Source organism: Salmo salar, chromosome 12, assembly GCF_965601325.2.
Source record: "Salmo salar chromosome 12, fSalSal1, whole genome shotgun sequence".
NCBI classification, from domain to species: Eukaryota; Metazoa; Chordata; class Actinopteri; order Salmoniformes; family Salmonidae; genus Salmo; species Salmo salar.
In genome coordinates, this window is record NC_138302.1 from 51399416 (window position 1) to 51543594 (window position 144179).

A 144179-nucleotide genomic window follows, 5' to 3' on the forward strand; every position below is an offset into this window, starting at 1 on the left:
ATTGTCCCCAGCACAAGGTGCACCTGTGTAATGATCACACTGTTTATTCAGCTTCTTGATATGCCACATCTGTCAAGTGAATGGATTATCTTGGCAAAGGAAAAATGCTCACTAACAGGGATGCAAACATATTTGTGCACAACATTTGAGAGAAATAACTTTTGTGCCAGGAACATTTCTAGGATCTTTTATTTCAGCTCATGAAACCAACACTTTACATTTGTGAGAATGTTTTATGCCTATTTGAATAGGAAGTGTACACGTTTGCTTTTGGATTATGTGCTCACCAGGTTTAAATGAGGTTGTAATCAGAGTACATGTTAGAGAGTCTTGGTTGCGTGTGGATTGTGATGTCATTCATGTCTGTCCCAAAAACCAGATGGAATTCAGGTAATTCTAACAATATGCTGTTCAGAGAATCAAAAAACAGTGTGCTTATATGAATTTGGAGCAGTGGCTTACACATTAATAAAGGACATTTTCTTTCCATTATGGATACATTTAAGATAGTGATTCTGCCTTCTTGGTCTTTGCCTTTATCCAAGATGGTGATTTTGTGTTTCTTATGTATTATTATGATTACCCCTTTAGTTTTGTTTGGGGCTGATGGGAAAAAAAGCAGCCAGTTTGTACAAATGGTTCTGCATTCTATGTGCATCCTTGTGGAGCAGGTGTGTTTATTGGAGCAATATAGTTTCTTGCTAGGATATCGAGACAGCTGGAACGTTTGATAGGACAATTTAGGCCTTTCCAATTCCAAGAGAGAATACCTAGCATTGACATTTTTTTTTCCAGAAAGGAATGTTATATTAATGATATAATTATTCTCTTTAGTGGTGATAAGCCCATTGATGTGTAACAAAAAGCAGGACCCACAGGGAAACTCACCCATGGGTCATTCCCCACCCAGAAAACCCTTCCTGTACACCCCCCTCCCCCTCCCCCTTCCTAGCCCCCTCTTCACAATCATTCATCATGGCCTGTAGGCCAAGTCCTCCCTGGGAGATAAATTCAATAGCCTGCCTTAAAAGAAGTGGGACAGCAATCAAAAAGAAGAAGAAAAAAACTAGTGTAGAAGCCCATATGAGACTGGCCATCTCTCCTTAGCAGTAGTAAAAAAAGTTGTAGGGGAATAGCGTCAAATTTATATTGCCATATTTTGCCCATGTAGGGATTCAATGTGCTGTAGCCCCACAAGGAAGCAGCCCCAGCCTGTGTGACATCTCACTATACTGTATTGTCCATTGTTCATTCATTGGAGAATTAAAAAAAAAAAAAAAATTATGTGGCCTTGACAGAATGATAAAATTAGTGTGTGTGTGTATGTGTATATATATATATATATATATATATACCAAAAATGTACTATTCATGGAACGACCCAGTTGCATTTCACCCATGGTGATGGAGCTCTATATTTAGCCTACTTAGTATTAGAGAATATGACTGTTCTCTATTTTATGACTAAATGTGAACGCCCAGGTAACGTCCAACATATCAGGAAGTAGGCAAATATTTCTTATCGTCATGGACAGGCTGGCACTTGGTGGAAGTAGGCTACGGCTAATTTAAGACGACTATGATTTTATACAGTTTGCGTTTGACTATTTAACCTTCAGGCCTAACTATCTACATGGGATTTTTGCGCTGTCATTCAAAATATGTGCTCTGAACATGACAGACCTGCCAATACAAACATTCCTACGTTTTGCGTGTGAGAACAAATATTGCATTATAAATTCAGTCATCACTACCAAACAACAGGATTGTAGGTAAGTAAAACTGTTTTATGGTTAATTGATGCTGCATTGGCTGGGTTTAGACAGGCAGCCCAATTCTGATCTTTTTTCCACTAATTAGTCTTTTGACCAATCACATCAGATCTTTTTCAGAGCTGATCTAATTGGTAAAAAGACCAATTACTGAAAAAAATATCAGAATTGGGCTGCCTGTCTAAACGCCAGAATTAGGTTACCTCTGTTGGTCATTCCTCTTTGGTCCTCTTTGGTCATTCCTAAAGGGTAAATTAATGGGGTTTCTGGAGGGTTTTTGGATAAGTAACGAGTACGAAGATCTGATACATTTTGTTCTATGAGATAATATCAATCAGTTAACCTTTATGAATTATGAAGCGTTTATGTGCTTATGAGCATTCAGATGTCAAGACAGCAGGAGAGCAAGAGAGAGAGCGAGCGAGATCACAGGGAGTTTAAACTTAGCTTGGGTGCCAGGCTGTTTCTGCTCTCTTGCCAACTCCTGGTGGAATTGTCACTCTAAGCATGACAAGGAGTGGAATGATAGCTAAACAGTCTGGTACCCAGGCTAATCGTGTTATCCTATTGCAACGCCCCACATATGCAAAACTCATATTGGACCTTGAGCCTGATAAGGGACAATACATTTTGTGGCGAGATCATCTGACATGTTGCCAAAGTTTAGCTTAGTCACTCAATCAACAATTGGAATATTGTTTTTAGATTTCCAAAGCAAAAACATTTCTGACTTTCTTTAGCAATTATGAACAAATATAGACTATACCTCACTCTCAGAAGACCTAGAGGACATGCTTAGGGTAAGATTTGTTGCATTTCTAGACTAACCTGAAAGGCCGCTCAGCAAGGAAGAAGCCACGGCTCCAAAACCGCCATAAAAACTGCACATAGGGACAAAGATCGTACTTTTTGGAGAAATTTCCTCTGGTCTGATTAAACAAAAATAGAACTGTTTGGCCATAATGACCATCGTTATGTTTGGAGGAAAAAGAGGGAGGCTTGCAAGCCGAAGAACACCATCCCAACCGTGAAGCACGGGGGTGGCAGCATCGTGTTGTGGGGGTGCTTTGCTGCAGGAGGGACTGGTGCACTTCACAAATTAGATGGCATCATGAAGAAGGAAAATTATGTGGATATATTGAAGCAATATCTCAAGACATCAGTCAGGAAGTTAAAGCTTGGTCGCAAATGGGTCTTCCAAGTGGACAATGACCCAAAGCATACTTCCAAAGTTGTGTCAAAATGGCTCAAGGACAACAAAGTCAAGGTATTGGAGTGGCCATCACAAAGCCCTGACCTTAAATCCTATAGAAAATTTGTGGGCAGAACTGAAAAAGCATGTGCGAGCAAGGAGGCCTACAAACCTGACTCAGTTACACCAGCTCTGTCAGGAGGAATAGGCCAAAATTCACCCAACTTATTGTGGGAAGCTTGTGGAAGGCTACGTGAAATGTTTGACCCAAGTTAAACAATTTAAAGGCAATGTTACCAAATACTAATTGAGTGTAAGTAAACTTCTGACCCACTGGGAATGTGACGAAAGAAATAAAAGCTTAAATAAATAATTCTCTCTACTATTATTATTCTGACATTTCACATTCTTAAAATAAAGTGGTGATCCTAACTGACCTAAGACAGGGACTTTTTACTAGGATTAAATGTCAGGAATTGTGAAAATCTGAGTTTAAATGTATTTGGCTAAGGTGAATGTAAACTTCCGACTTCAACTGTATACACTACTAATTGCTTGCAAAGTTACTTGAATTTCTTTTGAGGTTACTCACCTTCCATGAGGTTACTCTCCTTCCATGTTTTGTTGTAGTCTTTTCTGTTGTTGTTACAACTCTTTTTTTGTTGCTTTTTTATTGTGCATTCTAGAGCCTGCCAACATGTCACTGTGTGAGACTGAAGGACCCTTGCTGCCGGACCTGAGCTGCCCTATCTGCCTGCAACTCTTCTCTGACCCCATGACCCTGCCCTGCGGCCACGTCTACTGCTTGGCCTGCCTTGGGAAGTACATGGACACTGACACGGCCAGCCACTTCTGCCCTGAGTGCCAGGTCGAGTTCCAGGTCACCCAGCCCCTTGGGAATAACTTCAAGATGTGCAGCAGCATCGAGAGCTACGAAGCCACCACTGCAGGGAAGGTCAGCTCCGTCACAGATGAAGATGGTGGTGATTGCCACCAAGGGGTAGTGTCACCTGACCAGAGCAACGATGAGACGTCTGAGTGTCTATTAGACATAGAGCAACAGGAGCCACATCATACAGGAAAGGAGGCCTCAGAGACAGGCTTGGGAGATGCGTCTGCAGTGTCCCCTACTTCTCAGAAGGAAAAACTGCTGGTGGATGTAAGGACCGAGACGGAGACGGCGATGATGGACAAGTCTAAACTACTATTAGCATCTCAGGTAACGGAGCTGACGCTGAGGCTTCAGTTGGCTGAGGACCGACTGAGGGAGGAGGAGGCGAGGGAGGCCGAGGTCAGGACCACCAATGCCCTGTTGAGAAGAAGGGCTGCCAAGCTGCTGGAGCAGATGACGGAGCTGACTCTCAACTATGTTAGTGGGATGACGGAGTTGATCGAGACGGAACTGCGTCCCAGTGAGGAGAGCATGGGCGGACGTGTGCGCCAAGCCTCTGAGCTCAGGGAGAAGTTGAGGGAGGCCCAACTCCGAGCCAAATCGCTCCTGACCGAGCAAGACAGTGGGGTGTTCAGTGACGGGGTTGAGGCGGAACAACCGCACATCATGGAGCTGATGGTCCAGAAACCTCTAGAGGAGTTGGACAACAAGTCAAAAGTGAACCCGGACCGAGCTTGCGCTGAGCTGGAACGAAGGAGTGCGGAGTTAAGGGCGGGAGTCGGGGCGGCCCAGCGCTCTCTGCGCTGCGTCCTCAACCCCTCAGAGGTGACCTTTGACATAGACACGGCCCACCCCAGCCTGGTCCTGTCGGAGGACCTGAAGACGGTGACCTTCAGCACCAAAAAGCAGCCCTACCCGGCCCTGCCAACGAGGTTCAGTAGCTTCCTCCAGGTTCTGAGCACCCAGAGCTTTTGGGGAGGCGAGCATCGCTGGGAGGTGGAGCTGGACGGATCTTCTCCGTGGATAATTGGGGTGTGCTACAACGAGGCGGTAGCACGCAGCGGGCTAACAAGCGCCCTGGAGAGCAGCCAGGGCTCCTGGTGCCTGATGTGGTTCAACAACCTGCTGAGGGCCTTCGAGCAGAGCCATGACATCCCCCTGAAGAGAACCCTGGCAGTACACAGACTGGAGATCACAGTGAGCTTTAAGACTCAGAGGCTGAGCTTCTATAACATCAGCCAATGCAGTGGGAAGACTCACGTGTATACCTTCAAGGCGAAACTCACGGAGCCGGTGCATCTGGCCTATAGGATGATGTCAGGCCAACCGAAGGCACACATAACAGTATGCTCTTGAACTGTCACTGGAACAAAAGAGAACCACATACAATATTACATTGACTCTTGTTTTTATTCATCCTGTATTCATATCAAACTTTTAGTTTTTTTTACACGTAATTGTGTTTCAAGTGTTTGTGGAGACAGAGGTGTTTTGGTCTGTGAATGACAGTAAAGAGAAAGAGTTCTGGTTTACATCGAATGACACATGACCCTTTGGTAGCGTAGGCCTTATTGAAATGACAAAACTAATTGATTTCCCTACATGATTTGCAAATCTCCAACAACTATGCCCTTGTTCTTCAATGAATGTATGTTTTTGTCAATAAAGAAACAGTTTGGGACAATAAATTGATGATATGTCAAACCAATGACTGTATACAGTTGCTAGTGAAAGTCTACACAGTCTTCACATTTTGCTGCCTTAAAATTAAATCTCCAAAGAGAATACATTTGACACTTTTCCCACCGATCTACACAACCAACTCCACATTTCCAAAGTTAAATAAAAATTATAGAATATTTTCCAAATTAATATGAAAAAAAAGATGTCTTGATTGGGTTTGGACAGATTTTGGGGGGAATAAACCCTCTCACATGGTCCTCTCGCATTGCCTCTTTCTCTCTGATAACGTGCAGTTTGAGCAACTCCAGGAAGTGACTTTGCAGGCTAGATCAAGTGTTGCCCCTTCTCATTGAGTAACTCAAGTTGAAGGCTGGGGGTACCGCAGGCTGCCGTTAGCAACTAAAGTAACCTTATAACTTCTTCTGTGTGCGATTTTAAAATAATCGGTTCAAGGACATACATCTGGTGTATTAGAAGCAATTATTGGTATCATGATTGTCTTCTAAACATTTTTCCATTCACTTTAATGGGGAATCCTGTTTTCACCAAACGCCGGTCAAGTTCCCCTGCTCCCTGCTCAGATGTCGCATGCATCAACCAATGTTTGGGTGCTACATCATCTACTCAAGAACTGACAGATTGCTATAACATATGATGTGGTTATTGAAGCTGATACTTCAAATAACTATCATTGCATACCTTTCCAGGCATTGTACAATCTGGCATGCGGCAGCAACGTCTGGGCAGAGGAAAGCGTCCAATGCCTGCTGTATGTGGTCGGCCGTGAACATTCATGGCTTCAATAAGAGGGGGCAGTCATTCTCCCGTGTCAAACAGATACCGATGGGACCCCTGGCATGGAGTGCTACAATGTATTGAATGCAGTAATACTTAGGGGTTGTCTTCATATATACAAGATACATTACTGCCAACCTAAATTGTTTATCAGCATTTAGCTGTAATAAAAATGGTAAAGTATTACATATTACTGGTTACATCGATGGGACCGCAGTGGAGAAGGTGGAAAGCTTCAAGTTCCTCGGCGTACACATCACTGACAATCTGAAATGGTCCACCCACACAGACAGTGTGGTGAAGAAGGCGCAACAGCAACAGCGCCTCTTCAACCTCAGAAGGCTAAATAAATTTGTCTTAACACCTAAAACCCTCACTTTTACAGGTGCACAATTGAGAGCATCTTGTCGGGCTGTATCACCGCCTGGTAAGGCAACTACACCGCCCACAAACGCAAAGCTCTCCCGAGGGTGGTGCGGTCTGCCTACAGCATTACCGGGGGCAAACTTCCTGCCCTACTGGACACCTACAGTACCCGATGCCATAGGAAGCCTAAAAAGATCATCAAGGACATCTACCTCTCGAGCCACTGCCTGTCATCCAGAAGGCGAGGTCAGTACAGGTGCATCAAACCTGGGACAGAGAGACTGAAAAACAGCTTCTATCTCAAGGCCATCAGACTGCTAAACAGCCATCACTAGCACATCAGAGGCGGCTGCCAATAGACATAGATTATGAATCACTGGCCACTTTTAGAAATGGATCACGAGCCACTTTAATAATGTCTCTGTATCTTGCATTACTCATCTCACATGTATTAACTGTACTTTATACTATTCTACGGTATGTTAGTCACTTTAATTGTGTGTAAATATTGCATCACCCATCTCATGTATATACTGTATTCTATGCTATGCCCCTGTATTTTAGTCCAATGCCGCTCTGACATATATGTATATATTCTTAATCCATTCCTTACTTAGATTTACGTGTTTTTGTGGTATATGTTGTGGAACTGTTAGATATTGTTAGATATTACTGCACTGTCGGAGATAGAAACACAAGCATTTCGCTACGCCCGCAATAACATCTGCTACACTCGTGTATGTGACCAATACATTTGATTTGATTTTGAACATTAGTGATAACTACTATTAATTGCTATATTTATTTGCAGAGGTATTTTTTTGTAATACTAAAGCCATTTGATTTTCACGTTTCTATACCACCATCCCTAACAGGACACACTTTTTTTTAAGGCACTTCGATATAACGTATTTTTCGTAGCAGGTCAGAAGCATTTTCCTAACCTTAATCTCAGTCTCCTAACCTGCTTGGAAAAACTCACATCAGTATCTAAATGCAGTGAAATGAGTGGCCGTGTTCGAGATCATCAAAACCGTGATGTATCATGACTGACTGACCTATAAGTCATTTATGTCGTTATTTATAATGCAAGGTGATTTGTAGATCAGTCAGTCGGCAGTCTCTTTCACTGTCGGCTGCAGTGTCGAATGAGCCCAGTGTTTACCCCCATCCCAAAACTCTTGCAGACGGATGTCGTCATACCTCCCTCAGATGCGCCTGCGCAAAGATTGATATCGAAATTAAAATCCGGTTTGTCAGGTGACTAGCTAGCTTGGATAAATTATTAATTAAAACAGTAGACAACAGTATGATAGGTTAGCTAGTTATGTTGCTTGCACCAAAAGTATTGTCCGTGAAAAGTGCTGCAGAATATACAACTTGCCCTTGAATTCGAGACGACTGAAACGGTAACGTTAAGATCATTGTTAGCTAGAGCTAGCTAGCGAACCCGTAGCTATCTAACGTTAGTTGTTTGTTGTCAAACTGTCGAATCGTTGCAATGCTTGGCTTGTTAACTACATCTCCCTGCCAGCCTTGCCGTGACACGGCGATGTTTGTTTTAATATTCAACATGTGAGCCACTCAGCCATGGCACTTACATAGCATCGACTATCTATATATTCTAGAACGTTATTGCAGCTAGCTGGAAGCTAACGTTAGCTAGTTGGCCTGATTTTGTTGTACACAAGCTACGTGACACTGTCACGGTTACGTAACGTTAAACTTACCGGACGTGGAAAATGTTTGAACAGACAGATGCCGCGTTTAAAAACAACTCGAGAAAATAAAACATCACAAAAAAACAAACACATTGAAATGTCAACCATCTCGGAATTGCAAGTCGGAAACTCGGTATCTTCTAGAGTTCAAACTTTCCGACCTGAATATCACCGATGTCATCATGGTTTGATCTCGTTTGTCTTGAAAATATCAAGTGCACAGACTAGAGCTAGTACCCCTGTATTTTCTCATATGTAGCTAACGGTAGCTCATAGTTACCAATGTTAGGAAATAAGCAAACCGCTGTGTATTTGAGCTGGAATTACTATTATGTATTGTTTACTTGGTAACACCACATTACTGAAGTTATAACGTTTTCCCCTAGGCCTTGAGTGCATTATGCTTGACACCGTGACTGCAGTGGTGAGGTTTGCACAATACAATGGCAGCATATTGCCAATTTATGTGGAGAATACATCAGCAATTCCTACCTGGCAACCAGAGTTTGAGGCCAACATCACCAAGCCTCACAGATGTCTCCAGGTCCTATTCGAGGACATTGGCGAGTCAAGGTAAGCCAGATAAGACTGCGTTTGCTGTGCATCTTTTGAACGTATTGCATTATTTCAATTCTACATTTTGAAACACTTTGTCATTCACATTGCTGGTACTATTCAGTTCTGTGTTTAATGTTGTTATGAAGACTGGTGTAGTCTAAGAAGAATAACACTTACTCTTTGGAACTAATGGCCATATAGGCTATACAGCAGGTAACAGGGCTTTGGATTGGTCTAAAACGAGGGTTGAGTTTCACGTCTTCATGATCTTTTGTCAATGTCTCTCGCATACAACCGTGCAGGCCAGCAGCATACCACCCTGCATCCCACTGCTAGTGTACCTCTGATGCTAAGCAGGGATAATCCTGGTCAGTCCCAGGATGGGAGACCAGATGCTGCTGGACTTGGTGTTGGAGGGCCAGTAGGAGGCACTCTTTCCTTTGGTCTAAAACAAATATCCCAATGCCCCAGGGCAGTGATTGGGGACATTGCCCTGTGTAGGGTGCTGTCTTTCTGATGGGATGTTAAGTGGGTGTCCTGACTCTGTGGCCATTAAAGATCCCGTGGCACTTATTGTAAGAGTAGGGGTGTTAACCCCAGTGTCCTGGCTGAATTACCACTGTGGCCGTCATACCATCATCCCCAGCTTCCAATTGGCTCTTTCATCCCCCTCATTTCCCCTGTAACTATTCCCCAGGTCATTGCTGTAAATGAGAATGTGTTCTGAGTCAACTTACCTGGTAAAATAACATATTTTTTTAACTCTCCCTCCTTAGAGTTCGGTTTTGGGACCTCCTGCTCCTCATTCCCAATGTGGCTTTCTTCATGTTCCTGATGTGGAAACTTCCCTCAGCCAGGGCCAAGATCCGGCTCACCTCCAGCCCCATCTTCATCACCTTCTACATACTGGTAGGCAACCTCTTATATTCAAGCTCTGGAAATAGGACAGCGAGATGTACACGTAAAAAGTTGGCTTGTTAGAAATTGAATGCATACATTTCCATAATAACAATCCAGTGAGATCCTGCTTGGCGGCTCTTTTAATGGATGTCTGACCTATGTCCTTCCAGGTGTTTGTGGTGGCAGCGGTGGGAATCACCCGTGCCATAGTGTCCATGACCGTCAGTGCATCCAGTGCTGCCACCATCATTGACAAGGTAAGGCTACTATGGCAGGGTGAAATTGGTGACACTCTGAACCACCTATACTTGTAGCATGTTAGAGACTTGCTGTAATAATTCATAACTCAAGGCTTCTTGCCACAGCCCTTGTAGATGCATAAAGGCTTTGGTTTTGTCATGCCATACACAGATGGAAGTTAGCGTCTGTAAAAAGGGAAAATGTGTGCTCTGAGCGACTTGGGAATCCAGAAAAACATATAAACCCAGGAGACTTCACAAGTTTATTATCTCAAAAAAGAAAGCGGAGCAGTCTGATTTCTGCAGTTATCAGGACAAACATCTGAGTGCTTCTTTCTTTTCTAAGAGAGTCATCTTGTAAAACTATTTTTTTCCCTTTTGTGGTACATCATAAGACTCGTTTTTAGCATTCGTAAGAGCTCAAGACTCCTTATGGAAGCATGTAAATAAAGTAATTCATTTACATACAGGTGGTTCTCAGAAAGTGTTACCCTCAAAATGGCTGTAGTGGTGAGATGGTGTCAGTCATTGAGCTGTGCTGTATCGATTGAATTTTGAGCCACACACTGCTATAAATCACTTCTTAATACACCCTGGAAACCATCGAGATTCACTCTGGCTGCGTCCTAAACGGCACCCTATTCTCTATATGGTGCACTATTTTTGGATCCATATGGCTCTGGTCAAAAGGAGAAAACATTAACAAGACCTGCTCTTTCCATGACATATACTGACCAGGTGAAAGCTACGATCCCTTATTGATGTCACTTGTTAAAACCCGCTTCAATCAATGTAGATTAAGGGAAGGAGACAGGTTAGATAAGGATTTTTAAGACAATTGAGACATGGCTTGTGTATGTGTACCATTCAGAGGGTGAATGGGCAAGACAAAAAAATTGTAAGTACCGTTGAATGGGCTATGGTAGTAGGTGCCAGGCTCACTGGTTTGTGTCAAGAACTGTAATGCTGCTGGGTTTTTCACGCTCAGTCACAACGTGTGTCAAGAATGGTCTACCACCCAAAGGACAGACATCCAGCCGACTTGACACAACTGTGGGAAGCATTGGTGTCAACATGGGCCAGCATCCTTGTGGAATGCTTTTGACAACTTGTAGAGTCCATACCCTAATGAATTGACGCTCTTCTGAAGGCAAAAGGCGGGGGGGTGCAACTCAATATTAGGAAGGTGTTCTTAATATTTTGTACACTGTGTATAGGGCAGTGGTATTGAACGTTTTCATTGGGGACCCCATTCACCCCCCCCCCCCCCACCAGAATTTATGGGAACTCTATTTTTCACCTAAGATTTCTTATGACTCATCGCCAAATCTAATGACACAACCTTAAAATTGGTACATTTTAGATTTTTACATCCACAAATAACCTTCAATTTATTGCATTTTTATCTCTTATCAAAATTAAAAGTAACCAATGAATACATTTTACATTAAAACATTTGACATATTTGGCCACCCCACTGCCGTTCCCGTCGCGACCTCGGCGTTGAATACCATAGGTAATGGGGTGACGTTTGGGGCGATTCCGATGACTTTCCATAGGGTGATGAAATTTCACTTATGTTATAAAATACATTTGACCGAGTCAAATGTGATTTATTCATGATCTGAATTGTTCAATGGGGTATTTTTCTAACATTGAATTAATACTATGTCGGATTTCTTAACCTAATACCGAGCTCTGACAGAGCGGTGCAGCTTACTTGAAGATTTGACATGTGGTGGTCGTCTTCAAAGTAGTTTTTGCTGGTAGGGTTGCAAAAATCGAAATCAGCTTGACGATCTGAGGTAAGACTAAAAATAAATTTAAAAAGCGTATTAGTTTTGCATTAATATGAAGAAGTATACTAAGATATGAAAGTACTACATTGTCTCAATCTGTCTTATCTCTATTGTTCTATGTCTTGCGGATTCGAGGAAAGAGGACTAGTTCAACGGGAAAGTAATCCTCGGGTAGCGTTCATTCTCGCTGACACAATGCTTTGCAATTTTCCTTATTTTTGACCACTTCTTTTCTCTGGCGAAAACTCCAATAACTTTTGAACGGCTTCCGATAGGGCCGTGAGTTTTGGACCATTGGTTTTCTTAGTGGATTATCTACACAAAACAAATATTTGACCTATTGGTCATTAGCAGTAGGGAGCATGAAGTATTAAGAAATGCTGTGACTTGATTAGTGATAACATGAAGATATTTCAAGAGTGTGTCTCAACCCTCTAAATGGCCTAGTCTGTCTCTCTTCCCCTTCGTGTGCACTGATTTCAACAGACAGGATGTGATCCTCAGAATTTCTGAATTTGGCTAGAGAAAGCTGATCTGAAAGCAGTGCTCCCAGCCTATTAATTAGTTAATTTTTGTCTTTCATGTAAGTTGATTAGTTAATTGTGTATGAGATTGTTTCTGCTACAACAGACCCACAGATAAATGCAGAGATGAAGGAAAGGTGATTAGGAGAGGGAGGCTTCTTGAGACTATATTGAGGTTGACTCCTTTTTTTTTTAATGTCTCTCTCTTTAGGTGCTGTGGGAGATCACCCGCTTCTTTCTGCTGGCCATTGAGCTCAGTGTGATTATCCTGGGACTGGCTTTTGGTATGTCTTCTAATGACCGCAATACGTTTAATTCATAAAACTCTCTCTTTCAACGTTTCCTTTTTCTGTGTTATTATACTACTAATAATAAAATGTTTTTTTTACTGCTCTAGGTTTATTGTTATTTTTGCTTGGATAATCTTATCTGCGATTGTGCATTGATTTAGTTTTGAATTCTTTATGCGTTGCACAGAACATCGGAATAATTATTACTGTGAATTATCCCTGTGAATCATTGGAATGTTTGTTTGTGTCAATTAATCCAGTAAGGGATGGGTTGCCGACTGGCGATTTTAACATGAAAATAAAATGTCATACATTTCAACTCCAAGTTCTTTACACTAGCCTGGTTCCAGATCTGTGGGTACTATCATTGTTAACTCCTTGTTTGGAATCACAATGAATGACAAGGAGTTGACATGATAGCCTGGATGCCAGTATGTTTTTGCTAACTAGACACATGAAATTAAAACAAAAGCTAGAAAGTACACGCTGAATACAAAGTATAGTATGTTTATTAGGACAATATGCAGAAGTACATGACTAATGTGTGTAAGGGCAATATACTAAAAACAGAATATTAGCTAAACAAATGTGCAGCGCAATGAAAATGTAAACGATGTGTAACACTGCAAACTTAAAACTACGACATCTCCCTCTGGGCTCGTCTCACTTCTGTTGTAAGACTAACAATTGGAATGACTTGGTCACCAATGATATGACTACAGTTGCGCACACAGTCATATATAGTCATGCACTGTCTGTATACGCGGTAGTGCATATACAAGTTGTTTATAGTTATGGTATTCTTAGAGGGGGAGGAATTAGGCTAAGCTTGCTGTAGACTCAAACCGTATAAAGCTGACAGAGAGCGTCATTATTACTGTACTGCATATTCAAATGTTTTCTTCAGTTTATGGTAGTATCGTAGTCGACCTAACCTCTTGCTTACGTTTTAGAAGTTTTGGGCCACTTTTGCCCTGGGGTATTGAAGAATTCCCACTGATGTGTTTCTTCTGTTGACAGGCCACCTGGAGAGCAAGTCCAGTATAAAGCGTGTGCTGGCGATCACTGCTGTACTGGCACTGGGTTACTCCATCACGCAGGTAAGACCGGAGACAACTCGCATGGCAGCCCCACAACTCTCAAACTTACACGAGATCATAACAACTCAAAACCTCCATAATAAGAAGTGTTTACAAATGACAAATAAAAATGAATGACTGGTTAATGGAACCCCTGTGTTGACCATTTTGATGGTTCTTCCTCAGGGCACCCTGGAGATCCTGTACCCTGACAAGCACCTTTCCGCCGAGGACTTCAACATCTACGGCCACGGGGGGCGCCACTTCTGGTTGGCCAGCTCCTGTTTCTTCTTCCTGGTGAGCTGCCAATGGTTACAGAGCAAATGCAGAGCTGTCAAAGTTATTTGTAGAATAATGTAGTTGTGTATATAGTTCTACTGTCTGGAATTGTACTTATAACATGAATAGAGGGGTTTTTGATCACTTCTGTTTTGAGAATTGTTAGAATTGGATGTCTTTGCCACACCTTTGGTCCTCTAATTTTGCTGTTTTGTTATTTTGTAATGCAAGAAGGCACTAATTTCACCAATGGGTTTCTGCATGCTAGCACATACCCACAGACTTCCGGTCATTGTGCTTATGCTAGTTAGCATTGACTTGCAACCCTACCTCTAACTTCCTTCATACTGGACACAGAGACATTAAAATGGTGTCCACCAGTTCATCTGACTCTGGGGAAGTAGATGAAGGGCCTCCCGAAGTACCCCTTTTAACACTGGTCCTTGCACTTTCAGGTGTACTCTCTGATTGTCATCCTTCCCAAAACCCCGGTGAGGGAGAGGATATCCCTGCCATGTGAGTTATTGGGACATTTGTTCACCCAGAAAACTATCAACAGATGGCAGAGGGCTTTTTTTTCAGGGTCATTTACTAATATACCAAACGTTGAGTTCCACAGTGCTGTTTTTTATTTTTATTCTCCCTGATGTTTTATGATTAGCTGGAGAGTGGCCTTGTGTTAGCAGCAAAGTTGACTCACACCCCTTCTTGGGCCTCCTACCTCCACAGCTAAGAAGAGTTTCTATGTGTACGCTGCTGTCCTGTCCCTGCTCAACCTGGTCCAGGGCCTGGGCAGCGCCCTGCTGTGTGCCGGCATCATAGAGGGGCTCTGGTGAGTGTCTGTACTGTGAAAAACAAGTGATGGACATTCAAGTAACTGTTCAGAGATTCAAGTAAATCATCACACTCTGATCTATGATTTATCCTAATGAAGAAAAAGGGTCAAAAAAATATTGTCTTTTCAATCACACTTGCGCATTGATGGCAGCGCGTACTTTTCATTTGACATCTGTTTAATTGATCAACTGTGGCCTAACTGCAAAGCAATGGATTTATCTAGGTTTTATATGTATTTTCAAGGCTGACTTTTTTTTTTTATTATGACAGTGTTACATAGACCTTATAGCTGAGGGTCCAAGTCCATTTCCTAGCTGAGGGTCCAAGTAATTCCCCCCCCCCCCCCAATCTAATATATGTATTTTTTTTATTCCTTCTGACATACTGTATCTTAAACACCCAGTGCAGTCAAATGTGATTTCCTGTGTTGTGTGTGTATATATTTCCACACTGAGGTTGGAATAATACTGTAGAAATTATGATAATTCCCTTTTAGTGTAAGAGCTGTTTGAAAAACACCGCCTGACATCACCAGGCGGTAAATTGGTTAATAGACAATAAGAGTTCTAAACCTTTCTGCCAATAACAGTTTGCTTTCAGTTTCCCACACCCAGACAGTCCTAGCAAAATTCTTGCTTGAGAAATTGGTCTTTGCTAAGAAGCTATTTTTGTGTTTTCAATTAAAATGGTCAAAAAGACAATCACAGTAAGGTTTTATTTATTTATCCAGGTAAGTTGACTGAGAACACATTCTCATTTACATCAACGACATGGGAAATAGTTACAGGGGAGAGGAAGAGGGATGAATGAGCTATTGTTATGCAGAATTGATTTGATATTCAGATAAGAATGGCTGCATTGCACCATTTTAAAAATGTACTTTTCCCTCAAAGTAGAGCAGCTTGTGTTTTAGTGTCCATGTTCTGGTGTTTTCTGTGTAGCCTAATTGAAGCCTAGTGTCATTCTGTTGCTAGGCTATAGAGCTCTTTCAGTCACTGCTGATGCCTGATGATGTTTATCTGAGTCAGTAAGCTCCCTGTTAGTCTGTGGTTTATGTGTATCTGTGTGATTTGTAACAGCTGCGTGGACGTCACCACCTTCCTCTACTTCTCCGTGTTCGCCCCGCTCATCTACGTCACCTTCCTCAAAGGCTTCTTTGGGTACGTAGGTCAAAGGCTGAAAACTATGGCTGTCTGAAAATATTACTAAATGTCAAATCCTTGCTTCCTGTCCTTTTTTTCTCTCCCTTAATTCCTCTCAAGGCTCATTGGAGGAAGAGGTCCAAGAGGGACCTTGGATTCTGTCCTCCAATGCTCTTTGAGGTTAATTGAGGAAACGAGGACAGAAGACACAGGCAAGGTTCCCCAATGCATGATTCATGTTTGGGTATCATCAGGCAGAAGTAAAATGCAACATGTCTTTTCGTCCTCCTTTTCTTCCTGTCCCTCCTTTTTCTCTCCTTGTCCCTCTTTTTCCCAACTCTCTTCCTCCTCCCTCCCTCTAGCTCAGAGCCCAAGATCCTCTTCTCCTACAAGTGCCAGGTGGACGAGCCGGACGACCAGGCAGACGTCCACCTGCCCCCCACCTCGACCTCTGGTCTGGGCCGCAAGGAGCAGCTGGAGCAAGGCTCCTTCTACTCCAGCACTCAGATAGACGGCCTGACTGCCACCGGCATGGCTGCCTACCTGGACGACGTGGCCTCTGGTCCTTTCGGGGCGGGCAGCATCAACAGCATCGACAGCGACCGCTGGAGGGCCATCAACGCCTGAGGAACAGGGAGGTTAGGGGATGTATGCTAAGCTAGTAGGAGAGTGCTAGTAGGACTGGTTAAGTGGAGAGTAGTGAGGTTGGAGTTTGCTATGGCTCTCTCTCCCTCTGGAGAAACTGTGAGGAGGGCCCTCATTGAGGAAAATGCTCCCCCCATTTCAGCTCCTGTTTGTCCTCCATATCCTTCATTTTGGCTCTTGCTGCCTGCTTCATTCTGGCTCAAACATTACATTCTTCCCAATACCTGCCTGGGATTATCCCCCCCAGTAATTGAGTGCGTGGACAACAAAGCTAAGAAGCAAATGTTCTTTGTTAAGTGTAAAGGTAATGTCCGTTACATTCCCATCGAAGGGTTACAGCTCAGTGAGGTAAAGTCCACTAACTGTGGCTTTGTGTTTAGATTTGTGACTACTTGGTAACCAGGTCGTATTGAATCACCAATTCACAGTGCCTTGCTCCCTATAGACCAGACCTGTCTTTATCACGCTAGGACCCTTCTCTAAATTGCATCATTCGTAATGTTTTGTTTGAAATCAGTGCTTTTTTTTCCCCGTCTTTGATGTTTGACGTGTAATGTCATGTACCCTCATTGTATTAATTGAGGAACTCGGGCTTGAGTCTGCAGGAGCTTGGTATGCCGTGTCAAAGACCATTAGTAGTGCATCTGGTATCCATGTGATTTGCTGCTGGGGCACAAGGAGAATCAAAATGGAGGCTGTTGCACCCGTCATCTCTACCTATTTTATGTTATTATTTACTGTCTGTTTTATTTATTTTAGTGACGCTCGGTTTTATGTCGATAGGTAGTTCCATCAACGGATCAATCTTGGTATAAGAAATGTTTCTAATGACTAAAGCAACATTTACAAACCAACCGTCAAATGAGGGAGAGGGAAGGCAGGAATAGCACTTGTGGTTAGGCTATGTATTTTGCGGACCTTTTGTTTTTTTTTTATTTCAAGAAATATTCATCCCTAGATGCATTGGATTCAACTGAAAAGAAACGGAGAAAAACAAAGGTAATTTATTTTTATGACTCAAATAACTAATATTGAAATGTCATTTTCAAGATATGAAATTATTGAATTTGGCCACCTTGCGTTGCTCGTGTGCTCTTTATAATCAAGCCCTGATTTTCATCACAAAGAAAGAGCAACTTTAAACACAGTACATCTGTTTTCTCATAATGCTCAATGTGAACTGGACCAATTTGCATGAAACACTACTCCCTTGCTGTAATCCTACTTTGTCTGCTGTGAATTTAGTAGCCCACAACACATGGTTTGCTGTGAAACCAATTCCATTGTTTATGCTTCCTTTTGATTCTGTCACTTTTATTCATTCTCTCACCCTGAACCAGAATTGCCCCTTGGAATGGTGTACATTTGGCGTGGTAAGACATTGTCTTGTGAGTGGAGTTCGTCGTGTGACATATAGCATCAGTATGTCATATAAGGACACGTTTATTTTTTTCATAAATGTAACCCACCACAAAGCAAGTGTTTTATATTGCCATAGTAGTATTTTATCAGTCTTCTGCCTTGCGTGTCCCAACACTTGACCTGAATCAACAAAGGAAACCCTGTAACTTGCTCTCACACAGGCATATATTTCTAGAGAAATGTTGTAAGGTTGCATTTGAGGGTCAGCATAATTGATGAAAAATGGAGTATAATATTTATAAGGTGTTAGTGGGGTGTGGGTTTCAAATGCAAGTGTTGGCAGGCTACGTGAGATTGAATACAATATTTAATTGAAAGGACTTTGAAAAAGAGTAAGGATACTCAGTGCCAGCAAGCTGTGAATAACTTGTAATTGTATTTAATAATGTATCATTGTAGAATATTCAACCCATATGTTGTGTTGAGGATTACATGAGACGATTAAACCTGCTTCCTTTTCATTCCTATACATGCATGTCTCCTCTTGGTGGTTTCTTGTGGTACTGCAAATTGAAACGTTTCGTCTAGTCCCAATTTTCGGGGGATGCATGGCACGCAGTCCTTCATGTGATTTGTATTGACCAAGACGTGGAATGTATTGCATTACATGTTTTGCCTAACCATAATATTTATTGTACAAACATAGTCCTACACGACGTTTGGATAACTTGATTTTTGGGTTGACAGGGGATGACTACAGAACTACAGTTCCCAGCTCCCTTATGGTCGCCTATGATACAAGATAAAATGTAATTGGAGTCCGATTATGTTCTCAACCTATACGCGTTGAGATTACTGGCCATCCTGGAAAGTGACCTTTTCTTGGGAGTATTTTGACCGCGACGCGCTGTGGCGGCTACTGTTGCTTTCACATTGTCGTAGACTTGTAAAATATCCTAGTGTAGGGCAGCGTTTTTTTTTAAATACAGGTTAGTTAATACAAGCCGACCATTGACCATGGGAGGCAGTGAAAGTACGAGGAGAAAAGTGTCATTCGGCCTGGATGAAGAAGAGAAGGTCACAGTAATTCATGGAGTTAAGGTAAGTAACGTTAAGCGACTGATTAGAAAACGGCGACTGTCATTGCCAAGTTCAAATAATTTGACATGGCGACAGAGAAATGAAATGCAACATAGATCTAATAGGCTATATTTAGTGGATCCGTGACTTTTGGTTGCATTACCGTAGCTCTAGTAAATATAGCAGGCAGTATAGAACGGAAATGGTTGTGTATTTTGAAGCAAATGCAAGTAACAGACCAGCATTCTAATGTAATGTATTCCGGTGTCCTCAAATGAATTCGGTCACGGTTCCCCCCCCAGACCGCTATGCGTCGTTGTCTGAACTTGGAAGGTACACTGTAGCGGCTATATGTAGGCTACAGATAATATTTAACCGTAATGGACTCGTTCTAGGCTGCTACAATAACAATGGACCACATATTTTTGACAAACACAATTTATATTGCAAATATTTTAGGCTATGGCTTATAATAATGCAGGTGTAGCTTTGCGCAAATAGATTGTGCAGCTGGACAGTCAATGTAGGCCGATACGTTTGGATGCATTGTAACGAGAGACTGTCGCGATATGATGATGTTACAACTGTAATTTATAATTATATATTGGCAATTTTTTGGGAAGTTGCCCTACATAAAGTTATGAAAAACAAATTTGATTTGGTCTAGGGCAGCAAGTTATTGTCAACCCCACTTTGACTCTATCTTCTTACATTCTATAATACGTGTGCCCAAATCAACCTGTTTCAATGAATTGGGTCACACTTATGGTGCTCTTATTACTGAGTAATTATCTCTAATACAGTCGTATTACATAAGGTTTTGTCTACTCATTGCTATACATTAGTTAGGGTAAGGGTTAGTCGACGTGCGTGCAGTCTAACAATAGTACTGTTACAATAGTTAGTGGCCTATATACTGTTCAGGAGTATTTACAATCCAATACATACACTGGAAAGTGTAAAACTTTGAAACAATAATTTGGCTAGTAGTGTATATTATTTGACACTAAGGTCTTTCTGTAAGCACCCATTGCTTTGAATGTCCGTCTGACCGGTTTTGCACAATGTAACCTATTATTACGCAATTCACAGCTCTCAGGGGAGCTTCTCCAGCGGATGCGAGATTCGCAGGGGACAGACGGCGTCAATCCACCGCCACCCCAGCCTGGCAGCCACAAACCTGCACCAGGTATGGAAGAGCGCAACAACCTAAATGCTCAACTCAACTGGAGACTTTGGAGTTAACGTAGGCCATTTGGTCCCAGGGAAATAAATGCTTGTAACAGTTTTGGAGATTTTATCATGGACGACAGTAATAGTTAGATTGTGATGTTAGCTGACTGTCTTACGAAAGTGATTATCATGGATATGATGGACCGTTTTATAAAGACAATTATTAAATGTATTGCAGGTCCAAGACCTGGCCCCACTGCTGCTGAGGCACAGGAGGAGCTGCGGAGAAAGTGAGTTCAACTGCCACTAGTATACACTTTACACCTGAGAACCAACTCCATTCCTTGGGTGTGGAGGATTTTCTTCCAGTCTAGTAACACACCTGATTACAACAATGTATGTTACTCAAACCTTTGCATAAATCAATACGACTGTTGCATGTGTAGTCTTATCTAAAGTTAGGATTTGACACCTTAGTGCAGTGTCACTCAATCGATTCCTGGAGGACCATTCCTGTGGCACCCCGGGGGATGACTAATCGAATTTACTCTGTGATATCCTTAGGTTGATCGTACGACCTTTCAAGCGATATCGTGTATGGGACTAGACACTAGCCAGACATGTAATTCGTAGACTAAGGGAGCTATCGACACCGCATGTTGATCTTATTTACCGCCAGCAGGGGGGCAGTAGGCCATGTCAACAGCATGGCTCACTATGTGGTTGGAATGCTAACGGCTCATGTCTGTGTCATGCTATATGCTAGGCTAACTAGCGTCTCAGTATAGTTCGACTTCTCATGAGGCACCTTTGTGACGCCATGGGCCTGTTGCCAAGGCCTAGATGAAACTGCAGTCCATGTGTTTTCCTATAGCAAGGGTGGCCAACCAGGGGTGGCTGATTTAGGTATGCAGGTTTTTGCTCCAGCCATACACTATCCTGCCTGATTCAGCTAATCAAGATCCCGATGAGCCGCCGATTAGTTGCCAGGTGTATTAGAGCTGGGCTGGAGCGAAAGCCTGCATACACAGTATCTCCCCACGCAGAGGGTTGGCCACCCCTACATTACAGGTTGAGTGTGTGTCTCATGTTCATCGTATGTCCCGTGTGTAGGTTTGAGAGGGAGCAGGCCCAAGTGCAGGAGCAACTGTTTCGACTGGCCCAGAGGGAAAGAGAAGCAGCAGCAGCCACAGCAGGGAGGAAAGGAGAGGCCCACGACGGCCTGAACCCTGCCGTGCTCCGAGAGAAGGGCAAGACCCACGAGGAGCTGATGAAGGCCAAACAACTGGTGAGTCAGTGGGCTCCTCTCTGCTGCCCTCTAGGGCCCAATCCCAAATGGAAGTCAATGCACTTGTCGAGGTCTAAGAGGATTTGATTGGTATAAGCAAAATGGTAATAGCTCCACCTTGCCCTTTGATAGGCTAGGTGGACATTTCATAATATTATACAAATCCATTTCTCTTAGATCTCCACAAGTGCGTATAGTGTATGGTAGAGGTCTTCACGGATCCACCTGTACCCGAATACCCGAGACTCGATCCGGGACCCGAGCGAGTCCGGATACACAATTCCAAATAATGTCACGGGTCTCGTGTATGTGTAATTTTAACTGATTTGTCCGGAAGGGCCTGTATGCGACTGCTGAGCGAGAGATAGAAAGTTTATAATTTATGCTGCTGCTCTTGCTTTTTACAAGAGTGACGCGTGTATCTTGTTGTTGGCCAATCATGACTCATCAAAGCGGCAAGTTGAGAACAAGTTCTCATTTACAATTGCGACCTGGCCAAGATAAAGCAAAGCAGTTCGACAACATACAAAAACACAGAGTTACACATGGAGTAAAACAACATACAATCAATGATGCAGTAGGAAAAAAAAGACTATATACAATGTGAGCAAATGATGTGAGATAAGGGAGGTAAAGGCAAAAAAATGCCATGGTGGCAAAGTAAATAAAGTATAGCAAGAAAAACACTGGAATGGTAGATTTGTAGTTTGAAGAAAGTTCAAAGATAAAATATAAATAATATGGTGCAAAGGAGCAAAATAAATAAATACAGTAGGGGAAGAGGTAGTAGTTTGGGCTAAATTATAGATGGGCTATGTACAGGTGCAGTGATCTGGGAGCTGCTCTGATAGCTGGTGCTTAAAGCTAGTGAGGGAGATAAGTGTTTCCAGTTTCAGAGATTTTTGTAGTTCGTTCCAGTCATTGGCAGCAGAGAACTGGAAGGAGAGACGACTATCTGATCAATGGATGATGGAATTAAAATGACGGAATTAAAAGTTAAAGGAGAGGGATAGGCTACAACGACCAAGAGCCAACAAGTAGCCAGGCTGCTACTTAATATTCTGAGTGGAGTTGTTATTTGTAACTAGCTTAAGAAAGCACTGCAGCCTCAGTTAGCTTAGCTAGCTAATGTTAGCTAACTTATCTAGCTTCTCCTGGTTTGATGCATTCAAGACAGGTCATACGTAATCATATTTGATGATAAATAGCCTAGCTATGGCAGCTATTAGTCTACGGGAGCGGGCGCTCGGTTGGTTGCTGTCTCTCGTTCCCTCCAGCCCGCTAGAGCGGCATCTCTCTCCCTCTTGTGCTTTATCAGCTCCTGTTAATAAAGTAGCTTATAAAATGACTTTTCTGCTGCTTCCCTCAATCGTATCGAATCAGACCGGGTCTATATGGAACGGGTCTAGTTGTCCTCGGGTCCGTTGAGAATGGGTCTCTATATTTAGAAAAAGTATTTATGTATATCGGGTCTGGGTGGGAAAGCCCCAGGTCCATTTCGGAACAGGTCCAACTTTTTGAACCCGTGAAGACCTCTACAGTAGAGCACGTGTCAAACACATTCCATGGAGTGCCGAGTTTCTGCGGGTTTTCGCTCCTCCCTTGTACTTGATTGATGAAGTAAGTTCACAAATTAGTCAGGAACTCCCCTCACCTGGTTGTCTAGGTCTTAATTGAAAGAAAATGAAAAAAAAAACCTGCTGTCACTTGGCCCTCCATGAAATGAGTTTGACACCCCTGGTGTAGGACTTCGGGGTCTATTTGGTATTGAACTAAAGCTCTTCCCTAACTCAGTTCCACATAGTTAGCACTCAGTTATCATAGAAATGTCATCAGTATGTCCTAATAATAATAATAATATGTGTGAGGACCATAGTAATATCGGAGTTATTGCCCTTTGCTGTACTAGAAATGCTATAATGGTGTCTAATACCTGAGTATGTCACCTTTCATATCAAGGGAAATGGCACAAATACATCATGAGTATTGAGTATTAGCAAAGCGAGGTCAAAAAGAGCCAGTTTTAGGCTGGTATTTGATGAGCAATAGCCCTCTTTGAGATAAACATTTTCTGTTAGTGTACAGTGCCCTCTGCTGGTTAGAAAATGAAACGGCGTGGCCTTTGTGAGCTACTGTACCTTGACCACAATAGACTCCAATTAAATGTTATTCTTCAAATGCTTTGTAAACAACAGGTCTAGACTTACAGTGAAGTGCTTACTTACGGCCCTTCCAAACAATGTAGAGAGAAAGAAAATTGAGAAATAATAAAATTAATTACATGTAATAATAAATACACAAGGAGTAACGATAACTTTGCTATATACACAGAGTTCCAGTACCGAGTCGATGTGCCGGGGGTACGAGGTAATTGAGGTAGATGGGTACATATCACTAGGAATAAAGTGACTAGGCAACAGGATAGATAATAAACAGTAGCAAAAAAGTTTGAACAAAATAGCTACCCATACTTTTTGCAAACTAACTATTTAGAAGTCTTATGGGTTGGGGGTAGAAGCTGTCCTGTTGGTTCCAGACTTCGTTACCATTTTCTGGTGGTAGCAGAAAGAACAGTCTATGGGCGGGTGGCTGGAGTCTTTTGACAATTTTTAGGACCTTCCTCTGGTCTTCTATAGCAGGGAGCTCAGCCCTAGTGATGTACTGGGCCATACGCACTAACCTCTGTAGCGCCTTGTGGTCGGATGCCAAGCAGTTGCCATACCAAGCGGTGATGCAGCCAGTCAAGATGCTGTCAGTGGTGCAACTGTAACTTTTTGAGTATCTGATGGCCCGTGCCAAATCCTTTCAGCCTCCTGAGGGAAAAGGGGCATTGTCGTGCACTCTTCACGTTGGTGTGTGTGGACAATGATAGATCGTTAGTGATGTGGAAACCGAGGAACTTGAACATAGTAGGTTTTACAGACTGGTTCAGGGAGAGGTTGAAAAGACACTGCCAGCTGGTCCGTCTGGCCCTGCGGCCTTGTGAATGTTAACCTGTTTAAAGGTCTTACTCACATCGGCTATGGAGAGCATGATCCTACAGTTGTCTGGAACAGCTGGTGCTCTCATGCATGGTTCAGTGTTGCTTGTCTCAAAGTGAGCGTTGAAGGCATTTAGCTCATCTGGTAGGCTCGCATTTAGCTCATCTGGTAAACTAGTCCTACTTAGTTGACATTCATTTTCCACCCCAACTAAGCACATTACTGATAAAACACTATTGTATGAAGGTGAAGGAAATTGATATTTGTGCGTGCCTTCATGCAAGCACGTGCACAAACGCACGCGGGTTTGATTGCTCAGTGAAGTCTTAAGAAGCAGCTAATTGCAGCGTACACTACAGTTCGAGTGCACTGACTCACTCTGGTCGTCTGTTTTACTCCCCACTCTCCCAGTTGCTTTTTTTTTAAACAGAGTTGGCTTTAATGAATATTGAAATGCATTTATCTGGTTGGGTTTTCATTGCTTTGGCCACCAAGCTTAATGATGTTCTATTATAATGAGTCACCTGAGTCTCCGTGATTGCCTTGTTTTTGAAATGTTGTTGTTTTAATGACAAATTGGTACCGTTTGTCCATGTGCGTTTGGAGAGGATAAACACCAACCATTGCATTGTTTTCAACCACTGACGTGATAGAATAGAAAATCACTTTTAGCAAGTTTCTTTTGACCATTGGGCTCTTTTGACAGGTGTGAACCCACTGTCAGACAGATCACAACTGCGGTATTTCGGTGTGTGTGTGTGTGTGTGTGAGTCTGTATGTGCATGCTTAGTTTGACACGCCAGGTGTTGTTTTAGCCACTGCTGTGTTCAGAGTTTGATCAGTGGTGAGAGAGATCATGCCCTGGAGATAGTAGTGTTGACATAACTGCTGTTCCTCCTCCTGTTTTGCTGTCCCTCTCTCCTCTCTCGTTGTCTCTCTGTATTCTCACATGCCTGCTTCCTCTCACACACACACACACACACACACACACACACACACACACCACACACACACACACACACACACAGGACTAAATTGGGAGTGATTTTGACAGTGTGCCTCTTGCTCCGTGGAGTATTTCGGAACAGTGTTACATCCGATCCTTCTCTGACCTTTACCTCACCTATCGCAACTGCGCTGTGTTTACAAGTTGTTGGTTTGGATTGTGTGTGGAGTGTGTGTGTGTGTGTGTGTGAGGTTGAGAGAGCGAGAGAGAGGGTGGGTGAGAGGGAGTGTGTTTGTGTGTGTGAGGGCGAGAGTGTGTGAGAAAGAGAGGGAGAGATCTATATTCCATATCCGTTTTTACTGTATGCCTCTGCTCATTGCTCTCTTGCCACAAGTTGCTCTCCATCCAGGGGCACAGTTTGACCCTGTGCCCACCTCCAACTGTATGTTGGATTTGATCTTTCTGGGGAGGTTGAGAACCGAGCAGAGGACATATTTCCATTGTCCGTTCGAACATATGGACAATAAAGTTGTATTCCGTGTTTTGTATCTCAAAGTTTCAGTCTCATCTGATCGCCTTAGTGTATGATTCTACACTAGCAACATCCTCCTATATTCGAATGCAGGTCTCCTTTCGTTGTAACTAGACTAACTTCTGGAGTGCACTTCTGAGAGGGAGAGAAAGGAAGAGACTGAGGGGAAGAGGAGGCATAGCAGGTCTCCCGTCATTTTAACTATACTAACCTCAGGAGTGCACTTTTAGAATAGACGACAAAGCACATTAGCATAAAACTTTGTTTCCTCCACCGCTCTTTTCTTTCATTAGCACCTGCTTTCATTCCCATCACCCCTCTCTGCAAATATACTCTTCTTCTTTAGCAGGCACTACACACACACCCCCAGAATGGGGGAATACATTCCGAGCTCACACATACAGGAATAACCATCTGCTTCAAAGACATGTTGATTGAGTTTGGAGTCATGAAGTGTTTGAAAAGCTAGTTGGTGCTGACAGGTTTTCTATAACTGTGTTATAGGTGTCTGTATGTTTGTCTCTGTCTGTTTATCTCTCTCTCTCTCTCTCTCTCTCTCTCTCTCTCTGTGTGTGTGTGTGTTTGGAGGTGCAAGTCACATCATTCCTGTACACAACCATCCAGAATCCATATGAAAGTATTCACTACCGTTCAAAGGTTTTGGGTCACTTAGAAATGTCCTTGTTTTTGAAAGAAAAGCAACTTTTTTGCCCATTAAAATAACATAAAATGTATCAGAAATACAGTGTAGACTTTGTTAATGTTGTAAATGATTATTGTAGCTTGAAACGGCAGATTTAAATAAAAAAAAAATATATATATATATATCTACATAGGCGAACAGAGACCCATTATCAGCAACTGTCACTCCTGTGTTCCAATGGCATGTTGTGTTAGCTAATCCAAGTTAATAATTTTAAAAGGCTAATTGATCATTAGAAAACCCTTTTGCAATTATGTTAGCACAGCTGAAAACTGTTGTTCTGATTAAAGAAGCAATAAAACTGGCCTTTAGACTAGTTAAGTATCTGGAGCATCAGCATTTGTGGGTTCGATTACAGGCTCAAAATGACTAGAAGCAAATAACTTTCTTCTGAAACTCGTCAGTCTATTCTTGTTCTGAGAAACGAAGGCTATTCCATGGGAGAAATTGCCAAGAAACTGAAGATCTCGTGCAACGCTGTGTACTACTCCCTTCACAGAACAGCGCAAACTGGCTCTAACCAGAAGAGAAAGAGGAGTCGGAGGCCCCGGTGCACAACTGAGCAAGAGGACAAGTACGATTGAGTGTCTAGTTTGAGAAACAGACGCCTCACAAGTCCTTAATTGGCAGCTTCATTAAATAGTACCCGCAAAACTCCAGTCTCAACGTCAACAGTGAAGAGGCGACTCCGGGATGCTGGCCTTCTAGGCAGAGTTGCAATGACAAAGCCATATCTCAGACTGGCCAATAAAAAATAAAATATTAAAATGGTCAAAAGAACACAGACACTGGACAGAGATATGGCTTTTTCTTTGCAACTCTGCCTAGAAGGCCAGCATCTGTGTGAGAGCGAAGTCTTGCATCTCGCTAATCTCAATATCTGCGGTGCTGCTCGTGGCAACGTCTACCTTTTTTAAGCAAGTCTTCCGATGTTCAGACTCATAAAAAGCAGAAACGTTCCTATCTTCACCACTAGATGGCAGTAGTAGAGCTTATTTCCCATATCTAGGATATGAACCAGAATTGATCCGTGCCCAGCACAGCAACATGTGCTGTACTCTAACCAGACTTAATTTTTTATTCCCCCCACCTCTCTCCTGTGTGTGTGTGTGTGTGTGTGTGTGTGTGTGTGTGTGTGTGTGTGTGTGTGTGTGTGTGTGTGTGTGTGTGTGTGTGTGTGTGTGTGTGTGTGTGTGTGTGTGTGTGTGTGTGTGTGTGTGTGTGTGCGCGCGCGCGCGAAAAGGACTGGGAAAGATGAGCCACTGCAGTGCTTCTGACACTGTCCAAAAGAACGATGATGAAAGGCCCAACATTCATTAAAGTCAAGGCTGGGAAAAACACACACGGACACACATCCTAGCTGGCATCTATCAGCAGCTCACGCTCTGCATGTTAACACAGACACCCTGCTGCTGCAGGCTGGGGAACGGACCGGTTATGACTACGTCCTCACTCCAGTCTACATCTTTCCATCCCCATTACAGCCACTATTTTCTACATTGTACAATAATAGTGAAACATAAAAACTATGAAATAACACATATGGAATCATGTAGTAACCAAAAAAGTGTTAAACAAATCAAAATGTATTTTATATTTGAGATTCTTCAAAGTAGCCACCCTTTGCCTTGATGACAGCTTTGCAAACTCGTGGCATTCTCTCAACCAGCTTCACCTGGAATGCTTTTCCAACAGTCTTGAAGGAGTTCCCACACGGTGGTTGAAACCAAAAATCTCAAATTTGGCCTCATCAGACCAGATTTCCACCGGTCTAATGTCCATTCCTTGTGTTTCTTGGCCCAAGCAAATCTCTTATTATTATTATTATTATTGTTATTATTATTATTAGTGTCCTTTAGTAGTAGTAGTGCAGCAATTCGACCATGAAAGCCTGATTCACGCAGTCTCCTCTGAACAGTTGATGTAGAGATGTGTCTGTTATATGAACTCTGAGGCATTTATTTGGGCAGCAATTTCTGAGGCTGTTAACTCTAATGAACTTATCCCAGTAATTCTGGGTCTTCCTTTCCTGTGGAGGTCCTCATGAGAGCCAGTTTCATCATAGCGCTTGATGGTTTTTGCAACTGCACTTGAAGAAACTTTCAAAGTTCTTGACATTTTCTGGATTGACTGACCTTGTCGTTTCTTGTCACAACACAACTGATTGGCTCACACGCATTAAGAAGGAAAGAAATTCCACAAATTAACTTTTAACAAGGCACACCTGTTAATTGAAATGCATTCCAGGTGATTCCCTCATGAAGCTGGTTGAGAGAATGCCAAGAGTGCAAAGCTGTCATCAAGGCATAGGGTGGCTACTTTGAAGAATTTTAAATAAAAATATATTTTCATTTGTTAAACTTTTTTTTAACTACATGATTCCATACGTGTTATTTCATAGTTTTGATGTCTTCACTATTATTCTACAATGTAGAAAATAAACTCAGCAAAAAAAGAAACGTCCCTTTTTCAGGACCCTCTTTCAGAAATAATTCATAAAAATCCAAATTTCACAGATCTTCCTTGTAAAGGGTTTAAACACCGTTTCCCATGCTTGTTCAATGAACCATAAACAATTAATGAACATGCACCTGTGGAACGGTCGTTAAGACACTAACAGCTTACAGACAGTAGGCAATTAAGGTCACAGTTATGAAAACTTAGGACACTAAAGAGGCCTTTCTACTGACTCTGAAAAACACCAAAGGAAAGATGCCCAGGGTCCCTGCTCATCTGCGTGAACGTGCCTTAGGCATGCTGCAAGGAGGCATGAGGACTGCAGATGTGGTCAGAGCAATAAATTGCAATGTCCATACTATGAGACGCCTAAGACGGCGAGACAGGACGGCCAGCGGATTGACCTCGCAGTAGCAGACCACGTGTAACAACACCTGCACAAGATCGGTACATCCGAACATCACACCTGTGAGACAGGTACAGGATGGCAACAACAACTGCCCGAGTTACACCAGGAACGCACTATCCCTCCATCGGTGCTCAGACTGTCCGCAATAGGCTGAGAGAGGTTGGACTGAGGGCTTGTAGGCCTGTTGTAAGGCAGGTCCTCACCAGACATCACCGGCAACAACGTCACCTATGAGCACAAACCCACCGTCGCTGGACCAGACGGGAATGACAAAAAGTGCTCTTCACTGACAAGTCGCGGATTTGTCTCACCAGGGGTGATAGTCGGATTTGTGTTTATTGTCAAACGAATGAGCGTTACACCGAGGCCTGTACTCTGGAGCGGGATCGATTTGGAGGGGGAGGGTCCGTCATGGTCTGGGGCGGTGTGTCACAGCATCATCGGACTGAGCTTGTTGTCATTGCAGGCAATCTCAACGCTGTGCGTTACAGGGAAGACATCCTCCTCCCTCATGTGGTACCCTTCCTGCAGGCTCATCCTGACATGACCCTCCAGCATGACAATGCCACCAGCCATACTGCTCGTTCTGTGCGTGATTTCCTGCAAGACAAAAATGTCAGTGTTCTGCGACGGGCCCAGATCTCAATCCCATTGAGCACATATGGGACCTGTTGGATCGGAGGGGGAGGGCTAGGGCCATTCCCCCCAGAAATATCCGGGAACTTGCAGGTGCCTTGGTGGATGACTGGGGTGACATCTCACAGCAAGAACCGGCAAATCTGGTGCAGTCCATGAGGAGGAGATGCACCACAGTACTTAATGCAGCTGATGGCCACACCAGATATTGACTGTTACTTTTGATTTTGACGTCCACCCCCCCTTTGTTCAGGGACACATTATTCAATTTCTGTTAGTCACATGTCTGTGGAACTTGTTCAGTTTATGTCTCAGTTGTTGAATCTTATGTTCATACAAATATTTACACAGGTTAAGTTTGCTGAAAATAAATGCAGTTGACAGTGAGGACGTTTCTTTTTATTGCTGAGTTTAGTAAAAAAAAAAAAAATATTTTTTTTTTAATTCAGGGGGTGCTGCAGCACCCTCAGCAGCCCTACTTCCCGCGGCCATGGTCGTCGGCCGTTAGCTGCGTCTTTGGAATACCGCTAGCAAGCAACGGCTCGTGCTTGAGCGGAATAGAAAAGCAGCTCGTCAGTGGGAATGGGAGAGACTGAAAGAGAGAGAGAGATGTTGTAAAAAAAAAGGAGAGTGGAGGAGAGAGAGCTCGGTGTGTTGACCTATTACCTGTGAAATCCTTTACAGGTCTGGGGCTAGGGTTTGATTTGGAATTGGGTGATTAACCTATTGGGTGCAGTCCCATGATTTGAGTTCCTGACCCACACACTCACACACACATACACACCGTCAAACCCCCCCCTGTAAGCTCTCCTCTCCAAGGGGAACCTACACTGCGAGGAGAAGAGAAGAGAAAAGCAACGTTAGGCTCCAGATCCACCCGGCCCTTATCAGTCTATGTAATCACCAGACTTGACATCTTTTGTGCATGTTAAAGCCGTTAAGCGCCATTCTCTCAGCTCTCCCCCCCCCCCCCCCCCCCACCTTCCCTACCGATGCCAGCCTCAGGCAATTGCTGACGAGTCGACCGCACGGGCTGAGGAGATTTTTATCCCCGCCGTGGCTCGCAAGCGGGACGTCTGGCTGTAATCCTGGCGGCGCAAAGGGCAAGTGAGTAGGTGTGGATCGGAATAATGTGAGCTCAGATCAAAATGATTGCCAGATGTAATGAGGCAGTGGGAAGAGGAGCGTTTTGAATGGTCTCGTTTGATTGTCAACCCCTGTGTGTTCCAGTGGATTTAGGTTCTGAGATAATGGTTATAGTGTTCATGGGGACAGAGTGTGTGATGACGACAAGGTTTTTGAATTGTCCAAATCAAAATGGGGTTCAGTGTATTTGCTCCTGTTCATGACAGTGCCTGCTTTTGTTCCAGCCCTGTTGTAAATGCACTTGATTCTACTCATCAGGAACTTGATTGCTGATTCAGAGCAGGGATGGAACAAAATCCTGCACACCAGGAGAAGGGTTGGCCAACTCTTAATACAGCAGTATTAGGTCCCAATTGGGTCAAAACTGGATTCTGATATACACAACGTAACCAAAAGTATGTGGACACCTGCTCGTCTCATTCCAAAATCATGGGTATTAATATGGAGTTGGTCCCCCCCTTTGCTGCTATAACAGCCTCCACTCTTCTGGGAAGGCTTTCCACTAGATGTTGCAACATTGCTGCGGGGATTTGCTTCCATTCAGTCATGAGCATTAGTGAGGTCGGGCACTGATGTTGGGCGATTATGTCTGGCTTGCAGTCTGTGTTCCAATCCCAAAGGTGTTTGATGAGGTTGAGGTCAGGGCTCTGTGCAGGCCAGTCAAGTTCTTCCACACCGATATCGACAAACCATTTCTGTATGGATCTCGCTTTGTGCACGGGGGCATTGTCATGTTGAAACAGGAAAGGGCCTTTCCCAAACCTTTGCCACAAAGTTGGAAGCACAGAATTGTCTAGAATGTCATTGTATGCTGTAGTGTTAAGATCTCTCTTCACTGGAACTAAGGGGCCTAGCCCAAACCAATGAAAACAGCCCCAGATCATTATTCCTTCTCCATCAAACTTTACAGTTGGCAATATGCATACGGGCAGGTAGCGTTCTCCTGGCATCAGCCAAACCCCGATTTGTGCCAGATGGTGAAGCGTGATTCATCACTCGAGAGAAAGCATTTCCACTGCTCCAGAGTCCAATGGCGGCAAGCTTTACATCACTCCAGCCGATGATTGGCACTGCACATGGTGATCTTAGGCTTGTGTGCGGCTGCTCAGCCACGGAAACCCATTTCATGAAGCTCCCGACGAACAGTTATTGTGCTGATGTTGCTTCCAGGGGCAGTTTGGAACTCTGTAGTGAGGTTGCCACCGAGGACAGTAGATTTTTACATGCCACGGGCTTCAGCACTCGGCAGTCCCGTTCTGAGCTTGTGTGGGCTACCACTTCGCGGCTGAGCCGTTGTTGCTCCTAGACATTTCCACTTCACAATAACAGCACTTAGTTGACCGGGGCAACTCTAGCAGGGCAGACATTTGATGAACTGACTTGTTGGAAAGGTGGCATCCTATGACGGTGCGACGTTGAAAGTCACTGAGCTCTTCAGTAAGATCATTCTACTGCCAATGTTTGTCTATGGAGATTGCATGGCTGTGTGCTGGAGTTTATACACCTCTCTCCCTCTCTCGCTCTCCATATTATTCCACCAGTCTGTACTTAGAATAAGCAGGCTGATAAAGTGCTAATTCATTTAGCATCCCTGAGCTATGTGAGGAGTACACACATTTAATGAGCATACAGATAGACTAACTAATTTACGCCTGTAATTCCACTCTGTGCGCGTGCGTGCGTGCGTGCGTGCGTGCGTGCGTGCGTGGGAGCACAGATCAGGACAGTGCCTGGTCCATTTAGAGAAGGTGTATGAGTGTGTTTGAGGCTGAAAAGGAGAAGACTGAGAAAAGGGTTTACTGCAGATGTTTGTGTAAGTAAGATTTATTTTTGGCTTACTGTATCTGTGTGTACCTGGAGCTCGCACCTGTTACTTTCAGATGGGGGTAACCACTCAAACAATTTAAACCCAGAAACCTCTTTTATACACATTTTACTTTCAGCCCTTAGACATTCCCATAACCTGAATTTGACCTATTCTTCAACATTTACATTTGATTAACTTCTGAAAATAACAGGGCAAAACATGCACACAAACTGGCACAACCAGTTTACCCGGTATTACTGGGATTGTATTGTATCTCTTTCCTTCCCCTTGCTCTCTTTTCTCCTTTTATCTCTACCGCTGTCACTTTCTCTGTTCATCTCTTCCCCTCTCTCTCTCTTTCTCTCTGTATCTGTATATATCTCATCTCTCTCTCTTTCTCTCTCTTTCTCTCTCTGTATATATCTCCTCTCTCTCACTTTCTCTCTGTATAGATCTCCTCTCTCTGTATCTGTATATCTCTCCTATCTCTCCAGTTTGGACACCAACACAGACTACCAAACGACGCCAAAACCCTCCTCCCCAAACACACAGATTTTATTCAAATGTTCTATTTGCATAATTCCTCATTTGCATAATTGATTTCCTAGGAAGCGCTTTTCTCCATGCGAGTCGGTGTGTGTTTGTGAGACCCAAAGGTCTCGTCCGCTCAGTGTCTCACACACACACACACACACACACACACACACACACACACACACACACACACACACACACACACACACACACACACACACACACACCAACACACTCCCATTCTCTCAGTTCCCATTAGATTTGGGATATTGAATTCGAGCTAACTAGCATATCTGTTTGCTATGGTACTGCCTCTTAGGTCACCAGATGCACCAGGTTGGCAACGGTTTGTGCCACGCTTAGATTACGGTTGAAACTCCCTCGGTTTGGCAGGGGGTGGGGTTGTGTTATCTACCAGGGGTGGCAGCAGGCTGTGAACAGCCACTCTAGCCCAATGGAAAAACACCACATCTAGCCTATCTGATGGACACGGGTGTGGCTGTGTTGTGCCCAGACGGTTAGCCTGAGTTGAACTATAATGAGGTCTGTGTGTGTTTGGTCAAAATGATTTTAGGAAACAATGCACCCGCCACACACACACACACACACACACACACACACACACACACACACACACACACTCATTTGTGTATGTAACTCAACAATGATTATGCTTGGGAGCATTTGTCTTTGAGCATATGTTGAGAAGAAGTGGTAGAACTTGCACGGTAAGATGTAAGGTTTGAGTTGACTTCTTGTCCCTAGGGGAACCCTGGGCTCGGGTAACCAAGGGACAAAATAATTGATTTGCTGAATGGCCATCAGACAATTTACAGACCATTTGTGGAGCTTGATGGAGTGTAAATTCAAACCCTTAAGTTGGTCTATGTGCGTGTCTCAGCTAACCCCTTAACCCACTAACACTCTGGCCGCATCCCAAATGGCACACTATTCCCCATATAATGCACTACTTTTGACCAGAGCTCTGTGCACTATATAGGGAATATGGTGCCAGTTGGGACCAAGACTCTGAGTGTTCTAAAGAGAGGGGAGGTTCAAATAGTAACAGATGGTATGGGCTGTAACCGCTTCACACCGCACGCCTCTGTGAGCTCACCTCATTTAGCTCAATGGGACTTTTTATGGGCCGTGGCCATATTATATTAGCCTACTCTGCCATTCTACTTCATTTACTTCTATGACCCTGGGTCCAGTATAAGTCCATCCTGCTATTCTACTTCATTTACTTCTATGACCCTGGGTCCAGTATAAGTCCATCCTGCTATTCTACTTCATTTACTTCTATGATCCTGGGTCCAGTGGTGGAGTGCTATTCAGTGTTTTCCAATTGCTTCTTCTATAGGACTCCCAGGACGGTGCTTTTTATTGTTCCAGTCGGGGACTGGTCTGACCTGACCCAACGAATGAAGAGCCCGGACATTAGTTGACAAGTTGGACCGGCTTTGTCAGCGCTGGTCCGAGAGAGAAATGTTCTGCTTCACTATCGGGTGCGGTGACGGCGCAGGAGCAGTCGGTCGTATTAAACGTGGATGACAATGTTCGACTTGTATTTAAAGTGGTCAAAAAGGCCGTAGAAGTATGTATATGGTGTAACCAGCATGTTACATTTTAGAGCAAGGGTCTCCATGCCAATAATGTTTCCGGAGAGCTACTAGAAGTGAAGGCGTTTTGTTCCAGCCCAGCCGCAAAACACCTGATACAACTCGCCAAGGTACAGACTGAAGGTCAGATACAAAATAGCCCTAGCTAGATGTTTCCGATGCATGTTCTTAAAGAGCTGGTGGGGAGTGGTGTGGTTGTTGTACCCCAACAGATGTTGTAACAAAGCCAGACTACTGTATCTCCTAACCTTACAACCCCTTCCTCTACTACATCACGAATGTAAACACTTTCACTTCCTCCCCTCCCCTGACCTTTCCAGTTCCTCTTCTGTGCGAACCTCACCTCTTTAATCTCAGTTCATCATCCGTGTGTCTCGCTCGGCGCTCATTCTGTACATCGAGACTTAATAATTAGCCTCACGTGGGCTCTGTCCGGTGAAGAATGGTCTTTGTGAGATTACACAATGTTCTTTCTATTTTTTAACCCCCCCCCCTTCTTATCCCTCTGTCCTCCTCTCATCTCTGTACTGTCTCCTTAATCATGAGCTATGGCACGGCGCTCGTGTTTTAACCCTGTTTGGTTTCATGGCAGGCGAACGCCAGCTAGCCGAGTGCAGCTCCCAGCGTTGTCTGCTATAGCAGCCTGACTCGATTAATCACTGCACTAACCTTGTGTGTTCTGCTTTTCTCCCCCCTTTCTTTCCGTTTCTCTTTCTCTCTCCGATCTCGCTACCTGCTCTCTTTCACTGTATCCGCCGTCTCACCCTACTCCTCTCTTCCTGCTTTCTCTCTCTCTCTCTCTCTCTCCCTCTCTCTCTCTCAACTCCCCTTCGCTCACCCCCCCCCCCCCACCCCCCCTCGCTCTCTTTCTCTCATCCCCCTGCCCTCCCTCTCTCTTCCGCGCTCTCTCTCTCTCCCAGACAGCAGAAGTGGATGCTTGGGTAAGCAGGAGCGGCTGCTCGCTGTTAATCTTACTTTCCTCTTTCCCTCCATTCAAATGTCATGTTTTCATTGTGCATTAAAGCAAGGCTCTGAGCATGCCTCCTCCCTCGCCCCGTCCCACCCGCCGCCGCCTCGTCACCAACAACACTTTGGGAGGTATTCAGCTAGAAAATTGCACATCATCTGCTGCTGCTGGGCTGAGGTGATTCTCTCCCCCCCCCCCCCCCCTCCACCACCGCCAGCCTCACTCACAACAGACAGCAGCTGGAGTAGAAGAGAGAGAAAGAGAGGGGGGCGGAGGTTGTGTGTTGGTGGGGGGGTGATTACATTGGATGTAATGTAGGTGTGTATGTAGGGGGTGGGACGTGTGCGTGCGTGTTTGTGCGCGGCTGTTCTGCACTTGTAAAGATAAGACGCCATAAAACAAGAGTACTTCATCGATCTCCGAAAGGTAAATGTCATCGCACCATATTGCACATACAGCAACCGACATCAGTCAACATTTTATGTCATTACATGAAAATGTGCAGACTGCACACGCACAACCTGTATCCCCTTGGACAGTTGAATGAGCATCTTCCTCTTGTGTTTCTTGCCCACCACCGGGAGTGCCTCAATCTGAACTCTATGGTCTTGTGTCCACTCTGGAAATCCAGCCCAGTCCAATCCGCCCTCCACTTCTATTGTCATTTTGAATGAGAATAATTCCCTTCTTCTCAGCATGATTTGGCAGAAGAAGGGCATGCCGTGCTATGTTGTTTTGTCTTCTTACTCCTAGTCTGGAATATGGATCCTGGACTAAGTCCTGTTCGTATTGTATGTATGCCCAGCCTTTGTGTACTTAGGCAAGCCATGATTTAGAGACTGACGCCTTGTAAAGGACACTTTCTATGTTCGTAATGGGATACTCAATGAGTGTATACTGCCTTTCATCACCTTATAAGGCTATATAAGACTTTCTATAAGGATTCATAACACTCATGGCTACTTATAAGAGACAAGGCAGATGCATTAAACAAATGGCTCGTAGAAAGTTAAAATGACGTCTTCATATAGCCGCCATTCTGCCTATGCTGTGCTTATAAAGCCTTATAATGCTTCGTAAAGGCCTTTGACTCATGTTCATTGACCATTTCTTCTCTCTCTCCGCAGCTCTGCTCCGTCTTTCCATCGCCTCGTGGGCTTGCCTGTTTGTCTTGACTAAACGGTATCACTTCACTTAAAGCTCCCTTGACGTCAAGTCGAGTTCAGCAATGAAATTCAACAGCTGAACTCGCCAAACGGCAATTGATAGCAGTGTCAACTGATGTAGCTACTATTTGGAATAACAATTTTTTTAAAAGGCACGCAGTTGGATAGTGGACTGCTTATTAGCCTATGTCCGACACTGTGCATCAGGAAAGGATATTGTGTAAATGTAACGCTGGTAGCTATGACTTCCTGGGACTGACCTTACGTCAGTCTTTAGAACATGTTATGCCAGCTGTAGAGTGTATGCCGGGGGGGGGGGGGGGGCTGGTGGTGGTGGTGTATGTTTAAGTGAAGTGCTACGAGCTTTGACATTTCTTCTTGTTATTTTGCATGCCGCCAAGCCATTGCCAGGCTGTGGTCTCCGCCTCAGTTTCAGCTACAGCTTTGCCACAATGGGCTCTAAAGCTTGAGGGCCCACACCTCATAACCCGCTGCCTGCTTTCCGCCGCCGCTGCTGCCGCTGCCTTGATGTCGCGATGTATCAGGAAGCAGGGTCAACGCAGACAGGCAGTCACACACACACACAGCCACTCCAGTGTGGTCTCGTAAGTGCAGAGGAGATCAGACCTACTCTCAAAAGTAGTAGTAGTATAGGCTAACACTTTATTTGGATAGTTCCCCATAGATGGTTTATATTGTGTTCAACAAACTATTAGACTAACTATTCACTAACCTTATCCTAGACCTAAACCCATTCCTAGCCCTACCCCCCCAACCACCTGTAGAATAATAACACAACCTCATACGTCTTCCCGTTGCGATACATTCAATTAGTGCCATTGATAACAGTGACGCTTGAGATGTCTTAAGAACTTTTCAGTGACCGCTTCAAGTTCTGTTTGAAATAAAACCAAGGTCTTTGCAAATTCTGTTGAATCTGCCAGAAACTCCTCAGCTGTTTTAGAGGAGCCACTTTCTACTGAAGTCCGTCCACTGTGTTTAACCCTCCCGTCTCTCTGTCCTTTTCAGGCCAAGCAGCTGGAAAAGAAAGAGGCTGAACTGCAACACCTGGCGGCCTTCTACAAGGAACAGCTACATATCTTAGAGAAGAAGGTAAGGACGACACTACCAAGTATATAGGAGTGGAGGGAAGTTTTACAAATGTGTGCTAATGAAAACAAATACAATCAAACTCTCTTTAAAATCGCAACACATTTACAGTAGAAACAACACAAGAAAAGAGAACAATACATTTTTTTTTTTTTTTTTAAAGCACAAAGGATGTCTAACATGACAAAATTGTGGATTTTTATAGGTCCATCTAACATATTGCAAACATATTGATTTTGGCACTTAATGAACCAGGTTAGTCGTATAGGACAGGGATGAGCATCTCCTGTCCTTTGGGGCCTGAGAACCTGTTGGTTTTATTTCATGCCTGGCATTTCTTTGGCACACTGATGTCCAATAATTGCTCACGGAGTGCACAGAAGTCAGTTGTAAATGAACTGAATGTTTTTCTACGTTGTTCAGAAATACGGCTTGTATTGGTAGAGTAGCACTTGGAAACGTTCTCAACAAGCGTGGTCTCTGAAAGAGGACTTAGCGGCTAATCAAATTGACCTGACTTTGGTTTCTCTGCAGCCCTTATAAAACGGGTGTCACAAAACGCAACATAAAAGTGTTTTTGTGCTTTTAAGAAATAAGGACCTCTGTTCCTGCTCCCGTTTTTTTTCTCCCCACGGCGCTAATGTACCCGTAACGTAAAAGCTACTTTTGAAGTGTCTTGTTAAACGTTGCCGGCTCTTACATGGCTTAGAGTGAAACGAGGTGGTAGTTTAGTATCAAAACGGCACTGGTGAAACTAGAAAATCCCTGAACAAAACATACACGCACTATGTTAATATTGAATAGCCCTTCACTCTTCAGCACCAATAACTGACCTGACCTGATAAAACATTTGCCCAAGGCTGAACTACTTGCTAAACAAACACACGCACCCTAAAAATAAAAATACATGGTTTTTGAACACCGCTATGGTTTATGTATTGCTTTCAATATCATTGTTCTCGACTTCAGAAGTTTTGCTTGATATTAATGACACAAAAGTAACTCACTAACTAGAGGATTACACCATATAATAACAATATTACTCGGTTAAAAGTGTTTAAAGCAGCAATCCTTAATAGAAACATTGGCAAAGTGACTCCCTGCCATGGTTTCAGTAAAAAGCTGAGGGATGGGGCTGACCATCCATGATATCACAATGATAGTTTTAACCATGTTTTTAGGCTATACAGTGTTTGTTTACAAACATTGGAGTAAATGTTTAATTCAAACTTTTTTTTGTGGAATTGCAAGTTCACGTGTCAAAAACAATCATGTAAAAATCAAATTTGCAGTTTTATTTGTGAAACATTTTCATCTGAAAACATCACTTTCACATGGAATATTTAATGTTTATCTTTTTATAATTTTGTGTATATATATATATATCAGTCAAAAGTTTAGACACACCTACTCATTCAAGGGTTTTTCTTTATTTTTACTGTTTCCTACATTGTAGAATAATAGTGAAGACATCAAAACTATGAAATGACACATATGGAATCATGTAGTAACCAAAAAAGTATTAAACAAATCAAAAATATATTTTAGATTTGAGATTCTTCAAAGTAGCCACCCTTTGCCTTGATGACAGCTTTGCTCAGTCTTGGCACTGTAGAAAATAGTAAAAATAAAGAAAAACCTTCGAATGAGTAGGTGGGTCCAAAGTTTTGACTGGTACTGTACTTTTGTTCTGTAAAATAACAACAATGCAAATGGCCGCTCCCATCTGGAATTGCATGTGAGTTTTCACATAGGAAACTGCAAATTAAGAGTTTTACATGTAGAGCTGTTGTACAACAGATTTTTAGGACGCACACGCTTGTGTATATCATGTGCTTTTACCTGTACTGTTTTGTTGTATGAATTTGAAGTTGTTTGGATCTCCATCTTTCCTTGGTCTCACGAACACCATCTCCCTGGTCTCAAGAACACCATCTCCCTGGTCTCACGAACACCATCTCCCTGGTCTCACGAACACCATCTCCCTGGTCTCACGAACACCATCTCCCTGGTCTCACGAACACCATCTCCCTGGTCTCACGAACACCATCTCCCTGGTCTCACGAACACCATCTCCCTGGTCTCACGAACACCATCTCCCTGGTCTCACGAACACCATCTCCCTGGTCTCACGAACACCATCTCCCTGGTCTCACGAACACCATCTCCCTGGTCTCACGAACACCATCTCCCTGGTCTCACGAACACCATCTCCCTGGTCTCACGAACACCATCTCCCTGGTCTCACGAACACCATCTCCCTGGTCTCACGAACACCATCTCCCTGGTCTCACGAACACCATTATGACGTCACCTGCATGGATGTAGTTAATAACAAGGAAATCAGCATGGTTGTCTACGTAAACCATCAATCGCATTCTAGAGACCGAGCCAAGATTCGCCTCATGAACAATCCCACCTGCTGTGAAGATGCATTGTTTTGAGACACCTTGGATATCTTTCGATTGCCAAAATGTCACGTCACTATGACTTTGGCTACTCCGACTCCGACTGTCTGATGAGGAAAGTCCGACTCGGCTGGCTACGGCTATGTGTCTGACTTTGACTGAGGTCAGATGACCAGTCACAAGAGTCCAGAGAGGTGTGCCAATGTGACTTTGAAAAGGAGTCAAATTCGACTACTATCAGTCTGACTACGAGTCTGACTACGAGTCTGACTACGAGTCTGACTACGAGTCTGACTACGAGTGTGACTATGTGTGACTGTCACTTTGAGCCCAAAGACCAGTCCGAATTGTCCAGAGAGGTGAGCCTCAACATAGAACCCACACCCTCCCAGCCACCCTCTGCGAATCCCTCTGGCCAAGAGGCCATCTCTTTATTATCCCTGACAACACTTGGATTAAGATGGAAGATGAAATGCATGTCGAAGGGCACATATACATGCAGTATATTCACGGTACAAACACTCGCATGCACACACACACACACACCTTCATATCCTTGTAACCGCTTGAGGTACAAACACCCTGCAATATTTACCATCTTCCTAGCCGTTGTCATTCCGCCACCACCCCCCAGCCGTCTTCTTTGCCTTGGCTGAAGGACCATAAGCTGCAGGTCTTATCGTGGCCATCACTCGCCTCCTTTAGCGTCTGAGTAGAATGTAAATGACCTGCGCACCACACTGCACGAGCTGCCATGCTTTTATTTATTGTTGTTGTAATTTTACCCCATTGTTCTCCCCAATTGCTAGTTACGATCTCGTCTCATCGCTGCAACTCCCCAACGGGCTCGGGAGAGGCGAAAGTCGAGACATGAGTCCTTCCGAAACGCGACCCGCCGAGCCGCGAGGTTCTCAACACACTGTTCACCAGAAGCCAGCTGCACCAATGTGTCTGAGGAAACGCCGTTCGACTGACGACCGGAAGTCAGCTTGCTGGCGCCTGGCCGCCACATGGAGTTGCTGTAATGAGACCAAGGAAAGCCCCCGGGCCTTCCCTAACCCGGACGGAGCTGGGTCAGTTGTGCGCCGCCCTACGGGGCTCCCGGTCACGGACGGCTGTGACACAGCTTGGGATTGAACCCCAGGCTGTAGTGGTGCCTCAGCACTGTGACGCAGTGCCTTCGACCGCTGCGCCACTCGGGAGGCTCATGACGCCATGCACTGACATGCCTGTGGATGAGGAGGAGAAAGGGAGAGAATACTGTTCATTATTTTGCGCCAGTGTTCACACGTCTTTCCCCAGCAACTCCCGCTGCTTCCTTTTCTCCTCCTCTTTTATTTATTTCCATTGTTTTCATTCTTTCTTTCCTCCCTCCGTCATATGCCCCTCTTTCTTTATCTCCCTACTTGCATTCTATTATATTGTACCTGCCTGGTGGAAATTGCTTACCAGTAAGATGAGAAGAATATAGTTCCTGGTTCTGAACGCTTGCTGCTTTCATAAGCGAATCACTTGACTCAGAAACAAGGCACCGTTTTCACAGTCAGTAGCATTTCCAACGCGAGTCTCTCAATCAGCTCAGTCAAAGACACTGCATAGCGTATAGCTTGTTCCAGCAAGGCTTCTAGCACATCTCAAAGAGCTGTAGCTAACCAAACCTTTTGTCCACGTGGGAATGACAGGCAATGCGTTAAACTTAGAGGAACCCAACAGCCATTCTCTCCCTCATAGCTTTCCATTGATTTCCACATGCATTCAAACAACAACAATCAGACAGCACTTGCCACAGACACACACTCACGCATACACTTGCACAGGCTTGATGTCTTGATCAAGTCAGTCTCTCTCCAGTGACAAGGCCGAGCCACACACACAGATTAGTGGAGAAATCCTACAGCTAATTGCTGTCTGATCTTCCTGAATCAATATTTGACTCTGGCTTAACTCGGGGCCTTCTGATCGTTTGATAAGAGGTGTGTGTGTGTGTGTGTTGAATCCCCGTTAGAGGGGGACACTCACTCTCTCTCTGTCTCTCTCTGCACCTATGCTTACTAATCGGTCCTCAGTTTCCATGTATCTTTGAGAGTTGTCGCTGTGTGAAAATATATCTGTAAACAAGTAATCTTTTAAAATGCAACTTTTTTTAATCCCCCTTCCTTTCCATTTGTCGAATTCTGAAAATAATCCCTCCGCCGTTCAAACTTAAAGCGTGAAAACCCCCCCAATCCTGACATCAGCTCATCGCCATGCACATGCGTGTGCACGCATGCGCCAACACACACACACGAACGCATACAAACATGCACATAAACATGCTTACAGTCACACAGGTATACACAGTACACATACTGTGCGATAATCCCTAAACGAGGCCCCCTGCTTTTTCTCCATCCCTCGCTTTCTCCGTTGCTCATTCCCACCATTAAGAGTAATCTTTCTCCTCTCCTTCCTTCCTTTTGTTGAAAATGGCTGCCAAGAGCTTGGATCGTGCTTTAGACAGTGTAGTATCTTCGCCATCATCCATATTCTACCAACTGAGCCACATTTCTGTTGTGTATAACCCCCCCCCCCACCACACACACACACTCACACACACACTCCCATTCTCTCAGTTCCCATTACACCTCTCCTCGCCTCTCCTTCCTCCATCTCTTTTTCCTCCGTCAGTAGGGACTGTGGTGTGAACATCATCTGACCAGAGAGAGGTGTCGGTTTCTGGAACACCTCATCATACTTTCCTCCAATGTCTCCATCACTTTATCCTTGAACTCTCCATTCATCCAGCCCTGTGGATCGAAGCTGGTGGAGTTCTGTGTGTGTGTGTGTGGTGTGTACGTGTGTGGAGGCTGGTCTATGAGCCAGATGTGGGATTAGAAGTTGGCAGTCTGTAAACCCTTTCACCTTCCCATCAATGCCAACACACATACACACACTGGTCGCCCTTCTCTCTCCACCTCATATAGCCTCTGTCTTCTGCACCTCTTGGGACAAAGCACCAGCCCCAGTGGGTCTCCTTTCATGTCGTTAAGTTCACAAGCCTGGCTACTTTTCCTTTAATGTCATCCACCGAGCATTCCCGTTGAGCTCTTGGCACTAACTAGCTCTAAGTCGCTAGTGTCTGTATTGAGGCTAACGCTCCCTCGTTCATGCCCGTTGAATCTGAGTGTTAGCACGTCGCTAACTCTCCCCTCGTCTTAGTTTCTGGAGCTCCCGGAGGCCCCCCCTGGAGAAGTGACATTTCAGCCCAGTCCAGATGCACCGTCAATGGGGAGATTTAGAGACGACAGTGGCCAAATCCTCCATGGTTAATCCTATACAGTGCAGCTCCTCAACCTGATCGCTGGCAGTAATACTTGGGTTGCTACCGAACTGGAACCCTCTTCCATAGTACACTACGGACAAACCCAATGTGCCCTGGTCAAAAGTAGCGCACTACGTAGGGGATAGGGTGCCATTTGGGACAGTACCATTGCGTCATTCATCCACCCTGGGAGTCGTGATATTCTTCACACTTAACCAAGGTAGCAAAGCAGGAGGACACTGGTGTGAAGTCAAATGGATTATAGACTGCGGATTTAGGGATGAACTCCTGCTGGACAGATGACGGTGTGCTCTATTTCAGTTGACAAGCACCTACCATTGTCTTTGTCTCTACAACGGTATAGAAGGACTTTGTTAACTTGTGCAAATGTGTTTAGAGAGAATCTCATCTTGGAGATCTTGAGGTTCAACTCTGTCAAATGGGAAGGAGAGTGAGATGGAGGGGGGAGAGAGAGAGAGAGAGAGAGACATTTTTTAGATCTTAGCGACTGGTATTAGGAGGGATTACTTTCTAGACGACACGTTATCCTGACTATAAGGAATAGGGATCAGAGTAACCCATCCATTGGTAGTGGATAAGAAGAGGATAAGATGAGTTCCCCGCCCCCCCCCCCATAAAAGCTCCATATAAATCCAATCCATTATTAGAGTGTGTGGAATAATGTGGAAATGACTGTGGGAATAGGTGGGTGGGATTGTAGAGGAGGTTCACGTTTGATCCCATCTCTTTTCCTGCTTACTGACTTCAATTATCCTCTTCCCTATCTCTCTACCCATTGGGAATATCGGGGATAATTAAGGGAAATGACTAGGGAGTCGGGACCATGGTTATTGGGTTTAAATAGTGATTACTGCATGGAACAATGAAGTGGAAGTCTATGGGGTACGTGTGGTGAGCGTGTGTCTTGTGTGAGGGGGGGAAAAAAAGAATGGATGAGGTTTGAGTGGTGCACTTATTTTATTGTACCGTCACTGGCGTACGCAGTACGTTAAACAACTACACTGAACGTTCACCTTCGATGGTGAAAGGGTTTGGACTCGAAGAGTTATGACAAAGCCCAGTTCGACTGTCAATCGAAGCAAGTTCTTCACGTCACGCCGCGTTTTTACAGGACTGCAGTAAACCTGACATTGCGGTCACTGATTAGAGCAGAATAGAGTAGATAGCCTAGCACATGCCCTCTAAGTACAAGTCTCTCTTTATGATGTAATTGCTGTTTAAATGCCACCTCTGCACACATTAATTCAAACTTTACGGAGATCCACCAGAACATCAATGATCAGATTTGTTAGTGACACTGTTCGGTCGAAAGTTCCCCCATTTTAATGAGTTTGACATTTAAGATGTGTTTAGCTTAGCGGGCTTATCAGAGCTCGCAAATCAATAGAGCAGTCGTAACCCAAGAAAGGTACTTGTACAGATGTTACCGGATAATTGGTGTAACTCAACTACTCTGTCATCTCTATTTTTTGTGTTTTGTCCCAGAATCTCGACTACTACCAGCAGACGTCTGAGCAGTACAACGAGGCAGCCGACAAGGCCGAGGCCCATATCAAGTAAGTAGCTTATTTTGAGAACTGACTGAATGGGTGTCAGCAAAACCATCCATTAGCTAACCATCCGATACTTTCACTGTGTAGTCGGTTTGTTTATTACTGTTAATCAGTCACACCGCAAGGAGAATGGGCTCAACAAATGAATATGCCATGCTATTGCAGCCATGGAGCGATACTAGCGACGTTTAGAGAATGCTAAGTGGGCTAATTCCTGCTGTTCATAATGTATTAACATAGCAACATATACGCATGTCATTCTTATTTCACCTCAGGTATGTGAAATTTTGCCACCCATTTTTTCTTTTTTTTAAAGGCTACTAATGATCTTTGTTCAAGACCATTGGTGGACAATTTATTGGTAGACGGTCACTATATTTTATTTCCCAATGTAAAGTGAAGAATGGCTGAAATATTTTCTTAGAAAAGGGAGAGTGATGGGGATTTGAAGGAACAGTTGTGCTTTGGACAGTGCTTTTCAGAAACCGCCACCTGTTAAAAAAACAGGACATTTTTATTCTGCCAGTGATTGCCACCACGCTGGCACTGTCAGTATGTAGATACTACCAGTCTATGCAGCACCAGTCATTATTTTCCTTGAAAAGAGAGAGGGAATCGGAATACCAGAATGCTTTTCTTTTCGTTTCTGGCTAGGAGTGCTGATTCTCGCAAATCTGCCGAAAGCTGCATAATTCCTTCGGCTTGCTTCTCTCCTCTGTGATTTCTTCAGGCTTTTTTAAGTCTTAATCTTTCCTTTTATAAGTTCAATTTCCAAAACCTATGTCTCAGCCCCTCACCCATCTTGCCACCCACATTCACCTACTCCTCCCAAACTTAGTCTTCCCGCAAAATGACATCTCTCCTCAGCGACACATTTCTATGTGAGGTAATAGCCTAGGAGGATGGTCATCTTTTTCTTCATTTATATTTTCCTGCTGTGTTAAATATACAATTTTTGTAAATATATTTATTTCCAATATATTTATCTCCGATGAACCATTTCAGTTCCTGGAATAGAATCCTCTCTATTGGATTGGCCTGTAATTTCATGTGTGTGCAATTAGTAAGTGTTGAATTAGTTGCCATTCCAAAATGGAGCCTCGTTTTGAGCCGACTCATTTCACTTGGCATGTCCCTGCCGTGGTTTGTCAAATTGCTCGTATTTGATTTAGTCTATTTTTTTTTTTATTTTTTTTTTGCTGTTTGTATTTCAAACGACATGTCACTACATTTGAGTTTTCAAACATTTCTTTGGTTGATTAAGTTAAAGTAAAATTGCGGTCATAAGTCATTTGATAGTGTGCTGGTGTGTGATCCCAATACCAGCTTGTGATATGGTTTTCAAAATGGCACACTGTGTGATAGAAACTAAGACTGTGGGAACGTGGTTTAACATCAGCCATAGTTGACAGCATAGAGCAGGAGCTTCACCAGAGCCACATTGTTCAGCAACAACTCAACAATCAGCTGTTTGATACTTGACGTGCGGGCTGCCCGGCTGTGGGCCTATATGCGCTTGTGATGTGCTAAAACACAATCCACCGCAATTTATTAAAAGAAGCTATTGATCCTCTGTGGGGCTCAATAATGCTCTCTGATGTAGTAGTTTTAAATTATTTCATGTATTTCTGTACAGACAGGAGTATTTATTTCATTTTGCAAATGTATTTCACTTTATCTACATCACTTCCAGTTCCCGAGACTATTTTCTTCCATGCACTGTGCTCTCCCCAAGGCCAAATAATCAACACTACTTATTATTAATTCAGTGGGTTGTGGTCAGTAACCCCATATGAGGTTAGATAATCTATCAGCAAGTAGCCTACAATTACAAGAGAATAATGTAGATATATTGTTGTAGAAACTATGTAGGCTTTATGACCTTTTTAACCATTGTAGCACAGTTTCTATATTCTGTTAAGAAAAGATGTCAAATTACTTGAATAGCCTATGGGAGAGGGGTAAACCGTGTGTATTGGCATCAGTAGGCTAAGTGACTGAAATGCATCAGAGAAGTTTTGGAAAGTTCAAGAAAACATCAGGTATGGCTATATAGGCATAATTGTTTGTGTAGATAAGATTTGCATTGCTTTAAATTGCTAAACTGATGATCGTGAGCACTCACCTCGACTTCGCTAACATTTCCCAGCCTAATTGTAACCAAATGTCCGAACGGAGTTCAGTGAAAACTAAAAGACCAGAAAAGAAAAAGGAAGAGCAATTCAAACAAAGAGAGACACGGCAAGAGAGTGCGTCGGAGAGATCTAGAAAGCAATGTGCTCACGCACAGCTGTGTAGATCTCAACTTAGCCACAAGCCCTCGGCTCCAAGCTGTAGTCTAGGCCACTGCGAATTCGGCTCTACTTTCACTCTTCAGAAAATTCACTGTGCTGTTTTTGAAGACCTTAAATCCATGACAGCACACATTAATAACTTTGCTCTCTCCTCTCATGCGCAGAGAATAACAAATGCTACACCATTATCATCCCCTCCCTTCTTATTACTTTCTTCTCTTTCTTTATATTACTTTGTTCCCCACATAGTCTCGGCAACGGCTCGCAAGTCATGCTTTCTTCATAAACCCCCGATTCGGAGAAAAAGAGGCTGAAAATAATGGGAAGCTTTAATGATTAGAGCGTAATTCTCTCTCCGCGATATGCTTACAGATGCAAACCATGACGGGCAAGAGCAATTGGAATGTGTTTTTCCCTCAAAAACCTGGCTAACAAAGTAGCACGGCTAATGTTTTTCTAATAAGACCTCACCTTTAATTTCACTCAAACAAGGCAGTTGCAGCAGATTAGAAAAGGCAATTTTCTGCTTCAGATTCCTTTATTAACACGACCGTCCTGTTATTAAGCTGTCCTTTGCAGCCAATGCAGTGAATTCCTAAAGAAAAACCAAGAGTTTCTTATCTCTGTGGTGCTAGCCTGTGGCTACATTTTGACCTTATCCTGAGGGGTGACTGGAACAAATGGCCGCCACCTGTAGCTGTGCAAAACCGGAGATATAGAGTGATCGGTTTGATTTGGGTCTGTGTAGGCAACATGTTTCTACAACTTGATTGGAGTTCACCTGTGGTAAATTAAATTGATTGGACATGATTTGGAAAGGCTCACACTTGTCTATATAAGGTTCCACAGTGCCATGAGGTCGAAGGAATTGTCCGTAGAGCTCCGAGAAAGGATTGTGTCGAGGCACAGATCTGGAGAAGGGTACTAAAACATTCTCCAGCATTGAAGGTCCCTAAGACCACTGTGGCCTCCATCATTCTTAAATTGAAGTTTGGAACCACGAAGACCCTTCCTAGAGCTGGCTGGCAAAACTGAGCAATCGGGGGAGAAGAACCCGATGGTCAGTTTGACAGAGCTCTGGAGTTCCTCTGTGGAGATGGGAGAACCTTCCAGAAGGACAACCATCTCTGCAGCACTCCACCAATCAGGCCTTTATGGTAGAATGGCCAGACGGAAACCGCTCTTCAGTAAAGGACACATACATGACAGCCCTCTTTGAGTTTGCCAAAAGGCACCTAAAGACTCTCAGACCATGAGGAACAAGATGTTTTGGTCTGATGAAACCAAGATTGAACTCTTTGGCATGAATACCAAGCGTCAGGTCTGGAGGAAACCTGGCAGCATCCCTACAGTGAAGCTTGGTGGTGGCAGCATCCTCCTGTGGGGATGTTTTTCAGCGGCAGGGACTGGGAGATTAGTCAGGATTGAGGCAAAGATGAATGGAGCAAAGTACAGAGAGATCTTTGATGAAAACCTGCTCCAGAGTGCTCAGGACCACAGACTGGGACAAAGGTTTACCTTCCAACAGGACAACGACCCTAATCACACAGCCAAGACAATGCAGGAGTGGCTTCGGGACAAGTCTTTGAATGTCCTTGAGTGGTCCAGTCAGAGCGCGGGCTTGAACCCGATCGAACATCAATGGAGAGACCTCAAAATAGCTGCGCAGCAACGCTCCTCATCCAACCTGACAGAGCTTGAGAGGATCTGAAGAGAGGAATGGGAGAAACTCCCCAAATACAGGTGTGGCAAGCTTGTAGCGTCATACCCAAGAAAAGACAAGGCTGTAATTGCTGCCAAAGGTGCTTCAACAAAGTACTGAGTAAAGGGTCTGAATTGTTATGTAAATGTCATATTTCAGTGTTTTGCAAAAATGTCAAAATGTAATGAAACAAAATGTTGAAAAAGTCCAGGTGTCTGAATACTTTTCCGAATGTAATGTGACTATATACTTTTTTTTATAGATGGCCAAATACAATCAAATAGCACTTTCAATGTTGCCATAAACAGTAATATATTGCCTGTTTGCACTGAGTGAAAGCAATTCAGCCCTGCACAAATCCAACACATTGCTTGTGCCCCAGTTGAAGCTGCTAGCCATAAACTACTCAAGTGATATATGAGCATTATATGAGCATATACTGTATGATTCATATGGTCATGAATCAACATGTGTGTAGCCAGCAATAATGCCAGGGGCTATTTCAGAGGAGACAAACCAGCTCTCTAATCTAAACTCCATTAGCTGGTGCAGTCTATCAATAATGATGTCTGAATCATGACCTCGATAACACCTTGTCATGGGACTACTCCCAGCTCGTTACACCGAATGACTGTTGGTGCATGTCAAAAGGCATCATGGCTAATATTCACACCAGGTGTCTTCGCTATGGACGTGTGTCACATGTGTGTCCTGGGGTGCGGAGAGTATTAAAAAAAAAAAAGAGTCCGCTGAATGGTTGCCAGGGTTACCATTTGTTCGTGTGGGCTTTGAGGGTTATTTGTCATCGTTCCATACATCATCACGGTCTCTCTTTGTCTCTTTTTTTCCCCACTCCCTTTCTCGCCTTTCTGGATGTTTTCACTTCTCTGTTCAAGAATATTCTCAGTGATTTTATTCAAACCTGTTTTGCTATCCTCCACCACACACACACACACACACACCGTCTATCTGTCAGTGTGGTCAGGGACTTCCAAGCTCATTCATATGTGGAATATGCATAGTTCTGTAATTGCAATGTTAGGGTGGCGGGAGGGCAGCGTTCGTGGGGAATGTGTGTGAGTGTGTGCATGTCAACCGGTCAGAGTTCCCCAGAATGTGCAGTCATGTCAAATGAAGTCATGCGTCTCCTCGTCAAATAGAACACCGGTTGGTTGGCTCACTCATTAAATTAGACACGCTATGAACAAGCCTGCAGCACATATGGAATAATGAAAATGTTCATATAGATCTGTTTCGGGTGGCATTCGCCTGGTATTTACCAAGATACTGACGGTTACTTTCTGATATTAAATTATTTTACCTCAATTATGTCATTTTTAAGTCAACACCAGGTAAATATGACTGTGAAATACAGCCAAACGTGTGCTATCTTAATTTGATGACTGTTGTCAAAGAGAATTGTCCTGCACAACAGGAAATTACCATTTTTGTGTGTTCAAGATTTAAAAAGGCTTCGAAAGTGTGAAAACGTCCACTTTCAAATGTAGAGCGAGAGAGTGGGAGAGAGACACTTTCCCAAACACAAAGTGGCTAAGCTCTGGTGCCCAAACAATAGACATGCCCTGGAGCTGTTGTCAGAGGACAGACTAGGGTCCCCCAGCCACATCATAATTCACACAGGCACAAATGACCTGAGGGCCCAGCAGGAAAAGGTGGCCACAGCACTCAAGGGAGTGATTTGAAAAAGCTTCTCCCACTTTCCCCAACGCACAAGAGGTTATCTCCAGCCTGCGACCACAAAAAGACTTCCACCCTGCCACCATACAGCGGGTGAATGCAAGCATTTCGCGAGACTGTGCCTCAAAACCTAATGTCTACCTGGCCCACCACTCCACCCTGGACTTGAACAGCCTTTACGACCAGGTCCACCTCTACAAGGCAGCAATCCCAACTTTTGCCAGGACCCTGAAGGACGTCACCCTCAACCGTAGCCCCAGCACCTCAGGCGGGAGCAACGGACGCCCCGCCCAGACCAGTGAGACACCCTCTCAGACCTGATGGACCTGCACCGAGAGAACCAATGCCAGGAGGACCTACACCCAGACCACAGCATCACCAGCCACACTCCAACCAGCTAAGACCACCCTAAGCAAACCCTGGCCACACCCCCACATCAGACCTATGCCCCTTCTGCCCACCTTAACATGACAGCAGGACATATGCCTAGGCCGTGAGCAGAACAAACAGGCCCAACCCCCACTATTACCCCCAGCCCAAGCCGCATCCTGTGACCTCAGAGGTATGTGTATCAGATGCTCAACATGCTCTGCTTACACCTAGTGTGATGGTCCGGGCCTTTAACCACAGAAAAACAACACTAGACACGATGGAACACAAGGCTTTTACTATCTCTCCGGATCGGCCGCCTTTGCCCTAAAGAGCAGGAACCCAGACTTCATCAAAGAAATTAGAAGTACAGACATTGTCATCCTTCAAGAAACATGGTATAAAGGAGATGGACCCATTGGTTGACGTCTTGGTTACAGAGAGCTGTTAGTCCCATCCATCGAACTACCAGGTGTGAAACAGGGAAGAGACTCAGGGGGTATGCTAATTTGGTATAGAGCAGACCTAACCCACTCTATTAAATTAGTCAAAACAGTAACATTTTACACCTAGCTAGAAATTAATAAGCAAATGATCTCAACAGAGAGAAATATCCTCACGTGTGCTACCTATATCCCCCCACTAGAATCCCCATACTTTAACGATGACAGCTTCTCCATCCTAGAGGGGGAGATCAGCCACTTCCAGGCTCAGGGACATGTACTAGTCTGTGGCGACCTAAATGCCAGAACTGGACAAGAACCTGACACCCTCAGCACACAGGGGGACAAACACCTACCTGGAGGTGACAGCATTCCATCCCCCATATTCCCCCCTAGACACAACTACGACAACATAACCAACAAAAAACGGGTCACAACTCCTGCAGCTCTGTCGGACGCTGGGTATGTACATAGTCAATGGTAGGCTTTGAGGGGACTCCTATGGTAGGTACACATATAGCTCATCTCTTGGCAGTAGTACTGTAGACTACTTTATCACTGACCTCAACCCAGAGTCTTAGTGTTCAGTCAGTCCACTGACACCCTGACATCAGACAGCAGAATCACACTCTACTTGAACAGAGCTTTGCTCTGTCATAAGGCATCAAAGCCAAAGGAGTGGAATAATATTAAGACATGTTATAGATGGAAGGAAAGTAGTGTGGAACTCTACCAAAAAAACAATTAGGCAACAACAAATTCAATCCATTCTAGACAATTTCCTGGACAAAATGTTTCACTGTAATAGTGAAGGTGTAAACTCGCCAGTAGAAAACCTAAACAGTATATTTGACCTCTCAGCTTCCCTATCAAATCCAAAAATTTCAAGCAGACAACCTAAGAAAATTAACAACAATGACAAATGGTTTGATGAAGAATGCAAAAACCTAAGAAAGAAATTGAGAACTATCCAACCAAAAACATAGAGACCCAGAAAACCTGAGCCTACACCTTTACTATGGTGAATCACTAAAACAATACAGAAATACACTACGGAAAAAGAAGGAACAGCACGTCAGAAATCAGCTCAATGTAATTGAAGAATCCATAGAATTTAACCACTTCTGGGAAAATTGTGAAAACTCTAAACAAACAACAACACGAAGAGTTATCTTTCCAAAACGGAGACGTATGTATGAACCACTTCTCTATTCTTTTTGGCTCTATAACAAAGAACAAACAGCAAAAATATACATGATCAAATACAAATCTTAGAATCAACTATTAAAGACTACCAGAACCCACTGGATTCTCCAATTACATTGAATGAACTACAGGACAAAATACCAACCCTCCAACCCAAAAAGGCCTGTGGGGTTGATGGTATCCTAAATGAAATTATAAAATATACAGACCACAAATTCCAATTGGCTATACTTAAACTCTTTAACATCATCCTCAGCTCGTGCATATTCCCCAATATTTGGAACCAAGGACTGATCACCCCAATCCACAAAAGTGGAGACAAATTTGACCCCAAAAACTACAGTGGAAAATGCGTCAACAGCAACCTTTGGAAAATCCTCTGCCTTATCATTAAGAGCAGACTGCTACATTTCCTCAGTGAAAACAATATACTGAGGCTCTGTTCACAAACAGAGCCCCAGGACAGCAACACAATTAGACCCAACCAAATCATGAGAAAACAAAAAGATAATTTCTTGACACATTGGAAAGAATTTACAAAAAAAGAGCGAACTAGAATGCTATTTGGACCTAAACATAGAGTACACACTGGTAGAATATCTGACCACTGTGACTGACCCAAAATGAAGGAAATCTTTGACTGTGTATAGACTTGCTATAGAGAAAGGCCGCCGAAGGCAGACCTGTCTCTCAAGAGAAGACAAGCGATGCGCACACTGCCCACAAAATGAGGTGGAAACTGAGCTGCACTTCCTAAACTCCTGCCAAATGTATGACCATATTAGAGACACATATTTCCCTTTCGATTACAACACACCCGCAAAGAAACTCCCGTATCGATTGGATGAAATACCACAGTGTGCCATCACAGCAGCCAGTGAAGAACAAACACCATTGTAAATGCAACCTATATTTATTTTCCCTTTTTGTACTTTACTCTATTTGCACGTCATTACAACACTGCATATATACGTAATATGACATTTGAAATGTCTTTTATTCTTTTGTAAGTGTAATGTTTACTGTACATTGTTGATTATATATTCCACGTGAGTGAGTGAGCCCGTGTGTATCTCTGTCCTCACCTTGGTGTACTACTAGTGCGGGCTCTGTCACAACAGCGGGTGAACCACCATGAGCAACAGAGCACTCAAGGATTACCCTCATGTAGGATTACCACACCTGTGTGTGTGTAATTGTGTGTTTAAGCGTGGGTAAGTGTGTGTGTGTGTGTGGAGAGAGTGAGCGAGAGGCTGGCGTTCAGCTATAAGCGGCTTTCCCCTGTTTTAGCATTTTCTTCAGTTTGTACTCATTGTGCCTCGAAAGCCTTGCAAAATGTCATGTAGAGTTCCACATGCGGCAACTGCCCTCTAAAACACATCCCCCACCGTAGTTGTGCTGCTTTGCCTTTGGCACCGCCGTATTCTGTGTGTCAGGACAATGCAGATCGTTTGAATGTCAATGTCGTTTGATGAAGGCTACGGTACACACTGAAACGCATCGGATTGAATCATGATGTAGCTAGAACTCTTTTTCTTTCTTCTTCTCGTCTTCCATTGTCCTCCAAGAGTTGCTAAGGACGGTATCTGTCACAAGTTCAGTTTGCTTTATTCGTGCATCTTGGTTGGAAAACGAGGTAGCGACAGTATACCTTTTCCCCCTGTGTGTGTGTGTGTGTGTGTGTGTGTGGTCATCATGATAATACCACTCGGACGCTTTTATCCAAAGCATCCAAAGCCTGCATTTTAGTATACACTGAGTGTACAAAACATTAGGAACACCTGCTCTTTTCATGACATCGACCGACCAGGTGAATCCAGGTGAAAGCTACGATCCCTTATTGATGTCACTTGTTAAATCCATTTCAATCAGTGTAGATGAAGGCGAGGAGACAGGTTAAAGAAGGATTTTTAAGCCTTGAGACAATTGAAGAATTAACTGTGTATGTGTGCCATTCAGAGGGTGAATGGGCGAGACAAAAGATTCAAGTGCCTTTGAACGGGGTATGATAGTAGGTGCCAGGCGCACCGGTTTGAATGTGTCAAGAACTGCAGCGCTGCTGGGTTTTTCACACGCAACAGTTTCCCATGTGTATCAAGAATGGTCCACCACCCAAAGGACATCCATCCAACTTGACACAACTGTGGGAAGCATTGGCGTCAACTTGTAGAGTCCATGCCCCGACGAATTGAGGCTGTTTCTGAGGGCAGCAGGGGGTGCAACTCAATATTAAGAAGATGTTCCAAATGGTTTGTAGACTCGGTGTATGTGACCGCAGCAGGAATCGAACCCGAAACCCTGCCATTGCTAGTGCCACACTCTTACCAACTGAGCCACACAGGGCACTTACACTCCCTCCCTGTTCCTGTGTCTTCCCATGCAGGCCCAGACCTGCGGTGTCTATCTGTCCTGAGCTGCAGGCCCAGGTGTTACACTGCTACAGAGAGAACCAGCAGCAGACTCTCCACTGCTCCACCGTGGCCAAGGAGTACATGGACTGCATCCAAGCCGCCAAGAAGGTACGCAACAGTGTGTGGGTCGGGGAAGTGGGAGGTGTTTCTGTGTGTGTGTGTGTGTGTGTGTGGCGGGGTGTGCTCTTCAGCTGTGCGTATGCATGCACTGGAGGGGTGTGTGTGTGTGTGTGTGTGTGTGTTAACTAGTTTCTATCCATGTATGTTTCCCTCAAACAATTATAGAATCATGCATTCATAGTGTGTGCCTTTTCCTAAAAATCCAAGAAGTGTTTCTTTAGTTGCGTTTTCGAATGTTGTGTTATACCTTATGAATACTGGAGTGTTGTTAAAGCTTAGGAGATGCATCGTCAATACAGAGCATGTCAGGACAATGAACTATGTGGTACAGGCATTATCAAAACAACATTTTACCAAATCGATTAACTTCACAGACGAATAAGCCGCTTTATCGTTTACTGTAAATACATTTGCATCATTTGAGCAATTTTTTTATGTGCTGCTTCGAAGTCTCCAACTGTGCGCTGTGTTTTGGAACAATTTGATAGTGAAATGACACTTTATTAGCATGGTAAAATCCATTTTGGCACTCTGTGCTTTTGAAATGCATTCTTTTTGCAGCCAATTCTATTCAGAAAGCATTTCAACAACATCGCGTTCCTCCTCAAAGTGCTCATATCTCCACTTCTTTCCATCAAAACCAAATAATGAATCAACCAATTTGCACATTGTTATTGGGACTGAAAAACACTGATTTACTTCCAGGAAAAGATAAAAGAAACCAAACAACAATGACTGCATTTGACGGTTTAAACTGACAATAAAGCAAAGGAAAGCACACAAAAAAAGGCAATCAGTCATTTTTAGCTTCTATCAAAAGACCCGTTCTGGATATTGAGATGAGAGTAGTTGTATTTTTGAAAAGGCTGTGTGTGTGGCTGTGTATGTTTTGTGTTATTGAGTGTTTTGAAGGAGTAGAAGCATGTTTAACACAAGCTGCTAGTTTAATTCCGATTCAGTATGGCATAACATTGAACCAGAGAGGAAAGAAAGTGAAAGAGAGAGAGTGAGGGAAATTAAGACCGGGAGAGAGGCCTCAACCCTAATCAAAGATGAAATCTCTGTCTCTGACTCTGTCTCACCTCATGGAATGAGGGAATGAGGGAGCGGAGGAGTATTGGCACTGAAAGCTTGGCTGCTGCAGTCCTATCTGGCTGTTAGCCAATAGGAATTGGCTTGGCGCCCACACGACCCTTGCGGGAGGAAAAAGTAGCGATTCTCATCCCGACCACTCACTCACTGACTCACCATATCGTAATGGGAGACGGATGCGGTTGTCACCATGGACAGTGGAGTAAGCCCAGATGTTATGTTATGGGGATGTATGCCTTGGTTAGGGAGAAGATAGAAATCACTATTATCTTCTATGTTGATATTCTCAACTGAACTGCACAGCAGAATGCTGCTACTGTAGTGACCTGTTGAAGGACAAGGCAAGTTGGAAGCCAGATTACGTGTTGTCAAAGTGTGTGGCTTTATACAAAGTTTGAATAGTTCAGAGCAATGTACTGTAGCATTGCATATCATCTCTCTCTCGCTCTCCCTCCTCTTTCTCCATTTCCTCGCTTTCTCACCTTCCCAATTTGTCCTCCAGCTCTGAGCCACCATTTCTTGGACCTCCTTGCCTCTGTCACTTTTCATCAATCTCTTCTCCTCCACTTCCCTCCCTCTATCCCTCCCTCCTGATAAAAAAAAAAACCTTTTCCGCTGTCCATCCCGCCACACTTTGTCACATTAGTGAGTGCCATTAGCTTCGCCTTGGCTAGGCTAGGTTCGCAAGTCTGTCTCCTGTTCTCAGTCATTTGAATGGTTCAGCAGCGTATGTTAGCTAAAGCTAACGTGTTAGCTGAGCTAAGGTGCTGGCTCTCAGGCCCCTGGGGTAACCAAGCTGCCATTCAGCTTTCGACCCAGTTGTCCCCATTTTCAACATGGCGTCATGCTTGAGTTGGGCCATCTTCATTGCCGGTGGTACAGTAGCTCCCTTGTGTTCTCATCCATTTTTGGGAGAGGATAGTAATTGATTGAGTGGAGGAAATAATGATTATTGGGGGCAGTTGAAAGGCCCCCCTGACACACAGTATTCATTTTGGAACTCTTTTTCTGTCTAGTCTTAGTCATTTTGACTAAAATATCATTTTTTGTCATTTGAATTATGATTTAGTCTAGTTATTGTCAAACAGTGGGCCATTTTAGTCAAATAAATGCCTGTTCATTTTAGTCACATTTTAGTCAAATCACATTTGTATTGCCTCATTATACAACAGGTTGGTCTAATCTTGAATGCTGATTGGTTAAAACCACATTCCAGCCGGTGTCTATTTCACAAGTTACCACCGGCTAAATCTATGATGTTAAAATGCCTATTTACTCTGTTTCATCCGACTGCACAATCCACTGTCTCATCAGCTCAGCCAGGCAATTTATACACTTGATCTCCACTATAAAAAGCATCTAGACATTCTCACATTTCTTTTAGACTAACATTTAGTTTTCAACAGCGGAGATTTGTATAAACCTTGCTGTCTGTCTCTGACATTTGCAACATTGTTTCAATATTTAAATTCAGTCTCCAGCTGTCCCATGGTAATGAACGTGTCGGGACAAGACAGACAGGCAGTGTTGAATCAGCTGGCATCATTTTATGGATATATACAAAGAAATGTCAATTGAAAAATGTAAAACAAAACGAAGTGCAGCTAGTTAGCGGTCTTTCCAGGCTTCAGTTTGAAGTGATTGTGTTACTGTGTTATTGGCTAGATCCTCTGAACAACAGTGTCCTGACGAAGGAGCCCCTTTTCTATGCCAGGCAAAATCGCGCCTCATTAGCTCATTGTTATCCAAATAAATGTCTCTAGAAAACAGCTTAAACAAATGCAAATGCTGCTACTTTGCTGTTATTCTGTCTGACGCGACGGTTGGCTGTAGTTGGCTAGCTAGCAAGCGAGGGATAAGAACGTTGCCAGCCAGTATATTAATGGAACATTTAGAATGAACGACTGGGTCGTGTCCATAGATACAGAACAAAAAGACTGAATGATTGGGTCGCGTCTCTAGCACCCGAACCGATAGAACGAACGACCTGCCGGCTTGGGTAGCAACCCTAGATTTGTTGGGACTATATCTTGTGTCAGGATGAAATAGTATGAATAAATTAATCAAAATAATGTTTTTAATAAAAAAAAATATTTAATATGAATTTAATATGTTGGTAATGCCCTCAAAGCCGGTGTTTGGAGGATATATTAGACTTTGTCTCGGGCCGAACAACACCCGTGCCAATATATCCTCCAAACACTGGCTTCTCGGGCATTATCACTTAATTAACCTATAGCAGACACAATCATTGACTTCCATGTCCACAACATACATAGCCTTGTCCGACCAACACATTTTTCTGCATAAATTCCTAATTCAGCCTACATAGATATATTGCACAGAGATAATTTTGTCTCATTTCGTTTTAGTCCAACTGAAATTAAAAATATGTTTTGTTTAGTTGTAGTTTTTTTCTGGGTCTATTAAGTCAGTTAGTCTTGTCAATTGCGACTGAAAAATAGGTGTAATATTTATAATAGGTAAAATTTTTGTCACTATTTTTGTTGACGAAATAAACACTGCTGGCACATTCTGGGCTGCCTGGCATGGTTAGTGCTTGGATGGGGGTTCAAGTGGAGAACTGCTGTAGTTATGGTTACAGCAGTCAAAGGCACTGCATCTCAGTGCAAGAGGTGTCACTATAGTACCTGGTTCGAATCCAGGCTGTATCACACCAGGCCGTGATTGGGAGTCCCATATGGTGGCACACAATTGGCCCAGCGTCGTCCGGGTTTGGCCAGAGTAGGCCGTCATTGTAAATACGAATTTGTTCTTAACTGACTTGCCTAGTTAATTTTCATGTATTTGCAGTCCTCTACAGAAGATATATATGCTGAACTGACTATGCACAGACTGTCTATCAAATGATGACAGCACATGCAACAAAGTGTCACTATCTTAGCTGACAAATCTTCCACTCTACCTTTCTTCGGCAGTTACCAGGCCAACAAGTGCACAATTACCTCAAACAAGTTGGACAATGTTTCTCAGGGTTCAGTCCGCTGGCATTATTTGCAATGACGCTCATATTTTTTTGTCAACGGTATTCCACCTCCAGGTGGATGGTGATAAGCTAAATACTCAGCAAAGCCACTGGTCTGTTGATAGTTTAAGCATACAAACCCCTCCTAGAAGGCTATCCAAATGAACACTGAGGCTTAATAGTTTGCTGGTGTAGGTGGGTAAGGGTCAGTGTTCTCTCCCAAATACATTTTCCATTCATCAGTTTTTGTGATGGGGACACTGTGGTGCAAATGGTGCTCTGTTACCGAACAGAACTTGTATTGATGTCCTAGCTCTCTTCAGCCACTTAATGTACCTGCAGCAATTATTATGTTGGAAAGACTTGGGATGTTAAATGAATTGTCCCAGCCAAATATTTAATCTGAGCCCTCTCATTTAAACCATGCCATCTAACCATCCCATAACTGGAAATGGGTTCCAAAAACTTCTCACCTGTCCAACTCAATATGCGGTGAGCATTCTCTCACAAAATGGCTGCCAAGCTGCGTCACCCAGTTGGTGTCTACAAAGCGCGGCAGCCATTTTGGTGGTGACTCATCCCCACAGAGTGATGCAGATCGTGAGCTACAAAACCATTGCCTTCGGTCCAATTTCATAATATAACATTAGTTGTAGACAAAACAGTAGACGTATAATTTTTTTATATATATTTTTTTGCTGAAGTGTTAGAAAAAGTAAAAATATCGCACTCTTTTCAGCTATATGGATCCAACTAAAGAGAAACAGCAACGTTGGACACAGCAATCTTCTGCTTTTGTGGTGGGCAACAATGTGTTGCTCGACACCCAAGCTCTCTCAGCATTGAAAACTTTGCCATATAACTTTGGAGCTCTTTTGATAATTTTTCTTTGGAGTGTTTGTGAGGATATTTTAAAGTGGCCTCTTTCTTCACTACTCAGGCATGTTGAAAGGAGGCTTACTACAAAATAAACGCTTCTTTTTCATCTCTTTGTCTGATTGATGTTTCCTCCGTTCTGTGGACCTTTTTGAGTTCATTCTGAAGGTCTGGACTATCTGTCTGCTTCTGCTTGCCTGTCCGATGTCTAACTATCTCAAATTGTGTATTTATGCCTTTCTCTTTGCTTATCATTATCTCCATCTCTCTGTTCATCCCATTTCCTGTCACTGTGCTCTTTTATGTCATTGACAGACCTGTGATGATGAGGGCCTTGTCCCCCTTTCCTCCTCCGTCCCCTCCTCTCTCTGTTCCATCCACAAAAGATAGAGAGGGCAATCCCGTGACAACCCTTCATGTGCCCACCATTTCAAGTGTTTCCCGTCTTACCTCCTGTCACCTTCCCATCGGTCGGTTATTGTCATGCATATGAGACCTTCTCATGGTGTGGGTCACAGGGAAATGTCAGTGGACCAAGGCGGTGGCTTATCGTTTCTTCCTCACATGAACCCTAGTGCGGCCATGTTTTTTTTGTCTCCTCGTCGCTTTTCTGAAAGCTGGGGAGACGGCGTCTTTTATGTTGTTCTTATTTCATCTGTCAGTGGGAGAGGTGCAGTTTTTCTTCTCTGTATTGGTTTTTACCTTCCCCAAGGATGGGTGTGGCAGGTGTGTGTTCATGTGCGTGCGTTTGTGTATACTTGTGCGCGTGCCTCAACCTCAGCAAAGTAAAACTCATATTCAAGAATGTCCTTTTTAAAATCGTCACTTTAGCAAGAGGCGTGTGGAACTCCTCCATAGTCAAAGGCTAGCATAAACAACACTTATGAAGCATGCTAATGCTAACGGCGAGGCCTTTGAAACCCCATCAGCTGCAGGTGGCACCGTCTCAGTCTATTTCACACACTTAACCCTTCACCTCTCTCCTGAATACAGCGTTTCAACACCGTTTACCGAATGTGAGTGTCTCTGTAGTATGGAGCTGGGTAAGTGGGTTTCCCAGTGCCACTCAGTATCTACTGTCATTAAGTGGGTTTCCCAGTGCCACTCAGTATCTACTGTCATTAGGTGGGTAAGTGGGTTTCCCAGTGCCACTCAGTATCTACTGTCATTAGGTGGGTAAGTGGGTTTCCCAGTGCCACTCAGTATCTACTGTCATTAGGTGGGTAAGTGGGTTTCCCAGTGCCACTCAGTATCTACTGTCATTAGGTGGGTAAGTGGGTTTCCCAGTGCCACTCAGTATCTACTGTCATTAGGTGGGTAAGTGGGTTTCCCAGTGCCACTCAGTATCTACTGTCATTAGGGGTGGGTAAGTGGGTTTCCCAGTGCCACTCAGTATCTACTGTCATTAGGGGTGGGTAAGTGGGTTTCCCAGTGCCACTCAGTATCTACTGTCATTAGGGGTGGGTAAGTGGGTTTCCCAGTGCCACTCAGTATCTACTGTCATTAGGGGTGGGTAAGTGGGTTTCCCAGTGCCACTCAGTATCTACTGTCATTAGGTGGGTAAGTGGGTTTCCCAGTGCCACTCAGTATCTACTGACATTAGGTGGGTAAATGGGTTTCCCAGTGCCACTCAGTATCTACTGTCATTAGGGGTGGGTAAGTGGGTTTCCCAGGGCCACCCAGTATCTACTGTCATTAGGTGGGTAAGTGGGTTTCCCAGGGCCACTCGTTATATACTGTCATTAGGGGTGGGTAAGTGGGTTTCCCAGTGCCACTCAGTGTATATACTGTCATTAGGTGGATAAGTGGGTTTCCCAGTGCCACTCAGTGTATATACTGTCATTAGGTGGATAAGTGGGTTTCCCAGTTCCACTCAGTATCTACTGTCATTAGGTGGGTAAGTGGGTTTCCCAGTGCCACTCAGTATCTACTGTCATTAGGGGTGGGTAAGTGGGTTTCCCAGTGCCACTCAGTATCTACTGTCATTAGGGGTGGGTAAGTGGGTTTCCCAGTTCCACTCAGTATCTACTGTCATTAGGGGTGGGTAAGTGGCTTTCCCAGTGCCACTCAGTGTCTACTGTCATTAGGGGTGGGTAAGTGGGTTTCCCAGTGCCACTCAGTATCTACTGTCATTAGGGGTGGGTAAGTGGGTTTCCCAGTGCCCCTCAGTATCTATTGTGACTAGATGGGTAAGTGGGACGTTGGAACTAGCATGTAGAATAATTGGCACTATTCAGGGGTGGGGATGGTGTAGACGTCACAGTTATGGGGATATGAACACTTGCAGGTGTGCACACACGCGTCTCATCCAGGTAACCTGAATAGCCGGTCTGATTGAATAGGGCCAGACTTTAGCCGTGACCCAATAATATTTGTACACAACTCACCAGTGGCTCCCAACTCACCCATTTAGAAAGCTCTGCCCTCGGCTGATAAAATAAATGGAAAGATTAAAGTAAGTGACGGGGGGAGGAGAGAGCTGGATTTCTTAATAGATGTTAAATAAAAAGACAGTGGCGAGAAGAGACCTTAAGATTCTGTGGATTTCCGAAATAGCTTTATGGTGGTGTTCACTTTGAGGTTATTCAAGGTTGAGTGTACAGTACCAGTCAAAGGTTTGGACACACCTACTAATTTATTTATTTTTTACTATTTTCTACATTGTAGAATAACAGTGAAGGCATCAAACCTATGAAATAACACATATGGAATCATGTAGTCGACAAGAAAGTGTTAAACAAATCAAAATATATTTTAGATTTTAGATTCTTCGAAGTTGCCACCCTTTGCCTTGATGACAGCTTTGCACACTCTGGGCATGAGTGCATCCATGCATGTGCATGTGTGAATGAACACTACAGGATTCAAATGGCCAACAGATTGCAGACAGTGCCCCCTTTCATCAATCCCCTTTATATGTAAGTGGACTAGGTTTGCTGTTACTGTTTGTCTCTCATGGGTTTCAGATGGTATTTATACAGCACAATGACAGAGGAAAAAGACAGAGAATAGGAAAAAGAGAGAGAGGAGGGGAAAGAGAGAAAGGAGGGGAAAGAGGATGGGAAAAGACGGAGAGGAGGGGAAAAGAGAGCCTGTCTGTCTGCCGCCACTCATATGATAAATTCTTCCCCGTTCAGGACAAGGAGCACAGTAGAACACTCAAGCCAATACACACACGCACTCTATCAGTCACACCACGACAGTATGCAATCCATACTGAAACCTATGAACAGCCATCTCCTTAATGTATGATTCTCAGTCAGGTAATTGCATGTCATGTGATCAGGTCCATTCATTTAGATGGGTGGTGATGATCTGTGTGACTGTAGGATGGTGATGAAGCGCATGCATGCACACACACACACACAGACACACAGACGCTAAAAGGCTCTGCATGGTTAGGCCTGTGGTGGTCACGAAATTTCGTCAGTTGGTTATTGTCAAGCAAATAACTTTCGGTCTCACGGTAATTGACCGTAAATGAACATAAACACATTTAGCATCTTCTGGATTCTACACACAGCCTACAAGCCACCGATGCAGACCTTTGGAACATCTACATTTTAAAAAGTCTAATAAATCCATATAATATAGCCTACACCATCACAATAAATCCATTATTTATTTGAGACAAGTCTAAAGAAACATGATATGAAGAAAATGTAGTATATTTCAGAAGAACAGAATAGCATACTCTGAGTTGTCCTGATCTGGCTATGCCGTATGGGTGTAGGCTACACTAGCTCATTTAGCAGACAAGATTTGCTTAGAATTCCGTGGTAATATTTTATATTAAGAATACAATTGAACAAAGCTGAATAAAATAGAAAGGATATTTGCTTCAAACGATTTGAGGGAGTGCCCACATGCGGCTATTCTGTGTGGAGCGGTTAACAAAGAAATAGGTACTCCTACAGTGAGGGGAAAAAAGTATTTGATCCCCTGCTGATTTTGTACGTTTGCCCACTGACAAAGAAATGATCAGTCTATAATTTTAATGGTAGGTTTATTTGAACAGCGAGAGACAGAATAACAACAAACAAATCCAGAAAAACACATGTCAAAAATGTTATAAATTGATTTGCATTTTAATGAGGGAAATAAGTATTTGACCCCTCTGCAAAACATGACTTAGTACTTAGTGGCAAAACCCTTGTTGGCAATCACAGAGGTCTGACGTTTCTTGTAGTTGGCCACCAGGTTTGCACACATCTCAGGAGGAATTTTGTCCCACTCCTCTTTGCAGATCTTCTCCAAGTCATTAAGGTTTCGAGGCTGACGTTTGGCAACTCGAACCTTCAGCTCCCTCCACAGATTTTCTATGGGATTAAGGTCTGGAGACTGGCTAGGCCACTCCAGGACCTTAATGTGCTTCTTCTTGAGCCACTCCTTTGTTGCCTTGGCAGTGTGTTTTGGGTCATTGTCATGCTGGAATACCCATCCAAGACTCATTTTCAATGCCCTGGCTGAGGGAAGGTGGTTCTCACCCAAGATTTGATGGTACATGGCCCCGTCCATCGTCCCTTTGATGCGGTAAAGTTGTCCTGTCCCCTTAGCAGAAAAACACCCCCAAAGCATGTTTCCACCTCCATGTTTGACGGTGGGGATGGTGTTCTTGGGGTCATAGGCAGCATTCCTCCTCCTCCAAACACGTTTAGTTGATGCCAAAGAGCTCCATTTTGGTCTCATCTGACCACAACACTTTCACCCAGTTGTCCTCTGAATCATTCAGATTTTCATTGGCAAACTTCAGACGGGCATGTATATGTGCTTTCTTGAGCAGGGGGACCTTGCGGGCGCTGCAGGATTTCAGTACTTCACGGCGTAGTGTGTTACCAATTGTTTTCTTAGTCACTATGGTCCCAGCTGCCTTGAGATCATTGACAAGATCCTCCCGTGTAGTTCTGGGCTGATTCCTCACCGTTCTCATGATCATTGCAACTCCACGAGGTGAGATCTTGCATGGAGCCCCAGGCCGAGGGAGATTGACAGTTCTTTTGTGTTTCTTCCATTTGCGAATAATCACACCAACTGTTGTCACCTTCTCACCAAGCTGCTTGGCGATGGTCTTGTAGCCCATTCCAGCCTTGTGTAGGTCTACAATCTTGTCCCTGACATCCTTGGAGAGCTCTTTGGTCTTGGCCATGGTGGAGAGTTTGGAATCTGATTGATTGAGTTGCTTCTGTGGACAGGTGTCTTACTTTTTCAAATCATAATTAGTCGCATCATGCAGCCTTACAATGTATTGAAAATCAAAACATACAGCCCAACGTTTGTAGAACAACTAAAGTTATATTAATAACTCTAAATTAAGCATATACAGTGGGGGGAAAAAAATATTTGATCCCCTGCTGATTTTGTACGTTTGCCCACTGACAAAGAAATGATCAGTCTATAATTTTAATGGTAGGTTTATTTGAACAGTGAGAGAATAACAACAAAAATCCAGAAAAACGCATGTCAAAAATGTTATAAATTGATTTGCATTTTAATGAGGGAAATAAGTATTTGACCCCCTCTCAATCAGAAAGATTTCTGGCTCCCAGGTGTCTTTTATACAGGTAACGAGCTGAGATTAGGAGCACACTCTTAAAGGGAGTGCACCTCATCTCACTCACACAGCTCTCCATCACGTGATCGGGTCTTTCTCACAGGCTACATCGGGGATGCAACTGCGCTCATCCTTATTCAATTTCGAGGTGCATATTGAAGATTTTGGAAGAACTGTCCACATTTACATTTCGTCAGCCAAGATGAGTAGGCCTTACGAACAGCAAAAGCACTAGCCTATGTCAATCTACTATCCCCATAGTACAAATGTTGACCTATTCTGTGCGAGAAATAAATATTCCAAACATAGTTGTGGGATGCGATAGATCACAAATGAATACAACCACTAGCATCAACAACAAAAACATGTTTACACAATGAGGCTGATGCAACAGAACGTTTAGCTTAAAATGTTTAAAAACTGTTAGACTATTTATTAACATTATAAGCGCAGTATAATTATGGACCATTCTCATGCACCTGTCTCAAAACGGGCTTGGGAAAAAATACATGTCATCTCTGCACTTAAACATCAAAGGGAGGATGCTTTTCCTGTGGTTCATTTTCATGCCAACCAGGTAGGCTATACTCCTGTTGTAAAGATAAGCAACATCACATCACTGGGGCCAAGCTTCCTGCCATCCAGGACCTATATAATAGGCGGTGTCAGAGGAAAGCCCATAAAATTGTCAGAGACTCCAGTCACCCAAGTCATAGACTGTTTTCTCTGCTACCGCACGGCAAGCAGTACCGCAGGGCCAAGTCTAGGTCCAATTGGCTCCTCAACAGCTTCTACCCCCAAGGCATAAGACTGCTGAACAATTAATCAAATGGCCACCGAACTATTACATTGACCCCTAGCTACTCGCTGTTTATTATCTATGCATAGTCACTTTACCCCTACCTACATGTACAAATTACCTCGACTAACCTGTACCCACGCACATTGACTCGGTACCAGTACCCCCTGTATATAGCCTTGTTATTGTAATGTGTTACTTTTTAATAATTTTTTACATTAGTTTATTTGGTAAATATTTTCTTAACTCTTTCTTGAACTGCACTGTTGGTTAAGGGCTTGTAATTAAGCATTTCACGGTAAGGTCTACACATGTTGTATTCGGCGCAGGTGACAAATAAAGTTGGATTTTATTTGAATATTTTGCTTTAAATATTACTAGTATGTTCATTACGTATAGTCTGAGATTCCTAAAGATGGAAAGCGGCCGCGGTCATCACCCTCTTCAAAGGGGGAGACACTAGACCCAAACTGTTACAGTCCTATATCCATCCTGCCTTTCTAAAGTCTTGGAAAGCCAAGTGAACAAACAGATCACCGACCATCTCGAATCCCACCGTACCTTCTCCACTATGCAATCTGGTTTCTGAGCTGGTCACGGGCACACCTCAGCCACGCTCAAGGTCCTAAACGATATCATAACCACCATCGATAAAAGACAGTACTGTGCAGCCATCTTCATTGACCTGGCCAAGGCTTTTGACTCTGTCAATCACTGTATTCTTATCGGCAGACTCAACAGCCTTGGTTTCTCTAATGACTGCTTCGCCTGGTTCACCAACTACTTCTCAGATAGAGTTCAGTGTGTCAAATCGGAGGGCCTGTTGTCCGGACCTCTGGCAGTCTCTATGGGGGTGCCACAGGGTTCAATTCTCGGGCTGACTCTTTTCTCTGTATATATCAATGATGACGCTCTTGCTGCGGGTGATTCTCTGATCCACCTCTACGCAGACGATACCATTCTGTATACATCTGGCCCTTCTTTGGACACTGTGTTACAAACCTACAAACAAGCTTCAATGCCATACAACACTCCTTCTGTGGCCTCCAACTGCTCTTAAACGCTAGTAAAACTAAATGCATGCTCTTCAACCGATCGCTACCCGCCCGCCCGCCTAGCTTCACTACTCTGGACGGTTATGTGGACAACTACAAATACCTAGGTGTCTGCTTAGACTGTAAACTCTCCTGACTCACATTAAGCATCTCCAATCCAAAATGAATTCTAGAATTGGCTTCCTATTTCACAACATAGCCTACTTCACTCATGCTGCCAAACATACCCTCGTAAAACTGACTATCCTGCCAATCCTTGACTTCGGCGATGTCATTACTTCGCCACTATGGCCTATTTATTGCATTACCTCCTTACTTCATTTGCACACATTGTATACAGATGTTCTATTGTGTTATTGACTGTACGTTTGTTTATTCCCATGTGTAACTGTGATGTTGTTTTTGTTGCACTGCTGTGCTTTATGTTGGCCAGGTCACAGTTGTAAATGAGAACTTGTTCTCAACTGGCCTACCTGGTTAAATAAAGGTGAAATAAAAAAAATAGTAAAGTTTACAAATATAGTAGGCCTGGCGTATAGAAAGTGATGGGATCCTCCTTTTTTAATAGAGGCCATCACTCTGTTTTCTCGCGCAATTGCACAGCCTATAGAAATGTTGCTCAACTTGAGCTCATGGGCTCTCATGGAGTGTTTGATTTAGATGTTCGATTACATTTGCATTGATGTCAGAGTGATTAGAGGGACAATAGAGTGCTGAGTACCAGGCAGTTAGCAAGTTTGGTAGGCTACTAATGACCATCAGCAGCATCAGAGTTTGGAGAAGCCTAATTACCGTGACTAAATGGTCACATGGAATTTGACTGCCTTCTTGACTCGTGACCACCGGTGTGGCGGTAATACAGTCACCACAACAACCCTATGCATGGTTAATCCTACGTCTGCAGTGGCTGTAGAGCATTTACTGCGATACGGCCACTGCAGAAGTCAGGGCATTTATACTTCTTGCGCTTCACTGAGCAGAGCTGTTGTCAAGGAAGTGAATCTGTATTTATACTGGACCTCGCACCCCCACCTACCGTCAACCAATCATGTCAATGCGGAGCTATGCGGAGCCCTCCGCATTGTTACCAAATTTGGGAGGCACACGGCGATGCGGTAAGGAGCTCTATTTGGCCCCTCATGCCTCTAGAGGCTCCGCAATTGCGTCACACCCTCCATACGGTGCCTCCGACCACGTTTTCAGATCAAGAGTAAATTGTCTTTTACACACACATGCTTCAGCCATTGGCATGTGTGGTGTCTCCTTTTCATCTGTCATCATCATCACTGTCTCCAGTCATTTTGACTGCAGCCAAGGTCACCTTTACTTGTGTGAATGGCCTGATCGTCTCTCTCTCTTCCCACAGTACTGTAACCAACTGTTGTGGTTCAAAGCACTGCAAATGTTTTTATCTTAACATGTTATTCAGGACTGGTAACTTCTACCATTTGGATTTAATTGATGACTTACTACACAAGTTACATATTCAGTCAGTATCTGATTCACTAACTGAATACAAGTGTATAATGGACTTGCTATATGTTTAACTAACTGATTACAAGTGTATAATGGACTTACTATCTGATTCACTAAATTACTATTTCCTGAATGAGTATGTGACTGACTGACTATCTGGCAGATTGGCTAATTGACTGACTGAATCAATACAGTGGGCTCAAATTACTGGCACCTCTGACTGGCAATGCACAAACAATACTTAAAAAAAATATAAACAATATAATTATAAAGAGAAACTCGAAATACTGTACTTTGTTAATGTTTCAATGGACCCACCAAAATAATTTATTGATTTAATTCCAAATCAATGTCCTCCAAATCAAGGTATCACAATGAATGGCACCCTTAAATATTAGATGACACCCTTAAATGCAGATAACATCTACCAAAATTAAACCAGGAATTAAATTCCAGTTATTTAAGGAACTATATTGAGCCATTACATCACTTCCTGTTTCACTAGGGTATAAAAATGAGGTAACACGCATGCAATATCCCTTTGTCATCCAACACCATGAAGAAAAGAAAAGAACTGGCAGTTCAAAAAGGACAGATGGTCGTAGACCGCCATAAATCTGGTGATGGGTACAAGAAGATCCACAAACGATTGAATATACCACTGAGCACTGTCAGGGCAATTATACACAAATTAAAAGATATGGAACCGTTGAAAACCTCATGGGTAGAGGACGCAAATGCATTTTGCCCCCCAGGATTGGGAGGAGGATGGTGAGAGAAGCAACAAAATCCCCAAGAATCACTGTGAAAGAATTGCAGGCCTTGGGGTCACCAGGTTTAAAAAAGCACCATCAGACGCCACTGCTACAACCACAGGTTCTTTGGAAGGGTTGCCAGAAGAAAGCCCTTAATGACCCCAAGACACAGACGCAAACGCTTGGAGTTTGCCAAACGTCATTTAAAATATGACTGGAAGAAGGTGCTCTGGTCAGATTAGACCAAAATGGAACGTTTTGGTTAGATACAGCATCGGCATGTTTGGCGTCAAAACAGAGATGCATACAAGGAGAGGCACCTCATACCCACAGTGAAATATGGTGGTGGGTCAAATATGTTTTGGGGCTGTTTTAATTCCAGAGGTTCAGAGGCACTGGTTAAGATTGATGGCATAATGAATTCCACCAAGTATCAGGCAATTTTGGCTGACAGTCTGGTTGCCTCTGCCAGAAAGAAGGCTGGGACTTAGCCGTACTTTCCAACAAGACAATGACCCAAAACATACCTCAAGATCCACACAGAAATGGTTCTGTGACATCAAAATCAATGTTCTGCCATGGCCATCTCAGTCGCCGGACCTCAATCCAATCGAAAACCTGTGGGCTGAGTTGAAGAGGGCAGTTGATAAGCGCAAACCCAAGAATGTGAAGGATCTTGAAAGGATCTGCATAGACGAATGGTCCAAAATCCCTCCAAATGTGTTCCTTAACCTCGTCAAACATTACAGGAAAAGACTCCATGCTGTTATCCTTGCAAGAGGCGGTTGCACAAATAATTATGAAACCTTGATTTTGGTGAAATTTATTTGGTATTAAATAATTGTATGATTTTGGTTGGTTCCATTGAAACAATAAAGTACAGTATTTCTCACATGTTGGTATTTTGAGTTTATCTTTACAATTATATTGTTTATATTTTTTTAAGTATTGTATGTGCATTGCCAGTCAGGGGTGCAGATATTTTGGAGCCCACTGTAGATGACTGGCTGGATGGTTTGCTGGTGACTGACTGATTCTGAGAGAATCTGTTGTTAGTGCAGACGAGAGAAGACAGATATTGATTTTCCTTTCTATTATTTTAGTTTTTCCGAGAGAAAAGCCAGTGAGTCAGTGAAGAGTGTGTGTGTGACTGCGTGCGCTATTGCCTATCAGCCTGTGACTGTACCCATTATCAGATAAGTCTAAAAAAGAATTGGATAGGTACTAGCAATAAGGCTATAACTCCCACCTTTGATGGGCAAGGTGGAATCGTCATTTTCACCATATTGCTTACAATATTTCTTTCAGAAGTACATGGGGGTAGGGTCTTAGGGGTTTATTGTGGATAGGGTGAGTATACAGCAGCTCATATGCAATGGTGTAGTGGAGGGTAAATGCCGTTTTTATTATTTTGCGCAAACGTTTACCTACCTTTCGCATAAAAATGTTCAAAGTATAGGGAGTTACTTTACTCACCGTGAACGGCGATCAGCATTTATCCACCTGTATTTTATGGCTATGGGTTGTAGTGTGTGTGTGTGTGTGTGGACGTAGTCATTACTCAGTCTGTGTGGTGAGCTAGAGAGCTTTTGTTTTCTTTTGGAGTCTTGGCGGAACACCAATGTAGAATCCTCCTGTTTTGAGGGAGTGTGTAAGGGAGGAGGGGAGGACTACAATTTCTTACAGTTTGAATGAGCGTGTAAGTACATTGTGAGATTGTGAGTATGATAACGTCTTTGTGATTTTTGCATTTGTGTCTTTGCCCATGTCTATAGACTGAATGACTGACGGTCACTTGCTGTGCCTTGTCCACAGACCCTGCTCATAAACCACGGTTGAGAAAGAACAAGAAACCAAAGAAGAGAAGGAAGACGCAGGGGAGGAGAAGGAGAGCAGCACATCCATCTTCCCCCATCACTTTAAATCACCCTCCATTTTCTGTCTAAACTAATCCAACTGGGCCCAACTCCACTCGGACTCAATCCAGCACTACCTACCGCATGCCTTCTCTCCCTTTTTCCATGTCCTTGTTTTGGAGTGTATTATCTTGATTTGTCATCTGTAGTGCATTGTCTTGATTTATTTTGAAATTGCACTGGCACATCCTTCGGGGCTCAAATAAATCCTTCCAATCCTGACAAAATGAGATTGAAGATGGCTCTTTGTCGCGCTGCACCTCCTGACGTTAATGCCCCACACTCGGGGTGCCTCCTACCCACAATGCGTGGCTTGATTGCACGGTGCTCATGGTTTCATTAAACAGCTGGCGTCCTTAAGCCGACTCCATGGAGATACCAAGGGAGACTGTGTGTGTGTGTGTGCGTGGGGGGCAGGGATTAGTTTAAGATTTATGGAAGATTAGTTAGTAGCTAAGAAAAAGTCATATATTTTCTAATGCAGATGTAGGACGGTGATTATTCTGGAGCACCAGTTTTCATTTCAAGCCTTGCATAGTTATGTTCAACTGGTAAGGTAAATGACCTAATGATATTGGTATCAGATAAAGAATGCCGGTCCGTTGCGGAGTACAGTCAGAAAGAAATAGTGGAGGTACTCCGGTAGAACATGAGCATATCATAATAATTAAAACAAAGATGGCAAAGATTTAGGCTATTACACCATCATTTATCATTACTGCCTGTCAGCAGCATGAAAACATTTGCAAATGGACTTGAAAACCGATGGTATAGGCTACGTTCCAAACTGCGGTGTGGATCGATGTACAACATTTTTGCCAAAGCAGAGATGATTGGCTGGGGCCAAGACAGACAGCAGTGTACCCGTCAATCAAGTGAGGCTACAAATGTGCCTAATGACAATCACCGTATGACATAATACTTGTTGGTGTTTTAATAGACGTCTCTTTCCATTCATCAAATGGCAGGTGCACAGTGCACTGTTTCAGATGCTGGAATTACTTTAGAGTGGATGAACGGGTGCAGGTAGCCTACTTTTTGAAGTGATTTGTTTGAAAACATCAGGACTGGTTGTGTTCATGCCACACTAAAAGGTCATAAATTTTTACAGTTAAATGTCATGTCTTTACAATTAGGCCCATTTAAAAAAAAAAAAGGTACCATAACGGGATTTTTTTTAAAACGACTTTCACCCCTGGATAACCTGACACCATTGTGTGAGTGTTGGAATGACACCTCTAGGATCGATTGTGAGAACTACTTGCTTTCTCTCCTTTTCATCTGTTTTCTACCACTTATTATTCCTTTAACATATCCTATTTTTTTCCCTCACTCAATCAATCTCAGGTCCCCAACCCTCTCAATCCCTATGGCTTTATCCCCAAGAGGATACTAGTGCCACTACCTACAATACCTGTGTGTGTGTGTGTGTGTGTGTGTTTGTGTGTGTCTCTGCGTGTGTGTCTTGCAGCCTCATATTGTCCCTTTTCCACCGTTACCATGGTTACAGGCAGTGCGCTAGCGGCAAAGCAAGGTGTGGTGGAACCTTGAAGATAACCCTTAGGGTCACCCCGCAGAGAGGCTCAACTAGGTACAGCTGACAGCCCTATACAATACTGCAACATCCAACACACACTCCCACACCACAGACCATTGCTGAAATCTCACTCCACATACCCATTGTCTGGAGGAATTATGTGTGTATGTGTCTGCGTTTCCACTCAAATACACAACTACACACACACACCAGGGTTTCCGGTAGGAAAATGTGGGCCGGACATTTCACTGGAAGCATTTTAATTTACTAGACATTTAAATTTACCGGATCCATATGCATTGGTTGCACAACCTGATTAGGGCGTCCAACCACGGTGCTCAGAATGCCAGAAATCACATTTTGTTTATGGTAATTCATCTTAACAGGACATGCAGGTACGTGCAATGGCGTGTGTCATTCTTACTGAATTCCGATGAGCAATTTGAAGATGTGAGGACACAGGCTGCACGTCCATAAGGCTATGGGAAGCTTTCCCTGAAGTAAATTTAATTAAATTGTCACAATTGTATAGCCTAAATAGCTTACTCCTGTCTATACATAAATACAATTATTCAAAAATAAGCTACTACACCAGAAAGCATGATTTGACCAGAGGATCATTAGCTAAATTAGTTTTTTTCCCTCTAGGTTAGATGTAGGTCATATTGTATTTGTCTCCCCTTTTTGTAGGCCCAAAGTAGGTTACCCTGTATTTTTTTATTCTGGTAATGCCTCCAGTCATATAAAATATATTATTAGCCTAAATTATGACTATTCAATCTAATCATCACATTAGGAATAGTTGGGTATTTTACATAAATATGCGAATGGGATAATGGAATGTTTTATTATGAAGGTGCATTTTTATGGTGTAAATAGCTTCCACAAACTTGAAACCCACACGCACCTATGTTAGAATAACTGTCCACATTTACTTTTCCACAGCCAACAAGACGAGTAACGAACAACAAAATCATTAGAGCGTTGGACTAGTAACCGAAAGATTGCAAGATCGAATCCCCCGAGCTGACAACGTAAACATCTGTCGTTCTTCCCCTGAACAAGGCAGTTAACCCACTGTTCCTAGGCCGTCATTGAAAATAAGAATTTGTTCTTAATGTTCTTAACTGACTTGCCTAGTTAAATAAATCTAAATAAATCTAAATATGCAACATGTGTGAAGAAAGTTGATTTGAAAACCAATAGAACATGAGAGAAAAATTGTACTTTTTTCAATGGCATTTATAAAATAATTGCCTGCAGGTTTGATTTTGGCTAGGCTAGTTTGAAACAAGGTAAGACATTCCTCATAATATGTAGCAAAACGTTTCAAGCTCATGTCTCCAGCTCATTGTAAAGTGTCGTGTGCCAAGTTGCCTGTGCACTTGATTGGCGAATGGGAAGTGCGCTTCAATTTACCAGTTGAGAAGAAACGCAATTAGTTATGTTTAATTGCAATTGCCATTAGAACTGTTGCGCAATGAATGGGCTTATTAAAGCGCATGTTTCACTCCAGTAGCAACAAACCGTTTGGTGAGCTGTAGCAGCATCTCTGGCGCTAGCGACATCGACTGGTATTTCAATCAATGAATAGGCTAAAATGCATTATTTCGCAATGGGATTTTTTTCCCCCTCCAGGACAATTGACCTGCTACAATTTTATCGGATTTTCTTTTTACAAAAGTCGGTTATTACCGGCTAATGGAAACACTGACACACATTTCACCTCTAGCATGCGTTTGAGTTCAACCCATATAGATGTTTGTTGCTGGAATCAGACTTGTTCTCTCTGCTACTATGTGTGATAAATTCCAGAGCACCAGAACAACAGTACTGCAGACTGGGAGTCAAACGGTAGATCAATAAATCACTCATCACAGCTCCTGGTACCAACTAGCACTGTGATGGACTGTCAATCTCATCTGTGTGTGTGTTGGGTTGTGTGTGTGCATGCAAGCAATTTTCCTCATACACCAGAGACTAGCCTTTTGTACATCACGTGTCATCTGTATATTACATACATGTATATTAAATAGGTTACTGGGTTTCCCCCATCTCCTTCTCACTGGCATTTCTCCACAAATACCAGCCTCTCTATAAAATGTCTGAAATTCTCTGTCCTACCCCATTATTCACAACGACCATGATTAAACAGCCCTTTGAATGTTATCTGCCTTATTACTTTTATTGCTACCCTTCAGTTTTAATTAAGACGGTGGAATTAAGGAAATATCTTGGGTGATTTGACAAGATATTGGATCTGGCATTGCCTACAGTATGGGGAGGATCATGGGTGTGTGCTAGGGAGAGCATGGTACATAATTTTTTGCAATTGGACTAACTAACATAGCAACACTTGAACGTAAACGGACATAGCAACACTTTAACCTTTTAAGTCGTTTTGGGGATAGCGACAACATTGTCAGACAAAGAACCCCCCCCCAAAATGTTTTTTACACTTCTCATAGAACATCACCATAAAGGTCTTTTCAATGACTTTCCTCCTCTGCTCCCTCCAGTCCAATGATCTTCCCTCCTTCCTTCTCTCCCCCATACCGCTGCCTCGCTTACTTTTCCACATTATTCCTGTCAAAGACTTTGGAAGAACAGGAAGTGTGTTTCCGTGGAAACCATGCAGCTTGCTTTTGATTCGGCGAGACCCCTGGAAGGTGCGAAGTCTGAAAATGACATGGCACGTTTTGAATTCTATTACACTATTGATTTCCATTCATGCAATTAACTGAGCCGGGTGAGTGAATGCAGAGCAGGGATGTAAACAGAGTAATGCCCATCGGAATACGTTTGGTTTCGCAGTATGCTTTCCATGACCATTCCCAATGATGGTCTCATAGTGATGGCTAAAGATTTCTGAATGTTTTTCTTAGCAGAAAGTTAGCCCCCATTGTTTCCTGTTTTTTAGAGTACAGATAACCTGAAAATTAAGCTATATCACAATGGTCTGTGAACATGCATGAAATTATCCTGAAGTTGCACTGTCTGTCTGTGTTTCTCTCTCTCTCTCTGAAAGACTGCCCACTTGTCACAGATGTCAATTCAGCGTCTATTCCACGTTGGATCAACGTAATTTCATTGAAATGACATGGAAACAACATTCATTCAACCAGTGTGCGCCCAGTGGTTTGGCACCACAGGCCTAGTCCAGCCTAGCTGACAATGAGTCGAATTGTGGTGTGTGGCTTTGCAATCGGCGCAGCTTGCTGACATCACTGTGGCTGGGCTAATAGAATAGGCTTTGATTCAATTGTCTTAATGAACAACTGGAACTGGCTACTGGGTAATTGAATTAGAACCCAGCTCATCCTCCAATGGGACGACAGGAGCCACAGCTCCTGGAGGATGGGAGGGAGAGAGAGAGAAGATGGAGAGAGAACCACAACTGGAGAACTCACTAAGCAAAGGTATGTTGAATCAACATTTTATCAACAGCATCTTTCATAGTTTTTCAGCATGCTGACATTTCTGGGTTGAATTTGCAAAACGTTTGTCAAGCTCGGTCCACTTTTTCCAGTGTGTAGTTTACTGGGCACTCTTGACCCTCGGCCATTAATTATCTCACTCCCATCCTCACGCACACAGACACACACACACAGATAAAGGTCTTATCCCAGAGGGGCCATGCAGCGTATCTGAAGTGGACCGCCTTATCACTCCCCTCCATCAGCTAGCCTGGGAGAGGGAACAAGAGGACGACTGGGAGTAGAGGGAGAGGAAGACTGAGGAAGAATGCTGTATACATAGGGACTAGGGGGGGAAAGAAAAAGAGGAGAGAGAAGGGACTATAGAAGGAGGAGAGGAAGGAGAAGGGAGGGTTGAGGGAGGAGGGGAAGGACAAGGGAGCGTTGAAGGAGGAGGGAAAGGATAAGGAATGGTAGGAGGAGGAGGGGAAGGAGAAGGGAGAGTTGAAGGAGAAGAGAGGGTTGAAGGAGGGGGGAAGCAGAAGGGACTGTTGGAGGATAGAAGTAGGAGGGGAAGGAGAACGGAGGGTTTGAAGTTTGAACAAAACAAAAATAGCGTGGAGAGTGGTAAAGTACAGGCAGAAGAGGGGGAAGAAAAGGGAGTGTGAAGTAGCTATCGAGGACAGGTGCTGTACACGGAGTGTGAGGGAGGGGTCTGGGGAAAAGAGAGGCGGTCCAGGAGAAACAACTTGAAGACCGGGCTGGGCTTTATTCTTTATCACATGACATCCTCTAAAGTCATTACACCCCAATAACAGAGACTCGGGCCAACTGAGCTCCTTAACCCCACTGGTGTGTGTGTCTGCATGTGCACCAATGAAAGTGGCACATCACGTAATCCCACCAGTAACTGGGATAAACCCACAGTCTAATCTCCCTTTGTTTTTCTCTTTCTTTTCTCCCTTGTTCTTTTCCACGGGAAGCATTGTCCTTTACCTTATCCTCACCGCTTTACTTGCTGCGGCCCTCCCTGGGCGCGGCTTATTGCGGCCCTCCCTAGCCCCGGGAATCTTCTCTGCGTCTGCAGAAGGGGCTTGTGGATTCTGTGTAACTTTGACTGATATTATGAGCTCCTGGCTGGATTTGAGGGAGACTTTCTGGGGAAGGAGCTAGGTTTTGTCGTCTTTACCACTTGTGTTAAAGTGTGATATTGAGAAGTTACGGGAGTGAAAGACACTGTACGGCTACACTAATTAAAACTTGATCCACAGGTTTAACATTTGTCACAGCTAAATCTCTAGGGTTTTAGAAATAGTTAGGAAGAGGTAGGGAAGTGTTGTTGGCCATAGCTAGACAGTACACTTCAACGATACACATCACATCCCTCCAGGGCAGCAGCAACAGGCCCAGGTGCTTGAAGTACCAGCAAGGCCTGACAAGCAGCTAACTGCTCACAGGTGTGGGTGATTGCAGAGTGATAGGTGGACTGAGTAGCGTCTAGGCTCGGCTGGGCTTTCCCACGTTTGTTTGCTACCGGGTCTCGAATGTTATCGTATGACTTTTTGCATAGTTTTGTATATCTTACTTTTTTGCCGTCACTAACTGACAGGGTAAGGACAGAGATCGCCCTGGACCCTCTTAAGTGCATTGTCTCCTTAGCACATGCATCCAACACCCCATTCTCTTATACTTACTTTCACGTTAACTGCACACATTGACAGATTATGGAATAGCTAGGCAGGCCTAAAACCTCTAGACATAGCGAGAGTAGACTTATTCGTAAACTGGCTAGTTGGTTTTGTAACGATGCTTTGTCTGGAGTGTGGAATACACATACCCATCTAACACAGACTCTGGCCTTTGTGGCCTTCTCCTTCAAGGCTGGAACAATAATGACAGCTTCTTGTTTGTGTAATGATCGTATCGGCTCCTGTGGAGAGAGAGGGGGCGGTGTTATCGGCTTTGTCTGAGAGTATACAGAGGATCAGGCACACACACACACACACACCTTCATCGTGTCTTCTTCCGATGGACATCCAGTGTAAACGGAGAACAGCTTTGATTGACTGTGGGGGCATTGTCTTTCTCTAGGATTGCATAGGATTTTTTCAATGGTGAAGTGAACCTCCATGGTCACAAAATGTTGTTATGTAGCTTATGAAAGTTCAGTCGGTAAGGCTGGCGTGAACGGCTCGTCACTTTTCAAATGTATCTAGTAAGCGCCATATAATTCACATCGCTTCCTATCTCACAGGCAATAGCGGGCATTCATAATGTAGCGTTTATAATGCTACCTCGTCAGCTTAGCAGGCATTTACATGGTAGCGTTATTAATGTGACCTCGTCAGCATAGCATCACGTCTCTCCTCCTCCTTCACTATTAAGCGAGAGCGCTGAAGGTCAATCACCTATTAACTTCAGCCAATGAGCATGGCACACTAAGGCATTTCCACTACGCTTCCTGAATAACCTTTGGGCTGAGTCGTGCAATAATCACTTTCCGTTCTTTCAACCAATGGGCATAAATCTAGGGGGGTATTTTATACGTCAACTCACCCTTTGTGTGTCTCACTTGCTGTTTTGAAACAACGGTCTTCCCGACGACCTTCCACCTCCCCACTACCACCAGCCAGCCAGCTGCCCAGCATAGAGCAACCTGTCATCAGCAGACGAGGCCTAGCCCCAAACGATTTAATAACATTCCATGTTGCATTCTGTCTCTGTTGTCGTTCAGTTAAGCCTGTACTTGATTGAACTATACTGCACCATAACTTTGATCATCTTTAAATGACACTAATAACCTCTTTCGTTATCCATATCTTTTTCTCTTTTTTTACCTTTATTTAACCAGGTAGGCCAGTTGAGAACAAGTTCTCATTTACAACTGCGACCTGGGCAAGATAAAGCAAAGCAGTGCGACAAAAACAACAACACAGAGTTACACATATGATAAACAAACGTACAGTCAATAACACAATAGAAAAATATACAGTGTGTGCAAATGTAGTCAGATTAGGGAGGTAAGGCAATAAATAGGCCATGGAGGTGAAATAATTACAATTTAGCATTAACACTGGAGTGATAGATGTGCAGATGATGATGTGCAAGTAGAGATACTGGGGTGCAAAAGAGCAAAAAGAAATACTGTATAATTATAGATACATTGGGAGAAATACTCTTGGCCTTGTAGTGCTTGTTCTGTAATTGGGGGTATTTACATTATGTTTATTTCGGGTGTATTTACACATTTAGTCATGAAAAGAAAATGTCCTCAATCTGTCTAACTGGTTAGGTGATTCTGACTTAATTTCTATTTAGCAGCCATCAGTTCAGCCTAATCATTCTCGCTCTCCCTTCCCCTTTCTCCTAATCCATCTCTCCTCCTCTCGCTCGCGCTCTCTGTCCAGCGCTTAACCAGAAATTCCATTTTTTTTTTAGGCAATGAACAGTTTAAGTGAATCTGTCACTCCATCGAACCTAAAGAACCATATGACAGGTATGGGAAAACTACTAATTGCCATCTTTCTGATTTTGCAGAGATTTTGCCATGTACTTTAACGGAGCTACCTGTAACATTTTCACCCGAAAATAGATTAATGTCAGAAACATATCAGTAGTAGTAACATGTTTATTTTTTTTATGTAGGACATCTGTTGGTGTGTATATATTCTAGTAATTAAAAATTGGTCCTCAACCTTGTTCATTAAAATGTTACATGTAGCTCATTTGCATCCGACTGACAACCAGTCATTTTGGCTGTGATGCCTTCATTAAGGTTAGGCCGTCAAGTTTGGGGAGGGGGGGGGGGAGTCACTTTGGATCACTTTGGATCCAGTTACTGCGATGAGATAATCAGACGGTTAATTTATGAGAGGGGAGATGAGAAAAGATAATACTGTATATTAAAATGATGTAGCATGTGTGCGTCAGGTAGTGAATGTATGCGTGAGACAGAGAGGACATGCTAGGGGGTGTGTGTGCGTGCGTGCGTGGCTATGCGAGTGTGTAAAGCAGTGGCGGTCAGTGCTGTTTAAGATGAGGGAGGATGATTATTTTTGTATGAGCATGGCCTTATTTCTATTACAGCATATTAGATGACTGTCATTCATATTCCATTCACCCTGCTCAATGTAACATCAATAGGTGTAGGCTACTACATGATACTCACATTTTCCCAGTTACCCATCATGAGGTTGCTACAACTTAGCCTATGAGTGAAAGTTTACAACGAAGGTGCACAGATCGAGAGAATTTTGAGTAATCAACGCCTGCATCTAGCTGACCTAGGGTGTAATCATTAGTCCAACAGTTACAAATGACAGTTTCTATTGGAGAAATGTTAAGGTATGTTTATTCCCATTTCGTTTAAGAAACGTTTTTAAACAGAATCGGCGGAATGAATACACCCCTCATCAAACACAAACACAGTTCACTTTCATAGCAGCCACATATAAAAACAGCATTCGGAAAGTATTCAGACCACTTCACTTTTTCCACATTTTGTTACGTTACAGAATTATTCTAAAATTGATTATATATAAAATATTCATCAATCTATACACAATACCCCATAATGACAAAGTGAAAACAGGTTTTTAGAAATTGTAGCAAAAAAAAACTGAAATACCTTATTTACATAAGTATTCAGACCCTTTGCTATGAGACTTGAAATTGAGCTCAGGTGCATCCTGTTTCCATGGATCATCCTTGAGATGTTTCTACAACTTGATTGGAGTCCACCTGTGATAAATTCAATTGATTGGACATGATTTGGAAAGGCACACACCTGTCTATATAAGGTCCCACAGTTGACAGTGCATGTCAGAGATCTGGGGAAGGGTGTCTGCAACATTGAAGGTCCCCAAGAACACAGTGGCCTCCATCATTCTTAAATGGAAGAAGTTTGGAACCACCAAGACTTTTCCTAGAGCTGGCTGCCCGGTCAAACTGAGCAATCGGGGGAGAAGGGCTTTGGTCAGGGAGGTGACCAAAAACCCGATGGCCACTCTGACAGAGCTCCAGAGTTCATCTTTGGAGATGGGAGAACCTCCCAGATAGACAACCATCTCTGCAGCTCTCCACCAATCAGGCATTTATGGTAGAGTGGCCAGACGGAAGCCACTCCTCAGTAAAAAGCACATGACAGCCCTCTGGGAGTTTGCCAAAAGGCACCGAAAGATGAAACCAAGATTGAACTCTTTGGCCTGAATGCCAAGCGTCACGTTTGGAGGAAACCTGGCACCATTCCTACAGTAAAGCATGGTGGTTGCAGCATCATACTATGGGGATGTATTTCCCCACAGCATGACTGGGAAACTATTCAGGAGCATGGGAAAGATGAATGAAACAAAATACAGAGAGATCCTTGATGAAAACCTGGTCCAGAGCGCTCAGGACCTCAGACTGGGTCGAAGGTTCACCTTCCAACAGGACAACGACTCTAAGCACACAGCCAAGAAATGCAGGAGTGGTTTCGGGACAATTGTCTGAATGTCCTTGAGTGGCCCATCCAGAGCCCAGACTTGAACCCGATCTAACTTCTGTGGAGAGACCTGAAAATAGCTGTGCAACGACGCTCCCCATCCAAACTGACAGAACTTGAGAGGATCTGCAGAGAAGAATGGGAGAAGCTCCCCAAATACAGGTGTGCCAAGCTGTAATCGCTGCCAAAGGTGCTTCATCAAAGTACTGAGTAAAGGGTCTGAATACTTATGTAAATGTGATATTTCTTTTAAATTTGATACAATTTCTAAAAAAAATGGTTTTTGTTTTGTCATTATGGGGTATTGTGTGTAGATTGATGAGGGAAAAAAACTTTCATCCATTTTAGAATAAGGCTGTAATGTAAATGTGGAAAAAGTCAAGGGGTCTGAATACAGCTTGTGTATATATAATTCCTTCAAGCAACTATCTATGCGCTCTTCTCTCACCTTTTCCCTTCACTTGTGGACTTCAGTGCACAACACATCAGCTGTCTGTGACCAGGCGAAAAATCCTTTCCAAGCCAAACCTTCATATCATGACTGCTAACGCTACACACAGCCTACATCATTGTTACCATATTAACTTCATAGTCAACATAGCTACTATAACTAACATGTTAGTAAACTCACTATAATCATGCAGTACAGTGTACAGTTAGAAAGCAGTTTAGCAGTTACACCGGCGGCAAAAAATTACTAAATCCAAATACTTACCTTGATGAAAACCTGGTCCAAGAGTTCCAGTGTTGGATAGAAATAGCCAGCTAGCTAGCATAGCATCCCTCTCTGATTGAGCCAGGTGTTTCAGTAGGCTAAACTAGCTAGCTGCATTCAACTAGCTAACTGAAAGTGAAACTTCCAAAAGAATACAACCAAATATACTGTAGCTAGCTCTCTTTCTCTCTCTCTCTCTCTCTCTCTCTCTCTCTTGCTTCTCCTTAATTTAAGAATACATTAATTAGTTAACTGTTCTACTATTGTCTTTCTCTCTTTGAGTCAACTACTCACGACATTGTATGCACTGCAGTGCTAGCTAGCTGTAGCTTATGCTTTCAGTACTAGATTAATTATCTGATCCTTTTATTGGGTGGACAACATGTCAGTTCATGCTTCAAGAGCTCTGATATGTTGGATAATGTCCTCCGGAAGTTGTCAGAATTACTGTGTAATTCTATGGAAGTGGGTGAGATCCATGAGCCTCCTAGGTTTTGTATTGAAGTCAAAGTACCCAGAGGAGGACGGAAGCTAGCTGTCCACCGGCTACACCATGGTGCTACCCTACAGAGTGCTGTTGAGGCTACTGTAGACCTTTATTGCAATACAGTGTGTTTTAATCAATTATTTGGTGAAGTGAATATACTTAGTATAGTTTTATCTAAAAAGGATAACTTTAATGTTTCACTATTTTAATATTTATGAAATTCACTGAGGAGGATGGTCCTCCATTCCTCCTCAGTGAATAGGCATACATAATGGTGTAAAGGTGTATTTCCACTGGTGTAAAGGTGTATGTCTGGTTTATGTGTGTCCAGACAGAGACCCTTCACATCATGCCTCATTCTACCCATAGATGGCACTTTCGTATCCAGAGTATATTTTCAACCCACCTCTTAGCCATTCTATAGCATGCCTTTCCTAATGCCTGTATCACGGACATTTCACCATGTACAGAAACATGTTAGCCCAATGGTACAGTATTAACCTACAGCTCTAATGACATCATTCAGTCATCCCAAACCAGTATGCAATTTGTAGAATAGCTAGTTGTGCAATTTCACGACAACGACAAAAAACACTGATTATGCTAAATGAATGTCAAAAGCATGCTCCTACATCCTCTCTCTCCCTCTCTCTCTATTTCTCTCTCTATTTCTCTCTCTATTTCTCTCTCTATTTCTCTCTCTATTTCTCTCTCTATTTCTCTCTCTATTTCTCTCTCTCTCTCTCTCTCTCTCTCTCTCTCTCTCTCTCTGCATCTTCTTCCTTCCCTTCCATACCTGTCGTTTGTGTGGTGTCAGCGATAGGGCTATTTCACGCTTAATTTGCCACTCGACACGCTTCGTTAATAAGCAAGACCTGCTGTTGCTACGTGCCTAGGCTCTGCTAAGCTAAGCTCTCGCTCTCGTTCCTTAGCATCTATCTTTCAGTCCGCTTTCAGAAGACAGCTCAAGACAGGAGTGCTTAGGCGGGATTAGCTGCACAATGCACTGTGTTTATGCGCATTATGTATGCCTATGTGTGTTTTCTACACTTAAGGAAGCAAAATGTTAACCGTATCAGGCCAATATTTAAAGTAGCTCTCCTCTCCCTCATTCTCTGTTATCTTTGAAGCACCCTTTAAAGATTTTGTTTTAATGATAAATTAGCACTTTTTGACAGATTTATACTCGTCCTCCAACAGTGGATCACTTTTTTATTTTTCATCCAAGAGTGGCCGAGTGTCTTCTGTCCATCTAATACATACGTCCATTCAGCTAATAAGACTATCCTATCCATTGCAACGTCACTGTGTGTGTGTGTGTGTGTGTGTGTGTGTGTGTGTGTGTGTGTGTGTGTGTGTGTGTGTGTGTGTGTGTGTGTGTGTGTCTTTCTGTTTGCTACAGGTGTTGAGAGGTAGAGAAATGTCAACCCAGATACAACACTTCTCTCCAGCCTCTAACACATTCTCACATAGTCCATTTCCTACCTAATATGTGAATGTCACTATGAGCTGCAAAAAATATGACATGCAATTCTTAATAGCTGGGGCACAGAATTGAACACTGATAGCTGTGATGGCGTCGTACTGTATGATTGCCATCTAGCGAGCTCTGACACAACTTTGCGATTATTTTGGGCGTTTATCTTTACTTTTTTTGTACAGAATGTATCCGCTATAATTTCATATGACCAACAAGCACTTTTCAGCTGTTACTAATCTTAAAGGCCCAGTGCAGTCAAAAATGTGATTTTGCTGTGTTTTATGTGAAGTACCAGTCAAAAGTTTGGACAAACCTACTGATTCAAAGGTTTTTGTTTATTTTTACTATTTTCTACATTGTAGAGTAATGGTGAAGACATCAACACTATGAAATAACACATATGGAATCATGTAGTACACAAACAAGTGTTAAATAAATCAAAATATATTTTATATTTGAGATTCTTCAAATTAGCCACCCTTTGCCTTGATGAGTGTTGCTCACACTTAATTCTCAACACTGCATTCTCTCTACCTGCTTCATGAGGTAGTCACCTGGAATGCTTTTCCAACAGTCTTTTTTGTGTAATTTTCAGTTTTTGCCTCCCCACTAAGACCACTCCCAGACAGTCCTAACAAAATTCTTGCTTGAGAAATTGCTTTTTGCTTAGAAGCAATACTGGGGTGAAGGTTCACCTTCTAACAGGACAACGACCCTAAGCACACAGCCAAGACAATGCAGAAGTGGCTTCGGGACAAGTCTCTGAATGTCCATGAGTAGCCCAGACAGAGCCCGGACTTGAACCTGATCGAACATCTGTTTAGAGACCTGAAAACAGCTGTGCAGCAAAGCTCCCCATCCAACCTGACAGAGCTTGAGAGGATCTGCAGAAAAGAATGGGAGAAACTCCCTAAATACAGCTGTGCCAAGCTTGTAGCATCATACCCAAGAAGACTCGAGGCTGTAATTGCTGCCAAAGGTGCTTCAACAAAGTACTGAGTAAGGGTCTGAAAAGTTATGTAAATGTGATATTTCCCAAAATTTCTAAAAACCTGTTGTTGCTTGGTCATTATGGGGTATTGATTGATGAGGGGAAAAAACTATTTAATACATTTTAGAATAAGGCTGTAACGTAACAAAATGTGGCAAAATTCAAGGGTTCTGAATACTTTCCGAATGCACTGTATCAGTTTAAAAACAAAGTAAAAAATCTGGGGCTCAAAACAGGTGGGGCTCTGTCCAGCACCTGCCCTGAATGACGGGTCGCCACTGGTGGGTAGGTTAGTGTACATGATGAGATTATTATGGATAAGAGTGAGAATATTTGTATTTGTCAAACGGCAGTCATGCATTGATCATCATGTCTCCAGAATATCTGTCAGCATTTATAAAATTGTACCAAAACTTCCTGTTTCCATGACAGCTGTCTTGATTTGTTTTTATACGATATGACTTTACTCGCATTAAAACTATGGACGGAAACATGGTTAGAAAGGTACTTAATTGCTACCCAAAAATGATTTTATATTGAGATAAAAATGGCTGCATTGGACCTTTAATTCCGGCTTTAACTTAGACCTTGACTCATCTGCCCTGGGCTTTTTGTGTACCTCCGACCCAATCTTCGGGCTACCCAAGAGGAAATGCAGGCGAAAAAGAGGCAAGAGAACAGGTGTTCTGGTGAGACTAAGGCGAAGGGAAAACCAGCCCCTCCATTTTATTGGCCACTTGATAAAAAGATGGATGACCTCCAATCACAAATTTTGCTTTCAACGGGACTCTCGTAATTGCAATATTCTCTGCTTTACTGAAACATGGCTCTCTGACATGACACCCCCCACGGCTATCCAACTTTATGGATTGTACATTCACCGAAAGAACAGGACATTGGACTCAGGGAAATCCCAAGTTAAATGGATCAACACTCGCAAGGCTGCAGGGCCAGACGGTATTCCACGGCACATTCTCAGAGCATGCGCAGACCAGCTGGCAGGGATCATTACAGACATTTTCAAACTCTTCTTGTCCCATTCTGTAATCCCCACATGTCTTAAGCTGATCACCACCATTCCTGTTCCCAGGAACACTAAGGCAACCTGCCACAATGACTATTGCCCTGCAGCTCTTACATCTGTAATCATGAAGTGCTTCGAAAGGCTGGTCATGGCACACATCATCTCCATCATCCCAGACACCGTTGACCCACTCCAATTTACATACAGCAATCTCAATTGCACTCCACACTGCCCTCTCCCACCTAGACCAGGAATAACAATGTGAGAATGATGTTCATCGCCTGCAGCCCAGCGTTCAACACTATTGTGCCCTCCAAGCTCGTCACTAAGCTCGGGATCCTGGGACTGAACACTTCCCTCTGCAAAAGTCTTAAAAGGTATTAGAAAGACACTATATATGGGCTTCCAGAGTGGCGCTGCGGTCTGAGGCACTGCATCGCAGTGTTTGAGGCGTCACTACAGACCCGGGTTCGATGCCAGGCTGTGTCACAACCGGCTGTGACCAGGAGTCCCATAGGACAGCGTATAATTGGCCCAGCGTTGTCCGGGTTAGGTGAGGGTTTGGCCGGGGTGGCTTTTTCGATATCACGTAAAAGGTGGCTAAAATACACAAAAAATATGTATAAAGAAAGAAATACACTATATATAAAAGAGTATGTTGACACCCCTTCAAATGAGTGGATTCGGCTATTTCACTCACATCCGTTGCTGACAGGTGTATCAAATCGAGCACACAGGCATGCAATCTCCATAGACAAACATTGGCAGTAGATTGGCCTTACTGAAGAGCTCAGTGACTTTCAACATGGCACCGTCATAGGAAAAAAAATTCTGCCCTGCTAGAGCTGCCCCGGTCAACTTTAAATGCTGTTATTGTGAAGTGGAAACATCTAGGAGCAACAACGGCTCAGCCGTGAAGTGGTAGGCGACACAAGCGTGCAGAACGTGACTGCCGAGTGCTGAAACGCACAGCGCATAAAAATTGTCTGTCCTTGGTTGCAACACTTACTACTGAGTTCCAAACTGCCTCTGGAAGCAACGTCAGCACAAGAACTGTTCGTTAGGAGCTTCATGGATTGCGTCTCCAATGGCCGAGCAGCCGCACACAAGCCTAAGATCACCAAACGCAATGCCCAACGTCGTCTGGAGTGGTGTAAAGCTTGCCGACATTGGAGCAGTGGAAACGTGTTCTCTGGAGTGATGAATCACACCTCACCATCTGGCAGTCCGACGGACAAATCTGGGTTTGGCGGATGCCAGGAGAACGCTACCTGCCTGAATGCATAGTGCCAACTCTAAAGTTTGGTGGAGGAGGAATAATGATCTGGGGCTGTTTTGCATGGTTCGGGCTAGGCCCCTTAGTTCCAGTGAAGGAACGATAACATTCTAGACGATTCTGTGCTTCCAACTTTCTGCATGACAATGCCTTGTGCACAAAGTGAGGGGCACACAGAATTGCTTTGTTGAAATCGGTGTGGAAGAACTTGACTAGCCTGCACAACTCCATTGAAACCCCTTTGGGATGAATTGGAACGCCGACTGCGAGTCAGGCTTAATATCCAAACATCAGTGCCCAACCTCACTAATGCTTATGTGGCTGAATGGAAGTCCCCACAGCAATGTTCCAACATCTAGTGGAAAGCCTTCCCAGGAGGCTGTTATAGCAGCAAATGGGGGACCAGCTCCATATTAATGCCCAGGATTTTGGAATCGACGAGCAGGTGTCCACCTACTTTTGGTCAGTGCACATCAGAACACAATAATATTGAAGTAAAGACCCCTGCCAACTAATATCAACATTTATATTTCGTTTTGGAGAAATGATTTGCCTTCTGTAAGTTTAAGAAACATTGCCTTGTGCCTTGTAATTCCGTTACCAAAAACCCACATCTTTAAGATATTTTCTAATTTCTCTCTCTCATGAGGAGGAAGGATAATGAAAGTTCACAGAAGTAACAGGTAAAGTTAGACTGACCAATACGTTTAAGTGTTTTTACTGAGATCACGTTTGTTTATGAATCATCAAGTGATTGATACTAGTAATTATGTTACCAAATCGGTAAGAGAATTACCGAAAAATATGTAACAGAATTATTACAATTAAATTGGCTATAATGGGAAATCATAATGGTCACAAACCACAGTTGGGTCACCTGCTGCTGTCCTCCCTTCCTCTGGCATACTGTTATGTTCAGCTCATAGGGTCACCTGCTACAGTCCTCCCTTCCTCTGGCATACTGTTATGTTCAGCTCATAGGGTCACCTGCTACAGTCCTCCCTTCCTCTGTCATACTGTTATGTTCAGCTCATAGGGTCACCTGCTACTGTCCTCCCTTCCTCTGGCATACTGTTATGTTCAGCTCATAGGGTCACCTGCTACAGTCCTCCCTTCCACTGGCATACTGTTATGTTCAGCTCATAACTGTTTATTTTCTATTTCTGTCGTCTGGTTGTCAAAGCAAGACTGTGAAAAGTCAGGACCCATGATGTAAATCCGTTACCGTAATTCCTTTACCGGATGTAAATCCTGTAGTTCAATAAGCAAAATAAATACTTAAAGGTGTCACGTCATAGCTGACGCCACATTATTTTTTGGAAAACGTGGTCGCATAAAAAACTGAGGGATATTTGACCGTAATTCTATTACCATCTGCACAGTTTTCCCAGTAAATGTGTTTTTATAAAAATGTCTGTGTAAATTGTTCAAAGTAGACTTTGTGCATAGAGTTGTATGGTTTGTTAAAAGCGTCATTCAGTTATCGTGGCATTGCCCTGTGGCAACTGCACCACCCTCGACTGTAAGACCCTACAGAGGGCGTTGCCGACGGTCCAGTGCATCACGGGGGCGAGCGCCCAGCCATCCAGGACATTCGTGCTAGGCGGTGTCTGAGGAAGGCCTGAAAAATCGTCAAAGACTCCAGCTACCAGAACCATGGACTGTACTCTCTGCTCCTGTCCGCAGGCGGTACTGGAACATCGGGTCTCGGACCAACACGCTCTGAGACAGCTTCTACCCCCAGGCCATAAGACTGTTAAATGGCTAACAACTACTGCCCCTCCCACGGACTATCCACAGGTCTTTACCGACTCAGGCACACACACGTGCTCACATACAAATGCTTGCATACATCCTCACTCACACACTCATTGCTGACGCTACACACATACACCCACATGCATACACCCACTCACACCTATGCTGCTGCTATAATGATTATATTGATTCGATTTATTATTACCATTATGCTACTGCTCATTGATTATTGTGATTGCCCTTACAACTAGTTTTTATCTATTTATCTCACTGTGTCACTTTTAACCTTGTTCACATGTAGATATTACCATTAGTATTTATTACCATTAGTATTTATAATTTATTCCCGCTATCAGACACTTTCGCCCCTATTTACTATTGGGCATAAAATAATCTGAAACACAACCAAAACAAACAGCAAATGCATCCAAGGTTGTAGAGCCACAAGCTTGATGTAATCATTGCGTGCTAGGAATATGGGACCAAATACTAAACTTTAGACTACTTTAATACATGAGAATTTGTCTCAATATTTTTGGTCCCCTAAAATGGGGTGACTATGTTCACAAAGTACTGTAATTTCTAAACGCTTGTACTTTTTCAAATTCGAGGTGCTGGAGTACAGAGACAAAACAACAACAAAAATGTTTTGTCCCAATACTTTTGGAGCTTACTGTACCTACCTCAACCACTCCAGTACCCCTGCACATTCAGTACAGTACTGGCACAGTGCATACACTACCGTTCAAAAGTTTGAGGTCACTTAGAAATGTCCTTGTTTTTTTAAAGAAAAGCATTTTTTTGGTCCATGAAAATAACATGATATTGATCAGAAATTCAGTGTAGACATTGTTAATGTTGTAAATGACTATTGTAGCTGGAAACGGCAGATTTTTTATGGAATATCTACATATGCGTACAGAGGCCCATTATCAGCAACCATCACTCCTGCGTTCCAATGGCATGTTGTGTTAGCTAATCCAAGTTTATCATTTTAAAAGGCTAATTGATCATTAGAAAACCCTTTTGCAAATATGTTAGCACAGCTGAAAACTGTTGTGCTTATTACGGAAGCAATAAAACTGGCCTTCTTTAGACTAGTTGAGTATCTGGAGCATCAGCATTTGTGGGTTCGATTACAGGCTCAAAATGTCCAGAAACAAAGAACTTTCTTCTGAAACTTGTCAGTCTATTCTCGTTCTGAGAAATGAAGGCTATTCCATGTGAGAAATTGTCGAGAAACTGAAGATCTCGTTGAACGCTGTGTACTACTCCCTTCACAGAACAGCGTAAACTGGAACTAACCAGAATAGAAAGAGGAGTGGGAGTGCACAACTGAGCAAGAGGACAAGTACATTTCAAACGGTAGTGTATTTTCATTCTTGTGTTTCGTTATCTCATATCTCTTGTGTGTTTTTATTTTATATTCTCTATATTATTACATTTATTACTGTACTTTGGGACATTTCAGTACTGTTTTACACCTGTTTAATCCTGTGCTTGTGGCAAATAAACATTGAAACTTAGACTTAACACTTTTCTTCCTAACTCCCCTCCCCAAATGACTACATCTCAAATGTAGTGATAAAAATATCTCTGTGAGAGCTTTAGGACCTGATCCCTGACCCCTCTTGCCCCCCTCCTGTTTTAGGACCACTGTAGGGCGCAAACCACAAACACCTGTTGTGTCAAATCAGAATGTTGCTAACACTATGTTAACAATAGTGAGGAACTAGTTTAGAAGTAGTGCAGGGTACAAAAAGTAAACTGATGCAAGAAAGATAGAATCCTGCAGTTTTGTTGTGCAACGTTTCAACATGGTCTTCCTCAAGCCTGAGGAGATCCACAGTGAATCCCAATGTGTAGTTCCTCCCACTCCCTCCCTTCACTCCAACAGGATAGTGTGACGCACACACAAACATAATCTGACTGACAGCTGTTTGAAGGGGTGTGAAGGGAACATTGCTGGGAAGTGGCGGCGGATCGGAGCTAGCCAGAACAGTCCAAATGAGGGGTTGAAAGCGAGGGCAATAAGGGCATGACGTTTCTGACTCCATCCTTCATGTTGTAAATGGGAAAGACCCTGGAGAGATGGAGGGCGTTGACTCAACTCGGTGTAGCCAGAGCCTACCAGCACCTCTATGCGCTACAAGCCATACAATGGTAATGGTGTCCATATTATGACAGCCTCAGCCCAACTCTTTGTGACTTGGAGGCTTTGCTAATACGAACACTGTACTCAGTGGAGGCTCTGCATTCCCTCTGATCTGATGACAACCGACGTGACCTTCACGTCCAACGCAGCGCCATGGAAACACCCTGGGGGCGCTCCCGCCACCGCCACTCTGGCCTACGTCCACCCGGGCTCAACTGGGATAAACCTCACAGCGAACTCGAATGCGAATGTACCGATGGATGCAGCGAAGCATTACTAATCAGAGACATTTACCCAGAGACTGGACCTGTCGGGATCTGGACCAGTCATCTTGACAATGGTACCTACGGTATGGAAATACAAATGATTCACTGTCATTAATATGCAATATTATATAATAAGGAACTGCATGTTTCAAGCCCAGAGGAAAAATCCACTCAAAAGCCAAAATCTGATTTCTGAGTGGAGTTTTCCTTTAAACGCCACTGTGTCTTGTGGTTTTGGCGTTGATTACCAAAACACTGTACATGGTTAGCCATGATGACATCAATTTACTAGATAAAGTTATCCGCGGACATCAACTAGCAGACACACGGGCTCTTGTGGATTTGAGTCCGGACCCCAATGTTAATAAGGTTGTAATTACATTGCTCAATAGCAGTGTTCTTCAGTCCTAGGCAACAACTGTGTGTGCAGACTTTTATTCCTTCCCCATTAAAGGAAAGGATGAAAGGCACTTAAGGGAGGATTCCTTTTGAAAATATTGGAATGGGGCCTTGGACTGGCAGCTGACAAGGAGGGGATGATGAAGCATTATATGTTCCTGTCTCTGGCAAAAGTTCAAAAAGTTTGGGGTCACTTCGAAAACGTCCTTGTTTTTTAAAGAAAAGCGAATTTTTTTGTCCATTAAAATAACATCAAATTCATCAGAAATACAGTGTAGACTTTGTTAATGTTGTAAATGTCTATAGTAGCTGGAAACGGCTTTATGGAATATCTACATAGGCGTACAGAGGCCCATTATCAGCAATCATCACTCCTGTGTTCCAATGGCACATTGTGTTAGCTAATCCAAGTTTATCATTGTAAAAGGCTAATTGATCATTAGAAAACCCTTTTACAAGTATGTTAGCACAGCTGAAAACTATTGTGCTGATTAAAGAAGCAATAAAACTGGCCTTCTTTAGACTAGTTGGGCACTTCTACTCATTGAAGTGTTTTTCTTTATTTTTACTATTTTCAACAATGTAGAATAATAGTGAAGACATCAAAACTATGAAATAACACATATGGCATCATGGAGTAACCAAAAAAGTGTTAAACAAATCAAAATATTTGTTCAATTTTAGAATCTTCAAAGTAGCCACCCTTTGCCTTGACAGCTTTGCACACTCTTGGTATTCTGTCAACCAGAGAATGTTGCAAGGTTAAACCTAAATGTGTATTTTCAGTTTCATACTGTTGTATTTTGTATGAAAATGTATGCACTCAATATTGTAAGTCGCTGTGGATAACATCTGTAGCCATGAAATTCTTTGAAAGCCTGGTCATGGCTCACATCAACACCATAAACCCAGACACCCTGGACCCACTCCAATTCGCAAACCGCCCCAACAGATCCACAGATGACACAATCTCTATTGCACTCCACACTTCCCTCTCCCACCTGGACAAGAGGAACACCAATGTGAGAATCCTGTTAATTGACAATAGCTCAGTGTTCAACACCATAGTGCCCTCCAAGCTCATCACTAAGCTAAGGACTCTGGGACTAAACAGCTTCCTCTGCAACTGGATCCTGGCCTTCCTGACGGGCCACTCCAAGGTGGTGAGGGGAGGCAACCGCATCCTCCACGCTGACCCTCAACACTCAACCCTCAGGGGTGCATGCTCCCATCCTGTCCTCCCGTTCACCCACGATCACACACGACTCCAACACCATCATTAAGTTTGCTGACGACATGACGGTGGTGGACCTGATCACTGACGACGATGAGACAGTCTATAAGGAGGTGGTCAGTGGCCAGGCAGTGTGGTGCCAGGTCAACAACCCCTCCCTCAACATCAGCAAGACAAAGGCGTTGATCGTGGACTACAAGAAACGGAGGGCTGAGCACCCCGCCATCCACGTCGACAGGGGCTGTAGTGTAGTGAGTCGAGAGCTTCAAGTTCCTTAGTGTCCACATTACTAAGGAATTATCATGGTCCACACCCACCAACACAGTTGTGAAGAAGGCACGACAACACCTCTTCCCCCTCAGGATGTTGAAAAGATTCAGCATGGGACCTCAGATCCTCAAAGTTTTACAGCTGCACCATTGAGAGCATATTGACTGGCTGCATCTCCACTTGGTATGGTAACTGCTTGGCATCAGACCTCAAGGCGCTACAAAGGGGAGTGCATATGGCCCAGTACATCACTGGGGCCGAGCTGCCTGCCATCCATGACCTCTATACCAGGCGGTGTCAGAAGAAGAACCTAAAAATTGTTTAAGACTCCAGCCATAGACTGTTCTCTCTGCTACCAGCGCGGCAAGCAATACCAATGCACCATATCTGGAACCAACAGGACCCTGAACAGCTTCTACCCCCAAGCCATATGACTGCTAAGTAGTCCAGGTAGCCATTGGTTAACTATTTAACTATCTGCATTGTGACCCCTTTACACTAACTCCTTTGACTCATCACATAAGCTACAGCTACTGTCCTTTATCTATCCTACATTTTATCCCTACCTACAGTATATGCACAGAGTGCCTTCAGTAAATATCCCCCTGACTTATTCCACATTTTGTTACAGCCTGAATTCAAAATTGATTAAATATATATATTTCTCTCACCCAGGTACACACAATGCCACATTATGACAGTGAAAACATGTTTTTTTTGTAACTTTTTCAAATCTACTGAAAATTAAACACAGAAATATCTCATTTACATAAGTATTCACACCCCCGAGTTAATATTTTGTAGACGCACCTTTGGCAGTGATTACTGCGGTCAGTTTTTCTGGGTAAGTCTATAAGAGGTTTCCACACCTGTGCAACATTTGCCCATTTATTATTTTCAAAATTCTTCAAGCTTTGTCAAATTGTTTGATTATCGCTAGACAACCATTTTCAGGTCTTGCCATAGATTTTCAAATAGATTTAAGTCAAAACATTAACTCGGCCACTCAGGAACATTCTCGATCTTCTTGGTAAGCAACTACAGTGTAGATTTGGCCTTGTGTTTTAGGTTAGGTTGAAATGTGAATTAATCTCCCAGTGTCTGGTGGAAAGCAGGCTGAACCAGGTTTTCCTCTAGGATTTTATCTGTGCTTAGCTTCCTTCCATTAATTATTTTATCCTGTAAAAACTCCCCAGTCCTTAACAATTACAAGCATCCCATAACATGATGCAGCCACCACTATGCTTGAAATTATGGCGAGTTGGACACAGTAACGTGTTGTATTGGATTTGCACCAAACAAAACACTTTGTAGTCAGTACAAAAACTTAAATGTTTTGCCACATTTTTTGCATTATTACTTTAGTGTCTTGTTACCAACATGATGCATGTTCTGTAATATTTTTGTTCTGTACAGGCTTCCTTCTTTTCACTCTATCAAGTATGATAGTATTGTGGAGTAACTACAATGTTGTTGATCCTTCCTCCCATCACAGCCATTTAAACTCTCTAATTGTTTTAAAGTCACTATTGGCCTCGTGGTGAAATCCCTGAGCGGTTTCTTTCCTCTCTGGCAACTGAGTTAGGAAGGACGCCTGTAGTGACTGGGTGTATTGGTACAACATCCAAAGTGGAATTAATAACGTCACCATGCTCAAAGGGATAGTCAATGTCTGCTTTTGAATTATTACCCATCTACCAATAGGTGCCTTTCTTTACAAGGCATTGGAAAACCTCCATGGTCTTTGTGGTTGAATCTGTGTTTAAAATTCACTGCTCGACTGAGGGACCTTACAGATAATTGTGTGTGTGGAGTACAGAGATGAGGTAGTCATTCAAAAATCATGTTAAACTTATTATGTGACTTGTAAGGCATATTTTTACTCCTGAACTTATACTGAACAAAAATATAAATGCAACATGTAACAATTTCATAGATTTTACTGAGTTACAGTTCAAGTTCATTTGAAATAAATTCATTAGACCCTAATCTATGGATTTCACATGACTGGGAATACAAATATGCATGTTGGTCACAGACACCTTTAAAAAAAAAGAGAAGGGGCTTGGTTCAGAAAACCAGTCAGTATTTTGTGGGACCACCATTTGCCTTATGCAGCGCGATACATCTCCTTTTCATAGAGTTGTTCAGGCTGTTGATTGTGGAATGTTGTCCCACTCCTCTTCCATGGCTGTGCGAAGTTGCTGGATATCGGAGGGAACTGAAACACGCTGTCGTACACGTCGATCCAGAGCATCACAAACGTGCTCAATGGGTGACACGACTGGTGAGTATGCAGGCCATGGAAGAACTGGGACATGTTCAGCTTCCAGGAATTGTGTACAGATCCTTGCGATGTGGGGCCTTGCATTATCGTGCTGAAAAATGAGGTGATGGCGGCGGATAAATGGCACGACAAACAGGCCTCAGGACTTCATCATGGTATCGTTGTGCCCGGTATAGTTGAAACCAGGATTCATCCGTGAAGAGCACGCTTCTCCAGCCTGCCAGCAGCCATCTACATTGAGCATTTGCCCACTGAAGTCGGTTACGCGCCAAACTGCAGTCAGGTCAAGACCCTGGTGAGGATGACGAGCTTCCCTGAGACAGTTTCTGACAGTTTGTGCAGAAATGCTTCGGTTGTGCAAACCCACAGTTTCATCAGCTGTCCGGGTGGCTGGTCGCAGATGATTCGCAGGTGAAGAAGCCGGATGTGGCGGTCCTAGGCTGGCGTGGTTACGCGTGGTCTGTGGTTGTGAGGCCGTTTGGACGTACTGACAAATTCTCTAAAACAATGTTTGAGGCGGCTCAGAATGCCAATTGCAAACTCACTCAACTTGAGACATCTGTGGCATGGTGTTGTGTGACAACACTGCATGTTTTAGAGTGGCCTTTTATTGCCCCCAGCACAAGGTGCACTTGTGTAATGATCATGCTGTTTAATCAGTTTCTTCTTATCTTGGCAAAGGAGAAATGCTCACTAACAGGGATACACAACATTTGAAGACAAATAAGATTTTTGTGCGTATGGAACATGTCTGGGACCTTTTATTTCAGCTCATGAAATGGGACCAACACTTTACATGTTGCGTTTTATAATTTAGTTCCAGTGTATTTAGGCTTGCCATAATAAAGGGGTTGAATAAATGTGGGTAGCACTAGATCTACTCAGCATAATGCAACTCATATGATTTACAGAGTGATATAATATCTGTCGTTTTGTCAGGGTTTTACCTAGCTCGGTGTGGTGCCTGTATAGCTGCCACAGCGGCACACTACAAATAGTTCTCTCTTCTCTAACCTCGTGTGACCCAGCACATTAGGGAGTGTTGACTCATATACACACTAACACACACACACACCCTTACTCAAGGGTGTAAATAAGGCCAAATTGTTGCAGACAGTGAGTCCGTGGAGTGTGAGAAGTTGGCAATGGCCTCTGGTGTGTGTGTGCACCCATCTGCTCTGCTTGGCGTTGGGGTACGACTCTGGCATGTACCCTGGCTACCATATCTGGCTGGGTGACTGTCATTGTGTGTTGCTTTGCGTGAGTGCTCGCATGCCCGTGCACGCGTGCGGATTGTAGGTGTGTGTTTGAGTGTGCCTGCCTGGGTCTGTCTGTTGCTGTGTTTGTCGCTTGTTTGTCTGTAGTCTGTATTCCTGCCTGTCAGTAGTAGTCTTTTCACACTTTCTCGATAACTGTTGTCTGCTCCCAGATATTTTGCTGTGCGAACTAACATTCAATTTCTGGAACACCAGTGCGACCAGGTTAAAAATCCCCAATTTAATAATTGCCGTAATGATAGGCTACACTCTGCAATTGTTTCCGAGTTCAATTGAGAAAAAAAGCGAGTGCAGATTCGTTCAATCCAAAGCCTACATTTAAAGAATGCATCAGTGATTTCTGGAGACGTAACGGCATAGGAATGCCTGTGTCCACAACTTTGTGTAGCTAGTTAGTGACACCGAAACAGTCATTTCCAAAGGCTTTCCTATAAACATTTCCAAATGAAATGTTAACTGCAAAGTCGGCTTACCTGACAGCATGATATGATATCATGGTTTTGTATCAATCGGTTGGTCTTTTGTTTTGCGAACGCTGATATTGCGAAACACCACCTGTCTCTTGAGGTGCGCAATTGAAATTAAAGTGCTACTATTGGCCTACACTCCAAAATATATTTTTTATTTTCCTTCCCAGATCTCAAAAGTTTTCTCCTGATGTGGTTTAAGCACATCCCATTTTTGTTGAATTTATATTTTTTTTAAAGTGTGATTTTGAATGGGAAAAAATGGGGGAAATAACCTTGTTACTTAAATAAAAGTTTCTAAACATTTCACTGTAACGCATCTCAATAGGTAGTGCTTTTACACAATGTGGAAACCTAATATTCCACAAATGACTTTGCAAATTTCAATGACAGGTTTTCGTATTGACATTTTAGCTTTTTATAATAAACAAATGTCTTTACAGGGTTAAATATTAGTGTCTAGAGCACAACATGCGCTTCAAAAGTGGCTAGAATTCGTAGGCTGCGTTTAAACATGCAGCCCAATTCTTTTTCAGAGCTGATCTGATTGGTCAAAAGACCAATTACTGAATTTTTTTAATCAGAATTGGGCTGCCTATGAATTGGGCTGCCAATAAACACAGCCATTTAGGCCCAATATGCTATATCTCAATTAAAAAATACATATATCTTCTGGTGCTCCTAGATTTTATTTTGTGCTCCTAACCTTTTTCAGTTGGGATCACCAGTGCTACCAATGAAACATTTTCATTTAGAGCCCTGATTGCGGTTCATTCAGGTTGGACTTGTCTCCAGGCAGCCATTGAGACATGACTAGCTGAGCTCCGCTAACGGTTCTAACCCCTGGGCCTATGGGGCTGCTGAGTCATCCTGTTGAAAGCCCAACACTAAAAGCCTGCAGAAAGTCCCCCTGACATCTGCCTGTTCCCAGTTAAGTTGAAGTCGCCTTCAGTGACCCTCCGCTGCTCTGCTTCAAAAACTCCCTTGGATCTAGTAGTCACAGGTTCCCTTTAGTGTTGCGACTGGCTGGCTGGTTGGCTACTGGCCAGTTCCGCTGATAAATGTGGATAGCAAGCTACCTGCTGAATCGTAATTGCGGATAGTAAGATAGTTGTAGAATGTTGTACATTCAGACATGTGACCACACACACACACACACACACACACACACACACACACACACACACACACACACACACACACACACACACACACACACACACACACACACACACCCACCAGCCTTCACACTGCAGCATCAACACATAGTCCCTCCAACTCACACCCACTCCTTCACTGACCCCCCCAAACGCTTGCACACTTCAAGTCAACACTCTAGCACTTGTAGTAGCATTCACTGCTACTCCAAAACGTACTCCAAATTTACCCAGACACTCTCACAGGTGTACACAAAACTCTCCAGGACACACACAAACACACACACTCACTTGACATTGTATGACCAAAAGTTTGAAAACTCCAGACGCACAACACTCACTCCCTCTCAAAATGAACTCAAATCTAACACGTTCATTCATCTCACACACACTTCAGGCTGGCAGAGCAGGGTGTGTTTCACCTGTTCTCTCTCTCTGTTGTTGTTGTTGTACAGCACTTCTGAACTAGTCATGTTATACTGGATTTGTATTCATTTGACATTTTAGTAATTTAGCATACACTCTTATCCAGAGCGACTTACAGTTAGTGCATCCATCTTAAGATAGCTAGGTGGGACAACCACAATCACAGTCACGGTAAGTACATTTGTTCCTCAAAGTGGCTATCAGCGAAGTCAACGCTAGTAAGAAGGTAAAGAGTCAACTGCGAGTGTTTTATTTTGGTCTGTATTCATTCCACAAGTGCCTTAAAAACATCTGTCTTTTCAAATAGACAAGTTTATGAAGACTTTCCTTTATCCTGAGAGATGGAGAGGGGGTGATAGAGTGGAAGAAAGCACACGAGAGAGAGAACACTAGAATGATAGATGAAGCGCACAGTCGAGTCAGCTCTAGTGCCATTGCAAACATTTCCACGACTGGCGAATATTGAGAAGGAGACAAACGACCTGGCAATGAGCGAAAATTAGGATTTTATCGCCCATTTCTTTTCACTTCGTCGGCACCCAGATTCCCTGAATCGCTCAAATGTGTGTGTCCCTCCCACTCTCTGACTGCCCAGCTTATGGCATTGCGCTGGCCTAGGGGCGTAGTTAGAGAAATCCCTCACTCACTCAGCGTCTACTGGAAAGGCCTCCAGGCTCAAGGTCTATGGCTGTTAGAGAGTGGTTGGAAAAGGGTAGGAGGACTTTACCTACCTGTGTGTGTGTGTGTGTGTGTGTGTGTGTGTGTGTGTGTGTGTGTGTGTGTGTGTGTGTGTGTGTGTGTGGCAGTAGATTTGTTGTGTGTCATGTGTGTGTGCTCATGTGCTTGCCCGTGCATTGTGTCCTAATCTCATCCGCAGATATAATTACAATGCCCCAGGTTTAAGGTGAGGTATCCAGCTCTAGCTTGCCTTCTCACACCCCCCTATCCTACCCCATTCAGGAAAGCTGATCCGATGTTACCATCTCGGGAAGTCATTACGGGATTAAAGGGGAAGTTCACCCAAAACCGCATCTGAGCCTTTTATAACACTTGCCTGGCTGTTTGTCAGTGCTCCAGACAGTTTTTAGGTCCATTGTTTGAGTATTTAGATTTCTGTATTTTTATATCAAAACGCAGAATTTCTGAAATTGCTTAAAATGCATTAAAAACGGTGTATTTATTGTTACATAAACAACGATTTTTGTCTCGGCATTGAATTGCCAAATAAATGTGTTGTTTAATGTAAAAACAAAGATCTACTTCGTGCTATCGTAAAGATCGTCCATATAGTCTGTAATCCGTTAGATACTCTTCTTCATGGTTCTAAAATGGATCATTACAGGAGGTGGGCTGAAGGAGCGTCTTACTATTGGTCTTCAGGGAAAGGAAATCAGAATGAAAGGAAGTGAACAAAGATGGTAGCTAGCTAGGCTGGCTGTTAGTAATCTCTGAAGTAAAGTAAGTGTCGGCGAATAACGTTGGTAGTCGAGTAGTTGAATGACTTCGGCCAAAATGAAATGCATTGTACCTGGGTGCAATAGTGTTGCGGTCAGATAGAAATACACTAAACATTTGCACTCTTTTCCTGGAAGCGATGGAGCTTTGTGTCAGGCATGGCTGCAGGCCATCCAAAATCCTGCTTATGGTGTCGATACGACACCTGAAGTCATTCACCAGCTGCGGTTGACCATGTCCAGCAGTGGAGGCTCCTCAGAGAAGGAAGGGGAGGACCATCCTCCTCAGTGAATTTCATAAATATAAAAATAGTGAAACATTAAAGTCATCCTTTTTAGATAAAACTTTACTAAATATATTCATGTCACCAAATAATTGATTATAACACAGTTTTGCAATGAAGTCTACAGTAGCCTCAACAGCACTCTGTAGGGTAGCACCATGGTGTAGCCGGAGGACAGCTAGCTTCCGTCCTCCTCTGGGTACATTGACTTCAATACAAAACCTACGAGGCTCACAGTTCTCACCCCCTTCCATAGACTTACACAGCAACTTCTGGAGGACGTGCTCCAACCTATCAGAGCTCTTGCAGCATGAACTGACATGTTGTCCACCCAAGGATCAGAGAATGAATCTAGTACTGAAAGCATAAGTATAGCTACCTAGTACTGCAGTGCATAAAATGTGGTGAGTAGTTGACTCAGAGAGAGAAAGACAGTAGTTGAACAGTTTTGAACTAATTAATTTCTTCCAAAATGAAGAAGCAAGAGAGAGATTGTCATGTTTGCTGAACTTTGTTTCACTTAGCTAGCAAATGCACCTAGCCAGTTTAGCCTACTCAAACACCCTGCACAAACCGAGGGATGATATGTTAGCTAACTGGCTATGACTATCCAACACAACACTGGAACTCTTTCAAGTCAAGGTAACTTTTTGTTTTTACAAATGTATTGCCACAGGGCCCGCCGGTGTAAGTGCTAAACTGCTTACTGTACACTGTAACATTATTGTATGACTGTAGTGGGTTTACTAATGCGTTAGTTCTATTAGCTATGTCAACTATGGCGTTACTTTACCTAATATGGTGACAACGATGTGGGCTGTGTGTAGCGCTTATGATATGGTTTGGCTTGGAAAGGTTTTTTCTCCTGGTCACATACAACTGATGTGTTGTGCATTGAAGTCCACAATTGAAGCAAAAAGGTGAGAGGAGGAGAGCGCATAGATGTGAGAAGGAATACAACGTGGCTGCTATGAAAGTGAACTGTGTTTATGAGTGATCAGGGGTGTATTCATTCTGCCGATTCTGTTGAAAAACGTTCTTAAACGGAACGGGGATAAACATACCTGAATTTGTCCAATAGAAACTCTCGTTTGCAACTGTTGGACTGGATCAGATTACACCCTTGATCAGCTAGATGAAGGCAAGAGTGTGCAAGGCGGCTTTGAATGTGTCACTGTCTTTCCATGTTTCACTGTCACCTCAATGTTCGCTCGACCTGTGTGCACCTACGTTGTAAACTTTCATTCATAGGCTAGGTTGTAGCAACCTCATGATGGGTATAGGGAAAATTGGAGTATCATGTAGTAGCCTAAACCTATCGCTGTTACATTGAACTGGGTGAATGGAATATGAATGACAGTCACCCAATATGTTGTAATAGAAGTAAGGCCATTCTCATGAAAGTAATAAATTGTCCTCCCTCATCTTAAACGGCACTGACCGCCACTGGTGTTCAGTGATCACTTTGTGGCCACTGACTACAATGGGGACCGGTTGAAACTGGGTTCTGTTCTCACCGGGAAAGCACCAACCATTTAAGGTATGTTGATTAGCTAACACCTGTAGCTAGTCACCACAAAGTCATTTATAACGTCATTTGTTCCCTGAACTAATTTGTGGTATTTTTAGCGGTAATGTTATCCTGTCCTACTAACTGTTTTGTTTATTTTGCTTTGTGATGCAATTCCCTTTTTCATTATAACGTTACTGATAAGAAATAGTATATTATTTTCTACTAGGCATCACTGTTTTCTGTAGTGCTATTGATTGCATAAAATGAGTTGCCCTTGTTAAGGTCCGTGAGAAGGACACAGCCCTAGCCAGAGACATATAGATAAATATATGGCTTTGGCCCTAGCTGATGCATGAGTTGTACTGACAACAAACTAGCCCAACCTTTGAATTATTTAAATGAAAACATTTCGAATAACAGTACATGCCCTGAATTGACATGTACTGTAATGACTGACTCTGTTTCATACCATCAGCAATCAGTCTTTCTGTTTATACCTGCCTGGGAGGGAATGGAATAAGGAGGGGGTGGTGGAACAGACATGTGGATAGGACACTGAACCATGCTGTCTCAGATTTGGTCTTTGTTCAATTTCTTTGTTCAATATTCTATCTTTGTATTCTTTTCACACCCTTTGCCAAGAGGGGACCCGATGTTCCTCCGCTCAGGACGCAAGAAGGATAGACTAATTAGGACTTATTTATATTTTTTGTTTTGTTATTCCGTTACAAATCTTTCAGATCTGAGAAACCGTGTGGAGTATTCCAAACAGGCCAAGGACTGGGCAGAGAAGAGTGTCTGAACAGAAGACATTCAACTTTAGAACCCCCATTGGTCCAGCAGGCTGTCTAGAACCCGATTTGGTCCAGCAGGCTGCCAAGCGGCGGGAATATAAACAGATCATACACAAAAGACCCAGACTTCAAAGTTGACCTACCTCCCAACATCGACCCAGTTGAAAAACCGACCAAGGAGGAGCTGGTGGTGAAACTTTTCAGCCTAACTTTGCAACTAACTTGTGCTAGCCTAATGATGGCAATTTGACTGATCAACTTATGCGTATACTTGCAATGGCTGCCTGGTGTTGTCATCAAATGAAATGTTATTTGTCACATGCTTAGTAAACAACAAGTGGACACTAACAGTGAAGTGCTTACTTACAGGTCCTTCCCAACAATGCAGAAAGCGGGAAAAAGAAATTATAGATAAGTAATAATACATAATAATAAAAGTAGTAATAAATACACAGTGAGTAATGATAACTTTGCAATATACACGGTGTTCCAGCACGGGCGATGTGTCGGGGTACAAGGTAATAGAGGTAATTACCATATGCACATATAACTACTGTAGGAATAAAGTGACAGATAATAAACAGTAGCAGCAACGTATGTGATGAGTCAAAAAAGGGTCAATGCCGATAGTCTGGGTAGCTATTTTATGAACTATTTAGCAGTTATGGCTTGGGGGTAGAAGCTGTTCAGGGTCCTGCTGGTTCCAGACTTGGCACATCTGTACTGCTTGCCATGCGTGATGCAATCATTTCCATGGTAATGTAGAATTGTTGATTCACATGATGCTAACTGATGTGGCTCGTTCAATGGAATGTATTTTTTGAAAATGTCAATTGAGTTGACTCGACAAATCACAGCACAGATTGATGGGTACACTTCCTGCTTTTACTTCCTGCTTTTGCTCCTTTGGGTACTCTCGCAATGGCCGGCAGTCCACCCATTATGCCATCATTGTCTTGAATGGGAACAACTGTTCTGTTCAAATCAAATCAGATTTTTATTTGTCACATGTGCCGAATACTATAGGTGTAGACCTTACCATGAAATTATTTCTTACAAGCCCTTAACTCTTTTCTTAAAACTGCATCATTGGTTAAGAAAAGATTTACTAAATAAATGAAAGTTAAAAAAAAGAATTAATAATTAAAGTAACAATAAAATAACAATAATGAGGCTATCTACAGTGGGTACCGGTACCGCGTCAATGTGCGGTGGTAGTCAAGGTAATTTGTACATGTAGGTAAGGGTAAAGTGACTATGCATACATAATAAACAGCGAGTAGCAGCAGTGTAAAAAACAAAGAGGGAGGGGTGTCAACGCAAATAGTCCGGGTAGCCATTGTTGTTCAGCAGTTTTATTGGCTTGGGGGTAGAAGCTGTTAAGGAGCCTTTTGGACTTAGACTTGGAGCTCTGGTACCGCTTGCTGTGCGATAGCAGAGAGAAAATTCTATGACTTGGGTGACTGGAGTCTTTGACAATTATTTGGGCCTTTCAATGACACCACCTAGTATATAGGTCCTGGATGGCAGGTAGCTTGGCCCCAGTGAAGTACTGGGCCATACGCACTACCCTCAATGAGGGGATTAGGTTAATCTGGCCCGGGGGCACGGGTAGGCATGAAGGAACCGGGCTGCCTCCCAGGCGTGAGCCAGCACATGGAGTAATGAGTAGGATTCTGTGGGAAGATCTCAATTGCATACACCTCGCGTCCTCTCTCCTCGTCTCCTTCTCAAAACACATTGGATGTTCTCTGGCTTTCTCATCCAATGTGTTTTGAGAAGGAGAGAGAACACACAGAGTATGCAATTGTTTTAAATAACCCCACGGTTCTCAAAACTAGAAAGCTGCCGTCCTATATGTTTTCAATCCTACCCAACCCTAATCAAGCTCACCTGTTGGAGTGAAAACCCAGGAACATGTTTGTAAATCCCTGGTCTAACTAATGCTAAGTGACAGTGTGAATGGCATAGTAGCTGTGTAATTGTTGTCTTATAATAATATTTCATTGTTTATAAAAAATGTTTTAACTACACAGTTGAACTATTTATTGAAAATGTTATTCGTATAAGACGCTATCAGCCTCCTCAACTTCCTGGAATCCAATGTACTGTAGCTGCTGTTGGGGTCAGGGTAGTTGCTGCCACCACAGAGGCTGGCAGTACCCGTTGTTGGCCTCGACCTGAATGTTCTCCCCTCAGCATCCACTCCAGAGTGATCTGATAAGAGACCAGTCTGTATTGTCTAGAGAGACAGAAAATAAATGCATGACCTTGTTATATACAACAATCAAGACAATAAATAGGCCTAGGCCTATACAACATAAGAAATAACAGGCTCGGGGATCATTAAGCATATTCATTTATAAGCCGTATTGATGATGGCACAATACATTTACATTTAGGTCATTTAGCAGATGCGCTTATCCAGAGCGACTAACAGGAGCAGTTAGGATTAAGTGCCTTGCTGATGGGCACATGCAGATTTTTCACCTTGTCGGCTCTGGGATTCGAACCAGCAACCTTTCGGTTTCTGGCCCAAAACTGTAACTGAAAGGCTACCTGCCACAATATAATTGATGGCTCTCTTAGTCTTGTATACTTGAAGACTGTATAGCCAAATCATTGTTCAAAGGGTGTTATTGGTCAAGTGTGAGGCTGTTTATCTTCCTCTTGTGTGTGGAATTACAGGCTAATTAGGCTATTATTTATATAAAAACTCGACTGGCAAATGCGAGTAACATGTTCTTCTTTATTACCACTATTGACTTTATACTTCTTACACTGTTTTTTAATATCAATTCTTGTTGATGTAAACCCAGATTGTGAAGTGCCCGTCCTATACAATCTATTTCTATGGCGTGCATCCACTCGTTCTAGACACAGTTTACATAGCCACCATGTCATCATTGTCAGACAAACTTGAAGGGGACTACAGTAGCCAGTTATGGTGTGTAGGCGGGATACTCAAAAATACAGTTGGAAGGGTAGTCTTTTTATTTTCATTTTAGAGAGTAATATAAATATCTTGTGAGTAATGTTAGCCAAAACATTTACGCTTCAGAGAGCTTCCGATTGGGGACCGTCTGGTGATGCACTTCATTTCCAGTCAATCCTGGGCATTCTGAAGAAAGTCTCCAACACGTCAGGATTGATGAGACAAGAACTCACAGTTCACAGTTTAGTTAGTTTAGTTACACACACACACACACACACACACACACACACACACACACGCCATCGTCAGTCTGATGTTCTACCTCCTCCATAATCGGAATAAACTGGTTCCATTCCGACAGCGGAGACATTCACTGTCTGTTGGTAGAGGTAGGTAGGCATCTCCCGCAACTGCACCACCAGTCACTGTGCGTTCTGGGAAGTGCATGTGTTTCCTTGACTTCTGCTCACTCATTTCTCTTAGCCAGCCTGCAAATGGAACTACTCAGCCTCAGTATAATCCGGCTCAAACCGATATGGCACAAGAGTACCATTCTGACAATAAGGCAGGTCTCCAATTTCCTCTTCGTCCTCGATCTGACATTCTTTATTCTAATTCAATTTGATGAGGGCAGCAAATAATGTGTGGGAGTGAGAACAGAAAATTATTGTTTAAATCCTTCAACAACACGCACCTCGGAAGTCCCGACCTAGGTCCTAACTCGCAGCACGCATTAATCTACTTCCTGGGTTTGAATATGAAAATAACAAAATACATTGGTAAAAATGTGCCTACTAAAATAAGTTAACTGAAAAATTGGGCAGAGAAAGTCATTACAAGGACTATTGCGGTCATGGGAGGCCAGAGCAGTGTGTTTGGGTGATAGTTATGATGGACTTTGATGTTGTATGGGGTTTCTATGGGGAAGTCGGGGGTAGAATCAGCTTATTACTTATCTAAATACTCAAGCAATGGACCTAAAAACTGTCTGGGGTACTGACAAACGACCAGGCAAGTGTTATAAAGGGCACAGAAGTTTATTTTGTATTTTTTTAAAGTACTTCCCCTTTAACTCATTCCCACAGTCATGAGCTTCGGAGCTCCATGGATAAGCACCAGGTAAGCAGGGTTTCTACACTTAATTTCCCCACACACAGCTCCCCCTGGCTGGGGTAATCAAGCCCAGACACCCCCCTTTCCAGCCTGGAGCTCCACCACAGGGGAAATCACACTCGCTTCTCCTCACTTCATCACAAATTAATCTTCCAACACGGTGGATAGGCTATAATTTAGTCCCTGTGCCCAAGAACACCAAGGTAACCTACTTAAATGACTACTGTCGTGACTTTACTTTCATTCATCTGATGACTGTTATTTATCTAATCAACTAACTACGTTTAATTGTTACACGATTTAAATTAATCATGTAACACTTAACTCAATAGGATTTTGGGCACGACGAGAGCGGTTGTTTAAAGAGTTACCATCTCTAAAGGTCTTTACCTATCACATCCATTAAACAGTCAACGTATTAATCATAACCCCACATCATATCATCATTCTGAACAGTCTTAAAACCTCTTACATCTAGATGTTCCGCTAGCGGAACGCCTCGCCAATATCCAATGATAGAGCGTGGCGCGAATTACAAACTCCTCAAAAATACAAAAACTTCAATTTTTCAAACATATGACTATTTTACACCATTTTAAAGACAAGACTCTCCTTTATCTAACCACATTGTCCGATTTCAAAAAGGCTTTACAACGAAAGCAAAACATTAGATTATGTCAGGAGAGTACCCAGCCAGAAATAATCACACACCCATTTTTCAAGCTAGCATATAATGTCACAAAAACCAAAACCACAGCTAAATGCAGCACTAACCTTTGATGATCTTCATCAGATGACACTCCTAGGACATTATGTTATACAATACATGCATGTTTTGTTCAATCAAGTTCATATTTATATCAAAAACCAGCTTTTTACATTAGCATGTTTTGTTCAGAACTAGCATACCCACCGAAAACTTCCGGTGAATTTACTAAATTACTCACGATAAACGTTCACAAAAAACATAACAATTATTTTAAGAATTATAGATACAGAACTCCTTTATGCAATCGCGGTGTCGATTTTAAAATAGCTTTTCGGTGAAAGCACATTTTGCAATATTCTGAGTAGATAGCCCGGCCATCATGGCTAGCTATTTTGACACCCACCAAGTTTGGCACTCACAAAACTCAGATTTACTATAAGAAAAATTGATTCTACTTAAACAACAAATGTTGTTTTGGTTCCAAATAATCCATAGTTATATTCAAATAGCTCCGTTTTGTTCGTGCGTTCAGGTCACTATCCGAAGGGTGACGCGTGAGCGCATTTTGTGACAAAAAATGTCAAAATACTCCATTACCGTACTTCGAAGCATGTCAAACGCTGTTTAAAATCAATTTTTATGCTATTTTTCTCGTAAAATAGCGATAATATTCCAACTGGGCAATGTTGTATTCATTCAAAGGCTGAAATTTAAAAAGAATGGAGTAGTCTCGTGACCGCGCATCTCCAGTCTCACTGTCCCCAGGCTGACCACTTACAAACTCTCCTGCTGTTCTTCGCCCAGAGACTGCAGAGCTCTCATTCCACTTTCTGGCGCCTTCTGAGAGCCAATGGAAGCCTTAGAAAATGTCACGTTACAGCAGAGATGCTGTATTTTTGATAGAGATAACCTAGAAGGACAACAAATTGTCAGACAGGGCACTTCCTGCATGGAATCTTCTCAGGTTTTGGCCTGCCATATGAGTTCTGTTATACTCACAGACACCATTCAAACAGTTTTAGAAACTTTAGGGTGTTTTCTATCCACATCTACTAATTATATGCATATTCTAGTTTCTGGGCATTAGTAATAACCAGATTAAATCGGGTACGTTTTTTATCCGGCCGTGAAAATACTGCCCCCTATCCTAAACAGGTTAACCTCGCATCTGGAAAAAACCCAGCCTTACTTATGATTCAGTACTACACAAATTGGTTGAATTTTTGATTTACTAGCGAACTACATGATAACACAGGATAAACATTCACACTTAATACATTAGAAACCGGTCCCTAGCAGACTGACACAATAGAGATGGAGAGGGAGAGAGAAAGAGACACTTATCGTTGGTACATTTTAGAAACTACTCTCACAGTAATCATATACTTTGCATGCAAACCACCGCCTGACTGGAGTAATTTACGTGTAAATGCCCTGGTTCGCCGTGTATCGCTGTCGGAACCAGGCCTTCTCAGAAAGGGTGTTAGGCCATTCCGCGGCACGCTTGTAAGGCTCTGATTGTCCAAAAGGGGTCCCCATCCGTCTCTTCTACTGTTGCTCTCCTCTGCCGTTGTTCGGCGACCCGTCGTGTAGTCCTGAACAGAACTACAGAGTTTATTCTACTTTCCATTCGCTCCTGAAGCTGCCTCTCTGAAGATAGGCTAGCCAGCCGTGTCGATGGTTCCCATTGGGGATAAGAGTAGTGTACTACGGTGATTTGAGAAGAGTAGTAGAATAGTCCTACTTAACCTCTTACATCTAGACGTTCCGCTAGCGGAACACCTGCTCCAATATCCAATGATAGGCGTGGCGCGAATTACAAATTCCTCAAAAATACAAAAACTTCAATTTTTCAAACATATGACTATTTCACAGCATTTTAAAGACAAGACTCTCCTTTATCTAACCACACTGTCCGATTTCAAAAAGGCTTTACAGCGAAAGCAAAACATTAGATTATGTCAGCAGAGTACCAAGCCAGAAATAATCAGACACCCATTTTTCAAGCCAGCATATAATGTCACAAAAACCCAGAAGACAGCTAAATGCAGCACTAACCTTTGATGATCTTCATCAGATGACACACCTAGGACATTATGTTATACAATACATGCATGTTTTGTTCAATCAAGTTCATATTTATATCAAAAAACAGCTTTTTACATTAGCATGTGACGTTCAGAACTAGCAAACTTCCGGGGAATTTGCTAACAATTTACTAAATTACTCACGATAAATGTTCACAAAAAACATAACAATTATTTTAAGAATTATAGATACAGAACTCCTCTATGCACTCGATATGTCCGATTTTAAAATAGCTTTTTGGTGAAAGCACATTTTGCAATATTCTAAGTACATAGCCCAGCCATCACGGGCTAGCTATTTAGACACCCGGCAAGTTTAGCACTGACCAATATCAGATTTACTATTATAAAAGTTTGATTACCTTTTGTTGTCTTCGTCAGAATGCACTCCCAGGACTGCTACTTCAATAACAAATGTTGGTTTGGTCCAAAATAATCCATCGTTATATCCGAATAGCGGCGTTTTGTTCGTGCGTCCCGCCCCGAGGACAGGGCGGCGCTGGCGCATCGGCCAAATATTCCATTACCGTACTTCGAAGCATGTCAACCGCTGTTTAAAATCCATTTTTATGCCATTTTTCTCGTAAAAAAGCGATAATATTCCGACCGGGAATGTCCATTTAGCTAAACAGAGGAAAGAAAACAAAGCTTTCAGTCGACGCGGGCACGAGCCTGAGTCTCACAGTACTGTAACCAGCCACTACCCAAACACGCTACTTTGTTTCAGCCAGAGCCTGCAAAGCCACGATTCAGCGTTTTGCCGCCTTCTGAGAGCCTATGGCAGCCATAGGAAGTGTCACGGGACAGCTAAGATCCTCACTCTTCAATAAACAGAGACAAGAAGAACGACACCTTGTCAGACAGGCCACTTCCTGCATGAAATCTTCTCAGGTTTTTGCCTGCCATATGAGTTCTGTTATACTCACAGACACCATTCAAACAGTTTTAGAAACTTTAGGGTGTTTTCTATCCAAAGCCAATAATTATATGCATATTCTAGTTACTGGGCAGGAGTAGTAACCAGATTAAATCGGGTACGTTTTTTATCCAGCCGTGAAAATACTGCCCCCTAGCCATAACAGGTTAAGTTCACTGTTCTAGATACTTTACTTAGGACAGCTAATCAGCTGTACCGGTGAATGTCCGGGAGGTGACTGTCGTCTCTACCTCGTGTTGAGATTTCAGAGTTCGAACCACTTTGGGCGTGAGCTGCAGCTCAACGCCTCTCTGGTCTGATGTGTTAATTCTTAACTCCTCATTTTATACAGTTCAAAAGAGGCTGTTCGTGAGTTTGACACGCTCTCTGATCTCATGCAAGAGGGCGGTGACTACTCACTTCTAGAAAGTTATAGAAACAATTTCCTCTTATAGTTTCTAAGATCACATCTCTCTCTGAACAAAAACACTTTCATCATTTTTCATATTTCATATACAACGTAGAGGATGGACACTTCACACATATAGTGTGTATACTTTTCAAGTTACAGTATTTCCTTTATAACATGTTTATTGACATCACAAAATAACAACCCATATGACATTAGTTTTCTATAGTTCGCCTCTGACCATTCCCCATGTTCTCTGTTAGGAATATTGTTCCAGTACTCGCATTTGAACGTGTTAAAGTTTCAGTGGAAAAAGTCTCTGGAGACAAAGCTTATTCCTTTGTGAATTTGGAGAGAGAGACCCTGGATCTCCTCTCCTTTAATTTACAACAGGGCGTGAGGTGTCAACCCCCGATACCAATTCCATCCTCCCCCCCCCTCTGCGGGTGAGCGGGGGTCTGGTTGAAATGAATTCATTGCAATCCTGATCTGACCCATTTGGATCCTCACAGTCATGACACTACCGACCTGTAGCATTCACATCTGTAGCCATGAAGTGCTTTGAAAGGCTGGTCATGGCTCACATCAACAGCATTATCCCAGAAAACCTAGACACACTTCAATTTGCATACCGCCCCAACAGATCCACAGATGATGGAATCTCTATTGCACTCCACACTGCCCTTCCCCACCTGGACAAAAGGAACACCTACGTGAGAATGCTATTCATTGACTACAACTCGGCGTTCAACACCATAGTGCCCTCGAAGCTCATCACTAAGCTAAGGACCCTGGGACTAAACACCTCCCTCTGCAACTGGTTCCTGGACTTCCTGACAGGGCGCACCCAGGTGATAAGGGTAGGTAACAACACATCTGCCACGCTGATCCACAACACGGGGGCCCCTCAGGGGTGCATGCTCAGTCCTCTCCTGTACTCACTGTTCACCCATGACTGCATGGCCAAGCACGACTACAACACCATCATTAAGTTTGTCGATGACACAACAGTGGTAGGCCTGATCACCGACAACGATGAGACAGCCTATAGGGAGGAGGTCAGATACCTGGCAGTGTGATGCCTGGATAACAACCTCTCCCTCAACATGATCAAGACAAAGGAGATGATCGTGGACTACAGGAAAAGGAGGGCCGAGCACGCCACTATTCTCATCGAAGTGGCTGTAGTGGAGACGGTTGCGAGCTTCAAGTTCCTTGGTGTCCACATCACCAACGAACTGTCATCGTCCAAACACACCAAGACAGTCGTGAAGAGGGGACGACAACGCCTATTCCCCCTCAGGAGACTGAAAAGATTTGGCATGGGTACTCAGATTCTCAAAATTCTACAGCTGCACCATTGAGAGCATCCTGCCTGGTTCCATCACCGCCTGGTATGGCAACTGCTCGACCTCCGACTGCAAGGCACTACAGAGGGTAGTGCGTATGGCCCAGTACATCACTGGGGTCAAGCTTCTTGCCATCCAGGACCTCTATACCAGGCGGTGTCAGCAAAAAATTGCCAAAGAGTCCAGCCACCCTAGTCATCGACTGTTCTCTCTGCTACCTCATGGCAAGCGGTACCGGAGTGCCAAGTCTTAGATCCAAAAGGCTTCTTAACAGCTTCTACCCCCATGCCATAAGGCCCCTGAACAGCAAACCAAATGGCTGCCTGGACTATTTTATTTATTATTTTTATGCGGCAGCTACTCTGTTTATTATGCATGCATAGTCACTTTCCCTGCACCTGCATATTGAATCTATAGTGGTACCCCCTTTATATAGCCTCGTTACTGTTTTATTTTATTTGTATTTCAGGTGGTATAGAGTATTGTAAGAGGGGTGTTTAAATTTCAAACCCAGGTTAGTCATATTTCTTTTAATTTACAAGTATTTAATAGTATCCTAATATTTTATCACAGTTAGTAGATGCTAGTGGTGGTACAAGCATTTGTGCTCACTATAAGAAATAGGATCCCCCTCCAGGGCTGTCCTGACAAAGAACCGCATCCTCGGGGGAAACTGAATGTGATGGGACTGAAACATCATTACTTACCATATTTAAAGCATCCTGCAGTCTTCACCAGTAACACCAGCCACAAGGTCTTCCACCTTTTGCCTGAGTTGTGTTCAAGAGGTTGGAATGTTGTTAGTTTTGCAGATAGCAATGCTTTTGTGAAGCTGACATGATTTCCTATTTTACTTGACAAAGAGGCATGCATGTCTATTATACATTATGTCAACATCTGTAATGTGCCGTAATGCTGCATTCCACTGAAAGCAACTTTGTTTATGACAGTTGGTTAGCCAATCAAAGAGATGTCAAGGAGGTAGAAGTCATCATTGATAAGAATTAAGTAACAAGGCACAAACTGATCCTAGTCATCCACCAACTTTCCTGTTTTTGAAACCTCTTCAGTTCAGATATCTTTAACGCAGCCCCAAGCTATAGACACAGTATCTGTGCAACTTTACAGTCACAACACTCCTACTTCTAGAGTCACAAGTTTGTATTTTCACAGAGATGTGCTAGCCTGCTACACAGAGCATTCACACATGTTGCGGGCGGCCTCAGTTGGGCATTTATCTACCCTAACGAGATCAAAACGACGTGCCCTCCCTCTCGGTCTTCACGGATTGAGTTAGCGACATCCATTTGGGGTCAGCTCCACCCTCAAGCTCTATTTTTACCCACAATACTGTTGGCCTTTGTTTGTTCAAATGTCGCCCGTCTGCGGAATGCAGGCATGAGGCTAATCATAACGGAAAACTGGTGTTTTTCCTCTCCTTTTCTGTCTCTCCTTCTATTCTCCATATTTCTTTCTTTCTCTCTATCTATCCTGCTCGCTCTCTGACTCTTTTCCAGCGCCCTCTATCTATCTCTCTCTCTCGCTCTCTCTCTCTCTCTCTTTATCTCCTCTGCTGGCTCTCAAGGGGTTACTTTTGCCCATCCCGACCATAACTTATTTTCTGCAATGTTATCCCACTGGGCACAGATGTCAATTCAATGTCTATTCCACGTTGGTTCAACGTCATTCCATTGAAATTACGTGGAAACAACGTTGATTCAACCAGTATGTGCCCAGTGGGATGGCCCCTTTCAAAAGCAAATGTCCTTGAGTGACGGCTTGAAAGTGGAGAAAATGCCACCTAGATTGTATTTTCCGATAGTGCAGGGGAGACCGAGAGGCAATTTTGATTGACACAGGCTTGGAATTATTCAACTATTTCTTCCCGTAGTGGCCATAACAATAGACTCAGTTCAGTGTGTGTTTCAAGATTATTGCATGTTAGTCAATAATGGAGTCACTCTCTCAAATAGCCTGCCTCCTTTACTCTACCTCTCCTCTTTCTCTCTTGCTCCCCCACCCCATCCTCTCCTCCACCATGCTTCAGTTCAGATCTTGACAAGGCCTCACATCCAGCCCAGCACAGGATGAATAATAGATGTTGAAGTGGGGCTTTTTAGGGTGCTAGTCTGTCAGGGCCTGTTTACGGAAAGGGCAGCTCCGTCAGAGGTCTTTAGAGCCAGACGGTGGCTACATCCCAATAGTTCTCACTTTAGTTTCCTTTCCTTGTCTCTTTTACTTCAAGAGGACTTAAGAGTAGGAATATCAGACTCTAGAGTCTAGATTCATTAATGCTATATGCTGTAAACCTATATATTTGCTTCATCATCCAAATCATAACAATGATCATAATGTTTCAGTATATAGGTAATAATTGATAACGTAATCAGATTCTCATTTCCTCTATCAAAGTTCAAAGGATGAGCTTATTCAGATTGTGGAAAGTTGGAAGACAGGCATCGGGATAAATTCTATTTACATAATATGTACATCAACTTTTCAATTTACATTAGCAATGGAATGTCCTGTGCCCATTGAGGGCTCTGGGGACGTTCTTGCTTTGCAGTGAACATGTACCGTAAATATCATAGTAGATACTATAAGCATGCAAACTATATTCAATTAACTACTGTATGCAAGCAACTTTTCATGCACCACACACTCTTGATTAATGCAACAAAACAATCTAACACTCTTAAATAATGCAACAATTCATAAGCATGTGCAGACATTTAAATGGTTTATTTAATCATTCATACACTCATTAATTTAGCTACAAGATAATAACACAGCCAAAGTGGCACAGCTGCTAGCCATCTAGTTAACGTTAGCTAACAACTTTTGCTTCATCAAGTATAACAAAAATGTAAAATTACAGAAACGTTATCATACTGTTTCATTCCTATTATACAGAGCTAGGTAGCAAGCTAAACAATATCTTTGTATCCTCCTCACAAACTTACTTGTTAAGTTAGCTGAATGCTAAGGTTAGCTGAACGATAATTAGGTTGCCTTTCGGCCTACCTTAGATCAAACCACGCTTAATTTCATCAATATCCTGAAAATCATTACATGGGAAAAAAGCAAATTGCGATTGAAAAAGTTGTTAATTCACTGAGGAGTTGCTGCATGCGTTCCTGCTTGCTTTTGCATTGAAACAAATTACGGTGTTCTGAGATTCGCTTAAAGCTATGGCGTCAATTTCAGAGTACCCAGCTTTTATTGCAATTTCGAGTAAACGAAATTAAAGTCTATAATATAAGGAAAATGCCTATACATTTCAGCTGTTTCAAAAACATTGCTCTGCTATTAGGATTTTTACTGTACGGAGTGTTGGGCTCAACATAACAATTCTGTGTACACTGCCCTGCTTGGTGCCCGAGCGCAAATGTCAAGCCAAGGGTATTTTCTTGGACTCACTAAGCAATCTCTCGTACTGAGAAGAGGCCCCAAATGTCCCGGTGTGGTTACTGGTGCTGTTGTAATGACAATGGCCTTGAATCAGTTTGTGCTTTGCAGACATTCACTGGCTTATGTGTTTAAACAGGTCTAAGATCAGAGCTACAGCTTCTAAATCCAGACATGCTATCACTTTTATAGTATAAGGTTTCTGACATTAGCCCCATGATGTACTTCCTTCCTTCACATCCCCATACCTCTGATATGTCATTATAGTGACCTATAAGTAATATGTCACCATATGTGAAATATAACTAATATGTCAGCACAGGTGACATAACTACAATGGTTAAATGTCACTATTTTGACATATTGTAATGAGACAGTCCTGCATAGACAGACAGTCGGGTTTCTCCCTCTTTGAATTGGCTAGTGTTTCAAAGCACCAAGGGAGCACGGACAACAATTCTCTGCAGCTAGTTTGACGCTGTAAAATTGTGTGCGAGGAAGCTTGTTATTTTCGTACTCGCTTTTTATCCCCCCCAGAGACGCAATGAATTTACTGCAAGAGTGGAGTCAAAGGATTCAGAAGGATACAGAGTCAAGCAGTGGAGGCTGGTGACTTGAAAAATTTAGGAGGATAGGAGACCCCCGGTATAGGCGCGTAACGCACGGAGACAACAAAGTGTGTTTCAAAAATCATCAAAGACTAATTATTTTTACCTAAAGCATTTAATAAAGACATTTATAGTACAATATTATAGGGAATGGGAATGAGAGGGCTACTTACACCATGTGGGAAAGGGATCACAGCAGTGATTGAATGAGGGTATGAGGCATGATTTGACTGGGAAGACAAAAAGCAATAACACACTACACAGTTAGACAAAGAGCTAAGAATTAGTTAGTCCAAGCAAGGAGTAAAATCATTGATGTGTAATAATGTGATTGTGTATGTGATTTGACTCTACATACAGGAAAGAGAAAATGTATATGGGTACTCAGTGTGAGACGCCTAAGACAGCGCTACAGGGAGACAGAACGGACAGCTGATCATCCTCGCAGTGGCAGACCATGTGGAACAACACCTGCACAGGATCAGCACATCCGAACATCACCCCTGCTGGACAGGTACAGGATAGCAACAACAACTGCCCGAGTTACACCAGGAACGCACAATCCCTCCATCAGTACTCAGACTGTCCGCAATAGCCTGAGAGAGGCTGGACTGAGGGCTTGTAGGCCTGTTGTAAGGCAGGTCCTTACCAGACATCACCGGCAACAACTTCGCCTATGGGCACAAACCCACCGTCGCTGGACCAGACAGGACTGGCAGAAAGTGCTCTTCACTGACAAGTCGCGGTTTTGCCTCACCAGGGGTGATGTTTGGATTCGCGTTTATTGTCGAAGGAATGAGCGTTACACCGAGGCTTGTACTCTGGAGCGGGATCGATTTGGAGTTGGAGGGTCCGTCATGGTCTGGGGCGGTGTGTCACAGCATCATCGGACTGAGCTTGTTGTCATTGCAGTCAATATCAATGCTGTGCATTACAGCAAAGACATCCTCTTCCCTCATGTGGTACCCTTCTTGCCAACAGCCATACTGCTCGTTCTGTGCGTGATTTCCTGCAAGACAGGAATGTCAGTGTTCTGCCATGGCCAGCGAAGAGCCTGGATCTCACTCCCATTGAGCACGTCTGGGACCTGTTGGATCAGAGGGTGAAGGCTAGGGCCATTCCCCCCAGAAATGTAAGGGAACTTGCCGGTGCCTTAGTGGAAGAATGGGGTAACATCTCACACCAAGAACTAGCAAATCTGGTGCAGTCCATGAGGAGGAGATGCACTGCAGTACTTAATGCAGCTGGTGGCCACACCAGATACTGACTGTTACTTTTGATTTTTGACCCCCTCTTTGTTCAGGGACACATTTTTCAATTTCTGTTAGTCACATGTCTGTGGAACTTGCTCAGTTTATGTCTCTGTTGTTGAATCTTGTTATGTTCATACAAATATTTACACAGGTTAAGTTTGCTGAAAATAAATGCAGTTGACAGTGCGAGGACGTTTCTTTTCTTGCTGAGTTTACATAACGTTACCAATTAGTTTACCCTGATCAGATGGACCAGGTGCAGAGGCTGTATGCAGCTGCTCTTATTAGTAGCCTACAGTTGATCAGACTAAAAAATAGTCTTGTTTTCATCCCATACAGCATGTCAGATTTCTAATGTCTAGGTGTAGCCTAGGCTGCTACAACACTTATGTCATGAGTTTTTGCTTGTGTCTGTCTGGAGTGATTATGTGTTATCATCTTTGCTAAATAAATACCTGAGGAAAGTGGAAAGCCTACAGGAGCGCACGCGAAAAACTGCGCTGCAGTCAAATTCTCTCTTTAATCTTTTAGTGGATGATACGACGGAAGCTATCAAATCATTCAGAATTGTTTTCGACATCCCAGAAAAGACAGTCGAAAGTTCGATATGTTCAGCAAGTAAAGCATCGTAACGTGCAATTATCTCTGCAAGCTCTTTGTAGTTGCCCTTGTCGGCGGAACTTTCCATCTTGTTGTGTCCTCTAAAAGCAAATTCTTGCATGCCCAAAAACGCAGACAAGGCCAGCAATACAGGCGGCCTCAGCCTCCTGTAATTTTAAAAAACTAATTTGAATTGAATAATATCCCAAAAATGCTCAACTATCACTTTTCACTCTTAATCTCTATCCAACAGTGTCACCAAGCTTCTCAACACATAGAACCCCCATAATGCTCTGTGGCACAATCCCAATACAACTCAATAGGTTTGTTCTCTGATCCTAATTCTATGATTGGATGGACAACATGTCAGTTCATACTGCAAAAGCTTTGATTGGTTGGAGGACGTCCTCTGGAAGTGGTCATAATTACCATGTATGTCTATGGAAATGGGTGAGCCCTACGAGCCTCGTAGGTTTTGTATTGAAGTCAATGTAGCCAGAGGAGGACGGACGCTAGCTGTCCTCCGGCTGCAACATGGTGCTACCCTAGACAGTGCTGTTGAAGTTACTGCAAAAAGGTGTTATTTAATAAATTATTTGGTGACATATGAATATATTTAATATGGTTTTATCTAAAAATGATAACTTTTTTAATGTTTCACTATTTTAATTTCTATGAAATTTAACTGAGGAGGATGGTCCTCCCCCTCCTCTGAGGAGCCTCCACTGTAGTCAAGTGACTCACCTTTTCCTCTGAACTATTTCCAGTTTCATTAGAAAAATATATAAATGCTGTATAGCTTTGCTGTATAGCTTTGAGCTGGGTAGAGATTGGTGTGTAGACTGTTGTTGTTTTTCTTACAGCCTACAGGAAGGCAGTGTTTGGGACTTTAGTGTCTGTTAACCTCAAATGAACTATGTGTTAGTGTCTGTTGTACTTGTGTACTGCAGTTTCGCAAGGCCCCACAACTTCCTAGCAAGGGTTACTTTTAGGATTCCCCTTTTTTGTGTGGGGGGGGGGCTAACTTCCTGCACTTCTAAAACAAAATCCAAAGAGAATCATTTGCAGTTTTATAGCTCATCTCATGCTATTCTACACGTGTCCATGAGGCTGAAAGATCATTTAGCAGTTATAAGGTAACTGTCCAGTGAAAATGTCTGTCACGAACGTCGTTTGAAGCGTACGCTCGTCGTTGGAAGCGTACTCGGACCAAAGCGGACCAAAGCGCAGCGTGATCTGGGTTCCACATGTTTATTAAATGACACTCTCAAAAAACAATAAAGTATAAACTAACACGTGAAGCTATGGAGTGCTCAAAGGCAACTACACATAAACAAGATCCCACAAAACACAGTGGGGAAATGGTTGCCTAAATATGATCCCCAATCAGAGACAACGCTAAACAGCTGCCTCTGATTGGGAACCATACCAGGCCAACAAAGAAATACACACACTAGATTACCCACCCTAGTCACACCCCGACCTAACCAAAATAGAGAATAAAAGGCTCTCTATGGTCAGGGCGTGACAATGTCTCTTTTAAAAGTTCATATTCTGTTAGCTCATTCCCAAATAATGTTGTTGACTCATCCTATAGTCGTATTTGTGGCCAAAGCTAAAATTGGAGAGAAAAAGAACACTTTAAAAAAAAACACTCAAACTTGTATATTATTATTATTATTATTATTATTATCATCATCTCAAACAAACAATTTCAAAAATGCTTTTGTAATCCCCTGGTTACTTTGTTTTTGATTTTAAGCATGGATTCTATATTTTACTGTGAATATTTAATACATAACAGACACGAAACAAAACACGGACAGCATCTGGACAGGGGAAAATAACAACATTAATGCTGACACGGGGAACAAACTGAGGAACAGACAGATATAGAGGGGGCAATCAACAAAGTGAAGGAGTCCAGGTGAGTCCAAAGAAGCGCTGCTGAGTGTAATGATGGTGACAGGTGTGCGTAATGAAGGGCAGCCTGGCGCCATCAAAGGCCAGAGAGGGGGAGCGGGAGCAGGCGTGACAGTACCCCCTGTTCTAGGGGCGCCACCCGGCGTCCCACCTGGGCGAGCCTGACGGGCCGGCCGAGGCATAGGAGCCGGACGAGCCAGCTGAGGTGTGGAAACCCGATGAGCCGGCTGGGGCATGGGAGCCCGATGAGCCGCCTGAGGAGTGGAAGCCCGACGAGCCGGCTGAGGCATGGGAGCCTGACGGGCCGGTTGAGGTGTGGAAGCCTGATGGGCCGGCTGAGGCATGGGAGCCTGACGAGGCAGCTGAGACGTGGGAGCCTGACGGGCCGGTTGAGGTGTGGAAGCCTGATGGGCCGGCTGAGACATGACGTGGGGTGGGAGCCTGGTTCCTTCGACAGCGGCACCCGGACCCGACGTCACCAACCAAAACAAAAAACAAAATTCCCTGATGCTTCCAATATTGGTGTCAGAATTCTGTGAGGACAGACACTGGGAGACGAGAAGCAAGTACAGGGTGAATATTTAATAAATAACAGACATGAAACACAAAACGGACAGCGCCTGGACAGGGGAAACATAATGACATTAATGCTGACACATGTAACAAACAGAGGAACAGAAAGATATAGAGGGGGCAATCAATAAAGTGAAGGAGTCCAGGTAAGTCCAAAGAAGCGCTGATGCGCATAATAATGGTGACAGATGTGCGTAATGATGGGTAGCCTGGCGCCCTCGAGCGGCAGAGTGGGGGAGCGGGAGCAGGCGTGACGCTAGGGCTGTTACAGTGACCGTATTTCCGCCACGCCAGCGGTCACGAGTCATGAAGGCAGTCAAATTCCAAGTGACTATTTAGTCACGGTAATTAGGCTTCTCCAAGCTCTGATGCTACTGATGGTCATTAGTAGCCTACCAAACTTGCTAACTGCCTGGTACCTCAAAAAATCTAAATCAAACACTTCATGAGAGCACATGAGCTCATATTGCACAACATTTCTATAGGTTATACAATTGCGCGAGAAAACAGAGGGATGGCCTCTATTAAAAAGTGGAGGATCCCATCAGTTTTCTATAGGCATGGCCTAGTATATTTATTTTTCAACTTTCCTAATATTAAGCACATTGCTACTCTTTACAACAGGATTATAGCCTACCTGGCTGGCATGAAAATTAACCACAGGAAAAGCGTCCTCCATTCGCTATTTAAGTACATAGATGACATGCATTTTTTCCCCTGCCCCTGTTTCCAGACAGGTGCACGATAATGGTCCATTCTAAATCAAAACAAATTTCAAACATATATTATTTAGTATACGTAAAGGCAAGATTAAATCAAGAATAGTCTGATGGGTGACAATATTAGCCTATCACTTGTGAATTAAATATTATCGCTTGTGAATGATACGCTGTGGGAGGCAAGAAACAATGCATACCTTTTTTTGCAATGTAGCCTAGCCTATAGGCCTATATGTTTTGATAAGGTTGTGGCCAAATAAGTTCTTAGACTTAAGCACATTAATCCGCTTTACAAGGGGCGTAGAGCCTAACTGGCATATATAAGCAGCCGTGAGTTTGAAGTTTGGGGAAGATAATTTTGACCATAAAAATGCACCTTTATAATAAAAGCATTACATGCATCATGGCATTTGTGGTCCCTTTTGACAATGGTGTTTTCCTGCTAATGGAACATTCTCGCTTATAGCCTACTGCTGTGTGCGCATTGCTGCGCTTATAATGTGAAGAAATTGCCAAATAGTTTATAAACATTTCAAGCTAAATGTTCTGATCCGTTGCATTAGCCTCATTGCGTGGACAATGTTTTTTTGATGCTAGTGGTTGTATTAATTTGGGATCTATCGCATCCCACAAATGTCCCAGACTATGTTTGGTATATTTCTTTCTCACACAAATTAGAATAGGTCAACGTTTGTACTATGGGGATAGTAGATTGACATAGGCTTGTGCTTTTGCTGTTCATTAGGCCCACTCATCTTGCTGTCGGAAAGTAAATGTGGAAAGTAATTCCAATAGCTTCAATGTGCGCCTTGGAATCGGATAAGGAGGTGCGGAGTTGCTTCCCGGATGTGTCAGTTTTCACTTGTAGTGAGAAAGACCAGATCATGTGACAGAGAGCCATGTGAGTGAGAGGTGCTTCGGAGTGAGCAGCGAGCAGGGAGAAGGGAATTAAAATTATTATATTCAGCCGAAGGGCACAACAGCTGCTAGCCGCAAAAGGCATGGATTTATTTAGGGGGCATTACAGGCCACACAAAGGGGATGCCGCCGGAAAATTTGAGGCATTATCAAGTGCTTGTCAAATTGTGAATGAGAGACTGATGAGTGTACAGTACAGCCTGCGCCAAAAACAAAGCAGAGCTCATGCCTTTCATGCAACTTTTTTCAAATCATCATAAGAGTCGCGTCATGCAGCCTTAGAATGTAAACATATAGCCCAACGTTTGTATCACAACTAAAGTTACATCAATAACTCTAAATTAAGTTTATAGGAGTAGCTGTAGCTTTGTTAACCGCTCAACACAGAATAGCCGCATGTGCGCACTCCCTCAAATCGTTTGAAGCAAATATCCTTTCTATTTTATTCAACTGTATTCTTCATACTATAAAATACAAAAAAAGAATGCCATGGAATTCTAAGAAACTCTTGTCTGCTAAATGAACTTGTGTAGCCCACAGTCATATGTCCTAGCCAGATCAGGACAACTCAGCTATTCTGTTCTTCTGAAATAGACTACATTTTCTTCATATCATGTTTCTTTAGACCAGTCTAAAGTAAATAATGGATTTATTGTGAAGTTGTATGCTATATTACATGGATTTATTAGACTTTTTAAAATGTAGATGTTCCAAAGGTCTGCATCAGTGGCTTGTAGGCTGTGTGTGGAAGCCAGGAGATGCTAAATGTGTTTATGTTAATTAACAGTCAATTACCGTGAGACCAGCAGTTATTTGCTTGACAATCACGGGCTGACGAAATTTCGTGACCGCCACAGCCCTAGTTCTGACATTGTTTCTGGTTGGAGGAAGATGGTGGAAACTAAGGTTTTGTTTAAAACTGCCAGTGAGTCAGGTGAAGCTAATAGTACAGAAAGTTATGACGAGTGGGTTACAGTGGCAAAGAAAAAGGGAAACAAGATAAGTAAAGCTGTGTTGGAAAATAGGAAACCACTAGACACATTTTTAGTCGAGTGAGGCTTTTGGATAAATGCTACTTGGGAAATCCGTTTAACATCTCCAGGAAAATCTGGAGGAAAGTGTGGAGTCGGTGAGAGTCACAAGAAGTGGTCTTATTTCGATTTTTTGTGTGTCTGCGGAGCAGAAGAAGCTTGTTAAGACTCAAAAAGATATCGGAGTGGAATGTTTCCTGTATGGATTTTCGTAGCAGGGCGCCTATAAAGGGGGTTATTTCTGGGGTGGCGCAAGAAATAAAGGCAGAATATATAACTGAACACATCGATGGAGTGGTTGTGGTGCACGTCGACTGACCTGTATGGTGCATGGAGAAAACAAATTCACTTCATCCATGCTACTCTTCTTTGATGAAGAGTCTCTCCCTTGTCATATCAAGTTAGGATTCATGAGATACCCTGTAAGAGCTTTTGTGCACAAGCCCCTACAGTGTCATACATGTAAAAGATTTGGTAATGTGTCAAGTGTGTGCAGAAGGGAAGAGTATCAAATGCCATATGAAGGGAAATGCTGCAACTGTGGAGGTGAAAATGCACCTGAATTCCTGGAGTGCCCTGTTATGGTGAATGAGGTGGCAAGGTTAAGGAGTGTCCAGCGTGTCTCCTATCTGGAGGCGGTGAGAAGATCGGAAGGAACGAGTGGCGAAGAAGAAGCAATGGTAGTAGAGCTACCACGACCGGTGAAGGTTTCTTGTCAACCGAGGGATAGTGACAGGCTACATGTTAAAAAGGTGGACCATTATTTATTGCAATGGTCATAAACTGTACAGCATTAGCAGATAAGGAGTCTAAGAAAATTGGAATCATTGTGAATGCCTCTGAACATTTTTTAGGTCTTTGCAATTTCACAGCCGAGGCCGTGAAAGAAGTCCTGTCGGTGAATGTACCGCCATCACAGGCCCCTGAGCCTGTGTAGGGATGTATTTTGGAGTGGACTATAATTTGTATGATGTCATTTTCCCCCCTTTCCCGTAATGGTTTTTTAGTTTCTTATTCAATACCCCGTACAGCTGGTGGCGGTAATGGACCATTATCATTGGATGCCAACCGCCGTTAAACCCCATCAAAGAAGAAGACGTTTCTGGTGGGACATATTTGGGGGACGGACGAGAGTCTGAGGCGAGAGAGTTGAGGGAAAGAGCCACAACCATTTTGAGCTAGCTAATAACTAACTCATTTATTAAAGGCGCTTATGGATGGGCCGCAGTAAATGGCAATTGAACTTCAACAAAATCCACCTACCTTGTGTAGAAACCAGCAGTCCCGGATGTTGTCGGCTCGAATGTTGTTAATAAAACATTGTTTGATTGGTTGACAAGATGAACTCCGGTCAACCATGTGTAGCGGATGCTCAAGACTTCAGCTAATCTAGAGCTAATTTCATCTTTTGGCACCTCGATCAACTGAGCGGAATGGTACAGCCTCTCAGCCGAGTAATGTCCTACCGAACGTTTTATCTGGATGCCATTTGGGACACTAACTTAGAAAGCCAGGAACAGATCCCTTGTTTGGATTCAGGACCTTGAGTTCTATTTGGGACTGAGTTATTTTGTTTATTTTATTGGGTTAAAAGGGGATCCCCGTTTAAATAATGTACGTACATGAGCGCTCTGAGGTACTAAGTCCTTTCTAAATATACTGAACAAAAACGTAAATGCAACATGCAACAATTTCAAAGATTTTACTGAGTTACAGTTCATATAAGGAAATCAGTCAATTCAAATTCATGAATTAGGCCCTAATCTATGGATATCACATGACTGGGAATACAGATATGCATCTGTTGGTCACAGATACAGTACCTTAAAAAAGAAAGATGGATCAGAAAACCAGTCAGTATCTGGTGTGACCACTATTTGTCTAATGCAGTTCGGCACATCTCCTTCACATAGAGTTGATGAGGCTGTTGATTCTGGCCTGTGCAATGCTGTTCCACTCCTCTTCAACAGCTGTGTGAAGTTGCTGGAAAATGGCGGAAACTGGAACACGCTGTCTTTCACGTCGATCCAGAGCATCCCAAACATGCTCAATTGGTGACATGTCTGGTGAGTATGCAGCCATGGAAGAACTGGGACATTTTCAACTTCCAGGAATTGTGTACAGATCCTTGCGACATGGGGCTGTGTATTATCATGCTGGAACATGAGGTGATGGCGATGAATTGCACGACAATGGGCCCCAGGATCTCGTTACAGTATCTCTGTGCATTCAAATTGCCATCGATAAAATGCAATTCTGTTCATTGACCGTAGCTTATGCCTGCCCATACCATAACCCCACACCACCATGGGGCCCTCTGTTCAAACGTTGACATCAGCAAACTGCTCGCCCACACAACACCATACACGTGGTCTGCGGTTGTGAGGCCAGTTGGACGTACTGAAAAATTGTCTAAAATTATGTTGGAGGCGGCTTATGGTAGAGAAATTAACATAAAATTCTCTGGCAACAGCTCTGGTGGACATTCCTGCAGTCAGCATGCCAATTGCACAATCCCTCAAAAACTTGAGACATCTGTGGTGTTGTGTGACAGAACTGCACATTTTAGTGGCCTTTTATTGCCCACAGCACAAGGTGCACATGTGTAATGATCATCCTGTTTAATCAACTTCATGATATGCCACACCTGTCAGGTGGATGGATTTCCTTGGCAAAGGAGAAATACTCACTAACAGGGATGAAAGACGTGTGCACAACATTTGAGCAAAATAAGCTTTTCGTGCATATGGAACATTTCTGGCATCTTTAATTTCAGCTTATGAAACATGGGACCAACACTTGAGTTGATTGAAACTGAATTGACATGTCTTCCTTTGAATAATAATTCACAATTGTACATTGTTTTTTGGTTTATTCCTTGGCTTAGTTCAAGGGATATTTAATTGGGGTGTATTTCAATACTGTATGGGCATCTTATATTTCCTAGTGGGTAAACTTAAATTCTTTAGGGGTATATTACATACTTGGTAGAGGCACTGCGCTACTTTATTCACATTTTCACATGCTGCCTGCTTACAGACCACATAGTTTATTATTGTCACAAACTTAGATACTAGTTCCAAACTGATAGGAACTCTGGTCCCTCAGAAGAGAGCGCTACACTTCCTATTTCTTCATGGAGGATGATGTCATCCTCCTGAGGAGGATGAGCTGGCCAATCAGCGGTCTACTTGCATGAATATTTTTAATGACCAGTATATACCTCCAGGGGGCCCCCAACTCTGCAGGGGTGTGTGCTATGCCAATGTGTGGAGTGCACTGTCTGCAGTTCCTGCAGCTTGTTAGGCTGAGGGATGGGTGTGCTTTCTCAGCATATTTAGTCAGTGTTTAAACATTTATAAACATGCACACACGCACACATGCTGTGACAATAGCACTGCAGAACAATTTCATATCCCTTACTCATGTTTAGCCTTTGGGTGTAAAGGTGAGACATACTGTACATTGAGGGCTCACTTTTAATAAATCTAACACAATGATAAATGTTAGCGTTATAGGTTCGGGGGTGTGTCAGAAATATTTTTGCTTTCACAACCGGAATTATGGGTGCAGTAGCTGGTGGTGGCACGAAAGGGCTGGGTTTTGGTGAATAAACAAGTTGTGGGTGTGTTGCAGCTTGGCCCCTCACTGGCCAATCAGAACGTGCTCCATGGCTAAATAGGTGGTTGCTTCAAGTTGTGTATTTACAGTCCTTTATGTATTGCGTTGTCATCAACTCCAATTAGAATGTTTAGTCCGTTATAGCCTAGTTTGTTAAATAGCCTGGCCTATGTTTGCTAAATATGTTGAACATGTTTGCAGTTTTTATAGAATGATGGGGCAAAATGTTGTTCTACCTAAAAAGACATACCCAAACATAATTATTTTTCATGAGATGGCCATAAACAATAACTGACAATGTTGTATAGTTTTAGAAAGGTCTGGAACTCACCTTTCTGGTAAAAATTGTTATACATGGCTGAGGTATACTCACTTTTGAGGACACAAGCTCAGGTACATAGTACAAATATTATGAAAATATGAAATTCATCAGATTTTTTCCCCCTATTCAACCAAGGTGGGGCAATGCTTTCTAAATATAGTGACAATCAAATTAGAAATAACTTACTATAAGATTTTTACATTTTACATTTTTAGTCATTTAGCAGACGCTCTTATCCAGAGCGACTTACAGTAGTGAATGCATACATTTCATACATTTTTTTTTTCTGTGCTGGCCCCCCGTGGGAAACGAAACCACAACCCTGGTGTTGCAAACACCATGCTCTACCAACTGAGCTATTTAACTGTAAAATAAATATGATAATAATAATTGATGACATTTGTAAAGCGCTTTCCATTATACAGAATAATTTCAAAATGCATCAAATAGAAAAGAAAAAGCAAAGATAAAAGAAAATAAACACAACTAGACAGGGCAACTGACACAAAGACTCTACAAGGGACAAGGACATTAAGGAGCACTGCTATCAACAGAAAGCCTTCCTAAAGGGAAATCTCTTTAGGCCCGTTTTTAAAGGAGCCCAGAGTCTGTTGCACAATAACTTCAGGTGGTCTGGGAGGGCATTCCAGAGGCTGTGGGCGGTCGAGCTGTAAGCCCGATCCCCCAAGGGCATGTGATGGTGTTCCTGCACTCTCATCAGGATCCTGGCAGCGCTGCTCTGGATATATAGGAGCTTCTGGAGACTCCTGCCAGGGATCCCGATGAAGAGTGCATTGCAGTAGTCCAGCTTTGAGGAGATAAAGGCATGGACAAGCTTCTCTGCATCAGACTGAATGAGGGTGGGATGGAGTTTGGCAATGTTCTTGAGGTGATAGAATTAAGCTTTACACAGTTTTTCTGTGTGGCTGTCAAAGGTCAGGGAGGAATCAAGCTTTACACCCAGATTGGAAACTGAGGGGGAGAGAGGGATGTTCTGTCCTGCAATGGTGAGGTGTGTTATTGGTGAGTACTGGACCTGGTAGGGGGTGCCAACCAGCAGGGCCTCGGTTTTGCTGCTGTTCATTTGAAGGAAGTTTTGCTTTATCCATGCCCTTATCTCCTCAAGGCAGGTGTTCAAAACGACACATGCATCAGAGGGACATAGGACAGTTTTTACATACAGCTGGGTGTTATCAGCATAGCAGTAGAATGAGATTCCATGCCGGCTGACGACACTACCGAGGGGGAGCACGTACAGGACTAACAGGATGAGTCCAAGAACATATCCTTGTGGGACACCGCAGGGGTGTCTCTCTTTATCTCATACTTAATGACAGTATCATCAGTATCATTGGCATCATTTCATACACCTGAGGACAGATCATTTTCTCCTAAACGTCCACTGAATGGCGCAGAGACACCATTCAAATGTGTGCAGACTCCTTGCAACTTCAGCTTTAAGCACAAGGTGACCAAGAGAAAGTGGTGTTGTTTAAATTCTATGAAATTATTTATCATTTGTTTCATGTTGAGAGCTCTAAACCTGGCTGAGAATATCACAGCGAGATGCAACTACAACTTTCCGATTTTCGCTAGACTGTCACCTTCCATACACCATCTCCCAAGCTGGATTCGGTCGCTCAGAGGAAGAGCAAATTGATCATTTGTCTGGATAGTCCAGAAAATGTGACACGTCACATCCTATACAAATGTGGGGTCTGAAACCTGACACTTCAAGTCAGCTCTGCTGAGAGAGTGCCAGCGGGGAGCAGACAGATGGGGTTTTCTGGCATTATAAGGCACGGGACCCTACAGCGTTCACAGAGTGATTTGTACACCGAAATGTCAGTTGGAACCGGTCCAGAGCCGCATACAGAGGACTTAACATCTAAGAGGGTACCAATTGCATTGCTTCAATATGGAAATACATTGTTAAACATTGGCTATAGCATTTACACTGATATAGGGGTACTGTAAATTGCAGTCTGCTAATAGACATGCGAAACGTAGTCAATAAGAAAGATTAAATTCACTAGGCTATTGACAAGGCCTAAAAAGACAAATTCTAATGAAATTCTAATGAAATCGAAACAACAACTTGTTTTAAATAGGCTATGTCTAAAAACAGTTACAGGCACCGTAATTGCTCCCCTTGGCAACTTAGACTAGGTTTTACCACATCAAAACTTTTCACTTGAGCTGGATAAAGATCCAATATAAAGAGACAGGGGGAATGTCCACTCACCGTTATACTGGTTGCAAATGTAATGTTTTATAAACAACATGGAACCATCTGACAGATCATATTGGCACTTTTTCAGAAATAGAAGACGAAACTCCATTGCATTCGAGCCATGTAGACCTACTGTATGTTCTCACCGTAAACCCATGGACGGTGAATATTTTGAATAAGTCTGTTTTTTAAAATTAAATTAAACAAAAAAACAATCTAAATAGGGTTGGGTCAGAAGAATGTTATCATAAATCGCTTCTATACAAAATACTAGGTTCCTGTCAATTGTACTGTATCATTGCCTATTTGCGAGGCAGATCAAAAATTATAGTAATAATAAATCAGCCGTTGATATTTTGCATTATTGGAGAACTGAAGGTTTGGAGTAGCATGTCGGACGAGGGCCGCTCTTTGAAAATGGGGATCGATAATGAAGTGAAATGCAGGTACGTGATTTTTTTTATATTGAAAAAGCATCACAGCAAAGCACTCTCAGTAGACCATTTAAAACCCTTATTCTTAGGCAAGTTTTGGCTAATGGCCAGGATAAAAAGACTCACCTATGCAATGCTGCTAAACCAGCCTTGAGGGTAGGCTCTGCTTGGTTTTAAAAACAAACTAAAAAGGGGAAAGACGATATTTTTTATGTTTCTAAACACGAGATTCAAAGTCCATGCCATTATCAACTGCATTACTGACCTGCTTTTTGTGGGTCTTAAAACGTCTCATTAGCGCTGCATGGAAATGTTCACTTTTGCGCTTGTATTTAAGGACACATCTCAAATATTGCCACCCCTCCTACCTCAGAACAAGCGAGCTGATGTTAGAAAGGATAGAGAGGTACAGAACCTGGCGTTAGGGCTGGAAAATGCCAGTGCCTCAGTTTTTACATGATAAAATTGCTAAAACTAAAGGCCTTTGCGGACTGTACGATTTCAGCCGTTTTAATGCCACGATTTTGCCGTCACAGACAAAATGTGCATGTTGTGGACATATTTTGGGGTCATAAACGATTGTCGGAAGTCTTGGCTCGTTCAGTGTGACAGGATCTAGATTAAATACCGCTAAGTGCGGTCGTAGGCTCCGACAAAGTTTTTTTGTTGCCTTTATCATGTAGTGTGTGGCCGATCCCGGTGACTGACCAATAGGAACATAGCCGGCACTGAATATGCACACAATAATATGATTATTGTGAATAGCTAGATTAATATAATAGTTCAATTTAAACATTTACATGCTGTGTAAGAACAACTTCCCTAATCTTGTTAACATGCACAAAAATATCAATCAAAATAAATGTTCTTCCACAGCAACCATGCTATTTTGGGGAAGCCTATTTGTTCGGACAAATAAAGTTTGTATGTGAAAACTATTTCTAAGATATAGCTACTTTCAGTTTTTCAGAACTCACTTCACTCACGCATAAGCATAGCGAGGCTTGCGCTGCTGGCTCATGCGCAGATCACATATGCCCCTGCAGTTGACGTAGCCTCACAAGCCATTCACAGAATGTGATGACAAAACTGAAGCAAATCGTACAATCTGCCCAGGTTGATATCAATATTTGAATTTGGTAACATCGCACAGTGTGACGTGATAATCGTAAAAGACAGAATCCGACGCGCAGTCTGCAAAGGCCTCTAAAGTGCGTCTGACACAAACGCCTCTTTAGAGCCGGCCGAAAATAGAGCCTTGAGTGCCCTTGCTTTGTCATTTAGTGATTCCGAAGGCTTTCTTACCCAAACAGACGTACAAGTCAATATACATTTACTGCATTCACATGTAGGCATTTAGTATGGGGCCTTTGTTAGCACAACCTTGCGTTTTCCTGTTGTGTGGTACGCTAGCTACCTACTGTATGAATACGGCACAGTCAACCTGAAAGTATGTGAACATATTTTAAAAAGAGTAATGGGAGGAACATCGAGAAAAGAAGGAAGACAAAAGTGATCAAGCGACATTGAATGAATGTGTCAGGGAGGAAATGCCTGCGTTTGTTTGTCTCTGCAAGAAAGAGAACGGGAGTTAGAGAGGCGTGGAGATAGGAGAAGTGAATAGAAGAGTGAGAACAGGATAGCTGGCGAGATTGAAAGGTGGTTGGAGAGAGAGAGAGAGAGACACACACCGAGAGAATAAGGGTAACAAAGATGGCTAGGAGAGAGCGATGGAGGTTAGAGGTTGAAGGAGTGCGAGCATGCATGGACAGAGACACACAGGGAGAGGAGGGATATGCCGTATGTCACCCAAAGTGACATATAACTAACATCTCAGCTCGAGTGACATATAACCAATGGTTAAACTGCACTATTTGTTCATTTATTTATGCTATTTATTTATTTGCACTAAGTTCATGGTGTTGAATTGTGCCGGCTCATTGGGAAGCTAATGTCGGATGAGTGTTGATGAGGATTGCGCGTCTGTCGTTGTCTCGCTCTGTCTCTGTGTGTGACTTTTAGTGTAAAGTGTATGATACACTGCATCCTGGGTAGAAGAGAGAAATTTGTGGGTGACACACTACTCATAGACACAACCAGCTGATGCTTCATTAACAATGACTATAGACTGGCTCTGTGTGTTACTCTTAGAGTGTGTGATGCATTGTAGCCTGGGGAATGGGAGAGCGGGAGAAAGAGGGAGAGTGTTCACAGTCGACAGAGACACAACAGATGAATGCTTCTTCGAGTGTGTGTCGTATCCGAACACAGACCACGTGTGTGTGTGTGTGTGTGTGTGTGTGTGTGTGTGTGTGTGTGTGTGTGTGTGTGTGTGTGTGTGTGTGTGTGTGTGTGTGTGACCCTCTGAGTGTGTGATGCATCGAGGCCTGGGTAACTGTTTGTTCTATGGTGGAAAGAGAGTGAGAGGGAGGGAGGGATAGAATGAGAGAAGGGAAGATGGTAGACACAGACAAGCTAGATTTCCATCCAATTGGCAACAGATTTTCATGTGAATATTCTAGAATCCGCATAAAGAAAATATGCACATTTTCCAACAAACAGACACGTTGCAGATAAAAATCGGTGCTTGTTTACTTAGTGCAGGGTTTCCCAAACTCGGTCCTGGGGTCCCCCCCTCTTTCACCGCCCTGTGAAGTTCAGTGTAACTTCCTTCATCTGTAGTCTAATAAACTGCATGTTTTCCCAAGTCGTAGTGGGATGACCACACACCATATTATCACGTGACTCCAAGTTTACTTCGATACAATGGTTATTATATTAATATTTGTGAATAAAGGCTTTTCCACCTCCATTTCTTGCACAATACATTTTACCGACACAAAACTATTCCACCATGTCGAACTAACAAAATATGTCTGCATCTATATAATTGTACTGAAACTTCCTGATTCCATCACAGGTGTCATGATTGTGGCATTTATATAATTGTCGTGATTTTTTTTCTTATACGGTAGATGCAAATGTGGTTACACACACCACACACACACACACACACACACACACACACACACACACACACACACACACACACACACACACACACACACACACACACACACACACACACACAAAACAGGCTTTGGGTTTGTTAACTGTCTATGGCGACACAGACTGCTGTGTGAGTGACCCTTAAAATGGGTGATGCATTGCAGACCCAGGGAAACGTGTCAATGGAGAGAAAAGAGAGAGCGACAGAAGAAACTGAGACACTAGCAACTAACCTCATTAGCAGAGTGAAGTTAAAAAAGAACACATGTTACAGCCTGGCAACCCACAGCTCAGCAAATAAACATGTCAACAAAGCATGTGAAGTTTCTCCAATTAAGTTCGAAAAAAAAAACAGGCTTTGCTGTAAGCTCCCCCTCCCTTTCCACTCTGTCTATCTCACACACCTCTCTCTCTCTGATAGATACCTTGCCTCGACTCCATTGCACACACATCTCTCTCTCTCTCCCTCATTCTCTCTAAATAGAGCAAGACATCTATCTTTCTCTCCTTATATCTCGCATTGACTTAATTGTTCTCTCTCTCTGTATCTCATTTAGACTCCATTGAGGATTCCGGGCGAGCCGGCAGACTGGATTAAACAATACAATCTCTGATGGCGAGAAATCAATGGACTGGATGTGATTTCCTAAGCTGAAAACATTGTCTGACATGTTGGCCAATTAGGAGTGTCAAAAGGAGATATCTTTACCTCACACGATGTGCTTTCAGCTAAGAAGGCGAGAAGGTCCACAGTAACATCCCAGTCTGTGTACGCGTGCGTGCGTGCGTGCGTGCCTGCCTGCCTGCCTGTCTGCCTGTCTGTCTGTCTGTCTGAGGACACACACACCGAGGAGAAAACAAAGGGAAAAACATGACGGGGTGTTACTTGTTTAAATCCTCCATCATCACTTCTATTTGCCCACCACAGTTTATTGTATGGACTTTTAGATGAGCATTCCAATAAAATGCCGGTAAATCTTACGGAAATGAATTGAGTCAGGTCAAGCATTGTACACACATTGCTCATGTAATGCATCGAGGACTCTTTATACTGAATCCTCCACTCTTGAGTAGACCCATCATATGATTCGGAGAAAAGCCTTCACATCCTTTCTTAGTGACGACTGCACACATCCATTCAGCAAAACCGTTGTTTTTCAGAACTGCGTTGTCCACTGTCGGTGTCCTTCCTCCTCTTGAAATGCAATGGAGTGAAAACCTACAAACATCACATACAGTACCTCACATTATCAACCCTCTCTTTGAGGGCCTATCTACATTCATTACATACCGAAGATGGTTGATAAATGAAGATGGTTCACTCAGGCTGTTTACCATTTACCAAAAATACAAAAAAGTTCCAAACTACTTAAAAGGGGGTGGCTCTCCCATAGACACCAATGCGATAGCAGCTGGTTCTGGTCTACTTGAAACAGATTTTTCCATTGAATTTTTCCATTGAAACAGAAATAAATGTGGGAATGGGATGTCTCGCTTCCATTTCAGTCACTGTACATACTCTACATCCACAGTCTCCATGCATAACATCCTGCCACCCAAGGCAAACCAGGAAGTTGATCAGATAAGGGGCCATCTTGAGTCGTGGCCGGAGACGGTAGAGGAAGCGTGACATTCCACTCATGACACTCGTGACATTTTTTTGTTGCAGTGAAAGCATTGAACATTTATTTGCGTTAGAAATTTTTATTTTCCGTTTTCATATTTGCTAAAATGCCCATATCTATTAAGGGTGTAAACATGATCAAAGGACACTGTGGGCTCTATTTTCGGCTGGCGCTATGGCGGCGCAAGTGCATTTTCCACCCCGTGCGCCAGGTTCAGAAATTGACCTATCTAATATCAGCTCGCTTGCGCTGAGGTGGGAGGGGTGGCAATATTTGAGGTGTGTCCTTGAAAACAAGCGACAATTTCATGCAGCGCATATCGGTCTTAGTGGTAATGCAGTTGGTAATGACATGGATTTTGTGAGCAGAAGCGCAACCTATCCAGCCGTGACGCACAGTGTCCTTATGCTCATGGAACACGAGAGGATATGTGCTTTTTGTGGTGGTAACCCTTATAAAAAAAACGAATGCTTTTTTGATTTGGTTTCATTTTATTCAAGGCTGTTTTTTTGTCCTGCCCCAACGCCAAGTAACCAAGCCTATCAATGAAAGGTTTGGCTCATGAGACTGCTTTGAAATAAATCTTAATCACCGACGCTTTATTAAAAGATCAAGTTTGGGAGCAGCAAAACAGTGAGGGGACATCCCCTTTTTATCTATACATTATGTAGACCTACAATATTTTAGCCAGCTCCCGTTTTGGACGTGCGGGAAAAACCCCTGCATGTAGGATACATGTATCCATATGTCCAACATGAAACGAGAGATGAGATGATGCTGGTGACCCTTGCATTTAGAACTTATTTTCCTGTAACAATTGCTTGTTTTCTGTTTCATATTATTAAAAACCAAGCCCTCCTTAGGCTACCCATTACCCTAGGCCTATAGGCTATAATGAAGGCTGGTTCAACAGCAATCCGTCGTCTTTTTTATCCTGTCGATTTTATGATATCATGCTTATGACCTCAAGCTATTTAGAACTATTGTTGTTGTTATATTTTTATATATATTTTTATATATATATATATATATATATATATATATATATATATATAAAAATATATATAAAAATATATATAATTTGATTGTTAGAATGATTTGCCATCCGGCTTCATGGCGAACGTCCAGCTCGCATGCAATGCAATTTAGGAGCCGTCTTCTATTTCTGGAGAAGTGGGAATGCGATCTGTAAGATGGTTCCATTATGTTTATAAAACCTTTTTGGGAGCAGTATAACGGTGAGTGGACATTCTCTTTATATTGGATCTTTGTCCAGCTTCTGCGAAACGTTTGGATGCGCGTAAAAGCCTCCATTGTCTGCGTTGCCTTAATATTATATTAATAATATTAATAATATTATATGCCCAAGGCGAGCAATTATGATGCCTGTAACTGTATTTAGATTTCTTTTTTTTAAGTTGTTTTGATCAGAATTTGATTTAACATTATTCACTCTTTTTAAGTCTCATCAATAGTGAATTTAATCTTGCTTATTGACTACATTTGGCAACAGACATGGCAGACATAATGCAATTTACAGTAGGCCTAGCCCCTATATCAGTGTGAATGCTATGTTTAACAATATACTGTATTTCCATACCGAAGCCATGCAATTAGGCTTCTTACAATCTGGACTGCAAACATGTTCAACATATTTAGCTAAGATGGAATAGGCCTACATACATTTTGTTATTTCGTTTTCGTAGGTTATTTAACAAACTAGGCTATAACGGACTAACATTCTAATTGGAGTTGATGACAACGCAATACATAAAAGACTGTAAATACACAACTTGAAGCAACCACATATTTAGCCATGGAGCACGTTCTGATTGATCAGTGAAGGATCAAGCCTCAACACACCTACAACTTCTTTATTCATCAAAACCCAACCCTTTTGTGCTACCGGCAGCTAATGCGCCCATAATTCTGGTTGTGAAAAAAAGCAAAAATATTCCCGAACCTATAGCACTACCGCCAGATTTACCATTTCATTAGGTTTGTTAAAATAGAGCCCTGTATGTGTTAACGTCACATCCCAGGTCTTAGTGAGGTGGTCATTTTTAAGTGTCCCAGCCAGTATAATCACTGTGTGTGGGTGACAGGGTCCTCTCCCAAGTACACGATGGGACAAGACTTGCAGGCCTGGAATGGATATGACACCGTCTATGACATGACTGTCATTGGACATCAAGGTTCATTTCAATTGGGATGTCATTGCACAGGGGATACTTGTATTAGTTTACAGTCATCCAGAATTCATTCCCCCAAAAAAATGTTTTCATGAAAAGAAATGCTACGTGGTCAGAGGCGATATGACATCCGCCCGTTGCGCATTGCCGACATTCGTTATGGTGTCCCGTGCTTTATGTAGTTGAAAATACTGTAGTCACCACGTTGTCACTGATTTTACTGTTACAGTAGTACCACCAACTGTGCAGTAATTCTGCTTACATAGGAATGTCAATAATTGACTTCATTTTCATCAAGAAAATCAATATTTGACCCTATTGTTGCTTCGCTAATTAGCTAGTTTTCACTCCAAACGACACGGTGACAGAAACAGCTTTGCATATCTGCTTACGTTGCTAAATTGAATGGAGAGCGTCGAATCAACATAGGCTGGAGAATATAATGTTCCAGTAATATACATAGTAGTGTTTTCCTAGAGAAATCCCTATAATTCAAGTCCCTAACCTCTACACCATACCTCAACAATGACAATCCTGCGTTTGCATTTTCTTGACATGGGGCAGAAGCAATGGATTAGCCAAAGGGTTAGCCATATTGTCAGCTGCGGTGAGACTGCAACTCCTCATGTTGGCTCATAACAGTATGAGGTAGTTTGCCATAAACTGACATAGTGTGCTTTTAAGTGGTCATGACAGACCTTGACAAATCATTGTAGCATATAGTTGCATTTTGCTTGCTTTATGACTTTTAGTTTTGAGTCCCCCCCCTTTCTCTACCAGTGTCCTCCAAAATGAAAGTCCCTGGGAGCTACGTCAAAACGCTAATGTGTCAGAGACGACGGAACACAAGTTCCTGTAATCTTGATCATAATGAATTGTGTGGAGTTCAAACAAAAGCTGCTTCGTCGCACACCTCAAGGCAGAGACATCAGAGTCTGGGGAAGAAAGCGACGCGTTTAATACAGCTGATTAGTTTCCGTTCGCTTCTCTAGATTGTAAATATGAGTACTTCTGAAGTTATGAAGTTTGTAGATGGAAAAATTAGGGGTAAGCGGAGCTGCTAACTAGTTTAACATAATTTACCACCTTTAGGAGAGAGTGGTGTTGACTATTTATTTTATATTCAGGATCACTACATCAAGGGAAATTCATGTAAACATAATTGTTTTGAAAACTTAGTTTGTCCCAAAAAAGTGGTATTTCGGCACAACTAGGGGACAGGGTAAGTTGAGCTGCCTACACATTCTTGTACTGAATGAAATATTACCACAACCTTTTAAAACCATGTCTAACATGGACCTTATTGAAGCTTATAGAGGCCCCAACTGATGTATATAACAGTTTTAAACCAGCTACTTTGGTTTAGGTACAAGCATCATGAAACCTATAACACAATAAATTAATTTGAGTTTGTGAGAATCTTTTTTTTTTTTTTGGATGTGGTTTCCATGTGGTTACTTCCTTCACAGGCTCTAAGGAATGATGGCCTCTTCCTAAATATTTGGCCACATGATTCAGTTTGTGTACAGTTTCCTAGAAACAAGGGGTGGCTCAACAAGCCCTTTAACTCTACTTACACACACTCTCCCCTACATAGGTAGTGAGCAATTGAATACACAAATACTACCTTGTATAATGTAAACATGTTGGAAGAGCTATGCTCTTTCTCTTGATAAGAGGCAATGAATGTTATCCGGCATGCAAATGTTAAACCTCTTTTTCCTCGGCCATTGCCGTCTGTGTACTAATGTTTTTAAACAGCAGTGGAAAACACTTAGAAACAGCTCATGTCGGACATTTTGTTTCCAGAGAGGAAAACATAACTGATTTGTTTTTGAACGTACGCCTATAACAGATGAGAACGCGGTGGCTACTGCTTAAAAATATTCCCAGTGGTGTTCGTTTACAGTTAATTGATAGTTGAGGTCTATGAAGAGATGCACATTAAATCATAGCAAATAAGCCTGCCTATAGGGTTGCATGCCATTTAAGAAACAAGCCTCGTGAGTCTTTTATAGCTTCCTGCAACTGAAACATACTCTGAAATGAATAATTCAAGTGGAAATATGCTTAACTCATATTACCTTACTTAAGGCATTATTATTTTAAAGGCACTTTAACTTCTACCAGCACTCCCAGTCTTTAGATGTTAAAGCTAGAGTCCTTAATTGAAACAAGAACAAAGCGGCCACACCGCCTCTGTTTCGGTAAAAAGCTCAGGGATGGGCCTGGAGAAATGTGACTGCACTCAAACTCATAGGCAAAGCCATGGATGCAAGAACTGACCATCCGTTATATCAAATTGATAGTTTTATCCATGTTTTGAGGCTATACAGTGTTTGTTTACCTTTACATTGTTTACAAAACATTGGCGTAAAACCAGCTTATTTTATGGGTTTCGATGAGGTACTGTCCATTATGCTCCTGAGGCATTTCTAAGTTATGACCTTCAAGAATCAATGGGTATATACAGTATGGCATTAATTTATACGTCCAAAAATAGATGTAGCAACTAAGGATTCTAGCTTTAAATACAGCAGTCAATGCTTACTCCTCTAGATGTTTATTCTTATTTACAATCCCCTTGTGTTACATTGAGATCCAAAAGTATTGGGACAGTGACACATGCTTTGTTGTTTTGGCTCTGTACTCCAGCACTTTGGATTTGAAATGACACAATGACTATGAGGTTAAAGTGCAGACTGTCCCTTTTTGTACATAAGCCCCCCCCCCCCCCCCCCCGATTTTAGCGGACCTAAAATATTGGGACAAATTCCCTTACAGTATGTGTATTAAAGTAGTACGAAGTTAAATCGGTCCCATATTCATAGCAGGCAATGACTACATCTAGCTTATGACTACACCTTTTATTTTGTGCCTAACAGAAATGACTGGTTCGTAATGTCACGTGTTGTGTCATGTCGGAGTCACTTTGATTGGGAAAGAAGAACAGAATACGTTTCTAAACACATCTTCTACATTCATGTGGATGCTGACCACAATTACGGATAATCCTGAATGAGAACGTTAGAGGCATAAATATCATATAACCCCTTCCCTCCAAAACGCTAACCTCCCCTATTATTGTAATGGTGAGAAGTTATTATGTATTGGTTATTGTGTCTTTGTTATTATGTCTGTGATATTTGTGTGTCTATCTTTCTCACAAAATCATTATTCACAATTCATTCAGGACTATCCATAATCATGGTCAGCATCCACATGAATGTAGAAGTGTTTAGAAACATATTCTATTCTTATTTGCAAATAATAGTAACTCCAAAATGACACAACACATTATTTACCATTCATTTCTATTGGGCACAAAATAATCTGAAACACAACCAAAACAAACAGAAAATGCATCCACAAACGTTTGTACAGTCACAAGCTTAATGTAGTCATTTCGTGCTATGAATACGGGCCCAAATACTTTTTACTACTTTACACATAAGGGAATGGGAGGGAATGATGGACAGAAAGTGCTGTAATTTCTAGACAGTTCAGCCGATATGGATGAAAATATCCTCAAATTAAAGCTGACAGTCTGTACTTTAACGTTATAGTCATTTTATCATTTCAAAGCCAAAGTGCTGAAGTAGGGAGCCAAAACAACAAAACACGTATCACTGTCCCAATACTTTTGGAGCTCACTGTATGCACCTGACAAATCACAACCGACAGGTTCATATGTCTGATCAATTGCCATGTAAAACCTGTCCTAATCGGTCATTGGCAGCTCCTGGACGTCTCTTTGGAATTTCCTCATCTGGTAAGGATGAATCTTATCATGAGATTTGTAAATGGCCTGACAGCCTTGGGTGGGTGTTAGCATGAGCTACAGTGAGGGAAAAAAGTATTTGATCCCCTGCTGATTTTGTATGTTTGCCCACTGACAAAGAAATGATCAGTCTATAATTATAATGGTAGGTTTATTTGAACAGTGAGAGACAGAATAACAACAAAAGAATCCAGAAAAACGCATGTCAAAAATGTTATAAATTGATTGGCATTTTAATGAGGGAAATAAGTATTTGACCCCCTCTCAATCAGAAAGATTTCTGGCTCCCAGGTGTCTTTCATACAGGTAACAAGCTGAGATTAGGAGCACACTCTTAAAGGGAGTGCTCCTAATCTCAGTTTGTTACCTGTATAAAAGACACCTGTCCACAGAAGCAATCAATCAATCAGATTCCAAACTCTCCACCATGGCCAAGACCAAAGAGCTCTCCAAAGATGTCAGGGACAAGATTGTAGACCTACACAAGGCTGAAATGGGCTACAAGACCATCGCCAAGCAGCTTGGTGAGAAGGTGACAACAGTTGGTGCGATTATTCGCAAATGGAAGAAACACAAAAGAACTGTCAATCTCCCTCGGCCTGGGGCTCCATGCAAGATCTCACCTCGTGGAGTTACAATGATCATGAGAATGGTGAGGAATCAGCCCAGAACTACACGGGAGGATCTTGTCAATGATCTCAAGGCAGCTGGGACCATAGTCACCAAGAAAACAATTGGTATCACACTACGCCGTGATGGACTGAAATCCTGCAGCGCCCGGAAGGTCCCCCTGCTCAAGAAAGCACATATACATGCCCGTCTGAAGTTTGCCAATGAACATCTGAATTATTCAGAGGACAACTGGGTGAAAGTGTTGTGGTCAGATGAGACCAAAATGGAGCTCTTTGGCATCAACTCAACTCGCCATGTTTGGAGGAGGAGGAATGCTGCCTATGACCCCAAGAACACCATCCCCACCGTCAAACATGGAGGTGGAAACATGCTTTGGGGGTGTTTTTCTGCTAAGGGGACAGGACAACTTCACCGCATCAAATGGACGATGGGCGGGGCCATGTACCGTCAAATCTTGGGTGAGAACCTCCTTCCCTCAGCCAGGGCATTGAAATGGGTCGTGGATGGGTATTCCAGCATGACAATGACCCAAAACACACGGCCAAGGCAACAAAGGAGTGGCTCAAAAAGAAGCACATTAAGGTCCTGGAGTGGCCTAGCCAGTCTCCAGACCTTAATCCCATAGAACATCTGTGGAGGGAGCTGAAGGTTTGTGTTGCCAAACGTCAGCCTCGAATCCATAATGACTTGGAGAAGATCTGCAAAGAGGAGTGGGACAAAATCCCTCCTGAGATGTGTGCAAACCTGGTGGCCAACTACAAGAAACGTCTGACCTCTGTGATTGCCAACAAGGGTTTTGCCTCCAAGTACTAAGTCATGTTTTGCAGAGGGGTCAAATATTTATTTCCCTCATTAAAATTCAAATCATTATATAATATTTTTGACATGCCTTTTTCTGGATTTTTTTGTTGTTATTCTGTCTCTCACTGTTCAAATAAATCTACCATTAAAATGATAGACTGATC

The 144179-nt window shown here is 42.9% G+C and overlaps 3 protein-coding genes across 6 annotated transcripts; all 3 read left to right on the forward strand.

The window, feature by feature from the left end:
* Positions 1–1482: 1482 nt before the first annotated feature.
* LOC106565216 (zinc finger protein RFP) lies at positions 1483–5560 on the forward strand. Of its 3 annotated transcripts, none has more exons than XM_014132089.3 (2): positions 1483–1772; positions 3651–5560. In XM_014132089.3, the coding sequence occupies exon 2, from the start codon at positions 3662–3664 to the stop codon at positions 5210–5212; it is 1551 nt and encodes a 516-aa protein (XP_013987564.3). In that variant the 5' UTR covers positions 1483–1772; positions 3651–3661; the 3' UTR covers positions 5213–5560. The 3 variants fall into 3 exon arrangements, with proteins under 3 accessions (XP_013987564.3, XP_013987562.3, XP_013987563.3); XM_014132087.3 differs by lacking the exon at positions 1483–1772 and adding an exon at positions 1943–2572; XM_014132088.3 differs by lacking the exon at positions 1483–1772 and adding an exon at positions 2579–3277.
* A 2427-nt stretch (positions 5561–7987) lies between these two features.
* Positions 7988–18604, forward strand: tpra1 (transmembrane protein, adipocyte asscociated 1). Of its 2 annotated transcripts, none has more exon segments than NM_001140163.1 (11): positions 7988–8109; positions 8808–8994; positions 9756–9888; positions 10050–10136; positions 12653–12725; positions 13752–13831; positions 13997–14107; positions 14545–14605; positions 14819–14921; positions 16006–16086; positions 16431–18604. In NM_001140163.1, coding segments are annotated over 10 exon segments (1167 nt in total). In that variant the 5' UTR covers positions 7988–8109; positions 8808–8821; the 3' UTR covers positions 16696–18604.
* A 302-nt stretch (positions 18605–18906) lies between these two features.
* Positions 18907–72891, forward strand: chchd6b (coiled-coil-helix-coiled-coil-helix domain containing 6b). Its single transcript, XM_014132082.3, has 8 exons — positions 18907–19176; positions 20248–20344; positions 20567–20618; positions 21442–21616; positions 38552–38635; positions 45848–45918; positions 56011–56146; positions 72564–72891. The coding sequence occupies exons 1-8, from the start codon at positions 19093–19095 to the stop codon at positions 72585–72587; spliced, it is 723 nt and encodes a 240-aa protein (XP_013987557.1). The 5' UTR covers positions 18907–19092; the 3' UTR covers positions 72588–72891.
* The last annotated feature ends 71288 nt before the right edge of the window (positions 72892–144179 follow it).

Coding starts and splice junctions, on each gene's coding strand:
- LOC106565216 (XM_014132089.3), top strand. CDS start 3,662: ATGTCACTGTGTGAGACTGAAGGACCCTTGCTGCCGGACCTGAGCTGC.
- tpra1 (XM_014131726.3), top strand. CDS start 8,459: ATGCCGCGTTTAAAAACAACTCGAGAAAATAAAACATCACAAAAAAAC. Junction 8,607..8,807: donor ATATCACCGATGTCATCATG/GTTTGATCTCGT, acceptor GTTTTCCCCTAG/GCCTTGAGTGCATTATGCTT. Junction 14,606..14,818: donor GGAGAGGATATCCCTGCCAT/GTGAGTTATTGG, acceptor CTACCTCCACAG/CTAAGAAGAGTTTCTATGTG.
- chchd6b (XM_014132082.3), top strand. CDS start 19,093: ATGGGAGGCAGTGAAAGTACGAGGAGAAAAGTGTCATTCGGCCTGGAT. Junction 21,617..38,551: donor TGATGAAGGCCAAACAACTG/GTGAGTCAGTGG, acceptor TGTCCTTTTCAG/GCCAAGCAGCTGGAAAAGAA. Junction 56,147..72,563: donor GCATCCAAGCCGCCAAGAAG/GTACGCAACAGT, acceptor CCTTGTCCACAG/ACCCTGCTCATAAACCACGG.